The 130,072-nt window shown below is 46.4% G+C and overlaps 2 protein-coding genes and 2 long non-coding RNA genes across 9 annotated transcripts; 2 read left to right on the forward strand and 2 right to left on the reverse strand.

Annotated features, from left to right (window-relative positions):
* Window positions 1–25,574: 25,574 nt before the first annotated feature.
* Window positions 25,575–69,624, forward strand: Ero1b (endoplasmic reticulum oxidoreductase 1 beta). Of its 5 annotated transcripts, XM_074056825.1 has the most exons (18): window positions 25,948–28,217; window positions 32,228–32,347; window positions 32,585–32,787; window positions 38,745–38,828; window positions 41,590–41,631; window positions 43,499–43,581; window positions 48,979–49,052; window positions 54,758–54,878; window positions 54,973–55,019; window positions 55,596–55,607; window positions 57,051–57,077; window positions 59,041–59,133; window positions 59,261–59,507; window positions 60,705–60,774; window positions 62,647–62,733; window positions 64,241–64,374; window positions 66,791–66,847; window positions 69,258–69,624. In XM_074056825.1, exons 3-18 carry the CDS (start codon window positions 32,632–32,634, stop codon window positions 69,271–69,273), a joined length of 1,350 nt encoding a protein of 449 aa, XP_073912926.1. In that variant the 5' UTR covers window positions 25,948–28,217; window positions 32,228–32,347; window positions 32,585–32,631; the 3' UTR covers window positions 69,274–69,624. The 5 variants fall into 5 exon arrangements, 4 of the variants coding, with proteins under 4 accessions (XP_073912925.1, XP_020013053.1, XP_020013055.1 ...); XM_074056824.1 differs by lacking the exons at window positions 25,948–28,217; window positions 32,585–32,787 and adding an exon at window positions 25,575–25,883 and having other exon boundaries at window positions 69,258–69,614; XM_020157464.2 differs by lacking the exons at window positions 25,948–28,217; window positions 32,585–32,787; window positions 69,258–69,624 and adding an exon at window positions 25,575–25,883 and having other exon boundaries at window positions 66,791–69,124.
* LOC141417560 (uncharacterized) lies at window positions 62,939–65,070 on the reverse strand. Its single transcript, XR_012442207.1, has 2 exons — window positions 64,506–65,070; window positions 62,939–64,407 (listed from the first exon to the last, which is right to left on the reverse strand). It is a non-coding gene; the product is annotated as an uncharacterized lncRNA (long non-coding RNA).
* Window positions 69,625–74,566: 4,942 nt separating the features above from the next.
* Gpr137b (G protein-coupled receptor 137B) lies at window positions 74,567–100,779 on the reverse strand. Of its 2 annotated transcripts, XM_074056826.1 has the most exons (8): window positions 100,351–100,779; window positions 84,755–84,804; window positions 81,251–81,473; window positions 79,149–79,298; window positions 78,530–78,658; window positions 77,474–77,598; window positions 75,703–75,829; window positions 74,567–75,381 (listed from the first exon to the last, which is right to left on the reverse strand). In XM_074056826.1, the coding sequence occupies exons 1-8, from the start codon at window positions 100,762–100,764 to the stop codon at window positions 75,361–75,363; spliced, it is 1,239 nt and encodes a 412-aa protein (XP_073912927.1). In that variant the 5' UTR covers window positions 100,765–100,779; the 3' UTR covers window positions 74,567–75,360. The 2 variants fall into 2 exon arrangements, with proteins under 2 accessions (XP_073912927.1, XP_020013052.1); XM_020157463.2 differs by lacking the exon at window positions 75,703–75,829.
* Window positions 100,780–115,062: 14,283 nt separating this feature from the next.
* On the forward strand, window positions 115,063–123,260 carry LOC141417317 (uncharacterized). The gene is made up of 3 exons (XR_012441841.1): window positions 115,063–115,199; window positions 116,201–116,269; window positions 121,663–123,260. It is a non-coding gene; the product is annotated as an uncharacterized lncRNA (long non-coding RNA).
* Window positions 123,261–130,072: the final 6,812 nt, after the last annotated feature.

Below are 130,072 nucleotides of genomic sequence, written 5' to 3' on the forward strand. Positions count from 1 at the left end.
TCTATGTTGTTTTTCCTAGTTTCCTATAATGTTCATTTTTATTTTTCCTGAGCTGTTTGAGCATATTAAGGACAATTGGTTCAAAGCCTTTGTCTAGTAATTCCAATGCCTGCACTCCTTCCTTGATGGTATTTTATTTTACTTCTTTGAATGGGCCATGTTTTTTGGGTATGTGCCTGTGTGTGTGTGTGCGCACGCACCTTATGATTTAGTTGTTGTTGAAATTGGGCTTTTGAAAAAACATCCACCTCTCCCGGTCTTTGCAGACTGGTCTGTGTTGGGAGAGTTTCACTTCTTAGCAAGGAGAATTCTGAGGCTTGAGATTAGCCCAGGTACATGTTCTTCCTGCCCTGTGAGGCAAGTGTTCTCACTTGCTCTCTCTTAGCCTCACATACAGATCGCTCTTACATAACTCGCTCTTCCAAAGGCTCTTGCCCAGGGATTCTCAGGGTCTCAGCTGTCCTGTATACAGCCTCTTGCCCCAGGCATCCTCAGGTCCAGTCCTCCTGAAGCTTTCACACGCCTTAGTGTCTGCCATACTTTTGCAGCCTGAGATCTAGGCTGTGCCACCTTTCCCCCATTTGAAAATTAGTATGCCTATCATTTGTCATTCAGTTTCGAAAATTTAAACATAGGCAAGTATAACTGGGGAGGCTATGAACAGGATAAAGACGTTCGATAGCGTCCTGGTCAGTGTAGTCATTTCTTAAGCAGAAGGTTGCCAGAAGGCCATGTGCCAAAAAGACATTACAGAGTGCTGGCCTTTGGACACTACTGGAGCCCATAGCCCTGAGAAGTTCTGTGCTTGGATGAAAGCAGAGTTCTCTCTCAGTCTCTAAGTAGCTGTGTAACCTTGACCTGTCCATTATTCTTGTTTCCCCAGTATCCAGCTTACTTGTCTCATCCGGGTCCACACTACGCATACAGTAGAGATGGATGGGGGTAAGTGTATGAAGGTCATACACTTGAAGAATAAAATCCTTGGGCTAGGGTGTGGCTCAAGTAGAGCACCTGCATAGCAAGTGCAAGGCTCTGAGTTCAAATCTATTATGCTCTCCATAACAGAGCCTCCCTCCTTGGGAAATATCTGTGACTTATTTGAGTTAATGTGCAAAATTACTGGCTTTCTAGTTATAGAAAAAATTATTTGTGACATTTTCTGGAATTTAAGTACACAGATGGTAAGGTATTAAAAAGATTGATATGATAGCTATCAAAGGAGATGTTAAATTATCAAACAGAAACAGTAGTTAAAGAGGCTTCTACAAACTGCAGGTAGTGGCACATGCTTCGAATTCCAGCACTCTGGAGAGTGAGGAAAGTTGTTTGTGAGTTCGAGGCCAGCCGGGGCTACTTAGCAAGACCCTGTCTCAAGACAAAACAAAACAAAGCAAAACAAAAACATAAACAGAAGAGGACTCTACAGATTTACAACTAACATGCAACATGTTCTATGTAACTTTGACCTTTAGAAACTTATTTTTCTGTTCTTATTTTTCCCATCCTGATAAAATGGTCCTTTGTTGTTCTATACAACCGTGCAAAGACTGAGGCACCAGCACTCTGTGTGTAGCCGACTGTCTTTCCCCTGCTGACAGTACTTAATATTTTTAATTTTGTGCCTTCTACAAAAATTAACAAGGTGCTAGGAGCTTTGAGTCTCATGGAACAAAACTGACATCATCCACACAAGGGAACCCAATAAAGCCCACTCTCGTCTCTCACTGTCCGTGTTTGCTTTTTTATAGGCATTACTTACTGCCATTGGGGTCCTCAGGCTTACAAATAGATGCTTATCCTGCATAAAAATGACTGTTCCTTATTCCATGAACTCATAAAGCTAAGCCTCAGCTGATGGATTCAGGAAGAGACAGAGCTGCAAAATTTATTTCTCATTTGAATTTCAGTGAAATTTAAGTGTAGCAGGTGCTTGTTGGGTTTCTGCTCATCCTCCTCCCTGGCCACACCCAACCGTTACCCCTTGTCGGAAAATTGCCCGTGCATTCCTACAGATTTGCCGGTGCCCCATATCTGTAGCACATGGCCTTCCCTAAGCCCTGGGTGCTGGTCCAAGAGTTAGCACGCAAGCCACGTCGAGCTAACCAAAGTCCCTTTGCTGAGATTTGGGATGATTACCAGCACATCCCCTCACAGACTAGGTGGGCTAGGAGGCAGGTGATAGAAGCCTGGGAATCTGAGGATTGGGAAACAGAAAAGTGGTCTGCAGTGAAAGATGAAGGTGAAACAGATGACTGGAAAGGAGACAGAGACAGAGAGAGAGAGAGAGAGAGAGAGAGAGAGATTGAGAGAGAACACAGGGAGTGTTAGGTTGGTCCATTGCCAGTTTGCTTCTGGAATTAGCCACCCTCAGTCCTCATTGGCATGAGGCAACGTAAACAACCAAAACAACAAAGGCAACATTGACATTGCTTCAGAGGAAGTGTTTCCTGTATGCTGAGAGCTGAAAACAGAACTAGAAGCATTTCTCTCCACAGTGCTAACACCTCATGAGTCATTAATATTTTGAAACCGAGTATTTTTCTTCTTTCTTCACAACTCTCTTAGAAGAAAGAAAATAACCAGTTTAAGGTACGATGGTTGAGGAGGAGTCAAAGTCACTGGCATAAACCCCAGATCCACCATTTATTAGACTCGTTACCTTGGGCAGGTGACTCAACTTTTCCAAAGAAAGAATTTCTAGAAGTCTAGATTTGCAGCTCAGGTAAGGCATGAAGAGCAATGCCTGACACACAGAAAATGCAGAATAAATGGTAGTTACCACTGACCAAGTAGGTCCCTGTTCTCATGGTACCTAAAGCAGAATCTGGGAGCCATTTCCTCTCTCCACACACAAGACTTCCTCAGTCCTTCACCAGAACTGCAGATGAGCTTTGTGTGGACCAGAACAGCAATGATGGAAATGCTTGAGAACAACTCTCTCTACTTCCTCTTCTTGTACCACATGCCTGGAAGCTAGTTTTTATCACCAAGCATTATAGGGCATTCAAGTTTAATAGGTAATAATCTGTATTTTATAATCACATTTATTTTCTGCACATTTTTAATGAAAAGACTAAAAGCTTATTTAAAAAATCCATACTTTAAGTTGACCATGGTGAGCTGCACCTGCCATCTCAGCTGCAGAGGAAGCACTAACGGGATCACAGCCCAGGCACAACATGAGACCCTATCTCAAAAATAACCAACACAAAAAGCTGGCTGAGTGGCTCAAGTGGTAGAGCACCTGCCTAGCAAGCATGAGGCCCTGAGTTCAAATCCCAGTACTACCCCAAAAATTCATATTCTATATATGTTAAAAAGCTAGATAACGCCAGGTGCCAGTAGCTCACATCTATCATCCTAGCTACTTGGGAGGCTGAGATTGAGAGGACTGTGATTGAAGGCCAGCTCAGGCAAGTAGTTCGAGAGAACCTATGTCCAAAAGAACCAGAGCAAGATGGACTGGGGGTGTGGCTCGAGTAGTAGAGAGCCTGCTTTGCAAGTGTGAAGCCCTGAATTCAAACTCCAGTCCCATAAAAAAAATCTAGCTAATAAGATTCAAAGCCATCCAATGTTTGTTGAGAACCTGTAAGGAAGAAGGGTGGGATAAAGGGTTTCTCCCAACATGGAGACATGCACATTCTTGTAATGCAGTTCACCCTGGCAGTAACCAAGAAATGAGAAACCTTACCAAGAGCCATTAAAGCCAGATGTGGTAGCATATACTCATAGTTCCAGCTTCTGGGGAAGCTGAAGCAAGAGGACCACTTGAGCCCAAGAATCAAAGGCCAGCCTGAGCAAAACGAGATCCTGTCAAAAGGCATATTTTAAAGTTGAAGAACACATGCTCTGCTTCTTTTTCCTCCAGACAGGAGTACAGGACTTGAGTCTACCAGTGGAAACCCAAGCTATCATCTTCTTAAGGAAAAGGCAAAAGCACTCGAAGACACCCAGAAGGTGAGAACTGGCAATCAAGGATTCCACAGAGGCAGAAGGGACAGTCAACATGAGTTGGCATATGGCACAGACACGTGACACAGAACCCATCCCACTGTGCCTGCACAGGAAGCACTGGACTCTTCACTGGAGAAGCAACACAACAACCAACCGTGTGGCATGTGTGTTTGTGTGCACGCGTGTGCGTGTGCACACGAACCCAGTGCTGGGGATGGAACCCAGAGCCTCGTGCAAGCTAGGCAAGCACTCCACCACTGAGCTACAGCCCCAACCCCAGCAAATGTGACTTTTGAAGAAACCTAGGGAAAAGGCACTTGAACTTGAAGTCCAGGCTAGTACAGAAACTCAACTTTATAAGATTCCCAGTGACTCAGGGGACAGGAGGGAAGACCTCGGCCAGCACCAACATGGAACCACCCCAGCTGTTCAGGCAGCCTTGCCCTGCCTGAGTGAGCTTGGCCCCACTCCTCCCCTGACGCTCACTTCACACTGACTTAACATTAGCAGTGCTAGTCCTCATGGTGGTCCTCCCAGGATGCTGGGCAGAGGGGACCATCGGAGAGAGCTGGTAAGGTGGATTTAGTCAGGAAGGGTTGATAATACGCTAAGACATTGACGCTGTTGTCTTCCTCTCAGATTCCTTTTAATCTTACTAAGATCTGGGAGGAGTGGGGGGGAGTAAGTTTTACTTGCTTATTGAATATTAGAGCCTCCTGCACACGTGCTCTAGCCCACACAGTAGGTTGGTTATTTTAGAAAGGCCTTCCTTTCTAAAAATGTCTTTAGAAAGACATTTCTCATAAATTCTGTAATGACTCTGAATTATTTCATGTTTTTCTATGTGGTAGAGAAAAGACTGTTTTACCCTCAAGAAACATTTCAGAGGGAAAAGGGTCTTTCGCTTTCATAACTTCTTATTCTCATGCCTTTCAAAAGAAAGTTCTCAGAAAAGCTTAGAAAGCCTGATTTCAAGCAAAAACTCACTCGCAGATGTAAAAGCAAGAACCGATTCACTAGCCTCTCGTCTACAGTACCATATCGTGCTCCATGCTCCAGCGGGCTCTTTAATGCCATGCGTCTGGCTGTTAAAATGCAAATTACTGCACTGCATTTTCACTCTAACACTTTTGTTTGGAACTAGAACTGTTCGTTAACTCTTTCCTTATTCCTTGCAATGAGAAGTCAACCAAAACAGTCCCAGCAAAACGGCTGTTGCCACACAGGAGTGATCCCTCGCTCCAGTAATCTAAGAAGTGACTCTGAAACCGTTGTGACCGAAAAGAGAAAAAGCAGCCCGTGTAAAACAGTGCCTCTGAGGAACCTTTGAAAAACCTTTTTATTGTTCATATTTAAGGTATTTAACATGATGTTATGGGATATGTATATATAGAGAGAAATAATGAAGCAGTTTGGAGAAAATTAGCCTACACACCTGTGTTAATTATCCACAAATCAAATAGTTAAGTCATTTTTTGCTTTTGTGATAAGACCAACTAGAATCTGCTCATTTAACATTAACCCCAGTGCAGTACAATTTTATTGTCTTGTGTTGTATGTTAAGTCGCTAGATGCAATGACTCTCTGACCTGATCTCCCCTTCCCGCCCCGCCCTGCTCCTGGCAACCCGTCTTATTCTCTGTCTCCATGTACTTGGTTCCCTTCCTTCCCTCCTCCCTCCTCCCTTCCTTCCTCCTCCCTTCTTCCCTCCCTTCTCCTTCCCTCCTTCCTTTCTCCTTCTCTTCTCCCTCCTCCCTTCCTCCCTCCTCCCTTCTTTCCTCCCTTCTCCTTCCCTCCCTCCTCCCTCCTCTCTCCTCCCTTCTCTTTTCTTCCCTCCCTTCTCCTTCCCTTCTTTCTCTCTCCTTCCCTCCTCCCTCCTTCCTTCCCTGCCTTCCCTCCCTCCTCTCTCCCTTCCTTTCCTCCCTCCTTCCTCCCTCCTTCACTTCCTCTTTCCCTCCTCCCTCCCTCCCTTTCTTTTTATTCCACATGCAGGTGAGATTGGGTGACACTCTTGTGTCTGCACTTGGCTTCTTTCACACAGTAAAATATGAGCATCTTCCAGCCTCATCCAAGTCGGGGAAACTGGCAAGATCTTGTTCTTAATTATTATTATATTATTCCACTGTATATTCCATTCATCCACCAACAGAAACTTAGGCTGTCTGCACAGGAGCGATCCCTTCTGGACAGATGTCCAGAGGAAACGCAGTCACCACCCGCTAAAGTTACCTGCCCCGTGTTCTCTGCAGCACGACTCTGACGACCTTTTTGAAAGACGCTATAGGATTCTTCATTAATGAAAAAACTGATTTCCATCTTCTTCCTTTTCCAGAAATACCGTATGTGAGCCACCTAAGGGAACTATTCACATTTTGCTTAGGAAAAAGTCTTTTAAAATTGTAAGTGTATGTTTCTGAACCAGCCATGAGGAAGACCACACCTCAGTGCTTCCGGCCCCCAAGTGAGTTTATTCCACATACACCTGGCGAAGCTATAGAACAGCTTATAGGGTCTTGGCAGGTGAACTGCTTGTCACGGTGACGGGGTAGACATTAAAGCTTAGGTGGGCACATTAAATTTATGCTCTAAATGAATTTAAAAATCATATCTCCTTATAACAAATGCATAATAAATACAGTATCCTATGACAAATTTGTAATCCTAGACTCAAAGTTAAGGATTAAATCCCACAGAAGGGGGAAAAGTTGGCACTTACAGACAGATTTTTACAAGACAATGTTTCTCCCTTTACAAAAACCAGAAATCACCTGGAAACTCAACCTCAAGGCGTTACGCATGGAAAGGTGCTCAGAACCGCACCCATCTGCGGCACGCTTTCCTTTTGCGTTGCCATGGTGACTCGTAAGTAAACACTTCTCAGCGTCCCCCTTTTCTCCACCCGCGGGTGCTGAGAGGTTCGGTGCTGCGTTCTGAACAGTGCTCGAGTCATTGATCCCACCCTCTCAAGGAGATACTCTCCTGGTTTGTTTTTTGTCCACAGCTTCAAATTTAGTAAGAGCTAAGTGGAAGTATCCAGGGCGTACCCTTTTCTCTTCCTATAAAGCCCCAGTTCTAGGAATGGAAAAGGTAAGCAGCATTTGATTCAATCGGCAAGTGTTTTTGGCAACTGTGTATGGGAGCTGTGATGAGCAGTCAGGAGCCATGACACCAGTGGAGAATCCTCTCTTCCTGATACAGCACACACACGACACAGAGCAGCTAGCGAGTTGCCGAATGAATTTGGTGGACTGCGTTGGCCTGTGATGGTGAGGCTGGCTGCACCTCAGTGTAAAGGTGCCATCTGAGCAGGGCTCTGAGGGGCTGGGGAGAAGGATCAGAGTGGACCCAAGAGAGGAAACTGCAAATGTTGCAGGACAGAGGAAAGAGTTCCAGAACAAGACAAGATCTGAAATGAACTGAAGTAGTTTAGGAGGTCGGATTAGACTTGAGTGGATTTCAAGCCTATTGATCTGTGCACATTGTCACCCTTTGAAGAGTGATGCACGTACAGTTGACTCCCTTGGCTCCATCCAGAGCCACTGGACAGTTGCCCTGGTCATAGAGAAATTGTCCTATGCTGGACTGTACCCACTCTTGATCACTTTATGTCATGGACTTTCAATCTGACCTCCTCTCTTACTTCCTTCAGTGTTGACTAGGACAGTTTACCTGTTAGCCACGGAATTTATTGAGTCTCTGCCTTCCTTACTAGAGAAAGAAAGCATATGACCCCAGCTCTGTTGTAAATTTTTATTACAAATTAAATGTGAAGTCCCTGACCTGGGTGTGGTGGTGCACACGTGTAATCCCAACCCTTAAGGGTCTGAGGCAGGAGGATAGGGAGTTCTAGGCCAGCCTGGACTACATAGTGAGACCCTGTCACAAACAAGCAAACAAAAAAGTGAAGTTCTTAAAAATCTCAACTCTATCAGCTATGCAATAAGTTTAAAACCTTTAAAGACATATCAAGGAAAGAAGGCTTTTGCCAAACTTGGCAACTTGGGACCAACTCCCAGGGGAGGAGTAAGTAAGTCAGCACTCACACACTGAGAAGATTGGGGTGGGGCAGTGGTGGCCGAGGCAGCAGCAAGTAGGGCTGTCACAGAATCCAGCTTCAATGGCGAGACAGCCTTGGCGTACCCAGGGTTTGCAAAGCTTCGTGGTACAAATGGGACACAGACACTGCCAGAGCGACCTGCTTTCTCTCTCACCCACTGGGGGAACACTTGCAGGGCTTGCATTTTGAAGGCGTCTGACCGACAGAATCGTGATTTGGAGTCTGGCTGAACACACTGCTCTAGTTTAATCACCATACTGTGCGTGCCCTCAGCCAGCTCTAAAGATTGATGGCGTTTCCGGCAGCTTTGTGGGGAGCTATTGCAAGCTCGGACCTGACAGTGCCTGTGACACCCTGTATAAATAGATAGGAACTCTGTTGGTGGAGTGGCTCAAGTGGTAGAGCGCCTGCCTAGCAAGCGTACGGCCCTGAGTTCAAACCCCAGTACTGCCAAAAGGAAAAAACACCAAACAAACCTTGGTGTGGTGTGAGACAATGGCTCTCAGACAACTGGCAGTGTCTAGAGACACTTTTGACTCTCACAACTGGGAGGGTGCTGCAGAATTCTAGAGGCTAGAGGTGATGCTGAGCACCCTACAAGGAGCAGGAAACTCCTCCACCTCCAGCTCCCACCCAACAAAAGACTTCTCTGGCCAGGAAGACTATAGTGCCAAGCTAAGAAACCCGGATGTAGACGAAGGAATGCCAAGACTTGGAAAGGTGGAAGCACTGACTTTGAACATATGTGTGACACTTTCATCCCTGTCTTCACTATGCCCCAACAAGGTCAAGAAGATTATTTGTATCCCGCTGCAGAGCAGTTTTTAATAAAGGTGAAACAACCTGTGTCTAGGTGTTAGTCACCTTTTCTCCTTGCCAGCCCGGGTAATCTTGGGCACCTTACTCTTAGTGGCAGGGCTTTATATCATGGAAAAGCTCAAAAATATACGTGTGTCGTCAAGGATCGGCTGCTCAGTGCTGGCCACCATCATCCACACTGAACCGCCTTTCTGGCACCCTATCTCAAGGTGACCAGTCATCTCCTTGGTGGAGGGCCAGCGACTTGGGCTCCTTTTTGTCTGGGAAGAGGCAGTAATCTTCTTCTTTCCCAGGACAGACCCCTTCTACATTTGGATTGGCCTTCTCTGTCTGTCCTGCCTCCGCCAGTTTCCTTCTCTGTGGAAGATTAAGAATGAAATGGCAGCTGTAAACCCTAGAGGAGCACAGGAGTGAGATGTTACTTCTGTTTTGTGACTGCTGAAATTTGGCTTCTTATGGAAAGAGAATTATCCAATTGTGAGAGAGCTGGAAACTTGCCTCTGGGGTGTTCCAGTAGAACTGAAATGTTTCTATAACCAAGAAGTTTGAACCTTGTTTTTAGCAATTCAGAGAAATAGAATTCTGTTTCAAGCAGGGTGCTCTTAAAATAAATCAGAAATTAACTGGTCAAACATAGGCGCAAGATCTGGTAAACTGGGTAAATATTTCAGCAAAGTTGCAGAGAAACTGCAGGTGACCTTCCCTCGTGGTCACAAAATGGCTGCCAGCAGCTTGGAGAATGAGACGCTTCTTTACTTACCTCCGGTAGAATGAAAACCCTTCCCAAAGTCTCACTGGACCAAGGTGGTCCTTCCCACCATAGTCGATGATATTGCTGAGGCTGTCTGGTGTAGACTGGCTCCAAGTGAAGTTTCTATTACTGTAAGATTCACAGAGTCACCATATTTGGTCCAGGCCAATCAGGACACCTCTGTGGCTGGGAATGGGACTGTCATCTCTTTAGTCACATGATGGAAATCAGAGTTTGATGCCAAGGAGGAAGGCAGGAGTGATGCCAGGAAGAGCGTCTGTAAGGGGAGCTCATTCCTCTTCCCTTTGCAGAGTCAGGGTCAAGTGCAGATGCCATCCCTTCTTATCTGTTTTCCCGCTTTGGCAAAAAGCCAGCTATAACCAGGTGGCAGTGCCAGCTTCTGCTCCAGGACTTGGAGTGGGGCCTCCAGACCTGCAGAACTGAGTCCAGGAGAGAGGAAGCCAGTGCCAGGGGGTGTAAGCTGGAGAGAACCCTTGTCTCTGGGCTCTCAGCTCGGCGTTTGGGTTCCTCTGTGCGTGCATTCTTCTAGGGTAAAAATTCAGATGCTCTGTTCAGGCTCATTGAAGCCACACCTTGCATCAGGAAGGTGGCAGCCAGTCCCCGTGTGTCACTCCTGGTAGTGTCGCTAGAGCTGACACTCGGAGCAGGCAGAGCAGAGAGAAGACAGAGAAACTGAGCAGGGACCCTGGTTCACCTTCTGATTTCCTCTTCCAGAGAAAATAAAGTTCATTTTAATTCAGTTTTAAATGGGGTTTCTGTTACTTGTTTGTTTGTTTGTTTGTCCAAAGCATCCAATACATACACAAGGACACAGTGGGGCTGTGAAGAGACAACGAGGACCCAGAGCACCATGGGATCCGCCCTGAATCCTTGTCCTGTTAGCACAGCTGTCTGTCACCCTACACAGAAATGAAGGGCTCAGTCATCACCAAGTTCCCTTAGGTCAGGTGTGGCAATGGAGGAGGGAGGACAAGGGACCAGCTGTGAAGGTTAGTCTTCTGACTAACCGTAACCTTGGGCTCCATCTCTGCCCTTTTCCTTTATTGATTTTTTCAATTTCTCTCCTCTTCCTACTGTTTTTTCCATCTTAGCAGGTGCCTAAGTCACTCAGAGGATTCAGGCAGTGTGGATTGCTCAGAGTAATTCCAATCCCGGTATGCACTTTGTTTTGAACTTCCTTAGCTAGTTTCCAATGCTTGTGAGCTTCCAAGCACCCTAGTGGTGGTGGAGGGGGTGCAGCGCTGTTACCAACAGCAAGCCTATGACATCCGCTCACAGAGAGCTTCGGGTGTCCTGTAAGGTGCAAGTAGACAGCTGCTCCCTTCCTCCCTCCCTCCTTCCCCTCATTCCTCCCCTCCTTTCTCCCTTCGTGTTCCCTCCCACACTCTGTCCTTCCCTTCCTCCCTCCTTCTCTTCATCCCTCCCTTTCTTCCTTCCCAAGGTGCTGTGCTTAAAATATTTTGCAAAAATTAAAGATAAACAAAGATCATGAGTTGTGTTATACATATTTTAAAAGATTAATTTTTTTGATGGTACTGAGGTTTGAATTCAGGACTTTGTGCCAGGCACTTTATTGCTTGAGCCATGCCTCTGTCCCCCCAGAAAGTCACTTTAATTTTGTCATAAATATGGTTCAAAAAGGACTAGGATTTCAAATATAAGACCTGGAATTACTAAGCACAGTTCTTGTTCTTTCTGCACAGAACGCCTATTTCTCAGCAAAGTTTTCCCAGTCCTAGTTGAGAAATGATAAGTTATGGTGCTTTTTATGCCACGCAGTACAAACTCTAAGGGACGGTAAATATAACGTGAATCTATGATTACTGATTACTTAGAGAGAGGCAATAGTCTCAACCATGATTTTAGTGATATTGCAATGTTGGTTAAAAACACTTAAATACGAATGGAATTTCACTTCATATAGGGCTACGGTTATAGATTGTCTAGATATCTTAATTAAATATGGTTTAACTATTGTCCAAAATAATGAGCTGTGGACTAGGAGCATGGCTCAAGTGCTAGAGTGCCTGCCTAGCAAGCACAAGACCTTGAGTTCAAACCCCAGTATCAGAAAAAGTTGTGAAGTGTATCTGAAAGTATTTCAGAGTAAAATATTCTGTTGGAAAGTATCAAATAAGTACTGGGTGTGGTGGCTTACACCTTTAATCCCAGGTACTCAGGAGGCAGAGACTGGAAGGATTTAGGTTCAAGACCAGCCTAGGCAAAAATTTAACAAGACTCCATCTCAACACACAAGCCAAGCATGGTGAGTCACATCTGTAATCTCAGTTATGCAGGTGTGTGGGTAGGAGAATGGATGTCCAAGGCCAGACTGGGCAAAAAAACATGAGACCCTGTCTGAAAAGTAACTAAGGCAAAAAAGGCTGCTTAGCACCCACAAGGCCCTGAGTTCAAAACCCCAGTACCTCCCCCAAAGAAAGTATCAAATAAGGGGGAAAGAAATCCTAGAACACATGTCCCAATTTATAGGTTGAAAATTTTCTCATGAAGGAAATTCTCTGCTGAGCATGATAACATATGCCTGTAATCCCAGCCAGTCAGGCGGCTAAAGCAGGAGGATCACTTGTTTGATTCCAGCTTGGGTAGCATAGTGAGACTCCATCTCTTAAAACAAGACAAAAAAATCTTTGTATGAAGAACTCTGTTCTATGGACACACATCTCTTATATACACTACACGTATGTGCAATCCACCTATCTATGTCTATCTGTATATACTATTTCACAAGTTTTCAAGAAGCCCCTCTTTCTTTCGCAAAAGCTGATCACCATTACGGCTCCTGCAGGCCTGACATTTGGGGCATAGCGTCTACAATTCTGGCATCTTGACTTACTCGTTTCATCCCTATAAAAGGGATGGCCTTGAATGAACAGATCTATGCTCTAAAGGTGACTTGTTGTCAAGCAAACCCTGCCTGCTCACAGAACGGCTCTCTGAGTGTCCTGGGTGACCTCTCAGGAGTGACTCGCATCTGGCCAGGCTAAGCCCTTTTCTTTTTACACCTGGATGAGGTCTCTGATTAAGTAAATGAAGTGGGGACTGACGCGTGGAAAACTGCTGGGCATCCAGGAAAAAGGGCTGATGCCATGGAAAGGGCTATGAGGCTGGAATGGGTGGTGGGCACTCAGCTGCCATTAGGAGCGGGAGAAGTGAGGACATTAGTGACACAGGTAGCTGGGGTGGGAGGGGCTGTGGGGACCGTGTGCATCTCCCGGCTCTAATGACAGCAGACTCAGCTGGGCTGGCAGCCTGGATACAAATGTGAATTGCCTTTACTGCTAGAGGTTGGTAACTAATTCAATTTTTAAAAATATCTATGGATCAACACTTTGCGAGGTAAACAGGACGTCCCGTGAGTCATAGGAGGCCAGGGTCACCAGTTTGAGACCCTATGGATAGAACATTTCCCAGAGGAAGTTGACAAGCCTTGAGGACAAAACTTGCTCTCTTCCCCCTGAACCTAGAGCTAATGGTGCTGGGAACTGTCACCTCTGTTCTCTGTGGGCATCCACAGTTAAGCTTTGCACAAAGCTTTCTCTGAGTAAGGCCAGGTCCCTCCCTGAGATGGAGTTCAAAGCCAATGTCCAATTCTCTCGGCGTTTTTAGAACAAGCGGGTGTCCTGGCCTGGCGTGGAAACAATCTTGTGAGGTGAACAAAGTCAAAGCAGATGCTGCCGCTACCTCTGCCAGGACTTAAGCGCGTGACTTAGCTCCACTTTCCTCTCCTCGGGGCTTCGTTCTAGGCTCTTCAGTGGCCAGTCACTGGGAGTGTGGAGTAAGACAGTCAGGGTGGGGGATCAGGAGCAAGGGTCAAGTCCACTGCTAAGCCCACTAAGGTTCTGCAATAGTTAAGAGCGAGGGTCCTGGGGCAGGTGCCAGGTTCAAATTCTGACTCTGCTTGCTTTGAAACTGGGGGCTTAGGTAAGCGTACAACCCACCCGCAGGACGGGGAGAGCAAAATACCTAGCTGTGAGGTTGCTGGGTGCATTAACTAAGCCAGTGCTTAGAACAGGACCCAGTGTCATTAGCTATCGTGAGGGAAATGTTATTTCGAAAAGCTGAGGAAGTGAGGCTTGGAGAAGCCAAGTGGCTTGTCCAAGGTCACATTACTTTTAAAAGAATTAAGTCAATCCTGGGATGTGAATCCCCAGTTCATCTAACTCCAAATGCAGTGTTTCAGAATTCTGAAGTACTTTTTACCCCACTCCCCAATTTTCTCATCACGATCTGAGTTGTCTGATTGTTTGCTACACGTGATTTGTGTATAACCAGGTTTGGCAGAAATCCTAATGCAGTGTTGTAATCAGCAGAGTAACTCCAGGTTAACGGCCTTCCAAATGATTAAGACTGAAGGGAAAGCAGGTTCTAGTCAATGTGTGAAGGCTGAGCAGGCAAAGCTGGGATGGGTCCTGCCAGAGGGCAGCAGGAAAAGGTCTCTCCAGAAACAGTGGACCCCAAACAAAAAGGTCCATCCTCTGAGTGGTGAAAGCAGAGACTTTGCAATTGGTGCTTATTTGGGGCAGTGTTAGCATCAGCTCAGAGCTGAGTGTAAACCAGACAGCAAAGCCTGGGGCTCAAGGGTCCTCCTGGAGGCTGGGGGTGTGGCTCAAGCGGAAGAGAGCCTGCCTAGCAAGCACAAAGCCCTGAGTTCGAACTCCAGTGCCACCTAAACAGATAAATAAATAAAATTTATAAAATAGAGTCCTCCCGGAGGATGACAGGTGGTGAAGAGTATAGAAGTACATTATACATGTGTGTGAAAATCGCACAGTGCAACCCACCGAAAACTGTTAAAAAGAAGGGGGTAGTTAAGAAAGAGGAGCATAAATGGTGTGAATTTGATCAAAGTATATTATATGCAAGTTGTCAACAGCACAATAAAACCCTTTTGTACAATTAATGAATGCTAATAAAAAAATTAAAGAGTCCTCCCTCCTGGCCTCAAAAAAATGAGTGAGTGGCAACAAGTTCACTCAGAAACATTTATACTAGCACAATACTTTTCTATCAGCTAAGGCCTTCTACACAGCAGTGCTGAAATAATAGTTATAAAATCTAGGTTTAAAAGCAATTTAGTGGAACCGGACATGGTGAGGAATGCCTGTAATCCCAGCTACTCAAGAGGCTGAGGCAGGAGACTCATGAGTTTGAGGACATCCTGGGCAACTTAGTGACACCCTGTGTCAAAATAAAGTAAGAAATGGCTGGGGATGTTAGCTAGGTGACAAAGATGCTCACCTAACACACACGAGACCCTGGGTTCATTCCCTAGATTAGAAAACCAAGGTGGGACCAGATGAATGACTTGTACCAGGTCACCATGAGCTGGTGGCAGAATGACTAGACTCCAGGTCCATGTACGTCAGTGGTTAGGCCTGGGACCTGCCACCCGATCCCTGGAACCTACTCCTATACCAACTCTTACTTCCTCACCGCTTTGGGGAATTACAAACTGTTTCTGAGTTTTTCACCTCATTTCCAAAACAAGAAGAGCGGAACCTGCCTCAACACACAGCTGTTCTGTGACCCGTGGTGAGCGTTGTCACAAAGCCTGGCACACAGTGAGCTCTCAGATGTCAGCTCTTCTGAGGCCAAATGCCAGCTCTGTGCACTTTCAGGTACACAGCCACCCATCAGTCACTTCTCAATAAGTGAGCGAAATCGATTCAAAGGGACTGACTGACGGGACTTTCAGATCTTTTCCTCTGCCCTCTCTCCCGTCAGTCAGCTCATCGCAGAGGAGTCTGCACACCCTGTGTGCACACCCGTACTCGGTCGGTCTCTCCCAGGCACTCAGGCATTGGAGCCCATCAATAAATGGGGGCGGACAGGATTTCAGCGGGGTAGCCAGGCTCCATGGACAGATGTTAAGGGGGCTCATCCACTTGTCCTTTATCATGGACCCACATTACCTAGTGAAGAGAAAGAGCAGTCACGAGGACCCACACCAACACCGACAGAGCTGTGACAACGATCCAAGCAGCTTACACTTGAACTGGGAGACCAGTATTCCCTGTCTGCTGGCTCCCGGTGACTCCCTCAACTCTGCATAGCACTCAGTCATAAGTGTTTTGTGTAATCTCTTCCCACACTGTTCATATCCACACTAAGGCAATTTGAAGGCAGCAGCCAGCAGAGAGCCGCTGGTAGGTGCTTTCCAAGCTCCTCCTTGTCCGGCTGCCTTCCACACTGGGTAGAATCCTGAGGACTGTGTTGGACCCTGAGTATGGGCTGCTTTCTCAGGGCTGGGGTCCCCATGCAGACAATCATCAAGGCCAGTCTTCGTGTCCATTTGATAACTGGCTGTCCACCTCCTGGCCTGGGGTTGAGCATTCAGCGGTGAGCAATGCAGAACCTGTTCCTATCTTCACCCAGGTTAGGAGTTTTTTTGATTCATCATCGGAAATAGGGTTCCAGTGACAGCCCTTGTCTTTTTCTTTTGGAGACAATGTTTTGCTATGCAGCCCTGGCTGGGCTGGAGCTCACTATGAAGTCTAGGCTGGCCATGAGCTCATGGTCCTCTTGCCTCGACTGGGATTACAAGCATGCACCACCACGCCTAGCTTAGCCTTTGGCTTTTATTATGAAGTTGGAGCCTCATAATGAACTTAGGGTGAACATTAAAATTGAAGGAAAAGTTCCTGGAAGTGGCCGGTGTTGGTGCCACCAACCCCATCTGTGTTTCATTCCAGCCTTGTAGTGGCCGCTTTGCAATGCTTATGGACGGCAAGGGCCATTGCCCCCATTTGTAGATGAGTATTGGTGGAGACAGGATAGAGGACTGGATATATGAGGAGGGGTTGATGATGAATCTAAAAGCCACTTGGATAGAAAAGGCATTGGTGTTTCCTTCTAAGCAGGTTACCGGCGAGCGACATCACTATTCTTCCTTCCTCCTCCCTTTTTTGGTGGTACTGAGGTTTGAACTTCCACTCGCTAGGCAGATGATCTACCACGTGGGCCCCCTTTTGCGTTAGTATTTTGCTGATGGGTTTTACACTTTGGCCTGAGGCAGCCCATGCTGGAATCACAGGTGTGCACCACCACACTCATCTTGTCAGTTGAGGTGGGGTCTCACTAACTTTGCTCAGGTTGGCCTTGAGTTGTAATTCTCCTGTCCCTGCCTCCCAAGTCTCTGGGATTACAGGCACATACCACCATGCCAGACACTATTCTTTCCCTCTGCGGAGCAAATCTCCTTTCTACTTCCACCAAAGCACCCATTGCTATAGTTTGGTTCCAGATTGTTCCCCCAGACTCATGGGTTAAAGGCATGGTCCCCAGCATGGTGCTGTTCAGAGTGGCAGAAACTTTACATGTGGGGTCTAGTTGGAGGTGTTCTGTCATTGGGCTGTGCTCTTGAAGGAGATATTGGGACCATGGTCTCTACAGCTTTCTCTGTCACTTCCTGGCTCCCATAAAGTGAGCAGCTTCCTCTGCCACATGTGCCACCATGAACTGCTGCCTCCCCACAGGCTCAGAACAACATGACAGGAATTCCCAAACTGTGAGCCAAAAGGAACTCTTTCTCCTTCTCTATTGCCTCAGGTATCCTGTCACAGTCATGGAAAGCTGACCTCTGCCTGAAAAGAATAATTCTAGTGCATCTAGTGGAGACAAAGCCCTGCCAGCACTGGTGCCTTAAGACTCCTTTGCTCAGCTGCCTTATCAAATCGCTGTTTCAACAACTCCTTTCCAAAGGTTTCGCAAATTCTGAAGGGCTGAACTTAGGGCTGCTTCCTTGAAACAGGGGTGGTCTGAGTCAGTCTGCTCCCCTGTCCATTGCCAGTGTTCTGGGCACTGCCCATCTTCATCCACGACACTCAAGCCAAGATAATGTTACACAAAGACAGTGATTTCCAGGTGGGTACCTGGCTTCGGCAGCTTCTCAGAATTTGGAATCAGGACAAGCGCTTGCACTAACCTTCTGGAAAGGAGAGAAGTAAATCTTATGGAAACAGGTTGCCATGCTCTGTTTCTGTGAACGAAGACCCGTGGCATGGTGAAAAAGAAGACCCAAGCGGAGGTCAGAGAAGGGCAGGGAGACGAAAAGCATTGAGTTCCTGAGGGGTTTCAGTCCCTAATTCCAACTTACTTCTCTAAGCCACTGCTTCCTTACGCTTGGGGTCTGTGAGTTACTCCTTCGTCTTTCCAACACTTCCCTCCTTTCTGCTTAAACAAGTCCAGCTAGATTTCTGTGAATTTTGCACTGAGACATAAAATTAGGATAGGCGGGCATGCCTACAGGGGATGTTTTTTTGTTTGCCAAAAGCTGAAAAGAGAGCTCAAAACAAGAGCTATCCCTTTCTTGATTGACTCCAGGCTAAGGGCCTTAGTAATTTTGGCAAAAGTCATTGTGCTTCTGACTTTTGCCAGGGTTCCTTTTCTACCTTCCTCTGTGTGTCCACCAGCTGTGTCCCTATTCTGAGAGAGCTGGGGGAAGTAAGTGTGTAAAGTAGGGAATCACTGGTAACTTGTGGGATCGAAGAATGGCATCACTTGGGCTAATTATACTTCTTTGTGACACCACATTGCTTTTTGGGGGTGTGCTTGGGTTTGAACTTAGGGTTTCATGCTTGCTAGGAAGGCTCGATCACTTGAGCCACATCTTCAGCCCTTTTTGCTCTGGTTATTTTGGAGAAGGGGTCTTGTTCTATGCCTAAGCTGTCCTGGACTGTGATCCTATTTTAGGCTTCCCGCTATAGTTGAGATGACAGGCACCTGCCACCGTGCCCAGCTATTGTTTGAGTTGGGATCTTGTGAACTTCTTTTTGCCTGGGCTAGCCTGGAACCAAGACCCCCTGGATCCCAGTCTCACTTCAAAGGGACTCTCGCCCCTTTTGTCTGGGCACTAATCCCATTCATGGGGGTTCCACCCACATGACTTATTGACCTCCCACAGGTCACAACTCCAAATACCATCACGTTAGGGTGAAAAACTTTTCAGGGGACCCAACATTCAGTTTACAGCAGCCTCCGTGTCTCCATGTTCTCCTTTAACCTTGACAGTGCTGCAGACGCTATTCTTACCTTTGATTCAGCTGCAAGATTTAAAATCCTCCTCTCCTGGTTCATAATGGTGATCAGAAGATTGAGTTGCTAATCACGCTTGATAAGGTAGCATGGACACTACCCATGCAGATGGAATGAACGGTTGAAGCATTTGATGTTTTGTTTCATTTTAATCTACGTGGTTAGAATTAACTCCAGCTGACATGGACCTTTCCACTTGAGACATAAGCCTCAAGATAGGAAAGTTTATTAGAATGATTCCACTGGGGGTGGGGAGAAGAGTGAGCAGGCAGAGCTCAGGGCATTTTTAGGGCAGGGGAGCCATTCTGTGTGATCCTGCTGAGGTGGCCATGCACCATTACACTTTTGTCAAAACCGCAGGATGTACGGCATAAACAGGGAACCCTGGTGTAAGCCACGAGCATCGGTGACTAATGACGCGACTATATTGGTTAACTGAGCGTAACAAATGGACCACTCTGGTGGTGATGTGGACAGTGGGGAGGCTGTGCCTGTGTGGGTGGGTGGGTGGGTGGGTGGACATGGGAACTCTCTGTACTTTCCAATTAATTTTGCTGTGAAAAATAAAGGCTGTGAAAAAATAAGGGCCATTTAAAAAATGATTTCAAAAAGCTTTCCAATATAAACATATGCTTGTATTAAGCAGACCTTCTGATTTTCAAATGTTTGTTTTGGTACTGAAAATCTTAGAGCCATTTTGGGATAACTTAGTAAAAATTTTTACAGGGAGATTAAGAAATACAAAATATAGGCATTTGATAAGGACTTTTGTAGTGAGGTATTTTGTACAGTAAAGAGTCACTTTAGTAAGTCTGAGGTTTTGGTTTACATGCTTAAACAAAACAAAACATCAAAGTCGTTGATAAATCCAGGAATGCCCTTTAAAAAGCCCCACAGACAAGGAATATCAGATTTTAAGATAGCTTTAAAACAGAACCCAAAACCTGGGAAGAATACCCTCTCAGGTAGTTACAAGTGCTTGGAGATAATTGGAGATTTCCCTCTTTTCTGATTGCTTCATAAACTGCCAGCAATGGCAGACTCGTGAAAAGAGGTAGAATTTTCTAAAAAATAGCTGTATGATTTTATGGTAGAGCAGAATAAATAGTGAAGCCTTGGTGGTAGGGAGGTAGGCAGCAGTGGGATTATGGTGTGACCCCTGGAAAAGCAGCCATAGTACATGGCAAGGCTGAAGCAACTGACTAGAATCAGTCACAGACGTGGTGAAAATCAGGGGAAATCAACCAAATTTGGAGAAAGGAGCTTCTTGAGGTTCTTCATGGCTTTGGGGTACAGAATGACAGAGGGAAGAACTCGGACAGTACCAACACGTTCTCACCCTGTGATGCCTTTGATGCTTCTGCCTGTCCCTGCCTGCAGTCCCCATCTCCTTGGCTTTGTCCTTCTGTTCATGTTCACCCTGTGCCACATTCTTCCCGTGACTAGCCCCAGACTCTACATGAGGAACAGGCGGGGCAGGAGAGGGGGGGTTGAAGTCGTTCTCCAGGTGTGCAGGTACACGTCTGTGACTAAAGGAAGGATTTTGCATTACAGGAGTCAGGTAGGAGACAGAAACTGGCAGAATAATGATTTAGGTTTTTCCAATATTTGGATTTCCCCACCAAATTGTATATTACCTTTTATCACAGTATCACAATATGCTTGTTACGTAAAAGGTGGTCTTATCCAAACTGCACATACCGTCTTATAAAAACGCCTTTAGAAATGGTAAGAGATATAACTGAGTTGAGTTGATCAGCTTTAATGCTATTAAGTGAAAATACTTGGGTGTCACAGCTGAGTAAACATCTAAAAAAAACAAGGACTACTTGAGGTACAATGATGATAAGAAAAAGCCACAGTCTGGCCAGTTTCTTCGATTTAATTAATTTTAATCCTTCTTACTTGTCAAAAGAATAAAGGAAGAAATCCCCTCAGAAAACTATCAGAAACTCCCTTGTAACTAAATCACAGATGGAAATCCAGATTTCAAAAGACTCAAAATGGTTGGTGGTTCACACACCAGGATTGTCTACAAACACAGTTGTGTAAATACAACAGACTGCCATTGCTATCAGGTTCATTCATCACAATTCAGCTTTGCTATCGGGAGAGAAAATTACTGGTGTTATTAAATTTCCACCCCATTACCTTGACTTTTATTTAGAGCCATTCCTCAGTGATTTCCTTCTTCATTAGAAGTCACAAGTTAACCAAGCCAGAAAGTCATCAAAGAAACATAATATGCTTGATGGTATTTTGCAAGTGTAAATGCTTACTGCAATTTTGCTAATTCATAAAGCTTCATAAACATCACACCAATCTATTCATGATAATTTTTAAGCCTTTGATTCAGAAACCATCAGCTTTAGATATTTCAAGCAGTGTTTGAGGGAAACTCTTGAAGTGATGATCTCTAGCAATTGGCCTCCACCATTGTGATGAGTTGGTTTGTCCCTCAGCCTTTGTGATGGTCCTCAAATACTCTGTTAACTGTAAACCCTTGCCTTAAGGACGGACCGCCAGTTTCATTTTACTGAATTCTACAGGAATATTCCATTCCAACAAAGCCATTTCCTAGCCCTCCTCAGGAAATATTCAGGATTGACTCTGAGATAGAAATATTCTGAGATAAATTGAGATCAGGTATGTTGATTGACCAGCCAATCAACAAGTATTTATTGACTACTGTTCACAGTAGTTGAATTAGACCTAAAGAGAATATAGTACAAGAAGATGGATCCCCTAAAACTTTGCACAGCCACAGGAAAGGCTAATTCCAGAGCAGCAGAAGGTTAGAGCTGAATGAACAGTGTTAGTGGGGCTATCATGGTGTAGCAGGTAGTTAAAGGACACTTTTGCTAAAAAGTTTTGACTACTTGTTTGGGCCCATGGATGAACTGGAAGTAGAGTATAAACAAAGCATCCTGTCTTCCATTTTGTAGTTTTGTCCTGTAGTCACTTTGCAATCATCTTGGAATACAGGCAGGATTAGACAGGAGACAAAGACCACCTTCCAGGCAGCAATGACTCTTGTTGTAATGAGGCCCCACCTGACCTCCCTGAGACAATGAGCAACCACACTACCTGTGGCCACAGGAACATACCTATGATGGGGACATCTAAAGATTATGCACACCTTTCTCCCTTTCCCCAGTTCTTCCTCCTATTTAAGCCTAAAGCAGGTGTGTGTCTGTGCTGGGGAGACAGGGTGAAATGTGTACCTTTCCTTCTCTCAAGTCCTTTCCTGCCCTTCGCCATTACTCTTCATTTGGTGTTTTGGGGCATGTGGCCAGATCTGACCCATGGAATCCAGGAGTTTAGGATGGGGCCTAAAATCTTTTGCCATAATGGGTCTCCAGTGACTCGCTCTGGCCCGCAGGGATGAGATGACCAGCCATCCTCTCAGAGAAAATGGGGACAGGGAGTGAGAGGGAGGGGAGAAAAATAAAACCATATGAGAGCTGAGGAGAATCACTTGTGTTTGAGAGGAAAACAGAAAATCTGCAAAAGCTATAAATCTGGTTTTGTGCATAGTGACTGTGACTACAGTCCCAGTATGGATAAGATTAGCCTTGACTCACGTGGATTTGACACGACCCATTTGCAAAGGTGAAGCACACTCAAGTCATCCATTCTTGGTTCTGTTTGGCTCCACTGAGAATCCCAGAAAATGCAGTCATGGCTGGCCCAAGTGGAACTACCTTCTATTCTCAAGAGTATTCCCCGAGGTTAACGCCCGCCATGATCTACAGCTCAGTCGATGAGAAATGACCACTGTTTGCAATAAGGAATTTGTACTAATTGACAAAGCTGGTCATCATCCCTCTCAGATGAATAGATCTGAGAGGCTCATAAATTGTTCTGGTAAAAAACAAAATGTAGGGTTTTTCCTGTACCTCAGTTCCAGATAACTAGGTTCATCTAGCCCAGGTGGTGTTAGAAAATCATAAATCACATTTCTTATTGCTGTTCCTGGCGGGGCAGTGTCCTGACGTGTTCCTTTTGGTGTGCCACAATCAGGACATTTGTGATAATGTAATGAGTGTGCGAATGCAAGCTGAGGTAAAGAAAACTGAACTTGAATGAAGTTCTCAGTAAAAGCCTGGCTTTCTGAAGGAGCATCTGTTGCTTTTGTCTGACCAGCAGTTCTCCTTGATGATAGAAGACAGTGGCCTCGAGGTTCATTTGTTCAATTACCTCTTGTCATTCCTTGGACTCGTGGGGTTGCCAATCAAGGTTCTTGCTCCTTGGGTGAATTTCAATTTTGATAGGAGGGGCAATGATGAGAAGTATTTGGAGATGACGGGTAGAGTGACAGCCTCCTGTGAAAACTGCCCATTAGTTCCCACTCCTCAGGGCCCTTGAATTGTGTCCTGATGGATTTGTCTGTCCAGGGGTGTGAGTGGTGAAACCTCCCTCACACTGTGAGCTCACATCTTGCCATTTTCTATTCTTCTTCTCCTTGTTATTTTAAAACTTAGCTAGAGATGACTTTGTGTGTGTGTAGCTTCCTATCAAAGGGAATTGGTAGATCCTCCATGTTTTAACTTCCAACCACAACCTTAGAGATGGGAAAGCTCAAATTGAACATCCTTCGTAGGAAGCAGGGGAGACCACATGGCCAATACCTCTCCAGTGCTGATTTTAGTGTGGTTGATTTTAGGGAGAGCCGAGGTGAAGGGAGGGTCCAGGTGAGAGAACAAAGAGAAGGGCAGTCTGTTCTCCAAGGAATGATCCCTGACACCAGTCATAACAGTGAACACTAGGACAGATCACAACAGATATCACTGTGAATTAATTTTGGTACATTTGTTTCTTATGGTAAACACCTATTTTCAATTACACACACACACACAAACCCCAAAACTACACCAAACCAAAACAACCACCCCCCCAAAAAAAAATTTGTCCCCAGAAGTTGTGTATTAGGCTTCTGAGCTGAAAACAAGGCCATCTGATCCTGTACCAGAGTTCTTTTCTGTTTTCTTCCTTCCATTAACTGACCCCTCCAGTTGAGTTGTTCCAAATGACATACCTTGAAAGGCTCTGAACTACTCACATGGACTCTGCCCTTGGTATCAGAGAGACATTAAAGACCTGCTATTTCTCAAGTAGGAAAATTTATAATCCATTTAAAAGTTTTTGTCCCATAAAGTATGTATTATATACAGCACAAACATGGATTCTTGAAAAAAGTCCACTGGAGTCTATAAAATCTCTTTTGCCCAAAGCACATTCGTCTGGGGCAAGTGGGGACTGGGTGGAGAGGAAGTGCAGGTTTGCCAGAGGAATGAAGTTCCTCTTCCTGGAAAAGTAGCTGGCAGAACCAAGAAGCCAGTCTTTTTAACCAAGGGAAGATCTTAACAGACTTGGAGGCAGAAAAGAAAGGTGTGCAGAGATGAAAGGACTGACAGAGCCAGCTTCATGACACACGACCCTTATAGTCACCAGGACCCTTCATTTGGTTTAATACTCTGCTGCCACTGTCTTGAAATACTTCACATTTTTTGACTGGGGGCCTGTATTTTCGTTTTGTACTAGGCCAGGTAGATTGTGTCGCAGGTCCTGGGGAACTGACATCGGTGAAAGTGCTCTGAGAGGGTAAAGCACCCTTTGGTAGGCTGATAAATATCCCCTCCCCCCCCCATAATGTCCTAATCTCTGGCTCTTGTGAATGTTACTCTGTATACAAAAGAGACTTTGCAGCTGTGCTCAAGTTAAGGCTTTTGAGATGGGAGATGACATGTGTGATTCCAATGTAATCATAGTGTTTATATGTGGGAAGCAGTAGAGTTTGGGCCAAAACCAAAACAAAACAAAAAAAACAAGAAAAGGAAGGCGTGTGACAACAGAGGCAGAGAATGAAGGAGAGGTGATAGTCAACACAAGGTTATGAGCCAAGGAATGCAGGTGGCCTCTAGCTGAAAAAGGCAAGGATACACAAGGTCTCCAAGAGCCTCCAAAAGGAAGGCAGCCCTGAAGATCCATTTTGGACTTCCTACCTCCCTGAGTCACATTGTCTTCTTCAGAGACTTAAGTTTGTGGCAATTTATTACAGCAGCAATGACAAATACACCCTACAGAAACAGGTGATGGAGTTTTGTAGAAATTAAGGATATTGTTACAGCAAATAGTAGTTACCAATTATTGAGCACTTCATAGGTTCGAGGCAGTACCCTAAATCATCATCTAAAGCAATCCTAGAACAGTATTTGAGGTGGGAGTTAGGGCCACATAACCAACCAGAATGTGCTAGATTTGGGATCCAGGTTTTTGTGTGCGTTCATCCCCATCTCCGTCTTTCCCTATATACTTTTGAGTTTGTCCTCGAGCTTTAAGGGTCATTCTATTTGCATGTGTCAATCAACACAGTAGGGTGGAGGGGGACGGGGCAGGAGATGCCACTCAAATGAAGGAGGTGCTGAAGTCACCTGGACAAGAGTCAGGAGACTTATGAAGGCTACAGAGTAGTGAAGGATGCACTTGGGACAAAGGTCCTGCCCGCTTCAGTCCGTACGTGACTAAGTCCTGGACGGATCCCGGCTCCTGGCCGCCGTGCGGTGACCGGGAGCGAGGACACGAGGCGGCCACAGGGCCGGACGCCCGGCGGCCACCAGCCTCGTTTCCCCGAGCAACCGAAGAGGGGCGTGGCCTCAGCCGGCCCACCCCAAGAAAGGGCGCCCCACTCCCCCGCCCACCCGCCCGTTCCCTGGTGTTTTGGTGCCCGCGTGGTCCCACCTCATTGGCCTCCGTGGAGCCCGGCCCCGGGGAGGCGGAGCGAGCTCCGCGGCTCTAGTTGGCCATTTGCTGGGCTGCAGACTCCGCCTTCCGACCGCAGGGGCCGCCGGGACCACAACTCCCAGAAGGCCGCGCGCCGGGGGCGTGTCCCCGACTGAGCACGCTGGGGGCGGGGCCGCCCGGGATGAAGCGGGGGCGCGCGGTGCTGCTGCCTCAGTCGCGGCTGCCGGGCGCGGGAGAACGTCCACGGTCTCCGGCCGGCGAGCAGACCTCTGCCCCTGGAGGCGCTCTGCCGCCGGGCACTGTCCCCTGGGGTCGTCGCCCGGGCCGCCGACCGTTCCCCGGCCCCGAGGGGCCCTGCCGGCCACGGTAGGGGAGGTCAGCATGAACCGAGGGGTTCTCCGGGCCGGTGCCGGGCAGGGGGCGGCGGCCGCAGTGCAGCTGCTGGTCACCCTGAGCTTCCTCCCGAGCGTCGTCGAGGCCCAGGTAAGCCCGAGTGAGACCGCCCGACACCCCTGCCCGACGCCCGCAGGGCCGCGGCGGTGGCGCCGAGAGGCCGGGGTGCCGGTGCGGAGCGGCAGAGACCGCTCCGGCAAGTGCGGGGAACGTCCGCGCACCCCTGCATGCGCGGGGACGGCGACACTTGGGGGAATGGCGATCGAAAGAGGAAGATGGTGACGGTCGCCCGAGCTCTTCGCGTTTTTATCCTTGTGATGTTTTCGGTGGCTGGGAGTGTGGCGGGAGACAGGATGGGGACAAACGTCGGCTGGGCTGCGACACCCTTGTCTCGTGGGGAGACCGTGGGTCGGTGTCGCTCGGTGGCACCTAGCAGACGCCCCCGCCTAAGAGGAGTGGATTGGGAGGGGGACGAGACTTAGCTTCCTTGAACTTGTGCGCTAGGGGCTCCTCGGCTTTCCCCTGGCTCGGTACCCACCTGTCCTACGTCTGCTAAGTGACATCGCCAGGCTGACCCCGGGTGGAGACTGGGGGGTCTGAGTCCCGCCTGAAGTCGTAGGTGGAGTCTGGCTCCGGGCGTTAGAGTTTGGGGGTGTCTTTTGGGGGTGTCTGCCCCTAGCTGGCCAGAGCCTTTTCCCTCTAACAAGGCTGCTGCTGCGTTTTTCTAACCTAGAATTTGAATAGGCTGCCAGGTGCTGCTGTGTCTTATCTGCACCTGCTGCAAAGTGGCAGCATTGCTCAGAGCCAAAAGCAAGAAAAAGTGTCTCGGGTGGCCTGATAATGAGGGGAGATGCTCTTTGAAGCAATTAATGCTCATTGCGAAGAAAAAAATTGAGAGTAACTAGGAGTGTAACCGTGTAAACATGTTTTTCTGACTTTACTCAGACACTTTTCTCACGGCTTTATGGTGCCCACCACGAAATCCCAGGATGCCTGAATATTCCATCTGTGCCCGTGCTTGAATAGCTTTTAAGTGAATGGTTTGATAAAAATAGAAGCCACAAACTGTTGGTACGGGGAGCATGTTAAAAATGGAGACTCTGCCCTTCTTCCAGATGTACTGATGGAAGGGACCTGGAGCCCCTTCTGGATCAGCATTTCAAACAAGCCTTGCAAGTAACAGTAATGCACAGTCTTTGGACTACCTCTTGGACCCCGCTTGGAAAAATGCCAAAATAGTAGAATTCTGAGCATACATACAGATGAGAGTTTGGAAAAGTAAATTTTCCAAATTTCCTTCAGCAAAATTATTTTCTAGTTACTAGTTGAGTGTTTTTGAGTGGAATTTACATTTAGCTATTTTTCTAAAATGAGAGTTCTCATTTTTCTTTTTACATGGCATATATTAATTGTAGACTTTATCATCAATCTAGAAGCTTCGCTTTGGTTTCTTCATCTACCACTAATTATGTATAATTAATGTGTTTACTTGCACCTGTACTTCTGATTTCCTTGCAGGCAAATCAATTATTAGATTTGTGAATGTTCATAGCAGCCTTGTCCCAAACAGTCTTCGAAAGTAGATATGTGGATTTTTTTGCTTCCAGTATACTTTTTATATATTTTAAAAATACTTTAGATAGTATTTTAACCTGTAACATGCTTAGTTATACAGTACCTCATTTTTTGGATACTTCTCTCAGAAGTGGGGCAGTTGTGACTGAAGTTCAGAGAGCTTACATTACTTAGTGACACTAAACTGGGGCCCTAATTCAGACCCCTTCTGCTCTATGCAGTGTATCAGTATATTTTCTTCTCTGTGTAGAAAAGCAGAAAATCAAAATGCAGAAGTAAATGAGTTCTTCCACTTCTTGCATGTACTAAATTGGTAGAAAAACAGCAAATGTGAAGGGAAGAGTTACAATTTTTGAAAAATACCCCTATTCACAAGAAATCAGTCACTTTTAAAGAAATAAGCAATTTGCTTTCCTTGAAATGAAAGTAGGAAAACATTTTTGAGCACATGAAATGATGTTCATTTGCATATCCTGTGCTTCATTTTCTTATAAATGAAATGCAAATATGATTTGTGGTGTGGTGAAGCGCTAGGAACTAAAGACATGGTGCATACAAGTGATACAAGAATCTTCTAGTAAAAAGTAATTTCAGTCAGATATATTTGAATCCTTCTCAATACCTTCCTGAGGTGGCATGAAATCAAGAAATACACAGAGCCCCCCCCCCCCACCAAATGAAAGCCAGAGTCTTGGGACTCTTAGTATCAAACCACAGACTTTGAACTTCTCCTTTAACAGCTGTATGGGGTGGAGTGGGCCAGAAGTGATATCCGTGTCTTCCAGGAGAGGAATCTGGCCAGAGACCAGTCCATAAAGCCTGGACTCCAGCTACATCCTTGATGCAAAGGTGAATGGGAAATGAATCCTACAAATAAGAGGAAAGTAAAGAAATTGGCTGGAGGAGGGGGGGAAACTCTTGAGAATTTGTAGCCAGGAGCCAGCCCTTACACAGGTTCCTATGCCAACTTTGTGCCACTTGTGCTCGGATAAGCATCAAGGGGAAAATTTAACTTATAGCAATCCCAGGTTGTATCCCTCAGCTCACCAGAAAAAGCAAATCCATCCTCTCTAGAGAAACTTATTTTCAACTCAAGCCTAAAGAATTCTCAAAGATAAAGTGCCAAGAAGATGAACAGCAGGAAAAGAATAAAGATAAATTTAAAATCATAAAACCACAAGGACACAGGGCATGGATCAGATAAGGGTGGTTTAATACACAATTTGTGATTTTTCTACTTTACTCTGGTGCGAAAGATATATTCAATAGAAATACTCCACATGTTGTGTTTTGATCTTTTCCTGACTAGCTGTGTACTGTCAGTGCTGGGCTGGGACATTAAGAAACAAGTCTTTCCCTCCAAATCTGCTCTTCCCAAGATCTCTCCCTCTCACACACATGTTTCAGCCAGACTGGCCACCTGTTGCTTCTCAGCCGTGGCCAGTGTGTTCTTGCCCCAAGGCCTTTGTGCTAGTTGTTTCCCTACCTAGCACACTCTCTTCTCATGTACTCCTGAGGTTTACTCTGTTTCTTAGTTTCTGCCAAAATGTCACTTTATCTGGTGTCTCTTCATCTAAAATGTGCTCATCCCTGACTACACAATATAAAAGAGAAATTCTTTCCTCTCCTGTACTCCATGTTTTTCTCACCCTTTGCTTACAACTCCCCATCGCTTCCTGTCTCAGTGTGGTTTAGAGGACAAAAATATCTTTGGTCTCTGTTTCTGATTCCTGGCACAGAGCTCTTCAAATGCTTGGAGTTTTGTAAGTGATAATAGTGCCTTTTGTCATTCATAACAGGCCCCTTTCAGTCACATTTGAGTTTATACTAATGAGATGACTTAGGACGAAGCGCCTGTATAGCTTCAGGATGACCAAATGACTCAAGTCTCAAACAACTGCACATGTTGAGCTTCTGCTCTGTGAACACATGGACTTGCAAGTGGGGTGACCTGCAGAAAGGGCACAGAAGCTTTGTACATGCCCAGCCCTCAAACCCTGCCCTATACTTCTCCTGTGCTTGGTTCCTCAGTCCTTCATAGTTTATTGGTAAAGGCAAAGTGTTTTTTCTGAGTTCTGTTAGCCATTCTACCAAGTGACTGAACCTTAAAAAGGGGTCCAGTGACCCTCCAATTTATAGCAAGTCAGTGAAAAGAGTGTCTGAAGTGAGGGCAGTCTTGTACTCTTAAGCTGTGGGTTTGCACCAATTCTGGATAGTTAGCATCAGAACTGAATTGTAGGGTTCCCAGTCCATCTCTGAGAGATGAGAATTGGTTGGTATGGAATGCACATTAGACTCAGTAAAAGCTAAAATCTTACAACGGTTTAGTTCTCTCCTTTTGGCACATTGTGTAGTCTTTTTTTTCTTTCTTTTTTTTTTTTTTTTTTTTTTGGTGGTATTGAGCTTGAACTAGACCTCATGCTTGTTAGGCAGGCACTGTACCACTTGAGCCACTCTGCCAGCCCTTCTTTGTGATGGTTTTTTTCGAGGTGGGGTCTTGCATACCATTTGCCCCAGCTAGCTTTGAACTGAGATCCTCCTGATCTCTGCCTCTGGAGCAGCTAGGATTACAGGAGTGAGCCACAGGGGCTCCTGGCTTTCATAGTCCTTTTTATTTCTCAGAAACATGTGTAGGCTTCTTGCCTCAGGGCCTTTGCACTTTACATTCCTAGTTTTAATGCTTTCCCCCCAGATAGCTGCATCCTTGCTCCTTTCCCTCTAAGGTTTGCCAAAATTCCTGTGAGTCTTTTGCATCTACCCCACTTAAAATCATAGTGCTCCCCCCCCCCCAGTTCTTCAAGCCTTCCTTCCATTCCCTAGATTTCTTCATGTCACTCATACTTTGCTCATTCATTTCCCCTATTTTCCTATGAGAGGGTTAGCTCCTTGATGGCAGAGAGGTTTGTCTGTTTTCCCTTCTAATTCTGTAGTACCCATGGGTAGAACAGTACAGAGCTTATGTTAGGCCTCAGTAAATATGCTGAATGAATGAATGAATAAATAAATAGTGGAAGATAAATACAAATAAATGATTCAGAAGAAACTCCAGACAGACAACAGGATAATTAATATTAAAGAGAACTCGAGAGACATGCAGATCTATGCATCTAATTGGGGTTCCCGAGACTATAACAGGTAGGGAAGCAGTACTAATCCCTAAGATCAGTGTGGGAAGCTAACGCATAGGGAAATTAACAAGCCATGCGTCCACATTTAACACAGTAGAAAATACAAACATCTTATAACATGATCATACTTCCTCGCCAGTGCAGGAAAAATCAGCTGGGTACAGTGGCTCGTGCCTGTAATCCTGGCTACTCAGGAGGATCAAGATTTGAGGCCAGCCTGGGCTAAAAGTTAGTGACACAAACTAGAAGTCAGCAGTTTAAGAAAAAAATCATGAGACAGACTAATTCTAGATAAAATATTTTTAAAACTTACAAAGTACTTTGGATTGTATTTTGATTTGTTTAAAACTATTGTTTAGGAGGTTAGAATTTGAAGTCTTTTAAGTAGTGAGACCAGTGGAATGAGACTCGGGAGTTAGTGACGAATCCAGGGAGCGGGATGGTAAAGCATAGAGTTCCATGGGCAAGATTCTTGATAACGATCCCTTGTTTTTTGTTTTTATTTACTTAGTGTGTGTACTAGGGTTTGACCTCAGGGCTTCAAGCTTGGTGCTTAACCACTCAAGCCATGCCTCCACCCCTGCCCCATAAAATGTAAGCAGACACTGTATGTGGCTGTAAGAAATCACAGAGAAGTGCTGCACACTCTGTGCAGTTGCCCCATGGTAATGTCTTGGGAACATACGGTGTAGTACTGCCCCGACAGGGTTCCCTGACTTAGTGTCCCACGTTCTGCTTGCTTCCTGTGTGTGTTGCTTCTGGACCGGGTTTCCAAGTGTAGCTTGGGTGTCTAGCACCACAGTGAGGATGCTGGGCAGTTTCTTCACTGCAAGGGTCTGTCCTGTTGGTATGTTTTATAACCATACTACCGTATTCCACTCCAGCTCCTCACTTGCCCCATCCCTAAACCCTGGCAACCAATTATCCTCTCCGTTCTAAAGTTTCATGTCAAAAGTTCTGCGAATGAAATCGTGTCCAATATAACCTTGGGATTGGCTTTTTTTCACTAAAGCTTGTTCCCAGAAGATTCATTCAAATTGTGCATGTCAGATCAAGTCCCGTTTTCAATTTAACCTGAAGAATTTTATGAAATTTTGGGGCTATGAATTCACTTTGTAAATGCCAATCTGTCTTCCCAAATTAATGGATACATTGAGTTGGCTAAAAGTGTGGATTTTAAAGCTTGATAGACTTAGAAATAAGTTCCATTTCTACTGTAGAAAATCTGTTTTAACCTTGCTAAACTAATTTTCTTACATGTAGCATGAGGATAACAATACTTTATTTATAGGATATTTTTAAAGAGTAAATTAAGTGACATAGTGTAGCTCTTAGCACCGTGCCTGTCTTAAGTATCCCACAATTGACAGCCTAAAAGAAAGATATAGTTGTTATAGCAACTATACGAAGTCCAGTCTGACTTGTAGGTTTGTCTGGGAAGATAGTGCTTGAACATACAGTGGCTGCTTACATTTTATATGTCCAGGCAGGAGAAGGAGGAGTCAGATCCTTCATTCTGAGCACTGATCAAGAATATTTAGTATTTCAGAATGAGTATATCTGAATTTATTCTTTAATTTCAGTGACCATAGCAAAAAGTAAGTTGCTTAACTGTTATCTTATTAGCAAATAACTGCCTAACTTGAACTTCTTATTTAATAGTATAGATTTGTTAAGACTAAAACATCAGTAATCTACATACTTTTAAATTTATGCATATGTAAATTCTAGGTGGCTGGAGTTCTGGACGATTGCTTGTGTGATATTGACAGCATTGATAACTTCAATACTTACAAAATCTTCCCCAAAATAAAAAAATTACAAGAGCAAGACTATTTCCGTTATTACAAGGTAAGGTAATTTTTAATTCAGTTGATGCTAAGGGTTTTTTATATAGCTGTCTGCAGGTGTAAATTTTGTGTCATTTGAAGTTACCAGCATGGTGAAATTTTGCCCAGTTTGTTCATCTCTGAGAATCTGAGTTTGAAGAACTCCTCCTCTTTCAGTTTTAGTTTTGAGAAAGACATTCCTCCCTTTACAGAAACTGAAAATGCCAGGAAGTTACTTTTTTAACCTTGTTTCGCATAGGTTCTGCCCTACTGGACACAGTCCCCAGGTTTCGGTTGTGCTGGCAGATGGTTAAATATGCCAGTTTTCTGCAGCTCAATCTACTGCAGTGGAGGAAGCTGGTCTTCTGTCAGAGACCAGCCCTTCTCTACTGGATCTGCCATACCCCTCACCCCTTCATGCCTCCATTTTGGATTGCATCTCTATTTCTGCATTCCTGCAAGGTTGGTCAATAGAGCACTCAAAGATTTGAATGAGTGACTGACTATTTCATTTACTCTTCAGGTCAAAATTTTGTTAGCAGTATCCACATTTTTAGGTACCTAGGTAGGGTACTTTTGTTGGCTAACAACAAAATGGATGTTTGATTAAGAAAAGATCAGAGTAATTTATAAAATTGAAAGATTAGCTGAAGAAGGGTGCTTCAGAAAAGCTGAAAGTAGAGCAGGCACAAATGGCCATCCTCTTTAAGGCACCACTACAGTTTTGTACCAAATTAACCATTTTCCCATATTTTTCAATACTTTATACAAGAGTCACATTTCTGGAGGAGTCTTGATTGTTCCAGTTAGAGTCTTGACTCCATGGCCTAAAGAGGGAAGGACAGCTTGGTTGACAATTCCATTCAGGAATATAAGATGAGTCATTTTTTTCTTAAAAGGAAATTAGGAACTTTTACAGAAGGAAAAATTAAATTTGGTACGCAAAAATAACAATGTGGCCATTGGCTTTCTAACACCCAGTCTTATCTTTTCTCTTATATGTGCAGTTTCAAAATGTTCTCGTCAGCGCAGTGAAATTGTTCCATATATAACCAAAGCATACTCATGCCTCCCCGAAAGGAGGGTGGAGCTCTGATCCAGTTAAGGTACCCAATCCAAGTTTAGGGTATGTAGGTGAAAACTACTCCTTTTCTTGTTCTATCAACCAACCTATGAAATAAAAAAAAAAAAGGAAATTTAACCACTCACGGTATATCATACATAGATAGTCACAAAAAAGGAAAGCTAAGCGAAGAGGTTCATTTAAACACAGGTTCTTATGTGCTCACCAAGCAAGGAGATACCTGTATCAGCTGGTTCCTGTGGCAGGTATTTATAACTTCTCTTTTGTACTATCCATTCCATTCCTTAATTCACCAAATATTTGTGATTACTTTGTACCATCCTTTGGTCTAGGTACTGTGGACAGAGTAGTGAAGGACAAAGTTTTTGTTCTGATCAGGAAGATAAGCAATAAATAAGTAAACAACAAAATATAACTTCAGATGGTTGTAAGGTAATGCCGCATAGAAAAAGCAAAGTGAGGGCAGAGAGTAAGGGCCGTGAGGGGATGGAGGAGGTAGATAGCCCTGTTTTAATGAAGGTGATCAGGAAAGAGTTTATGTTAATGTGACATTTGAGCAGAGACCTAACTGAAAGAGAAAGCCCCACAAGATCAGGGGAAAAACATTCCAGGGAAGGGGGTAGAACAGTGATTTAAAGGTCTTGACAGGGTAAGCTTAGTGGGTTTGAGGAGTGGGAAGAAGGCTGATGTTGCTGGAGGAAAGCAGGGTCTTGCTGCCTAGCAAGCACAAGGCCCTGAGTTCAAATCTCAGTGCTGCAAAAAAAAAAAAAATAGGACTTTATTGACCATAGAAAGAAGCTGGAGTTTTCTTTCTTTTTTCTTTTGGTACTTGGGTTTGAACTCAGGGCCTACACCTTGAGCCACTGCACCAGTCCCTTTTTTTTTTTTTTTTTTGTGATGAGTGTTTTCGAGATAGGGTCTCCAAAACTGTTTGCCCAGGCTGACTTCAAACAGTGATCCTCTTGATCTCTGCCTCCTGAACAGCTAGGATTACAGGTGTGAGCCAGCGGCACCCAGCAGAAGTTGGATTTTATTCTAAACCTGATAAGAAGTGATTGAAGGGATTTTTGTGCAAAATTAAACATAAAGGTATGAAATGGGACAGAGAAAGCCACATGGGAGGCTATTGCTGTAGTCCAGATAAGATAGTACAGATTTGGAAAAGGGTTCTAAGAGTTGGAAGAGGTAGCAAATGATCAAATGATCAAATTAGGGTTGTTTAAAAAGGTAACATCAACAAGCTTTTCCAATGGATTGAGTGAAGAGTGAAGTGGAACTTATGCCTATGTTTCCAGAACATTATAAAAAAATCATCACCAGTATCATTATCCCAGAGTAAAAGGATGATTCTTTGAGATCTTCAACAAAATTCAACATATACTCCCGATTTTTTGTGGTGGGGGGAGGGTGGTACTAGGGTTTGAATTCAGAACTTCACACTTGCTAGGCAGGCACTCTACCACTTGAACCAATACCTCCAGTCCATATTGCTCTCATTATTTTGGAGATGGGGCTCTCACAAACTGTTTGCCTGGGCTGGCCTCAAACCATGACCTTCCAATCTCAACCTCTCAAGTAGCGAGGGGTTACAGCTGTGAGCCACCAGTGCTCAGCTCATTCCTGATTTTTAAAATATCAATAAAATAAGAATGGTGGATACTTCCTTAACATGATGATTTCAATCCTAACATCAGCAAAACCAGCATCTTACTTGTGGGGAAATAATAGAGGAATTCTCACTTAGGTCAGAAGCCAAGACAAGGACATCTGCTATCTCCATTATTGTCAGATGCATTATCCAGTGCAAGCAAGGAAAAACATAGAGGTATAAAAATTTCAAAAGAATAAGTGAGATGGCTTTCATTTTTAAGTGACAAGAATAAGAAAATTTGACTCAATTGTGTTCATTTTACTATCAGTGTCTTCATAAGTGCAAGCAATAACCAGTTAAATAGAATGGAAAAGAAATCCCCATTTACACTAGCAGTGAAAAAGGTGAAGCGTTTAAAGAAGAATAATTCAAAACATTCCTGACAGACATAAAAGTAGGCTTACCCAAATAAAAACAAACCCTTTATAGCATAAAAATGTTAATTCTCCCCAAGTTAATGTATGCATTAAATGTGATCCTAAAAAAAAAAACACTCATGAGGGTTTCTTTTCTTCATGGAGGCAGATAAGGTGTCATGAGTTTAGGTTTCCTGGGAAGCAGACAGGCATGTTTGGTGTGCAAGAGGCTAATTGGAGATTACTCTTGGAACCAACGATTTAGAGAAGGTGAAGGAAGTTAGGGAATCAGGATTGGGAAAGGAGAATTGAAGCCGCAGTGAACATGTCAGCTGTACTGTGTTTTTGTGTGAGTCCTTTTGGATTCACCCTATTAGACATCTGTTGAGCTTCCTTGATCTGGATTTCTGTTCCCATCTCCAGATTTGGGAAGTTTTCTGCCATTCTATCTCTGCTTATTTTTTTCTGCTTCTCTCTTCTGGTACTTTGATGAATGTATTATTGTGCTTGGTGGTGTTGTCCTCACTCTTTCATTCTTTGTACTCCTCAACCTGTTAATCCTTTCTTCTCCTTTTCTGCTGTTGAACCCCTTTATTGAATTTTTGAGTTCAGTTACTGTATTCTTCTGCTGTATGGTTTTTGTTTGATACTTTTTTTTTTTAACATTTTCTTCTATGTTGTAGTTCTCAGGTGTTTTCACATTCTTTTCATTTTAGCGAGCATCACCTTGACTCTTCTAATTCTGTCAGGTAGATTACATATCCCCATTTCATTAGGGCCAGCTTCTGGAAAGTAATATTTTTTTTTCTTTTAATGGAACTGGAGTTTGAACTTAGGGCTTCACACTTGTAAAACAAGCACTCTATTATTTGAGCCACACTTCTAGTCCATTTTACTCTGGTTATTTTGGGGTTGTTTGTTTTTTTCTTCTGATTTTTGGAGTTTTTATTTTATTTTTTATTTTATCATTTTTACATTTACTCACATGTGTATACATTGGGCCACCCTCCCTGCCCCCCCCCACACACACTGTGGTCATTTTGGAGATGAGGTTTTGCAACCTATTTGCCCAGGCTGGCCTTGAACCAGATCCTCCTGATTTCAGCCTCCCAAGCAGCCAGTATGACAGGAGTGAGCCACTGGCAGTTGGCTAACCATGCTATCATATTGAGAACAGAGTTCTGTTTCTTCATTTTCCTTGACTCTTGTTGGTCTCTGCATTATTTAAAAGAATAAAACCCTCCCCAGCACTTGTTACACTGATCTCCTGTGGGAGATGTTCCTTCCCGGTTAGTGTGGTCAGATATTCATGTGCCTCTAAAGTCTGCTTTTCCAATCTGCTTTGATTTTAGTGGCCCCCAAGAAAGTACTCTCAAGTCATGCTATTGCCTTGAGAGAAGTGGAAAGGAAGTCAGTATCTTGGGATGCAGCTGCAGAGGTTAGGGTGTTAGATGTGTGTTCTAGTTCCTCCTTTGCTTACAGGGAAGTTGAGAACTGGAGTTTCCACTCCTTCTGTGCCTCACCATGGAGATGTTCTGTTCTCTGGCTCAGATGGCTCACTTTGCACCTAGGGAGGCAGCTGCAGGATGTTTGAAGCTTAAAAGTCCCCTCTTTATTCTCTGTGGTCTAGGACACTCACGTGCAGAGCTCTGTCATCTCCCAAAGTATAGGAGGTTTAGGAATCAGTCCTTGGGTAAAGGCTGTAAAAGTTGGAATGCTTGCTGCTGTGTGTATATGGATATTTGCTGGAACAAGCCAGGGAAGGCTGAGTATGCCCACTGTCCTGTTGGAGAAAGCAGAAATCTCACACCCTCCCAGCAGGAGCCGCCTCTGGTCTGAATTTGTCACTGTAGTATAACTGCTGGGGAGGTAGGCACAATGAGTACCCATTTTCTCTTTCATGTATAGAGTCATCTCTCTCTGAGAAATTGCAGAAATGTGTCCCAGGAGCAGGCCAGGGGAGAGGCCAATGGGAGCAAGTTGCTGTCCCTTCCTTCCATGTCAGCAGTATTCTCTAGTCTCCTTCCCCAAAGAGATCGAAGGGCTGGGTTTATCACTGTAGGGAAGCAGGCCATGGCAGGCATTCCTTTGGCGTAGTCTTGAGGCAGTTTGTTCTTTATTTACTGCCAAGACTCCCAGATACTGGCCTGTTCAGAAGCCAGAACTACACTGGACTGCTGAAAAACATGCAACCAAACCCCTCCCAAGAGGGGAGTTGCAAGCTGGGCAAATGTTAAGGATTGCAACTGCTGGGAATGCTCACAAAGTTCACAGCTCCCCTGTGTTCTTAGTGTTTTTGAGACAACTTAGTGTTCTGATTGAGTTATGGATTCTACTGTTTCCTAAGCAGGTGTTTACTCGGTGTGCCTGTAGGAAGAGGGATAGTCAGGAGTCTCCTGTTGTTCTGACACTATCACATGGCTAAAGTCTTCCTGTAAACTCTGAATATTTTCTGAAGGTAGAACTAACCATATTTACAGAGGTGTCTTTGGTGGGGTGAGAAAGAAAGGAGTCAAGGATGCTTCAAGATTTTGGCCTGAGGAGCTAGGATAATGGAGTTGCTGTTTACTGAGATGGTGAGAATGACAATGAGCTTTTGCCTTCTCCAAAAGTTCACTTCCTCCAACTCTTACCCATCCTAAAATGTCACCTTCTTGAGGTTCCATCCACCAGCCCTACATTAGAAAGTTGGATTTTTCTTACCACACTTGCAGTGAAATAAGTGTACAAGTATTTAGTTTCTGTTTCCTTTGGTAGATTGTAAGTTCTGGTGGAGGGAGGGTCCTACATCTTTTCCCCTAAAGCCTAGCCCAGTGCCTGACAAGTAGCAGGAGCTCAGTACATACTCCTTAAGGAGTGGATGCCTGAGAGAACCCTGATAAGGTAATGTTGACAGATGTGAAAGTAGTCCTAAAATGCTGGGCAGTGACAGCCATGCTTCAGGTGAGCAATGAACTTGAACATTGTTCCTTTTTTCAATTGATAGAGGACTAATATCAGCCATTTATTATCTGATTGGGTTCTGGGTTCTACTGACTCTCTGAGTAGGTATTTATTCGGTGTGCCTGCAGGAGGAGAGACAGTCAGAAGTGTCCTGTCATTCTGACGTCGTCACATTGCTTAAGTCATCCCTAACCCAATCAGTATCCCTTTGAGTGTCTGAAAAACTGATTTCATTTGAAATCTGAACTGTGTAAGTGCCACAAAGATAAGTAGTTTTTCCTTCTCCCTTACCACCCACCAGGCCACTGGTGCCAGCAGTGATACCTGGCAACCATTCTGTGATTATAACTCATGTTTACTAACAGTAATTATTCTTTCTCTCAAGGTTAATCTGAAGCGACCATGTCCTTTTTGGGCAGAAGATGGCCATTGTTCAATAAAAGACTGTCATGTGGAGCCCTGTCCAGAGGTATGATAAACAATAAAAGTAAAATAATAGGGGCAGACTTTCTTTCTCTTGAACTTTTCTTTTTTGCAATACTGGGACTGGAACTCAGGACCTCAAGCTTTACCACTTGAGCCATGCCCCCAGTTCTTTCACTTTTTTTTAAGTTTGTTTCAGGTAAAGTCTCACACTTTTACCCAAGGTACCCTCAAACTGAGATCCTCCTGCCTCTGCCTCCCAAGTAACAGAGATTACTGGCATGTGCCACCACACCTGGCCTCTCTTGGACTTTTAGATGAGTGTGCGCTCTGTATTATAGGTTAATGTTAGTGGATTCAGACTTACCAGCAAACTCAGATGCTCTCAGCTTTCCTTAATAAGCAGACGATTGAAGTTTACTCTAAACTTGTGCAGACCGGGTTCAGAGCGACCAGTCCCAGGGGTATTGGTAAATGGATGTGTGGGTTTAGTACAATTCTAACACAGAGGAAAACTAGAGGCCTGTTCTAGGGTTTTATTTCATGCTTTGTTGAACCTGGCCTTGTCTCATGGACAAAAAGAAAAACAAGTGGTGACCTAGACTTCAGATTTAGCATGGGATTGCAGTTCTAGGCTTGGAATTAGGTCTTCATTTGTTCTTGTCATACTTTTTTAAAAGGCTGTATTTACTACCAAGAAAATGCTTTACTTTAGACTTGGACTTTTCCCCTTGCTGTGTTGGCGATCAAAGCCAGGGCCTCACACATGCTAGGCAAGTGCTCTACCATGAGCCACATCTCAGCCACTGGTCTGTGACTTTTGACATGTAGCATAATTAAGCTTTATTCTTCTCCCTTCAGCAGTAATTGGCTGTAAGAGATGTTTTTATTTCACTTTTTGCTTTTCATGCATAATCATTCTAATTGACTCTCCTTAAAAATAGTAAAAAAAAATTTAAAAATTTTAAAAAGACGCATGGATCAATATGCATCCTAAAAGGAGAATTTATGTCTTCATTTTTCTTTAAGAGTAAAAGATGCATTTAAAAACTTTTTAGCTTGAAATAATTTCAGACTTATGGAAAAGTTATAAGAAGAATACAGAGAATTCCAGCTTTTTTTACATTTGCCTTATTATTCTCTCTGTATATTTATTATAATTATGTTCTGAACCAGTTAAGTGTTGGTATGTATTTCCTTAAAAATAAGAAAATACCTCTAAATACTTCAGTGTTCAATGCATATTTCCTTAGGAATAAGAACATTTTTTATGTAACCACTGCAAAATTAACAAGATCAGGAAATTAGCATTAATATACTACTAATGTATAATCTTTTAGTCACATATTGCCAGTTGACTGAATATGCTTGTGCTTTATAGCCAAACAAAAGAGTTTCTAGTCCAGAATGCAACCATAACTGTACATTGTACTTGGTTGTCATGTCTCTTTATTCTCTTTCCTCTGGAACAGGTCCTCAGTGGTCTTTTTTTTTTTTCTTTGTGGTGCTGGTGATCAAACTTAGGACTTTGTACATGCTAGAGAAGGGCTCTACTACTCGGGCCTCACCCCCAGTCCTTTTGCTTTTAGTTTTTCAGGTAGGGTTTCAAGATAACATTGCCATGATTTTCCTGTCTCTGTCTCCCAAGTAGCTGGGATTACAGGTGTATGCCACCAAACCTGGCAAAAACTCCTAATGGTTTTGATTTTAACATGCTACACTATACTGGTTGGAGGACATATGGTAGTCAGAGGCACTTTTGGTTAATACTTATTCCAAAATATTGACAAGACATTTTTATGTAGTCTACTAGGAAATACCTCCTATCATAATCATCATCATTATTTATATTCTTCAATCTGACAGGAAAACGTTCTGAATATTTTGTTAAAGTCATGAAACATAGGCAGAATGGCTCAAGTGGAAAAGCACCTGCCTAGCAAGCATGAGGCCCTGAGTTTAAACCCCATTACCACCAAAACCAAAAAGTCATGAAGCATGAACAGTTTTAATAGATAATTTGCTTCTGTTTGATAGTACCTAGATTCAGATGTGGAAATGTAGCATGTTGATCAGAGGATCAACTAATTATTAGCTTTGTAGGAAAGTGTTGGGACTTAACACAATTCTTCCACTGGTAAACTCTAGATGACTTAGATTGGTGAGCCTAGGTTTCTGGTGATCCAGAAATCTGACTCTTGCCTCCTAGTAATCCAGAGTTCCAAAGTTGCCTAAAATTTAGATGTCATCTTAGAGCAGAAATGAAAACGGAACATAAGCCAGGAGTAGTGGCACATATCTATAATCCCAGCTACTCAGGAGGTGAAGGCAGGAGGATTGTGAGTTTAAGGCCAGTCCAGGCAAAGGCTAGCAAGACCCTATCTCAAAAACAAAACACAAACAGAAGTGTTGTGGGGCATAATTCTTAAGTGGGAACCACTTACCCAGCGTGCTCAAGGACCTGGGTACAATCCCCAGTGCCACAAAAATTAAAAATAATACTGTTTCAAGAGATTTGGGCTTTTACAAGCTTCATTTTCTGTGGTAAGAAAGTTTATAGGAAGGTGATTGTTAGCTCTCCTTTGCTGAAATTGTTTAAACTGTTAATGGTTATTAGAGCAATTTTTGACTGTATATGTCGTTCACTTTTCTGTACTTCAATTTGTAAGTCTATAAATTGGGATAAGTCCTTGGTTTTATATCAACAAGTCATGTAAACAATTTAAATCAATGTATATTCCCCCTCCCATAGATTAGAATACTTTATGGACCACTTTTTAAATATTTGTTACTGTTATTCTTTCAAGAGTAAAATTCCAGTTGGAATTAAAGCCGGACATTCTAATAAGGTGAGTCACTTTTCCTCTTGACTATTTCTGCTAACATAGTCAGCGCCTCACGGTGGCTGCAGTGCGGAACCATCACGTGGTCTCAGGATTCCAAATCCCTGGTGTTTGAAGCAAGCAGAGGGGTGCTTTCCTGACTTCCTTAGAAGTTACTTCTGCTTGCGGAAGCCCTGGAAGGACTCTAAAATGTAGCCACCACATCAGAACACCTACTCAATAGGTGTCTTAGCTGTCACATAGGTATTTAGTGTTCTGTTTCAACCAGTTAGATTCAGGATCTATTTATAGAAAAAGTACGGATGAAGCTATTTGAGCAGAGTACTTTGAAATGGTGGTGAAGTGCTCCTGTGTTACAGATTGCCCTTTGCTTATGAGCACACCACCTATGTCTTTAGGTAACAGTTGGCTTCTGGTTTGTCACTATTGTACACACATAGTAATTACCAGCATTCTTCTTCGTGCCTCCCTCTTGGACAGTCTTTCCATGTTCTCCTGACTCTCTCCCATGTCCTGTCAGTGCTCATTTTCTCCTGTTTTTCCTTCAAATCTATAACAAAGGCAGTGGAACCCCAATCCTTTGAACACCTTCCTAGTTCCATTCTGCTTCCTCCTTCCCCAGAGCCAACCATTTTCCCGGAGTGTCCATACGTGGTTTTTCTCTCTTGCCTGTGTGTCTGTCTATAAGTAATATACTTTTATCACATAGGATCTATAATACTGTAATAGGTAGATTATTCTGTGTAAAATTAAATTTTAATATTGAATTTATTTAAGTTGAAAATGTTCTTTTTGTGTTTTTACTCCATCTTAATTCTTTTGAAGGCTTTTCTCTGTTGCTATGTGTGGATGTTGTTCAGCTTCACAGTAGTCAGTTGTATGACTGTGACACACAGAAACCATTCCTCTGTCCACAGACATTTCAGTTGTTTCCAGCTTTCTGCTTCTATGAGCAGTCATGCCTTTTTGTCCTTTGTCTCCCTGTATATGTAAGTTTCTCTTGGTCTGTGCTGGAGCATAGGGTCTGTTTATCTCAGCATTTCAAGATGATACTTTTGTGTGTGTGTAGTTCTAGAGTTTGGATTCAGGGCCTCGCCCTTGCTAGGCAGGTGTTATACCTCCTGGGCCATGCTCCCAGCCCTTTTTGCTTTAGTTATTTTTCAGGTAGTCTCATGTCTTTTTGCCCTGGGCTGGCTTAAGACTGTGATCCTCCTATCTATGACCTCTTGTGGCTGGGATCACAGGCCTGTACCACAACTCCCTGATGATTGACTGATTGACTAATTGATTGAGATGGGAATCTTGCTAACTTTTGGCCCAGCCCAGAACTTCTATCCTCTAATCTCTGCCTCCTGAGTAGCTGGGATTATAGGCATGAGCCACTGTGCCCCACTCAGAGGCTATAACTTTTAAAACAATTGTTGCATTGGGGTATGGTATCAGTAACAGGACTACTATTTTAAGGATTTATGCATTTTTATAACTAGATGTATCAAATTTCTTTCCCAAGTGAGTTTTCTCAGTTTATGTCATCACCAACACACTAACATTAATTGTTCAATTTTCAATGTCTTTGCTTTTTTAGTGGGTAGAAATGTGTGCCTCATTTTTATTAGTCTTTCTTACATATGTGGCTTTTTCCTTACATTGTGCAGGTGTTTTCTTTGTAAATTTGCTGTCTAGATTCATTTGTATCTAAACAGATTTGTCTGATTCTTTTAACTGATAGATATTTTTCATCATACAAAAACACAAGGGATTTTAATAATAGGACATATCCATATTTAGACTGTGTCATCATTAACAGCTCTTCTGCTAGTGGAGGCTGAAAAAATAATTATTATTACTAAACTTACTACGAACTTCCTTGCAGTACTTGAAAGTGGCAAACAGTACCAAAGAATTAGAAGACTGTGAGCAAGCTAACAAACTGGGAGCGATCAACAGCACATTGAGGCAAGTTCTGTTTCAGTAGTGTTAAGAAGCTAGCTCCTTACTTAGTTTGTTTATATCAATAATTCTTTCTTGGGATTTTGGTAAAATATTTTTTCTAACTATTGTTTTCAACGAATACATTTTTAAAAGGAAGAAGAAGTTAAATTACTCTTTACCTGGAACTCCATAGTAGTTTTGCCTTCTCTTGCCTGGTTTGTCCTTCAATTCCTAGACTGTATCATCTGTAGTAAATTCTATTGTGAATGATAAAAGTTGCTGTTGCCGTAACTTAAGTTTCATGATTTTTTTTCTGCAGATTTTTCCTTATTTGCTTTAAACAGAAGCTTGCTTTTGAGGGCCACTAAATGATTTATAAATAGTCTCAGAGTGAGCAGTATAAAATGACTGCAATCTGCAGTTGGGAACAGAAGATTATAGAAACTCTTTTTAACTCCCATTTGTTTAGATTGTGTTTAGACTGTCTGCTGAGTCATGGTAAAGCTAGTAGTCTCCCTGTCTTATCTTCCAGTAAATATACATCTTAATATGTAAAAGCAAGAAGGATAATATAATAAGCACCTGCCTAACCTCCATTCCAAATGAATAAAGTCGACATTTTATGCCATGTTTTTTGGTTGGTTGGTTTTGTGGTACTGAAGAACAAACCAGGGTCTCACTCATACTATGCAAACACTAGATCACTGAACTGCATCCTCAAAACTTCACCTTGTTTTCTAAGAAACAGAAACTGTCATGGATAAAGTTAAACCCCTGTGCTGTATCCTCTACTACTTTTTCCCTCTTGGTCGTTAGAGGTAACTACCCTGAATATGGTATATACCCAGTCAGTGATTTTGTTTTGTCATAGCTGTTATAAATAATGTACGGTTTTAGCTCACACATATGATTTTATTTTTCCTTATATAATTGATATATTGCATTTAACATTTTGCAGCTTTTTTCTTCATAAATTTGCTTTCTAGATCTATCTGTGTTGAAACAGATTTGTCTCGTTCTTTTTACCTACAGATGTCTTTCATCATATACTGTATTTTATTTATGTATTCTTCTACTGATAGCAATTGTTTGGAGCATTGTTGGGGCTCAGACTCAGGACTTCGTGTTTGCTAGGCAGGTTGAGCCACACCTCCAGCCCTGATAGATGCTTTTCACTTCCACAAGCCATGCTGCCTTGAGCATTCTGAATGGTTCTTGTAGCACACTGGAAATAAGATCGCTTGATCTCGGGATTGTCTGTTGTAACTATTGGTAATACTGCCGATACTCCAAAACACTTGGATGACTGTGCACTGCCTTCCACATTCTTGCCAAAGGCTAGTGATATTTGATGAGGGTGAAATAGTACCTCATTTTTGTTTAGTTTGTACTTGATGATTGCTGGTGAGTTTGAGCATTTTTTCAGGTTTATTGGCATTTGAGTTTGTTATTCATTCAACAAACAAAGGCCACAGAATGCCACATGCTATTCAAGTGTCCCAGGAGTACAGCAGCTCACGTGATAAACCAAAGCTCTGCCCTCGTGTAGGTTACCCGTGTAAGGGGCAAGCGCTTGAGAAATGGGTAGAGAATTTGAGCAGGAAACAAGATGGTGATGAGTGCTAGGAAGAAGAACAAGTAGGAAAGAAGACTAGAGAGGGCTCGGAGGGAGGGTGGTCAGGGAAGACCTAAGTGACAACAGGACATATGTTACCTGGGAATGTGTGTCCAGGTGCTGCATGAAGTGTTAGGGAAGAGGCCAAGTAGCAGGATCATGCCTAAACCACATGAGGAACCACAGGACCAGTGTGGCTGCCAGACAGCCATCAAGGGCAAATTAATAGAAGGTGATGCCAAAGATGCCAGGAATGGGCCTGGTATCACGGCTCACATCTGTAATGCCAGCTACTCAGAAGGTGGAGATCAGGAAGATCATGGATTTAGGCCAGAGCAGGCAAAAAGTTAGTGAGACCCCCATCTCAACAAAAAGCTAGGCGTGGTGATTCACATCTGCAATCCCAGCGACATGGGAGGCACAGGTAGGAGGATCGTGGTTCCAGGCTGACCTGGGGTAAAAGCAAGACCCTATCTGAAAAATAACTGATTCAAAAAAGGGCTAGGGATGTGGTTCAAATGGTAGAGCACTTGCCTAATAAGCACAAAGCCCTAAATTAAAAAAAAAAAAAACACCCAGGGGTGGCAGTGGGGTGGGTAGAGGTCTTGTAGAGCCTTGAAGAACTTGTAATGAGTATTGCTTTTAAACTGAGTGGAATGAAAGGTAATGAGAGCATGGGAGTCCAGCTTTGTGTGGTAGAAACCGGGCTCTGAGATGGTCACAGAAGACAGGAGGTGACTTAGGCCCTGGCAGTGGACATGCTGAGAGGTGGTCAGAATCTGGATGTATTTGATGGCAGAGCTGGCAGGATTTGCTGAAGGACTGAATGTGACATCTAAAAAGACAGGATCTTTATGGACTGCAGGGTTTGCAGCTAGAGGAGCAGAGCTGCCCCTTACTGACCTGGGAATGCCCGTAAAAGGAGCAGGATTGACGGGAAATCACAGTTAATTTGGACTTCAGTTTCAGCTGCTGGTGAGACATGTAGAGTAGGACATGTCCAGTCTGTGGACTAGGGGAGAGGACTGAGGGTCAGTCAGTACATATATGCTATTTCACACATAGCCATAGAGCTGCATGTGGACACCAAGGACGGAGGGTACCTAGGGACAAGGTGTAGGTCCTTGAAGGTTTTGAGTAAATGGCTTGTCTGTGCTCTTGGTCATTACTTCTCCACTGGAGTGTTGGGCTCTTCCTTACTGATTTGCAGGTATCATTTATTTATATAATCTGATAGTCCTTTGTTATCTTTTGTAACTTTGCTGTTAGCTTTTTGTTGCAGAAGAGAGGGTATTCTTTTAACTTTTACATTTAAGTATAATACACATACAATAAAGAACACAAGTCTTAACTACTTAACTCTAAGGTTCTGTTTTATTTTACAAAGTGAATCCACCTCTGAAGCCATGATCCAGCACAATATTCTTGCTCCCCAGACCACCTTCCAAAGTCAACTGTGATTTTGAATTATATTGGCAGAGATTAGTTTTGCCTGTCTGTATTAATGGAATAATGTAGACATATCCTTTGTATTTACCTTTGTGTGGGAGGGGTGGGTGGTGTTTTCTTGTGACGGGACCTCTATATTCATGCTGGCCTGGAACTTGAGATCCTCCTGCCTCAGCCTCCTGCGTGCTGGGAAGACAGGTGTGCACCATGACGCCAGGCTCACATCTCCCTTCTTCTATTCGTGTGCCCTGTGTCTCTGAGATCTCTAGTCATGCCATCATACGCCAAAGTTACCTTGCCAGAGCAGTGGATAAGATTTCCTACTTCCACAGCTTCTCTGCCAGTGGCATTACAATTTTTAAATAGTTTTATATCGAGGTATAATTGACACGCAATACACTGTACATATTTAAAGTGCACAGTGTAATGGTTTGACATACACATACAGCCACGAAACATCATCACTATCAAAACAGTGATATCTTAACCCCCACCTCCCACCCCGTCTCTCCTCATGCTCCTTCGTTGTCTTGCCATCCATTCTCTTCCTACCCAGTTTCTCTCAAGGTAACACCTCCATGAAAACATTGGGTTAAATCCAAGAAATTCTTCCCCAGATAGCTTTATATTCATACTCTGCCCCACCCCCAGGGTTGATTTTGAAAAGCTGACCTCTAGATTCCTTTTATAAATGAAGCTGGGACAGTTCTGTTAGCATTAGGTGAGTATTCAGTACCTTTTCCACTGTGGAGGCTTGAGGCGAGCATTAAATGAAGTCATCGGCAAAGCCTCATCCAAAAAGGATGCTTGAAGAAAAACAGTCTGTGAGTCAGTCACATATTGTTAACAAGAGCGTAGGAATTTAACTTACAATTGACTTACTACATGGATTTTGATGGAAGTTTTATCTTTGAAACGCCACTATAGTTATGTTATTTCAGGTATAACTAGATCTTAGGCATTCTTGTTTATGGTACTACACTTTTCACCTGAATCAACTAGGAAACAGATTTTTTTCACTAACTTTTTTTAAGTTTTGTATTCCCATAGAAAAACCCCCAGGTACATTGAATTTGGAAAGTCACTGGTATAGTGCAGCCAGCTTGTGCACTTCTTTGTAATGGTTGTGTTTCAGTGCAGCAGTTTCTCAGGCACCGCAGTTGCATTTAGGAATCACTGATGATCACTTGTACATGTTTCTCACCTGCCCTTCCTTTCATGTAGTGGACGAAGGAGGGTGGCAGCATGGCTCTTCTGTGGCAGTTGCCACCGTCATGTGTTCAGGACAGAGATGGCCTGGCTGTAGGTTAAGTGAATGAGCATTGTTCCTTATCAGCATTTCAAGTTGGAAATCCTTACCGTAGACTTTGTTAACTGTGACGTAGAACGTGAAATGAATGGTACTCCATGACGACAGTGGCTTTGGTGTAACTAGCAAGTGCCACGACTGGGAGATCACAGAAACGCAGTTCTCAAAGTGCTTCACCGCATCAGCTTGTGCCATGGAGCTCCAGAAAAACGGTTCTTGCCACACAGGGTGGTGCCTACCTGCCATCCAGCACTTGGGAGGTGGCGGGAGGAGGGCTGCAAGTGCAGGCCAGCCTGGGCTACACAGCAAGACACTGTCTCAAAAAAACATGCGGGGAGGGGGTGGCTTGGTGCTGCAGCACTTGCCTGCCATTAGTTCTCGGTACCGTGAAAAAAAAAACAAAAAAAGGCAGCTCTTGGTATCTGGGATCCTGTAAGAGTAGAAGAAATTTAGCCAGGTGCCGGTGGCTCATGCCTATAATCCTAGCTACTCAGGAGGCAGAGACCAGGAGGATCATGGTTCGAAGCCAGCCCAGGCATAGTTCTAGAGACCCTATCTTGAAATAACCCATCACAAAAAGGGCTGATGGAGTGGCTCAAGGTGTAGGCCCTGAGTTCAAGCCCCAGTACCACAAAAAAAAAAAAAAAAAGCAATTTAAATTTAAACAATTCTGAAAATCAACTGAGTTCCTACTTTAGGAAGAATATAAACATTACTACAAGTCTAATAAGTCAGTTGAAAAGATCCGCTTGATTTTTTGCTTAACTACATGTCATATGTACTCATAAATTTTTAGTCAAAATAATTGAACTAGGGCAACTGTCATTTTAATTGTGCTTAAGAAATATAAGTCACTCATGGAAATTAGTATCTGTTTTTCATATGACTCATTTTCATTATTCCTTTATGTAACCACTAATACTAGAATTTGTGACATTTAATAAAGAAGTAACCTCATATTATCTATATTTTAATTAGACTAGAAAGCAGTGCGAAAATTTTCAACTCCACATTTGATTATTTTTCTTTTTATTCCTCCTTCTCATAGTAATCAAAGCAAAGAAGCTTTCATTGACTGGGCACGGTATGACGACTCACAGGATCACTTTTGTGAACTTGATGGTAATAAAATCAATTAATAATTCCATGATTTTAGCTTTAGCCTTTATCCGACATTTAATCAGTGAAATTATAATTGAATTACAGCTTCCACATAGGATTTTGGTGTGTAGATCTTATGCATAATGGAATTTCTTGAGAGCCTCTGAAGCCCTGTGTAAGTGCCTTAAATACAGTATTTCTGATCTTTACAGCTGCCTTAGTAGGTGCTTATTATCTCATATCTGAGAGAACTGAGTTTCATAGAGGCTAAATAATTTGTCCAAGACCCCATAATAGCAAAAGGCTGATCTGAGTCCAAAACGTGTGTTCTTCCCATAATAATCTGCCATCTCCTTTGGACGTTCAGATAAGCCTCCTGGCTGTAGTCTGTGAACATAATATAAGAATGCTTGCACTAGATTTGCTGGAGGTCTCAACAAAGTCTCGTAAAGATGCCCTCAGTTTCCCCTGGAAGTATATGTGGCCAGCAGAGTAACTGCCATGTCCTACAACAGAAGAAAGTTGCAGTGACTCAAAATGTCTCTTCTCTAGGAAAATAGTTTCAAAGAACCGTGCTTTGTATGCTGAGCTCGTTCATTGGGCCTCTTGTCACCTTTACCTTGCATTGTTAAACTTTTGGTGATGGAAAGAATCGGGTTCAAGCTGTACAGTTGGATATGGACAGCAGAGATTTCTCAGCTCCTGAAGGATCTGTAGTGACAGCACTGTTCTGTAAAGGTTTGAAAGTCTCCACTGGGGGAGTTGTACTGCTGACCCATGCTGTAGTGGAGAAAGCACCAGGGGCTTACTCTGTAGCATGATCAAGAACTCTGGGGATGGCGTGTTGCCATGGTTTATGTCGTGTCAGCAGGGACATTTTTAAGAACTCTGAGTTCCTTTGGGTATTGGATCTACCAATAGACAATTAATGAATTATCCCCATTGGTATTTAGAATTGACTAAAGTTTTATCAGACCAAGCCATGTGCCTAAGTTTTATGCTTGCTAAACTGTTAAACCTTTTATTGTTCTTTGGTTATCATTCTAATTAAACTTGAGTGCCCAACACTAGTCACTTCTTTCCAATTTCTCATTTTACCTGTTCAAATAAAGTTTTAAAAGATTATGCTTATTTAACAAACTTTCAGATTAATAAAACATTCCTGTGAATATATATTACCTTCATAATTAGTAGGTAGTTCACTAAAAATACTACTCAATTACTATAAATAAGTTGGTGTGCTCAGTCACTTGTCATCAATAGGAGATGTTAGGCGTTTTTGAAGATTGGTTTCTTAAATTGTAAAAATCGCAAAGGAAGACATGGTTTATGAGGATTGATATAAAGTCATTCTTTAAGATTTTGAGGGCTGGGATGTAGCTTGGTGGTACAGTGCTTGCCTAGCATTCCTGAGGCCCTGGGTTCGATCCCAGCACCAAAAAAGAAAAAGACAAAAAAGAAAAAAGATTTTCAGAATAGTATATTTAAAATTATTAGGATTTTTAATACTTTATATAGTTCTTATGCATATAAAACCATGTTACTTACTAATTTTATTACCACAGCTTTTATGTGTCACAGTGATTTATACCTTCAATTTTTTTCATTACTGCCAGGGCACTTTAGAATCATTGCTTAGTTATTCCCGTTATCTACTTTCAGTGGATTAAAACTAAAACCTAAAGAATAATAAACCCCAGTTTATTAGGAAAAACACCCATGTGCCTCTCTTCTCTGCTGGTTTGTTGCTGGCATTGTCTCTACTTGAATGGAAGATGATCCCTGCAGATCACACAATAGTTTCTAAATAATTCATCAGTTACTGCTTTGTCTGTTTTATTGTCTTTATTCATGGCTTACTTCCTCCTCTGGTTCATGTTTCTGCTCCAGTGTCACCTCGTCAGAGATGCCCGCTCCCATGTCCCTGTGAAAAATAGCCAGTATCACTCTTGGACCACCCCTTCCCCACTAACAACTACCTGACCACCGTGTGTGGCATTTCGTTTCCTTTATGGGTTTGTTGTCTGCCTCCTTCAACTAGACTGTGAGCTACTTTCTTGGCTCCTTACGGTATTCTTAGTGCCTAGGATGGTCCTGGACATAGGAGGTGCCTAATATTTTCTGAATGTGGTTCACAAACAGCCTAAATTAGCACGACAGCTCTTTATTTTCATGTTTCCTCTGAAAACATGTTCACTAATAAGTTTAAAATGCTGTTTAAAACAGCAGTTTTTAAGTCTAGCTGCATGTCAGATTTTTTTTTTGTGAACTTTATGAGCGAGTGAGTAGTAGTTTATGGAGGAGGATTGGTGATGGAGGGCCGTAGGCTCAATCTGAAGCTCACAGCATAATGTTTTAAGTCTGCACCATAAGTAGAAAGTCTGCATCCTGAGCTGACCCCTGCTACATTGTTTTGAGAGAGATTTGGCTGAGGGTCAGGGCAGTGTCTAGCACACTAGAAAATGTGGCGTGACCTCATAGCACTAACATTAAATTAGGTCAGGGAAAAGAGGTCAGTTTGGAAAAATGTAGACTCAAGGAAGAGAAAAACACTTTACAATTTGGTGTCTTCCCAGAAATAGGACTAAGGGAATATCTGATCCATCACAGTCTTTGACCAGCATGTCAGAGAGCTTTGTTGCAGCTTTGTAAAGGGAGGGAGAAGGCATAGTGGGGGTATAAAAAGAATGACCCGAATGGACCAATGTAGAGAAGTGACAGCTTAGGATCAAGCCAACACAGATCAGTGCCATAGGTGACCCCAGGGAAGGTTGGGCTGCAGCACTGCTATGTTCCCCTCACATACTGCTCACTCTGGATATCATGAAGTCCTTGGAACATAGGTCAAAGGTCAACAAGTTTTTCCAGAAAATGGACAGATAGGAAATATTTCAGGTGTTATGGACCCTATGGTCTCTGCAGTGACCATGCAAGCCTGCCGATATAGTGTGAAAGCTTCACAAAAACAAATGAACATTGCCATGTTCCAAGAAAACCACCTTTACCAAAATCAGCAATGGTCCAGATTTAGCCTGTGAAAATAGCTCATATAGATTAACAAACCCACCCTTCACGACTTGAAAAAATGTTCAAAGATTTTAAAAGTTAAAAAAAAAGGAAACCATTAAGGGAGTAAACATTAAGAACACTGAGAGTGTAAGTTTTACCTAAGGAAGTAGTTATATAATTGATTATACTCTTAAAAATTTTAGCTTCCTTAAAATATATGTTGAGGACTGTGTGTGGTATGCACACCTGTATTTCCAGCTAATTAGGAGGCAGAGACAGGATGATCTTGATATGAGGCTATCTCAGTCAAAAAGTTAGTGATACCTTATCTCAAAAGCAACCAGGCATGTTGGTTCACACTTGTAATCCCAGCTACTCAGAAGGTGGAGGCAGGAGGATCACCGTTTGAGACCAGCCCAGGAAAAGTTAGTGTGAGACACTGTCTGAAAAACAAATTAAAAGCAAAAGATAAAAACTGGCAAAGTAGTAGAGCCTTGGCATAGCAAGCTTAATACCCAGAGTTCAAACCCCAGTACCAAAAGTGGAAAAAGAAAATAATGTATAATCATTACACTTTCATATCAGAATTAGGTTTTTCTTTATTGATTGTTGACCTGGCTTTGTGTAGAGAGAAGAGGGGTACAAGTCCAGTTGCACAGTCCTAGCCTACCCTGTACATGTGTGGTCTGCATGTGCACACACAGGACGTATTCGATAGATGTGTACACTTGTATGCATTAGAGAATCCATTTATAATATGTTCAGTAATATTTGTGAAGTTTATATAATGCAGTCAAATTTTGCAAATGAATTTAAGAATAGCTCAAGTTGCAAATACATAACTGAGAAATTAAATCATGAATTTTAAAACATTGTTTACTAAAAACTACACTTTTTTTTTTTGACAATAGCTGAGGATTGAGCCTCTCATATGCCAGTCAAGTGCTTCTACTACTGAGCTACCTTCCTGACCCTAAAAGCCATATTTTTAATAAATTAAGATTTGGACTCAGGGCCTTGTACTTGCCAGACAGGTGCTCTGCTGCTTGAACCATTCCCCCAGCCCTTTTCGCTTTTGCTCATTTCGAGATAGGGTTTTACATTTATGCCAAGGCTGGTCTAGACCTTGATCCTCCTACTTATGCCACCTGCCTTCCTGGGATAACAGACGTGCACCACAATGCCCGGCTTCTTATTGGTTGAGATGAGCTCTTGCTGTTTTGCCCAGGTTGGCTTTGAACTGAGATCCTCCTGAGTAGTTAAGATTATAGATGTGAGCTACTGTACCCAGTCCAAGCTTTTGCTTTTAAATTAAGATTTTTAAAAATTTGTTTTTAAGTCCTGAATCAGTCTACATCCTTTACTTGGACAATTTTTGTCTGTCCAACTGTAAGTTAAGTGTTTCCTGTGCCTCATTGATACAGTGGAATATGTTTATGATTCTCAGGCTAGAAATAGAGTCACTGTCATGTAAAAATTACGTTCCGTCATCGGTAGTTATGTGCAACCCGGCTTAATGGTGACGTGTGGTTACATTTGTACTGTTCCCACACTGAGACAGTCACAGTAATTCCTGGAAGGTTTAGATGGCAGTGCCCATTTCCTCTTAGCATTATGGGTGATGTCAAACTGGGTCACGGAATGTTCTGTGAATGTTCACTGATAGGAAATACCCTATCAGCTAAGGAGAGAAGAGGGGCATTTAATGGCCACATTTGGCCCCTGTTTTCATCCAGGTTTATATGCACGACTGACTCATTTCTGCCGCAAAGCAGTAAGCAATAGGCCGGGCCTAACACCAGCACTCACGTGTCTCCTGTGAGACCACACACTTGTGTCGTCAAGTGCCCCAGTACTGTTTCCCTTGGAGGTGAAGGGGTGTGAGCCTCACAATCAAGACCACCTTCCTTTATATTTTGTGTGTCTCAGAGACCTCTATAAAATGTCCAAATAGTGCACATCGACCTAGTAATACTCATTTGGGTTTGAGAAGAAAAAAGCACTTCAGTTTGTTCAAATTGGTAAAAACAAATTAGTAATGTAAAAATTTTAAATTTAGAGAATTGTATAGCTCTGAATAATTAGACTTGGCTTACAGAGTTATTGAGCTAATTACTTTGTAAATCCAAATAGAGAATAACAAGAAAAAAATTTCTTTGAAACAGTGCTGCTATGCAGCCCAGTCTAGCTTCAAATCACCATCTTCTTACCTCAGCCTCCCTTGTGCTGGGATTACAGATGTGAACCACAACACCCAGGAATCTCTATCTTTAATATAAAATATCTTAACAAAATACTGGAGCTGTGCCTCGAGTGGTAGAGCATGTGCCTAGCAAGTGGGAAGCCCTGAGTTCAAACCCCAGTACCATTAAAAAAATTTTAACAATGTGAATGTGTCCAAGCCTGTGTTTACAAAGACAGATATTTAAAGACAGCACACGTGCTATAAAAGCAGGACTTTGACAGTAGGGTTTTTATCCCTTGGTGGTAGAACTAAGATGCTGAGGAGTGTCGCATGTTTTAAAATCACTGAGCACAAATCGCAGGTCAAGTCTGCTCATAACCACTCTCCCCTTTCCGTTGGAGCTTACCTGAAGAGCAGAGCACTTCTCTAGCTTGTGTGCACGTGCGTGCGTCTCCTGCTTGCTTTGCAATGCTAAGGAAGCTCTGTGTAATGGTGACCCACAGTTAGCTTCTCCAGTTTCTTTCCCGAGCAGATGAGAGGTCTCCAGCCGCCCAGTACGTGGACCTGCTGCTGAACCCGGAGCGATACACTGGCTACAAGGGGTCCTCGGCATGGCGAGTGTGGAACAGCATCTACGAGGAGAACTGTTTCAAGTAATGGGGTCAGGGGAGGGGGCATTTGTCTGTATGGGTAAAAGGATTTGTAAAGTCAAGCCATTTTATGTTTGGGTTTTGTGATCTCTTTCAGGCCTCGATCTGTGTATCGTCCTTTAAATCCTCTGGCTCCTGGCCGAGGTGAGGTTTTTTTTTTTTTTTAAATACATTCTCATGCTTTAAAGACTGTTTATATCTTTGTAACTCAACTTCCTAAGGAAAAAATTTCACCTATAAGATTAGTCATTGTTACGTGCCAAGATTTCTGTTCATGTCTTCTACAATTACTGTCATTTATTGATGCTGCCATGTGCCAGCCTGTAGAGTAGGAGCTCTAAGTAGCATGAATTAGGTCAGGTGAGTAATGCAAACATACGCAGGTGCCCTGTCCTGCCCCACACTGGGGCGTCAGAGGAGTTGTGTTCAGAGCTCGTGATTGAGGAGTGACTTTGTGTCTGTTAACTATTGAACCAGTGGCCTTTAAGATTATTTTCATTGCTTTCTAACATTTTATGGTTTGTGTAAAACGTAAAAATCTTGTGCTCTTTGGCCTTTATTAGGAAACCTTGTTTGCAGGATGACTATTTCCTCATCAGGATTCATGATAAAATGAATAGTTCAACAAACAGATTTAACCCTGTGTTAAAAATAAGTAGGATTGGAATCTCAACTGTGCAGAAGACTTCCTAAAATCTTTTCTCTTGCTTCCTCTTTTAGGTGAAGATAATGGTGAGTTGAAACTCTTGTGTTTGTTAATTTTTCCTCCTCTAATTCAAAGAAAATGCTTATCCTAACTTTTTTCCAGAAAATGGCTATCAGTGAGTGATGACCAAAAATAAGATTATTAAAAATAATATAAAGTTTTCCTGTGTTAAATGCATAAAGACCGTTTCACCCAAATGTTTAGTATAGAAACCTGGTTCATGTTCCAAGTCCCTCCCTTTCTGGCTGCTAAAATCTGCTTGAGTCATGTGGAGATGAAAGGTGCTACACTGTTATGGCTCTAGTCACCATGCTGCACAGCAGGTCCCTGGACCAGTCCTTTTATGGAACTGAAGTCCTGTCTCCTCCGACCACCATCTCCTCCACTCCACCAACAGTTCTTAACACGTTCATACACACATGTTCTAGCCATTCATCTTTCTGAGGAGTTACCTTCAAAATTAGGGGCTTTTAAAATTACCCTTTGAAATTTAGTCATAGATAATTAAAGAAATACACCTACTTTTATTGGCTTTGGAAAAATGGAATAATTATAATGTAATTTTTGTGTTGGTTATCATTCACTCTTCTTATTAACAGAAGCAAATTTAAGATCATTAACTGCTCCCATGCTTTTGGATACTTAAACTTTCAATGAATAAAATTTTCATCATATTTACACTGAAATGCTTTCTCACATTTTTAATAATCAAAAATATCATCTGGCTAGGCGAGGTGGCTCACCCTATAATCCTAGCTATTCAGGAGGCTGAGATTGGGCAGATCAAGGTTCAAGGCTAGACTGTGCAAAGAGTTTGTGAGAACTGGGCTGGCAGAGTGGTTCAAGTCATACAGCGCCTGCCTAGCAAATATGAGGCCCTGAGTTCAAACCTCAGGACCGCCAAAAAAAGTTTGTGAGACCCCATCTCCACAGAAAAACCTCAGTGTGGTGGTATACACCTGTCATCCCAGCTATGACAGGAAGAATAAATAGGATCATGGTCCAGGTCAACCCAGGGATAAAGCAAGACCCTATCTCAAAAATAACCAGAGCATAATGGGCTGGGGGCGTGGCTTAAGTGGGTAGAGCACCTGCCTAACAAGCATAAGGCCCTGAGTTCAAACCCCAGTACCACTAAAAACAAAAAAATACATCTATAAATATATACAGATGATACACACACACACACATATGTATACATATATATACAGATTGTTTATATATGTATATATATATGTATCTCCACAAATGATATATGTCATCCATAAGAACATTCTCCAGAGTTACTTAAACTACCTACGGTCTTTATTTTCTAGAAGCATATGCCTGTTTTACCATTCACCTGAAGCACAAGACATTCTAGAGATAGTCCCTAAACTGTCATAATGAGTATTTTATAAACTAGTTCATCCTAGTTTATAAATTAACATTTAAAATGTTTTGAGCCAATTCTTTTTCTCTTTTTTTAGGAGAATCATTCTACACATGGCTGGAAGGTAAACATGTCTGTGTTAATGTTTATGGCGCTGGATCAGAAGATCCTGGTTTTTGTGCTCCAAATGGAAAAATCCAAGCAGAGCACATGGAAAGGGTGAGGTAGGATAGCTTTTTTGAGAAAAGGGAAGTCACCTGTTCTGCCAGGTGAGAAAAGGGAGGAAAAAGGGGGTGCAGGTGGAGTCTGCTGGCAGAGAGAGCGTGCTTTTTTTAGGTGCCTGTAAAACCTACACTACTCCATGGGAAGGCAGGCCCAGGAGGTTCCCACCCAATAGTGAAGGGCTGGGAAGGGGCAGGGCGGTTCCCAGCCAGGTGAGGGACGTCTGGGCCATCCCCAGGCAACCTGCTTGAGCCCCAGACTTTTCCTACTTCTAGCCTGCCTCATTAACTTTGTTGTTTTTTGGTTTAAAAAAAAAATTGACTTATTTAGTATATTTTTGTAAATCTTAGGATTTTATAACTTTAAAAACTAATTTTGACAATATTTGACAGAAAATAACATACACTTTAGTCTGCTATATTTTGGGACACAATTATGTAAAAATTAGCGCTCTATAAATACGCAGGCCAGATTCTGTCCTCAGGATTTCCTAACTGGTTCCCCAGTCTTACTCATTCTGTATGTAGTGTTCATCCACACTGCTTTTCTAGTGACTGGTAAACAAGTCTGGTTTTAAAGCGACATGTTCCCTTGGAAGGAAATACTTTTTGTATATAAAATGAGGGAAGACAAACTGAATTCAGATGATTCTAGACCTGTATGCTCATATTGACATGGCCTAAACTTGTCTAATTACAAGATAAAGCAATATAGATCCCAATGAATTCGATACTTTGACATTCCTGTGTTTCCAGCTTTGAAAATATAAAACATTTTCAATGGAAAGCTGAGATGTTCTAGGGTTTGAGCAGCTGAATTTAACAGCTGCATACATGATGATTTTGAAAGTTTGCTTTACCATTTTCTGTTAGTGGAAGATAAGGAAGCTGAATGACAGAGGAGACCTGGTGTTTCATAGCTGGAACATTGTAGGAAACAGTTCACTGAGCAGTCAGTTCTGTTTTGTTTGTTAATTGGCCATGTTGTCTTACGAACATAATTGCCCTTTGTTTTTAATGAACTGTGTACATAGCAGTCATTATTAAAGTGAACATTATTACTGTGCCTGTAAAATAGCTTGAGAACCTCCAAACAATTTTGCTACAGTACAGATACCTCTCTTATGAGAAAAAATATATATAAACATGTTTTTGTCAGTGTCCCATAATTCCATTGCAGAAAATTAATCTGAATGAAACTAAATCTAGAAGAAGCAAAAAACCACTTCCTAAAGTGGGTAGTTGGATTTGCTCTGCATTGTTACAACTAGGAGTTAGTTGGTGGATTTTGCCTACTAACTAGGAGTGAGTGGGTCAGCTCTGGCAGGTGTTACTTCAGAGCAAGACAGAAGCCTTGTATAGTCAGAGACACATGCATCCGGCAGCAGACTGGCCAGAGAAGCTCTCCAGCAATTTCCTGCTGAGAGCTCTTGTATCTTACTGGTGCAGTTAGTTGGTACCTCTCTCTTTGTTACCTTTTAGCTTGGGGTTAACTCGTTTGCCCAACTCATGGTACGTTTGTACTCCACCTTCCTCATTTATCACCTGTCTTCCTCCAGTTTGTCAGTTTGAGGGCTTTGTGAACTTTCCAAATGAGAACTTCCTCCTGGCCTTCCAAGTCCTGCTTTTCATGAATTTTTTGCTCAGATTGGCCTTGAACCAAGATCCTGGAGATCTCAGCCTCCTGCATTGCTAGGATCACAGACCTGAGCCACCACACGACTGTCCGAATCGTCATCTGAGTGTTCATATGTCATCCCTTGATTCATTTTTAATGTCCTTAAATCTTAACATCAAAATAATCTCCTTGACTGAATATTTGTTATCTAAATGGCATGATTTCTTTCTCAATATTTTTCTGAGCAGGTTTGTGTCTGGAGAAGAGAGTCTTCTATAAGCTTATATCAGGACTTCATGCCAGTATCAATTTACATCTGTGCGCAAATTACCTTTTGGAAGGTAACCAGGTGTTTGGGTGGAGATCTTGCCTTCTGTTACAGTGTCAGAATTGTTGGGGAGAATGCATATTCTTTAGAGTGCAAAAACCCTCTTACTACAAATGTAATGCTCCTCTCTTTCTCTTCAGAAACCTGGGGTAAACCTAGCTGGGGACCTAACATCAAAGAGTTTAAACGTCGCTTTGACCCTGTGGAAACCAAGGGAGAAGGGCCGAGAAGGCTCAGGAACCTGTACTTCCTGTACTTGATCGAGCTCCGAGCTTTGTCAAAGGTGGCCCCTTACTTTGAGCGTGCAATTGTCGATCTTTATACTGGGAATGTGGAAGAAGACACAAACACCAAGACCCTTCTGCTGAGCATCTTTCAGGATACAAAGTGAGGGTCTGCCATCAACACTCAAAGTTCTTCCACCCTGTTCAGATAGGTGGCGCTAGAAGTGTAGCAAAAGCCGACCCTAATCTAGAGCAAAGGAGGAGTGGAGCTGAGAAGGCACGGTGGTCAGTACAAGAGCATCTTAAAATACGGCCAAAGATCCTGACTGTAAAGCTGGGAAGCAGGGAGTTACACACTTGAGAATAGCCTAGATTGTAATATATGACTTAAAATCGCATGTAGAATCAAGTTTAATGCTACCTTAATGGTTTTATACCAATTTCATACTCACCAAGTTATAATTTAAATTTAGATGGTATCATGTATGTGTTAGCATTGTGATGGGTGCTTAAGGGAGCATTTGCCTTACCTTCCAGAATGTAACTTTGTAAAACATGCTTAGTCTGTAATATTTAAGTTTACTGGTTGTTAATATGGGCATGGAGGGAAAGTTAGATAAAGAAGTGCTTAAATTAGCTGGAGGTGTGGCTCAAGTGGTAGAGTGCCTGCCTAGCAAGCATAGGACCTGATTTCAAATGCCACTATCACAAAAAAAATTCTTCAAGTGCTTAAATTAGCTGGGCGTAGTGGTTTACTGCCAATATCCCAGCTACTGAGGAGGCAGAGATCATGAAGATTTGCTGCTCAAGGCCAGCCTGAGCAAAGTTGGTGAGATCCCATCTCAACAAATAAGCTGGGTGTTGATGGTACCTACTTATGGTCCCAGCTGTGTGGGAGGCTGTAGGTAGGTGGATCATGGTCTAGGCCTGCCCCAGGTAAAAATGTGAGACCCTATCTAAAATACATAAAGGTAAAAAGGGCTGGAGATGTGGTTTAAGTGACAGAGTGCCGGCTTAGCAAACACAGGCCCTGAGTTCACTCTTCAGTACTACGAAAGAAGTGCTTAAATAATGTACTAAATTTTAAAGGAATGTTAAGACTTACATATTTTTCATATAGGTCATTTTAGATGTTTGGATTATTTTATCACATAATTTCTTTAAAACGTTACAATCCTATGAATTACAAAGACATATTTACCTTGCTTTTATTTAGTTTATATGTGAGCTGTTTGTTACCTATGCTATAAGTAAAAAATGAATTTTAAATATTTGTAGGGCTAGAAAATTCTACCAAAGCTGTATACAGAGTACTTGGATTTTTCATTTGTGACTTATTATTATACTGTCATTTCATCAGGTCCTTTCCTATGCACTTTGATGAAAAATCCATGTTTGCAGGTGACAAAAAGGGGGCCAAATCATTAAAGGTAAACAGTTGTTGATTGGGGCAGGGTGGGAGCCGTTATTGGTTGTGTTTTAATTCTGTTCGTGTAACCCTTTTCCTGACAGTTTTCTCAAATTAGTGCAATTGGATTAGTATGGATTGATTAGCACCTGTGACAGACATAGTGTGGAATGACTTAAGAACTGACCGGCTTTCTGACTTAGGCCCACACAGAGCAAACCAGAAGTAAATGACACAGGAGATAGAGAGATTTAGCACTGGTATATGTGCATATCAAATGGAAGCCACAGTTAACTTCCTTAAAAGCAAAGATAGTGGTCAGTGGTGCTACAAAGTGCTGGCCATGCCTGCAATCCCAGCTGCTCAGGGTGTAGAGATAGGATGATTGTGGTGGAGGCTGACCAGGCAAAAAGTACAAAGCTGTCTCAGAAGATGAAAGGACTGGGGCCGGCCCTGAGTTCCATCCCCAAGTATCATTCACTTTCAGGAACCTCGCAGTGCATATTTTGGGGGTTGGCATAAAGTAGCCCTCAATGAAAAGCTTGTTGAATTAATGTACAGCATGAATGTGATACATTTTCATTAATATCAGTTTTTGGTTTTTGATTTTCTTTTTTTTGGTGATGGGGGGGCAGTACTCAGATTTCAACTCAGGGCTTTACACAGGCAGGCACGCTGCTGCTTGTGCCACACCCTCAGCCCTTTTTGCTCTGATTATTTTAGAGATAGGGTCTCACTTTTTGTCCAGGCCTAACTGGACCACAATCATCCTATTTTAAGCTTCAGGTTATTGCTGGGATGGCAGGTGCATGGTACCACACCCAGCTTTTTTCCATTGACATGGGGTCTCACAAACATTTTTTAGTCCTCACTGTCCTAGAACTGAGATCCTTCTAATCTCAGCCTCCAACATAGTTTGGGATGATAGTCATGGACCACTGTCTCCAGCTGTTGGTTGAGATAGAGTCTCGTGAAGTTTTGCCTGGGCTGATCTTGAACTATGATCTTCCTGATTTCAGCCTCCCAAATAACTTAGGATGCCAGGTGTGTGCCACCACACCTAGCTGTTGATGGAGAATGGGATCTCACGAACTTTTGCCTAGGCTGGCCTCAAACTGCAGTCCTCCTGATCTCAGCCTCCCAAGTAGCTAAGATTGCAGGCATGAGCCACTAGCACTGACTCCGGTTTTGAGTTTTAAAACAGTTTCAGCTGGGCTCAGTGGTGCATGCCTGTCAGCTACTCTGATTATAGCCTGGAGCCACCACATCCAGCTCTAGTGTCACTTATTTTAATGGACTATGTTATGCTGAAGGCAGAAATTGGAAAGATCACAGTTCAAAGCCAGCCCAGGCAAAAAAGTTGCAAGACCCCATCTCAACCAATAAAAGCTGGGTGTTGTGGCGTGCACCTGTCATCCCAGCTATGTGGAAAGGGTAAATAGGATGATCACAGTCCCAGCCAGCCTGGGTATAAGTGCAACATCCCATCCCAAAATAACAGTCAAAAAGGGCTGGGGCCATATATGGCTCAAGTGGTAGAGTGCCTGCCTAGCAAGGGCAAGGCTCTGAGTTCAAACCCCAGTACTGTAAAAAAGAAAATAAAAAACCTCAAAAATGAACAGAGTCTTGTTATGTAGCCTCGGCTGGCTTTGAACTCATGATCTTCCTGTCTCAGCCTTCCTAGTGCTGAGATTATAGCCTGGAGCCACCACATCCAGCTCTAGTGTCACTTATTTTAATGGACTATGTTATGCTGTACAAATTTGAATACTTTTCTTTATATTGTTGAAAAACACAGCTCTCTCATTTATAAACTTCCAAACTTGTATTTCTTATAATTCAGCAACATGCAACTTAATTTTTAATATCTGATTTAATATTTTCTGCATGGTAGGAGGAATTCCGGTTACATTTCAAGAATATCTCCCGAATTATGGACTGCGTTGGGTGTGACAAGTGCAGATTATGGGGGAAACTACAGGTATGTGAATCTTTATTAATATTAACCTTAAGTCTTCCCACTGAGTTCAAGATTTTTATTTAAAAAAAGTCCTCATTGTTTATTGAATCAGAGTTTAGAAACAGGCAGATCCAGGATTTGAGGTGTAGCTCAAGTGGCAGTCCACGACCCTGAGTTCCAGCCCTAGTGCTGCAAAAAAAGAAAAGAAATAGGCATATCCAAAGTGTGATTTTTTTTTTCTGTTTTATTGATGAAAAGGTAAATATTACTAAACATGTTATATGTGAGCATTTCTTTATATTCTATGTTAATGATTTTAGTTTTATTATATCTTGGTACAATCTCAGATTCATTTCTGAAGTCAAATTTTATATATGTAAGGCAAGTGCCGGTGGCTCACACCTATAATTCTAGTTATCTGGGAGGCTGAGATCAGGAGGATCAAGGTTTGATGCCAGGCCAGGCAAAATAGTTCGTGAGACCCCATCTTTAAAATAACCGTGGATGGAGGCATGGTTCAATCAGTAGAGCACCTGCTTTGCAAATGTGAAGCTCTGAGTTCAAAGCCCAATCCCACAAAAAAAAAAAAAAAAGAATTTTATCTATGTATGTAAAAGGTAAAATCTAATTATATATATAAATCTTAGATATCACATGTTGGTCCCTGAGCAGCCTTAAAGAGAAGGTCATCTAGTCACAAGACACAACAGTTCTTGAGGACAGGCTCATTACACTGAGTGTTCAGTGTAAGAATTGTTTAATGGGGTGTTCTTTTTGGTTTGGTTTTTTTTTTTTTTTTTTTTGGCTGCACTGGGATTGAACTTTGCTAGGCAGGGCGCTCTCTACCACTTGAGCCACTCCACCAATCACTTAGAAAGAAAATAAGAATTTCCTTACAAAGATGATAATAATAAAATTATTATTTTTGTTTGTTTTTGAGGCATGGTCTTGCTGTGTAGCCCAGACTAGCCTGGAATTCTCCATCCTTCTGCTTCTACCTCCTTAATGCTGGGATGACAGTCATGTGACCCCATCCCCCAGACAGAATTATTTTAATGGAGTTTATGCTAAAATTAAAATGGAGAGATTATTAAGTGCGGTTATCTCTAACAGTCTCTGAGTTTTTAATTGCTGGGGCTGAGGGTATATCTCAATGCTAGAGCACTTGCCTACCACCCCTGAGACCTGGGTTCAATCCCAAACACTGCAAAAAAACAACAAAACTTTCAAGATTACAAATGGAACATTGTAGTCCTGCTGTGATACTTTTAAGGTTAAAAACAAATATTTTAGTAATTTGGAATAGTCTGAGTCCAACAAGGAGAGACTGTTGAGGTTTCCTTCAGAGCCTTGCTGACTGTGTTTTGTGCATAACCTGTAAGGGAAATGGATTTAACCTTGTGGGGAGGAGCTCAGTTCATGTGAGTTTCCTGACCAGCATCACAGTGGCTGAGCAGTCCTTTAAGTCTCTATGGTAGCAATTATCATAGAATGTTCTTAATTGTAAGTTTACCAATGTCTCCTTTAGACTCAGGGCTTAGGAACTGCCTTGAAGATACTATTCTCTGAAAAAGAAATCCAAAAGCTTCCGGAGAACAGTCCATCTAAAGGCTTCCAGCTTACTCGGCAGGAAATAGTTGCTCTTTTAAATGCTTTCGGAAGGTAAGAACCATCTGCACAACGATGAATTAACTCCTGAAGGTTTCAAAAGAGTGCGAAGATCATCTTGTCTGCTAAACTGGTTTGGTTTGTAGACAAAAAGATAAAATTATGCAGGACCTCCTGGTACCAACCTGTAATCCTAGTTCCCAGCACCCTGGAGGCTGAGGCAGGAGGACCTTGAGTTGGAGAACAGCCTTGGCTAGATAGTGAGACCCTGTCTTTGAAAAAATGATAAAATTATTATGTTACACCTGTACTCACTTTGCTTAGAGTGGTCTCAAGGCTAGAAAGTCAGTTTCTTTGTAGGTCATAGGAAAAATACATTTCTGGTTGCCAGTATTTCTCGATTTGCCTCCTCAATTTTGTGAAAAATATTCTAGTAGTCTTCTGGCTGCACCTCATTCAGTACATTAGTAGGAGTAAGGAAAACGTGGTCAAGAATGTGATCAAAGAACTGAGGCCAATAGGAAAAGGGGACCAGGAACTAGAGAAAAGGTTAGATCAAAAAGAATTAACCTAGAAGGTAACACCCACGCATAAGAAATTAATGTGAGTCAACTCCCTGTACGGCTATCCTTATCTCAACCAGCAAAAACCCTTGTTCTTTCCTATTATTGCTTATACTCTCTCTACAACAAAATTAGAGATAAGGGCAAAATAGTTTCTGCTGGGTATTGAGGGGGTGGGGAGGAGAGGGAGGGGGCGGAGTGGGTGGTAAGGGAGGGGGTGGGGGCAGGGGGGAGAAATGACCCAAGCCTTGTATGCACATATGAATAATAAAACAATAAAAACAAAACAAAAAAATGTGATCAAAGAAAGAAACGAAGCCCCTCAAATGCTGTGTTGTGTGAGCTGAGGAGTCCTTTCCTTCATTTTACCCCCATTTCTTTCTGGTTACACACATGTAGTTTGCTTATACCACAGATGGTTTCGGAAATCATTTGAATCTGCCTGCACAAGTACATGCAGTGCCAGCTGACCAGAGAATACAGAACAGAGGGCAAGAAATAACACTGCTGCCTTGGAGAATCAGGGCAGAAAGTCAGATCAGAGGTCTATAACAAGGACCAAGTGATACCGTGTTAATATGCCTTGTAAATTAGAAGCAGTTAACTTAAAAATAGGCTAATTAGGGAGGGGAGAGAAATGACCCAAACACTGTATGCACATATGAATAAAAATAATAAATAAATAAATAAATAAAATAGTCTAATTATACCATTTCCATCCTCCCTGAATTTAAAGATGATTGTGTAAGTTGAAATTTGAAACAGAAGATTCTATTTCATGACAAAGTCCACGCACTTAGGAGGCCTGTAGAAAGGGAGGTAATAGAGGAAACTGAATGAAATGTAAATTATTTTAAATGGAGCTGGAATGAAAAAAGAGTTTAACTAATTTAAACATATATTAAGTACAAATATTAAACTGAGAAGAATTAACCGAACATTTCATCAGAATTTCTGTATCTCAGCAGCACATCCTCATAGCTTAGGTTCTCTATCTCGAGCGGTTCCCCGTGCTGCTGCCTAGAGAGGGTGGAACCTCCTTGCTGCTTGGATCCTACCCATGATCCTACCCATGGTTCCCTACCTGGGAAAATACTTGGTTTATTTGAGCCTAAATACTTACGTACTATGTAAAACCAGGGCTCCCTCCTTCTTTCTAGCGTATTTTTAATGTCTGTTGAGCTCAGAACATCTCCGACCAAATCCTAAGCTCTCAATAAAAGGTAACTTTTCAAATTGCTTGATACTGCGTATCACATCACTCTGGGTTGGAGCAGAGAAACATTGGACTTTTATCACCCCAGAACCGTACATAAGGAGAACTGAGCCTATGTAATTTATGTGTGAACTCGTGCTTCGCATCCCAGAGTTTTACATCTGGGCCTGGGCTGTGGAGCTGTTTGTTCAGTCAGTCAGTCAGTCAGTCAGTGCATCAGTGATTACTCACAGAACACCATAAATGAAGAAGCATGCCAGGAGCAGAGAGGGACTCCATAAGAGACAGTCTTTGCCTTCAAGGAGCCAGCAACATAAAGTAAATTAGTGTTTGGGGAGCAATGAGAGTGGGGTGGCCATGTGGAGAGGGGTGTATTAAGGCCATGTAAATGAGGGGCTTCCTTCCTTTGAATTACTCATCACTATTTCCACATTAATTTATAATTCATTGATACTAGGAAGTAACTAGCTTCCTTCGCCTCTCCTAAACCAAGACCAAAGAACCATAGCTCCATGTCTTGTCAATTGTTAATAAGAAATTACAGTGTACTCATTTAAAAATGGAATCTTTGGTCTTCAGTGTTGCTTAGTTTTTAAATTTCGTATTTAAATCTTAGCCTAATATCAGTAATTTGAAATATGTACAATCACATTTGCTGTGTTTACTAACTTGTTTTTTCTTCCCCTTGTAGGCTTTCTACAAGTATAAGGGAGTTACAGAACTTTAAAGTTTTATTACAGCACATTAGGTAATGAAGGCTTTGTATGTCTACTTAGACATATGGTTACTGTGTGTAGCCCTTTAGTCTTGGACCTTCTGAAGAAGAGACTAACCTCCTAGGACTTCAAGAATTCTCAGCTCTTGAGAAGATTCAAATGTTCACTTGAATATTTATTATCCATAATAGATTATCAATGAGATATTTATAAATGAAGTATACGCTTTTAAAACATGTAAATTATACTAATTCTGTGTTTAATTTCATGTGTTTACTTCCATTAAATATTTTACTGTTTCACCTGTCAAACTTTAAATAACGGTCTCCATCCTAGTAACACTGTTCCCAGTCTGTTGTGGAAGAAGAGAGCGAGAGGACTGGTGTTACTTAGGGTTGATGTCAGTAACAGAAATGTATTGGTGATGTCATGCGTGTCCATTTGATGAATGGCAGCACAGGCTCCTCAAGATTCCCCAAAACTTGAAGCTCACTTTGGTTGCTTTTCATTTGAGATTTTCAGTTGCAGTTGCTGTTTTGGGTTTGGCCCAAAGGAACCGCATTGGTAAAAGTGAGTTAGTGCTTCCCCAGCTCCCTTCAGCCAGTTGATTGTGTGCGCTTGGCTGGCTCAAGAGCGTTTACCTAGAGCCTGAAGCTCACCTTCTTCTGACTTTGCCTCTTTGCTCCTCTCCTAATTGTACGCAGTTCCAGTGGCTTAGGAAATAACCTGTGTATTTATTTGATTATTATTAATAAAATTTGAATGAGATTATATATATATGCCAGTTGAAAACATATACAGAGAATTTGCTGTTTTAGAGTAACAGCATTTTTAGAGGGTTTAGTTTTGAACACAATCTATGCAATCCTGTACCTCTCCGTGTGATTTTTCCCTGGTGAGATGCTTCAGCAGGGGTCAAATCAGGCCTCTTCTAGGCTTCCTCTCCCCCCACCCCCTTTCCATCTTCAGTTCATCCTGTATCAGTGGTATTTTGTGTGACTCAGACCAACGGAGGACTCATTAGGTCCTAGACTGTCATTTTCTAAACCCAAGATTTAAAGTCTCAAAACAGTGTTTAAAATCTTAATTCTTTTAAAGGTGCCAGTGGATATAGTGAGATTAACTTGAAAGGTTTCATCTGTATGGAAGTATGCAGGTACAAAGTCTAGTGTTTCCTTAGACTTCCGTCTTTTCCCAAGTAAATAAGTGCTCTTAAACCCACATCTTATCCTGCCAGAATCTGAAATGTGCTTGTTGACAATTTCATGGTATCTTTTAAGTTGTAGTTAGTTGGCTCACCTCTTTTTTAAAAAATACCCATCCCATGGCTAGAAAAGGAAGGTCTCACTAGAGTTCTTTTCTCCTCTAACTTCTAACCCTTATAAACTTGGGGTTTTGTTGGTAGTGATGGTGGGTTTTGTAGGTTGAGTTTAAAATGCTGGCTTAATTGGAGCTTCCTGCAGTTTTTCTTTGCTTTCTTAGGGTTACAAGTGTTGTGGGGAGGGAGACCTTAAAGGCAAATAGTCTAAAAATTGGGAATCTACTAAGAATAATTATTGTTAACTTAGTGTTCGTTCAGAGTTAAAATGTGAAAAAAAATATTTATTTTTACTGTAAGTTCACTTCATTGTTCCTGCAGTTAAATAGTTAACTATTTAACTAGTTAAATAGTTTAAACTGTTAACTATTTAACTAGTTAAATAGTTTAAACTATTTACTAGGAAAAAAATCTTTTGTCAATTCCATTTATTACCTTTTCTTTACTGTGATTTATCTCCAGCTAAGGAAAAACGGTGTATTTAGAGTATTCTAGGACATTAAAAGTCCACTTAGGGAAAAGTTCTTTTCAAGGCTTTAATGAACTTTTTCATTGCTAAGAAAGGAAATGAAGTATTTTTAAGCTGAAATGCATCTGGTTAACTATTTGACATAAATTAGGTTGTGGGTGGTCTCTCCACTTGCGTACCCATGTTTCTAACAATTGCAATTGTGTAGACTGGAGGAGCCTGTTTTGTGAGCCTAGTGATGTGTTCTCCAGTTCACTTACCTTTAGCTTGTGGTGATACTGGAACTGTCTGCATTTGTGGGAATGTGTGGCTGATGAGCACCTCTTGGCATTTTGTCTGAATCCATCACCTGATTTAAAAATCCAGCACTTGACAATGTAACTGATAGAAACGATTGCACTAGCTGATGAAGTGATGAACTTGAAGAAGGGAAATTTCTTTCCTTCAATGGCATGTGTTTGTTTTTCTCTTTAGTGGGATCTATGTAAAGTAGACATCTGTATTAAAATTGGTAAACTTTCAGTGCTTCTCCTGTTTTGATTCTTGACAGAGTAACAGATTTGAATCAAGTGTTTGGACACTGAATGTTATGCGTAACTCAGTTTTGTAATCCTGTGCGTATGAAACAACCTGCCGTCTGTTTAACTCTGCCTAGGTACCATTGTATGTGAGGAAGGACAGCTGTCTTGGTGCTCATCAGCCTTGCCTTCAGCTGGAAACGTGAACAGCTCACAGTAACCCTCCCAGTTCACACACCAAAGTTTCTACAAAAGCCTAGCTAGTCACCAAAGACACAGATCAGGTGTGGGTGTCATGACATTCCTTGGTACAAAACCCAGCACATAAATCCACATGTCTATTTTAAGCAACATCTCTGGTGCAGCTTTGATTCTGGACAGAATCTCAAACAATTTGCTGTTGTACCCACCAGATTCTTGAAAATGCAAATTAAAGTACATGTTTCTGCGGTCTTTTCTGTCTCGTTTTTTCCCCCCCCATTTCAAGTTATGTTTTTATGGAATGAGGACTTGATTATAATCTGTGGAGCAGGGAGAAAATACACTGATAAGGTAGCGTGAGGTAGTCTCTCCGTCTGCTCATATTGGCGAGCACTGGCAGGCCCGGGGTAAAGGCTTTATCTGCATCGTTTCATCTTCACAAGAGCTGTAGGAGGGAGTTGCAACTGTGTTATACACCAAGGAAGTGGAGTAGAAAAGGCTCAGTAACTTGTATGTATTCACAAATTCAAGGTTATGGAGCCAGAGCCTGAGGCCTGAAAATCTGACTTCAGAGCTGTTACTCGTCGTGTGGTCGGTTTGTGTCGTTTCATAGGTTGGTTGGTGGATTACCATTCAACCAAAAAGTACTTTCACATCTTTTCATTTGTATTGGGTCAAATGCCTTTTTAATATGCTTGTTTTATTTAAGTTGTTGAGCAGGTGCTACATGAACAACCTGGCCTGTCTTCCCACGGTGCATATCCCTCCATCCATCTCCTCTGTGGTTTCCATCCGTACTTTTTGAACGTGAAAACATTCACAAATGTAAAGTCTTATTTTTCTCTCGTTTTTACTCAAAATGACATCGTATACAGACTGTTTGCTTCTTTTACATAGTATTTCTTGGTGGCTTTCACGTTCCACCAGACATCGTGGTCATCTGCTCAGTGACTGCCTGGACTCCGTTGTAGTGATAAGCCCTCGTTTTATCACCAGCCCCTACTCTATCCACAGGCATCTGGGTTGAGTGCAGGTCTTGTACATGCATCATCTCACGTTTGTGTTTATATGTTTGTAAAATACCCCAAAACAGAATTTGGGGGTCAAAGGTCATGTGCATCTGTAACCTTGAAAGATACTGACTGGTATGCTGTCCTCCAGAGGGGGACATATCAGTTCACATGCCATCTGAAACTTACAACAACCTCATCGTCAGATGTTATACAAATGTTGAATTTAGACCACTCTGATAGATGAAAAAACTATCGAGTCTTTAGTTTATATTCTTACCATAAGTCAGGCTGGCCAAGTGTTAATCATTTGTACCTGCTTTTGTGTCTGTCCCTTTAAGTTCCAGGAGTGCTCAGTACAAACGCGCACTGAGCTGCATGTTTCCCGCTCGCTCCTGTCGCTTGGCTTACTTACGATGGTTTTGCCACACAATTTTCTTTGTATGGTCTTTTTTTTTTTTTGGTGGTTTCTGGATTTTGAGTCTTAGTTAAAATGCCTTCCTGAATCCAGACCAATAGTGATTTATCAGTATTTTCTTCTATAACTCTTTTAAATACAGTCAATTTGATTCTTTGGAATGTATCCCAGTAGGAGATGTAGGCTAGAGGTCCAGCCTAATTTTTTTCTCAGATGATTACCCAGTCGTCCCAGTATCATGACCTAAACAGTTCATCTTTTCCTCACTAACTTGAGACTACATTTACCATACCTAAAATCCCAGGTGGATTTTGCTCTATGATTGGGTTCCGCTTCAACTTCACTGGTCTATTTACACATGCACTAAATGTGCACTGATTGTGCAGGTTTTATTTTTTTAATAACTGGGGCCTTGGTTTTTCATTCCTTCCCTCCCCTTGTTTATATTATAGTCTTCCTACATGTTCTTGTTTGTTTGTTCTTAAGCTTTTAAAACTCCCTGAACACACAGCATGCTGAAATGGAGTCGTTTCCTCTCGAGGGAAGCACTTTTAACCACCTATCACCACTTTCTGTGTTGTCATTCTAGTTTGACTTTTTACTTGCAAAGACTGTTTTAACTGCTTGGGTTAATTTCAGTATTCTATTTGCCAAGCAGATGATGGCAAACAGGAGTATGACACAGTGCCATGTGTCAGAATTTCATCTTATTAGTTCTGTTTTAAGACTTGGTCTCCAAGAATGATTGGAGGTATCATATAAAAATCCTTACTCCCTTTCTTACGAAGTTTGTCAAAAGTTGTGTATCTGTTAGATTTATAGGAGAAGCCCCTCAACGAGTGATAAGTTTGTAAAATCAATGCAGTGAGAAGAGTGCAAACCGCCTTTAAAAGTATCTACCTAAGTGAACAGGAGGTCACGCATTCATGCGCCAGTAGCCAGGGCGTGGCGGTGAACGAGACAACACCCCTGCCACCCACCCCACAGCTCCCCTCTACAACCTGACCACAGTATTCGCCATTTCTAGTGAGAAGACATCCAAAGGACATCTGCCACCTAGAAGCCCGTCTAGCACTGAAGGGCACACTGGCTTCACTGAACAATGTCCTGATGGCATGTGCCTCCCTGTGGCCAGCCTCAGACACTGTCTGCAGACGTGAAGCCCAGCCTCGGGGCCATTGAGTTCACCCGGGAAACATCAAGGACGCTTAGTGACGCAGATTTGGTGGTCTTGGGAAGGCACCGTTTATCTAAGCATGTCCTTTTTATTTGACTAGCGCTTTCAAGGAGCACCAGACTTGAGAGCGCTGTGAGGTCTTGGGCAAAGGTCATGCCAACAGGAATCAACAGAAAGGGAGGACTGTTGAGGATCACATAGGCTCAGGACAGCTCTGACTAGGCTACCGTTCAGAGGCGAGGAGATGAGGGAAGTCACATGAGGTCTGGACTGAAGGATTCACTGGCAAGGCACTAGTGGCAGAGGCCAGTGCTCGGGCCCCAGCTCCTGGGGTGAAAAGGCAGAAGAGAATCCAGGCCTGGTGGAAGCAGATGGACACCACCCAGAGCTGCCGAATCCTGCATTTGGATCCGAGGATGAGCTTGCGCCTGGCGACCTGGGAAGCCCATCTCAGAATTCTACCCTGAGCAAACGCAGCCCCAGAGGACAAGGACTAAGGTACAGCGGTCTAAGACTGATCTAGACTAGGTACAGCGACACTGCAGCAGACATGGGGTGTTCTGCCCTTTGCCACAGGGGTTCTCGTTGTCCTTGCAAGGGCTAAGAGCAGGGTTAATGTGTGGGTATTCCTGAATTTAGAAACTGGACGGTGCCAAGTCCAGGGCAGCTCGGCAGACACTGGACGTCCCTCCCTTGAACTATCATTTTTAGCCAGGCCTTTCCTCACATTAACTGGCTTATGATTTGTCTTCGATGAGAATGCCACTGCTTTCGCCTGCTCCCTCACAGTGGCTCCTCCAGCTGCGTCCATAGGAAATCGATCATACGCACAGTCAGAAATGTTTTTAATGAAACTCTCACATAGGATAAAAAAGAGAAACGCGTATTAGATATGCGCCTATGCCAGTCTACACTTCATGATGCAGCAACCTAAAGTGAAAGCAGGATTTTTAAAAAAAAAAAAAAGGTTTACTTAGTTGGGAATCTTGATAAAGTCCCAGGTACTTAGGCCCATTTAAGTTGGTCTATTAAAAAATAAAAGAGCAGGGGCCTGGGTGTGACTCAGTGTTAGAACACTTATCTAGTATGTACAAGGTGCTGGGTTCGATTCCCAGTACCCCCTCCAAACAAAAGTGCAATTTTCTAGTAATATCCACCAAGTAGACAGGCGAATCACTTGCTCAGGTGCTTCTGAAGCCCCTGGTAGTAGCCGAGCAGAGCAAGTGCATGGGGAGGCCAGTCCTCCCACAGTCGCCCTCGGCTCCTCACAGGTGTGCATGCTTGTCCACTATGGGACTATGTTCTGGTGTGGGTTGACAAGACTGTTTTAGCATTACTTTTAAGAGGTGGGGGAAGAACAGGCACTCAGAACACTTTATCCTTTCCAACCAAAAGTAACAGTGGACAAGTTCTAGGAGCTTCATCAAAAGTGAGGGTGGCTTCCTTCAGTTAACACTGGACATTTTCACGTTCCTGCTAGCTAGTAACCGCAGAGCTACCAAGCAGTGCTGACATACTGTAGGACGACGTTTTTGTGATTTTAATGGTGCTGCACTTTGAAACTATCCCTGCCCTGAAGGATGTGGGACTTTCTGTAGAAACTTAAGAATTCAGAAGCTGCAGCCATGAGGTTCATCGCCTGAGTCCTCACAGAGCCACACGGTGTGACAGGCTTTCTAACAGTTTAACCTGATAATCAGCGCAGGTCTGTTCCAGTGCAGGATAATCCATGGCAGACAACCAGCTAAACGACTGCCCCAGACTGTGCACATACTGAAAGGCAAGATGTGGTAAAAGATCCTACACAAGTGAAAAGCCCCATCAGAACCCGTTTGAAACTTGAGATCCCAATTTCAAACAAAACATCAAAACAGAAGTGGCTCCAGTGGCTCACGCCTCTAATCCTAGCTACTCAGAAGACAGAGATCAGGAGGATCAAGGTTCGAAGCCAGCCCAGACAAAACAGTTTGAGAGACCCTCTCTCAAAAAAAAAAAAAAAAATCACAAAAAGGGACTGGTGGAGTGGTTCAAGGTGTAGGCCCCGAGTTCAAATCCAAGTACTGCAAAAAAAAAAATTTGAAGCAGACTCATCATTTGTGAAGTTCATGCAGGGAGATTAGTTGTTGCTGACCTCCACAGGTCCTTCTCACCTGCCCATCCCAAACTGTGACTCTGAGGGGTGCAGAATGACCCTTTGTGTCTGGTAATGGCACTTCCTCCAGAACCAGATCTGTTTTGTGAAAATCAGAGTTCAGCCTCTGATGGGCAGAGCTTTACAGCTCCAGAGTACACAGTGGTGGTTCTAGGACAGAGCAGTGGTCAGAGCAGTTGTGTTTCACATCACGTTTGTCACTTAGTTGTTTTATGCTGCCTTTCATCTACCTGGACCATGCCTTCCTGGCTGAGACAGGTGCGTTACAGTCCAGTGCCACAGCACTTCAAACAGGCAACCTCCAAGAGGCTGTTCAGAGCCTTGGTTGTAGATTACAAAAAAACCCATCAGGATGCCCATCTTTTTGCTCAAGGGGCAGATGAGAATTCATTATTAATGCCCTTGACTGTAGTGAGCATCAGCTGAGCTAGGAAAGGGGTGGTCTTGCCATAGTTACACTGGGCTGAAGAAAGCAAAATCACTGTAAGCATGGTAGACAAGGTTTAATAGTGTAAGTCAGCTACATTTTAACAGCATCAGCTTGTTATCACTGCAGTGTACACAGCAGTGCCCTGATGGAGGAAGTACCAGACTTGGCAAAATTTAAGAAAAAAAAACACTATTACCTTATAGACTTGATAAAAGTTAACATAAAACGGAATATCAACACTGGAGTCGCAGTTAACTTTCTAGATGTCAAGTGCACTTTTAGGAGTCTAACAGTGTGAAACTCAGGATCTTAATGACCTTCGGTGACCTTCAGAGGTAAGGATTTGAGGAATACTTTAGTCCAAAAGCCTTAAACCGTTAGACCTCATATTCTATACTTTTAAAGTGAATTATGCATAAAAATCTCTGCAAACTACGCTGTATGTTACAATAACATCCTCAAGAAAAACCCTAGGATACGTTAGCATTATTAAGTTATATAAAATACTTCTTTATAAAAGTACAGATTTTCTTTAAAAAGTTTAAATTATACCCACTGAAACAGCCAGGCTCGATTATTAGTACTAAAATAAAGGTTCTTCCAATCTAAATTATTGCTTAGTCCTATGGAGCCATTAGAAACCTGTAAGAAATGAAAGTCCTATTTCTTAAGGAAAAGTGCCCTTAAAACTCAGCTGTCGCTCAGTCCGTTGGTCTGAAGCTTCTCACCTGAAGAATCTTCTGTAAAACTGTTGGCCTTGGCTACCCGTGGCTGGGTTTGTCAGGATCCAGAGTCACATCTGCTGGCAGAGTTTCTGCTTGTGCCAGGAAGCTGTGGCCTTGTTGACCCCAATCATAGTAGTCTGGAGCAAAACTTGAAAAGAAAACCATACTTCAGTAGCTTGAGACACACCGCGTTTGTACATGTCTAGGTTAGCTTAGATGAGCCCAAGTTCTGTCGCGGGCTCCTTGAAGCCATTGTCTCCCGGAGTGGTGCCATGCACTGTGCTGCCAGCACAACTCTTTGTAGAGCCACAAGTCAGGAATTAAGAGACCCTGCAGCCAGTCCCTGTGTCTGAGGCCTCACTCGGAGTGCAGCTCATTACCTAGGTTACTTCTGACAACCCTGGCCCCTCAATTTTCTCATTGGGTTGTGGTGAGGACTAAATCAAGTAAACACACAGTGCTCAGTCACCTTTCTTCTCCCCAGGGTAGGGGCTGCTTCAGCAGGGGGCCTGAAGGGGCAAAGATGGCCAGCAGGAAACACAGTGAGGGAGGTGGATGAGAGAAGCAGGGATGAGGTGGCGCTCAAGTTGAGTGACCTAAAGGATAAATTATTTTTGGGTGGGGCTTGAACTCAGGGCTTCACTCTTGCAAAGCAGGCGCCCTACCACATGAGCCACACCGCCAGTCCATTTTGGTCTGGTTATTTTGAAGATGGGATCTCTTGCACCATTTTCCCAGGCTGGCCTCGAACCATGATCCTCCAGATCTCAGCCTCCTTAGTAGGAAGGCTTAAGCCATCAGCACCTGGCTCTGAAGGACAACTTTTGACTTAGAAGCCCTGACATTCTCTTTACCTGCTTTCCTCTCCTGCCACCATCTTCTGTCTGACAAGGATTTCCCTCCTCCCAACCCAGTTCTCCCTGCCTTTCTTTAGCAACCCTGTTCCCCAAACAAGGACTCTGTTCAGAGCTCTTTTACAGCTTTCACTGTTAGAAATAAAGAGCGAAAAAAAAGAGCAAGCATTGCTTTTATCATCTCATCCCCGAAGAAGAAAAATTTACACTGAAAAGTTAATGGTAAGTCTTCAGATTCACAAAGGATTGTGTAAAACAAACACTCCCTTCTCCCCACAGCAGAATGGGGATCCTGGGATGAGGGACAGAGGGCTCAGCCAGCACTTCTGCTCCTCTGCCCTTCCAGTCCCAGACACGCAGGGTGAACAAGGGTGGTGAGGACCAGGAAGGGTATACATGCTGGGGCCCCTCTGCCAGACTGCAGGACTCCACTGCATCCCTTCCTGACACCCCAGAAGCTCAGTGAGGGCAGCTGGGAACAACCCGTTTATTCTCTCTCACTCACTCACTTTGAACTGGAGAGTATTTAACTGTCCTCTCCAAAATATTCTGGGCCACATCCAAACATGGATTTTCAAGAGAGGAGACACTCTGTTGTGCTTTCTGTAGTACTGGGGCCTTCACCTTGAGTCACTCCACCAGCCCTTTTTTTGTGTTAGGTATTTTTGAGATAGAATCTCACGAACTATTTGCCTGGCTGGCTTCGAACCTCGATCCTCCTGATCTCTTCCTCCTGAGTAGCTAGGATTACAGGCATGAGCCACTGGCACCAGCGAGGAGACAATTCTTACTAAAGCTCACATCAAAATCAACCTGAGCTCAGGTGCTCCCCGCTCTCCCCAGATCCGGAGAGGGAGCCTGAGTCAGCAGCCCATCAACCTCCACATGGCTGGGTCTGGGCTGAGACAGGAGGGTTTATGAGTGCTGGCCTCACAGGATCATAGGAAGCCTGTCTGGCTCGTAGTAGGTACTCAGAAGTGCTTATTAAATGCCCGTTCACTGAGATGGAATTTGCGTTACCATTTATTCTAACACGGAGCACCTCATGTGCTCTGGCTTTAGACACACTAGAGACATCTGCCTGGCTTTCCCAAATCACATTGCGTGGAGGGATTCATGGTCAAATGCTGAGAATCTGAGCATACGTTAGCATATATGTTACAGCTGAGAAATTCTGCAATCAAAAAGTTGATTTTCTTCACATGGCGTGGTGTTGAGGAAATGGGGTCCCATGGGTTCTGTTCAGGAAGCCCAACTATACACGGTAGTGTGGGGTTCGAGGCACGCCTCACTCCTGACCACGGCGCCCAGCCCTGTGACCTCCAGCAGCTATCTGTCTGGGGACATTTCCCTTCGGTCTAAATCAGCTGCAGGGTCTCTTCTTACCTTCCCTGAAGTCCCTGAGGTGCGATGTTCCAGGCAAGGTCATCGTCACTGTCGTATCTTCGAGGGTTGTCAAAGAAGTAAGACCTGGGACTGAATCCATGACTGGGGACCATTCCTGGGTTGGTCTAGAAAGACAGGGAACCAGTGGGCACGCTGCAGGACACCGCCTGGCCTCGTCTGGATGGACACTGCTGCTTTACCAGAGGGCTCGGCCTTCCCTTCCATCAGCAGGGACAAAAATCTGTCGTCTCAATTTCAACAACAAATCATTTTAATTCCTCACTGAAAATGTCCCAGTTAGCCAAGCTAAAGGGGATAGCCCAATTTGGGTGTAAAGAAACAAATGACAAAGTCATCTGGGGAGGGTTTGTCTGCCCCCAAACTGAGTTCCCCCCAAAAACTTTCAAATGCACATTGCTGGAAGTCACCGTGGTGGCAAGCCTGTGCTGTGGGCCAGGCTGGGATCCCACTCCCGCCCCCAACCCAGCTCTGTCTTCTACCCTGGCTCAAAGTGACCATCCAGGGACACAAGGAAACATGACTAGCTGCACATCACCTGCTGGTGACACGGAGTGAGAGCTGCGGCTCGGCCGTGGCCTTTGTTCTACACTCAACTCATCACCCACACTGCTCGTAACGACAAACCCCACTAGCCACCTTTTGTTCCTGCTTCTAGACGGGGACTCGCCCTACCACTGGGGTGGCTGGAGTGACTCGTGGAGCGAGGCTCCCGGGGGGCTTCCTCACACCACCTGGCTTTGCGGTTTCTGTCCTGCCTCCAGAAAGACACTTGTGGAAAGATGGCTGAGCAGAGATGGGGACCAGCCTGAGGGAGAGTCTTAGCACTCTCCCTGCCCTGTCCTGCCGCCCATTCGCCATCTCCCTCTGCAGAGCAGCTGTGCTTGGCATGCATCGAGTCGGGGCTCACACACCAGTCAGTCCCTGTCCCCAGGCCACGAGTTGCACTGCGCTGGCATTTCTTTTGCGAAATGAAGCTAAATGGAACATTTCTCTGGAAAGATATTTAAGGGAAGACAAAGTCCCGTGTGTACTCACGAGGTCCTTTGCAGGGCTTCGAACTCGGAAAAAATAAACTACCAAGGTGGTGGGTAAGAGCTCCCACACGAACAGCACCACCCCGAAAACTACATAGCCAGCGTCGCCCAGCTGATTCTTCAGATCTGCCTGTTAGCGGGAGAAAAGGAGTCACTACACCAAGGCCAGTTATTTCTCAAGTAGGAACTCCCACTTTTGCCTGGCCCAGCCTCCAATAGCAAACCTCCTACCTCTGCCTCCCAGCAGCTGGGATTATAACAATGCACCACCACACCTGGCTTGTTCTTTGAAATAGAGTCTTATGAACTTTTTGCCCAGGCTGGCCTCCAACTGAGAGGTAGATGAATAACTGGGATTATAGGCATGAGCCACTATGCCTGACTAAAGATAAGTACTTCTTAACAAGAACTCCACAAGGTGGAAAAGGGAAGTGAGGTGTGTGCACATATGCACGTGATTTTCTCAGATGTGAGTGGGAACAAGGACGGTGCAGTGGTGCTACCTGGCATGGGGGTTCAGATACGCCATGGGAAAATGCTTCTCAAGGGCACCCAGCTTATACCTCTGCCCCATGAAGTGCCACCAAGCAAATGGCCCCACCTCGGGGGGCCCCACTGACCTGGTCTGACACATTGTACCAATCGTAATCGAAGGAGTGCACACTCTTGATCTGAGAGAACGACAAGATGAGCAGGTTGTAGCAGGCCCGAGAGGTGTAAAGCAGGATGACAGTGACCCCGATGGCAGTCACTTGACAAACAGAGGAGCCCTGGAAAAGAAAGTCCACAGGGTGGGCCACTCCAGGTCCAGGATACCAGCCCCTTCCCTGCCCCTCCCCTGATGTCACCTAGTAAGCCCTTGGGATTCAGTGACACTGCAGGCTCGCCAGGTCTTGTTAGAACCCAGAGCACACCCGTGGGCCTCGCTGCATACACACCCTTCCTCAGGTGCCACCTGCCCTCAGGTAAGAAGACCTCAGACTGGGCTTGGAGATGCCGTTAACAGGGTAAAGCTGGCCCTGTGCCCAGGGCTGAGATTTCAAGCGCAAGAAAGTCAGAGAGCTTATTTTTTAAAACTAACTGCTCTCTGGGCTGGCAGGCAAAGCAGGTGAGCTCAGGTGAGGGCCTGTGACTTAGGGGCCACACACAGCCTGGGAGGGACAGAGGCTGTCTGCATCAGGGAGCTAGGTGTGAGCCCTTCCTCACACCACTGCCTTCTAAGCTGGGAGTTCGGGAGCCCTGGTGGGACTCGGGGTGGGGTCGTGGGAATCTGTGATGCTTGCCCCACCTTGTGAAGCTGAAGTCAGTTAAAGGACCCCTGGCTAGAAAGGACAGTTCACATCTCAAGAGAGCCAAAGCTTGCTTTTGAGTTTTGCGTTTGGGAGTCCTTGGCATCGCTGGCAGTTCTGTGTGAACTAAATGCTATCTTGACAAACCATGCTTTAATCCCTCCTGCTCAAAACTAGTTTTTAAAAAAATCCTCAAATAGACCCTGTGTGGGAGATAACAAAGTTAAGGCCAAGTCAAGTCTAAAATCCATCAGAATTTACGAAAGACAGAACTCTGTCCCCCCAACTTTAACGGGGGGGGGGGTGGGGGGAGGATTTCAGCTATGCCACAGGATGCCCTGGGAAGGCTTCAGTCTGAAGACAGAGGTCAGATTTTAATCTCCTGGTCACTTCTGAAGTCACGGTGTTGTGGGAGACTGGTGCCCTGCAATCTTCACACCAAAGGCGTGTTAGGGCCAGGTGACGGAGGTGTACAGCAGACCAACCGTGGGGAAGTCACCTGGTCTCTTCACATGAGGCGAGGGCCAGAGCAGTGCGGTGACAGGAGGTTACTCAGCCAGTAAGGGCCCCAGCACCACTCCCAGGCCCCTGCTGCTCACCAGGCTCTGTCGGGGAGGGAGATTCGGGGGATCAGGCTGCCCAGAGCACTTTGGTACTGGGCCTATTTTTCTTATTTACCCTCAGGGGACAGGAAAGGAGCAAACAAGAGAGTGAGGCCACCAGACGCAGCCGTGGAAGAAAGGAACAGGCAGGTGCTTCCCTCCTGATCGCATCTGCTGGGTCTGAGCAGCCCGTGGGGGAGGCTTGTTCTCCTACCTGCAGAGCGGCTCAGGAGAGGCTGCTGAAGAGCACAGCCATCCACCAAGGTGAACCTGAACCCGAGCCTTGGTGGCAACAAAGCAGATGATCCAGGCTAACAGACCCTGATCCTAAACGGCTCTGCACCGACTAGCAACGTGACCTGGACAAGCTTCTTGACCTCTCTGTGCCTGCCTCAGTTTCCTTATCCATAAAGTGGGGATGGCTGTGCTGCCTATTTCCTCAAACTGTGGGGACCACACCAGCTCACACCCACACCAAGCCATCAAGGGGCAGGGGCCACACGCAGCATGGAGGAACGTGTTCACTAGTAGCATTGGTGCAATCAGCCCCGGCAGTCCTTTAAACGTGCTTGAAGAACTGCAGCTCTAAACCAGACCGACTTCCGGCCCGGGGTTCTGTACCCGCCACCCTCATTGACCACGAGGAACAGAACGCCTCCTGCGTACGAAGTTCAGTGAGCGACACACCCGGGTTCCAGCCACCACGGTACGGTTAATCATTGGCGAGGCAGAAAGGTGTGAAAAAGACTGGTTGTGTCCTGTTTGCAAACCAGGAAAGTATTTTTAGAACAAGCATCACAGGTGGGACCTGGACTGCCATCGCCACCGCACCTTAGACTCCAAGTAGATATTGGCTAAGGACATCTTAGAGATTTTGTAGAGACAGACGGACAGCGAGACGGCACACAGGACAAAGAGCGTGTCATTGATGGCCACTCGCACAGAGACGATCACCTTCCTCTCCCAGTTTCCCGTCTTCACCAGCACGGCACAGGTTAGATTCACCAACAGGAAAACCAGGCTGATGAAGAGAGAGGCCAAGTACAGGGGCAACCTGGAAGGGACAAGAGAGACATTTAAGGCAGCCATTCCTGCGTGCACATGCTGGGTGGCTCCAGAAGGAAGCCGAGGTACATTCTGGTTAACTGCTGGACACGAGAGCTTGAACCTTGTAGCAGATTCAAATTACAAACTGACCATGAATGGTGCCCTGCAGGGTCCTCCGTAAACTTTACGATCTCCAGGAGGTGGTGGCCTGAGTGACAGCTCACACGCGTTGGCTGGAAACACTGAGCACTGATATGAGGCCTCGTGTTGTGGTGGAGCATTTTGGATTTCTGGTTTTTGGGTTAGGGTTGCTCTTATGCAACTATCCCAAAATCAAAAAACAAAAACCTTGAAACGTTTCTAGACCCAAGCACTTCAGTAAGGGACACTCAACTTGTATTCACACAACCTGTGTCTTCCTACGGTACAATTTTCTCCTGGTGAGCTTGAGGAACCTGTCATGACCCCCTGCACAGCCCAGCCTTTCCCTCACATCCTGCAGTGGCCCACAGAAAAAAGTTTTGGTAGGGGCAGAATACACCACAGGAAAAGGGTGTGTTTTCTTAAGACTTCTTTTGGGGGAGGTATTAGGATTTGAACTCAGGGCCTTATGCTTGCTAGGCAGATAGATGCTCTACCACTTGAGCCACTCCACCAGTCATTTTTGCTTTAGTTTTTTTTTTTTTTTGCAATGGGGTCTCACTGTTCTGCTCAGGTCAGCCTGGACCGTGACCCTTCCGTTTATGCTTCCTGCACAGCTGGGATGAAAGGCACGTTCCCACCCCACCCAGTTTTTTATTAGTTGAGATGAAGTCCCATGAACTTTTTGCCTGGGCTGGCCTCCAACCACAATTCTCCCCATCTCTACCTCCAAAATAATTAGGATTACAGACATGAGCCACCACACCCATAAAGAATGAAACTTCTGTACTTTATCCAAAACTACTTCTTTTCAACCCAAACCATACAGTCAGGATAAACAGCCCATCCTGGCAAAATGAGAGAAAGATGAAAGGGAGAGAATCAGGTGACCCTGCATCTAGAAGGCCCATTTTGCCGTGAGACCAGAAGCAGTAGTGTGGCAGGCCACAGAGCTGACAAGACTGTGTGGCGAGCCATCCCTCCTGAGTTGGCGCAGAGAGGCGTGACTAACCACCTCAGCCAATGCTACCTCCTACTGGGAGGGAAAAGGAAAAATCGATGGGTTACAGTTGTTTAAATCCCTCTTCTAATACCAGAGATTTCTTAAAGCAAGGGCACTGCAAAGCTTGGCTCGAGATGTACGTATTTAACGTTCGTGCGAGCACTCCTTGCCCAGAGTTCACATCTCCTAAGCCAAAGAGCTGAAAAACTGCAGACCGAGAATGAGAAAAACCAAGACACATTGGCACCAACTCCAGCAAACTGAGTGAGCTGCTGTGTTAGGGAAAGGAGAACTTCAGGCAAAGAAAAGGGTGACTCTTGGCTGGCTTAAGTACCAGTTATCTTCAAAATGTAGAGGAGCTTTTGGGATGGCTTGGATGGGAAGTTCCAACTGGTTCTAGTCTCATGGCTAAGGCTTCACTTCACGAGTCCTGGTTGAATTTGGGAAGCCAGCCTGGTTAGGAGCCAACATACCAGAGCATCTCCAGGGATAAACTGCAGCCTGAAATGTCTCCAGTGTCTAAGAGAAAGGGGGAATTACGCAGATGAGATGAAGGTGTGCCTCTATGCAAATGACTCCAGGACTCCTTTACACTTGGCAACTAAATTATTAAATCTAAGTTAACAGCTCCTTCCACTGAAACCTGCTTTAAGAAATCCCACCTCGTCTAGCCCAAACGCTCACCTTTAAACTCCAGATCCAGGTGTGCTTTTCTCCACCTTCTCCCTGCATCTCTGCAAACCCCCTCCCAATAAGATCAGGCATCAGTGTCTTCCTGGCCCCTGTCTGGAGTGTACTCTGCCCACACAGAGACATCTCTCCCAGAGACCCAGCCCAGTGGCTCAGAGTGCTTGTACAGTGACTTCCTCTCCACCAAAGCTCCCACGCTCCACCTCTAGGTGGCTCCTAACTGCCCAGCCTCCACCATTCCCAAGTGCAGTCAGTCCCCTGACCAGGGGGCTCTTCTTCCCCGACTCCTCACTCAGCCTTTGCTCAGGGCCCCTCAGCTACCTGCGTTTCTGGTTGAAGGGATGGAAGGCGAAGGGATGGAAGGCGAAGGTTGTGGGCGCAGCCTACAGCCATACTGAATCAGCCAATCAGCCCTGAATGCGTCTGATTGCGGAAGCTAAGCACGGTTGGGCCTGGTGAGTACTTGGGTGGGAAAGAGATCAGGAGTGCAAAGTTGTTACCAGAAAAGAGAGAGAACATTCTACTTGGACTCGCTACAGGGTGAGTAACCCTTATCCTAAATTCTTGGGATGGGGGTGTAGCTCAGGGGGAGAGCATTTGACTGTAAAATGCGTGGGACCACAAGTGTCTCGGGTTGGGATTTTTTTATTATCTGCATATACATAAAGAGATGTCTTAAGGATGGGACCCAAGTCTAAAAGAAAACACTCATTTATACACATGGCTCGAAGGTAATCTTACACAGTACTTTTAATGCACCTGAGGTTTGACTGTAACCCATCACCTGAGGTCAAATGTGAGGTCATTTGTGGCAAAAACTTTTGGTTTTGAGGCCATTTTGGATTTGGGATTTTTAGATTAGAGATATGTGCTAGCTTCTCCAGAGAAACTTCTTCCTTCTGCAGAGGCCCTTGTCCGCTCATGTGCATCTGCTTTATCCCCATCTCCTTCCTCCCTGGTTGGACATGCCATCATCTGAATATGAAACGGCCCCAGAGGCTTGTGGTTTGAGTGTCTGGTCCCTAGCTGGTGGCACTACTTTGGGCAATTCTGGAAACTTTGGGAAGTGGGAGCTGATTGGAGGAAGTAGGTCACCAGGGAAGGTCCTGGGGGTGTCTTGTTCCTAGCCCCTTCCTGTCCAACATGATGAGAGCTGCCCTTCTCCGCTCTGCCCTCCCCCCATGATGGACTGACACCTCTGAGACTCGGGGATGAAATCTGTCCCTCCTCCCTTCCTAAAGTTGTTTATGTCAGGGATTTTTGTCACAGTGACAAGAAAACCCTAATACAGGAGCTGGGTTCTTATTTCTAAACAGTCCCAATCCAATGGCCGACACCCATGGGTGATGGAGATGGTGCCTGCAGGCGATGGTCAGCAGCAGGACCATTTGGGAAGCAAAGCACTGCCCGGGAGCATGGTCACCTCCGTCACGAGAGCAAGGCCAGGGACTTACCGGTATTTCAGCAGTTCTGGAGAATATTTTGACTTGGCTTTGAAGATCACCTGCAATGACAGAAAAACATGGCAGGTCAGGGTTCACAGCGCTGAAACTCCCCTGGGCACTGGGGCGCCATGCTTCTTGAATCTCAGGTGCCACATTTTGTGAGAATGCTTGTCATACAAGTGTTTCTTAAGCTGCGCATATAATTCTAAAATTTAAAAGCAAATGAATATAAAAAGTAGTTAAAAAACAAGAGTAAAGAGAGTACCAATCTACTACTGCCGAGTACCTCTGCCATTTGGTAAGCAGTCCACTCTCTTTATTAAAGTATCTAACTGGCACCAAATCCATGTAGCTAGAATGTAAGTGCCATCCGCCCAGGCCTTTGCACTTGCAAAGCAGGCGCTCTACCGCGTGAGCCACACCACCAGTGCATTTTGCTCTGGTTATTTTGGAGGTGGGGATCTTGTACACTTTTTGCCAGGGCTGGCCTCAAAAAACTTCCATCCTCCTAATCAGCTAGGATTACAGGCGTGAGTCACTGGCACCCAGCTTTGCAGCACATTTAATATACCAAAATGTCGCTGGACAACAGAATATCAAACTACACTGTTTTCTTTCAGAGAAATATGGTAGATGGAAATTTCTAAGGGCTTCAGAAACCAGCACGATTGCCAAACTGCCAGTGCACGGTGGGTGTGGCTGATGGCTCGGTGGAGACGTGGGGAAGGTGAACAGGAGACAGAGAATCGGTTTCTACTGGTGCTCCAGCCCACGGGTGCGCGTGACTGCCTGTGCAGGGACATTCCAGCCAGGAGCTGGCGGGCCGGGTGAGCAGAAGCCTATGAGCTCTGTGTCGGCTGTCCCCGGTCCCTGCTGTTGAAAGGGTGTCAGGTGCACTGGGAGAAGGCAGGGCAGGATGGGAAGTGTGGAGGATGGAGGGTATCTCCTCAGAGATGATCCGACAAGGCTCCCAAGACCCATGTCCCAGTCCCAGTCCCAATCCCAGCAAGAGGAGGTCCCCGACCAGCAATTCTCCCTCCCCCTCCCAGCCCTGAAACCGCCCTTCTGCTTCCGTGTGTTTGACTTTTTAAGACTGTCCTCAGCACAAGGAGCGTGACCCAGAGAGGTTCTGGCTACACTGGTCTGAGCACAGGGAGCCGGCTTGTCCACCACGACTCAACCTCAGGCTGTGTACATCAGGACATCCCTGTTTTCCGCACCGGCTGTAGATGTAACTTGGGGGTCACTCGAGGACACAGGAGAGAATGGGTGATTGGGATCAACCTGTGGCTCCTATACAATCCCAGTTCACCCCCAGCCTTGCCACTGCCTAGTCTCTTTTGCCTAGGACCTATGGACCACCACCACACCGCCCAGAGCCATGCAGGTGCCACAGGCCACCGGTCCCTCTCGAAGTGTGGGCCACCTGCCAGCTAGCTCCTGAGAAATAAAACAAGAAATGTTCTTTGCTTCCTGCTGTTCCTGGCCCTGCGGCTCTGTCCACACACATTCTGTGGGAGACACATCAAGTAAGAGTCAGGTGGGACCCCCCCCCCCAAAAATCCCTCCCTGGAACTCAGCAAAGGACAGGTCTCTCTCAGCGATGACCAGCAGGATTTGGTCCAGCACACAGCCTGACCACATTCCTATGCTTTTCCCCAACAATTCTGCCTGCAAAAACTTACTACAAGACAAAGCTCTGGGTTTCAATAACATCACGTGATCAAACAAGTTGAGAAACGGTCAGGAAAACGCTTTAATTTCCCCTGCAGGAATTCTCCAAGCTTCTGAAAGGCTAATGTGCTATCAAGCTTCAGGAGAATAAATGGTGTCTACACAGCGGTTTTCCAAAATGAGTCGGCTTCTTACAGGCTTCCTCATGCGTGTTTTGAGAACAGAGTTTGGGAAACGCTGCCCTGTGCAACTAGGTATGGATGTTTGAGACGTCACTGCAGCCTCAATGACAGTCACGGTAACAACGATGACAAGAATAACCTTCCCCCTGAAAGAGGCACGGGTCACACAGCTGGTGAGGAGAGGCCCACGGGCTTGTACCCACTTGAAGCAGGAGACAACTCACCAGCCCCACTCATGGCATCCTTAGGGCCTCCCCACTTCCCCGCCTAGGGGGGAGTTCACCACCAGATGCAGGCCAGGTCCGATGTTAAGATGTCATTTTGACCCTACCAGCCAAGAGTCACAGTCACAGGACCATCAAAATAAAGGACCCTGACCCTGGCTTTAAAGAGCTCCACCCACGCTGGGTAACCTGTGGCGAGTACACTTGATCCCAACTGGGCTTATCCAAACCGCACTTAGAAACGCTTCCTGCATCAGTCAAGTTCGTACGTGAACTTCGTGAACTTCAGTTCCTTAAAGCTGTACGAGAATTCCCAGCAACTGAAACTGAAATGACAAAGGAGAACCGATATTACAGAAACACACCTCAGTACCGTTTTGGCCTTCGTTAACTGAAGGGTGCAAACATGAACCAAGTTTTGGGAGTTTGTTTGCTTTTGTTTTGTTTTGTGAACCAAGTCTTTGAGAAAAGCACTGCATACCTCCCTGGCGACACCCATCTGTGCCCCAAGGGATACTATAAAGACTGATTAGTGCCTGGGCACTTGAGCTGACCTAGGCTACCTCCTGCCCTCTGGCCAGCCAGGCCAAAGGGAGGCTCTTATCCACTGCCCATCTCTGTCTGCCTGCTCTGGCTCCCACTGACCTCAGCAGGAACTGGCCTGGGAGGACAGAGGCTCCCCAGGGGAGGGAGAGAAGGTTCCACCACATCTTCATATTTCACAGTGCCGATGATAGTGGGGCACTCCCTGCTGGGTGCAAAACCAGACACCCGAAAATCTAAAGAAAGGGCTGGGTGCTGATGGCTCTCGCCGATAATCTCAGCTACGTGGGAGGCAGAGATGAGGAGGATCACAGTTCCAGGCCCCATCTCCAAAACAGCCAGGGCAAAATGCACTGGAGGTGTGGCTCAAGCCACAGAGCGCCTGCTTTGCAAGCGTGATGCTCTGAGTTCAAACCCCAGTCCCACCAAACAAATGAACAAGAAAACCGTAAAGGAGGAAGACACTGACCTTGTGACAGGCTGAGGAACAAATGAAGGTGGGAACAATTCAGATCATCCCCACTTTCACACTGGTGATGCTCAAGTCAGGTCAAAGGACACTGACCATCCAAATGCTGGGTTGGACTCAAGAATTTTGGAAAGTTGGGGGGGGTAAAGGAGGGGGCGGGGGAGGGGGAGAAATGACTCAAACATTGTATGCACATATGAAAAAAATAAAAATTAAAAAAAAAAAGAATTTTGGAAAGTAAGGACAAGCTGAGCCCTGACCTGGAGACACTCGGCCAGGCACGGCTGTAAGTAAGTACCAGTGGCTTGGGGAGCTCTGCACAGCCATGGGGAGCCGTGGGGAGGTGTGGGAAGCTGTGGGAAACCATGGGGAGCCGTAGGGAGGTGTAGAGAGTTGAGTGGGGAGCCATGAAGCTGTGGGAAGCCGTGGGAAACTGTGGGGAGCCGTGGGGAGCAGTGGGGAGGTGAGGGGAGTTGTGGGGAGGTATGCAGAGGTATGGGGGGCTATGGAGAGTGGTGGGGAACCGTGGGGAGCTATGGGGAACTGTTGGAAGCTGTGGGGGGCCGTGGAGAGGTGAGGAGAGGTGTAAGGAGCTATGGAGGGTGGTGGGGAGCCGTGGGGAGGTGAGGGGAGGTATGAGGAGCTATGGAGGGTGGTGGGGAGCCGTGGGGAGGTGAGGGGAGTTGTGAGGAGCTACGGAGGGTGGTGGGGAGCCGTAGGGAGGTGAGGGGAGGTATGAGGAGCTACGGAGGGTGGTGGGGAGCCGTGGGGAGGTGAGGGGAGGTGTGAGGAGCTATGGAGGGTGGTGGGGAGCCGTGGGGAGGTGAGGGGAGGTGTGAGGAGCTATGGAGGTTGGTGGGGAGCTGTGGGGAGGTGAGGGGAGGTGTAAGGAGCTATGGAGGTGGTGGAGAGCTGTGGGGAGCAGTGGGAGGTGAGAGGTGTGGGGAGCTGTACAAAGCTGTGGGGAGGTATGCAGAGGTATGGGGAGCTATGGAGAGTGGTGGGGAACTGTGGGGAGCTGTGGGGAACATGAGGAACTGTGGGGAGCTATAGGGAACCATTGGAAGCTGTGGGGGGCCGTGGGGAGGTGAGGGGAGGTGTAAGGAGCTATGGGGGTGGTGGGGAGCCGTGGGGAGGTGAGGGGAGGTGTGGGGAGCTGTGAGGAGCATGAAGGCGCCATGGATCTGTGAAGAGGAGACTATGTCCTAATGACATGCAAGAGGCCTGGGGAGGGAGGTGCAGCCTGCAGAAAAGCCAGGCTGGCTGCAATGGGCAGGTCAGGGGCGTGGGGCCCAGGTGACAGAAGACCACTGAGGGTCATCAACGGAGAAGTAAGTGACAGAAATCAGCTCTGGGATTTGGAAGAAGACAGGGTGGGGACCAGGAGCAAAAGGCCTGCGATGCAATTGCTGGAGACCATGAAACAGATACATGTTAAAAGCAGTGACCAATTGTGGAAATGAGGTGACAGAAAAGGTCTGAAATCGACTGTGATGATGGCTTCACAACTGTGAATACGTTGTAAGCAAGGGGATCCTACGGAATTTGATTTATCCCCCAAAAAAGCTGATTGTTTTAAAAAGAAGTAGGGGGTGGTCAGGGAGCAGCCCCTCAGCAGTCAGGGTCTCCATTGCAGGGGTCTCTGCTGGGTGGAGGATGATCTGTGGGAGGTGACATGATAAATTCTGAGGGGCCACCTGGAGGCAGGAGGCTTGAGAGGAACCACGGGCCACAGGCAGAAGGAAGAGGAGTTCTGAGTCGATTCCACACACAGCCACTCTTTAAAACCTCGTGCTAGTGACAGGCAAGACAGAGGTCGTTCAAGAGCACAAGACCCTTGTTTCTAAGACTGGGAGACCGGCGAGGGCAGAGGCAGGGCTGGCAGAGAGTGTACTCAGGATGGAACTGAGCATGTAGCAGACCACAGGCAGGGAAACTGAGGCAGCAGGGGGCAGGCAGGAGGGCAGGTCAGGGACTTGATCAGGAACTGAGCAGTAAGGGGAGTCCTGCCTCCTTCCTCTCCCTCCCCTACACAGTCCCAGAAAACAGGGCATTTTCTGAGGTGAGGTGGTGGGGAAGGGATGGAGGAGGGGGAGGGGAGACAGTGCTGGCTCTGGTCAGAAATCCCGCAGGCCTGTCATCTCAGGAACACAGCTCTTCTCCAAGGGCAAGTTCCTTCTGGTTTTAGCATCACCTTCTCTGTTGTTTGTTTGTGACAGGGTCTCACTATGTAGCCCAGGCTGGCCTTGAACTCTCAGTCCTTTCTGCCTCAGTCTCCCAAGGGCTGGGATAATAGGCAGAAGCCACTGCACCTGGCTTTTGAATGTCCTACCAGGGTAGAAGCCAGGCAGGACTTCACACAGGTCTGGGTGGCCACCAAGTGACCTGGCTTCTTTGGTGACCACTGTACATCTGGACCATTGCTGGAAGAAGCCCAGGCCAGTTGGTGGTGGGAACATGGGGAGCTGTCATGAGGACCCCATAGGATCCCAAATGACCTGCCAAGCTGGCCTCCTCACCCCCGCCTGTGGATGACCTTTGTGCCTGTCCAGTGACCCCAAGCCGTCCACCCACCCTTCCAGATGACGCAGGAGGGCCCAAGGCTGACGCAGCTGCTTGGGAGCAGCGCTGACCTCTGCCTCCGGCCCCTCATAAATCCCGGCTGCTGACCCGCCCGACTTGTCCCTACCATTTGAACCCTTGCTTCCCTGTGTTTATGACGACTACCTCAGGCTGGCATTCGAAAGCTTTCACTGTTTTCCCTAATGTCACACTGGCTGCCTCTGTCAGAAACCTCCCACACGGCTCTGTGGTATGACAGAGTCCCTTGAGCATTCAGCGAAACTCCACACAAGAAACCTCTGTGGTCCCCAGGGGCAGGTGCGTGACTACAAGAAGAACTCTGCTGCTTCTTCTGCACCACCATCCTGCTTTGCAAATCCCTGCAAAACACAACCTGACGAGAGGCTCCCCTGTTACCTCCCCACCCCTCAAATGCAGACCGTCACACCCTTCAACTGTGTGCTTGTGGTCCCACCTGTCAGCTGAGGGCCCTGTGAGCGAGCCACTGAGGGTCCGAAACCACAGGCAGCAAACACAGACTCAAGACCAAAGAAATCAGCATCTTCATGTCTGTCTGTCTCTTTCCCTCTCTCCCTCTCTCTCTCTCTCTCTCTCTCTCTCTCTCTCTCTCTCACACACACACACACACACACACACACACACACACAGTTTTTAAATGCATGCATACAAATTCATTTGAAGATGTCACACATTGGTGGCAGGTTTAAAGGTTTTTTTCTTGGTTCAATCACCCAAGCTCTGGCACATACTAAGCAAGAACTCTCCCACTGAGCTCCACTCCCAGCCCCTTTAACTTTGTACTGAAAATATTTCACAGATACACAAAGAGGAAACATGGACAACCAAGTGGTGTGCCTGCCACTCAATTCCACCTTAACTCTGCCCATCTGCTCCAGCTGGGTTTTCTTTTTAGTACGTAAAAATGTCACCACTGCCCCAGCCCAGCCCTTCCTGGTCCTGTCCCCTCCCAGTGTAACCCCCAGCCGTTCCTGTGCTGGGGCTGGAGTTCCATGCCCAGGCAGGCTTGTGTTTGCCCAGGGATAGGGATGCATGCATGGACAGCTGCCACCCAGCTCTGCACTTCTCAGAAACACACCAGCACCTGTCACAGCCTTCTGCAGCTTGAGTCCAACCCACTGAAACACACGGCTCTGGTTCACACACTTTCACTCAGGAACGGTATTTACCACTGTCTAAACAGGTCACCGCTGCACATCCATGTCCAGCAGAGGGACATTTAAAGATGGTTAAGAGTGTGGTATCTACAGCTGTCCTACCTGAACATCAATCAGGGCTCTCTACCAACTGTCAGCTGTGTGACCCGGGAGAGCTGCCTGACCTCTCTGTGTCTCCAGTACCTCCTGTGTAAAACGAGACTAATAAAAGAGCCCACCTCAGGGGTTTTTGAGGCTTGAACATGTAGAGTGCTCAGACAGAAACCTGTCACCTGGTGAGCACTGTGTAAACCACCGCCATCCTCATATTCAATTCCCAAATTATGACTCTAAATGTACAACTGCCAGACGGGAACCACAGGTGCCCTCATGATCATAAAAGGAACTCTTGCACAGAAAAGGTGAGGAACCAATGACACAGCTGTCATCTGCTCTCAGCCCTGCAGCGTTACCCACTTCCTGATTTGCTGGGGAAATGGCACAAACCCCGTCACCCAGGTCTTCCCAGACACAGTCATCCCTCAGCTGCTTCAGGCTGCATTGCTACAAGCTGAGCCTCCTCCTTCACAAGTGGGTGATGGGACAGGCAGGGTCCCTGAAATCAGATGCAGGGTTTTGCCCCTTCTGCAGGATCTCCTGGAGAACACAAGTGGCTTCAGAAGGACCTGAATCTGGGGTCACCTCTCCAAGAAAGCCAGCCAGGGCCTGTGTCTTTATCGCCTGTTGTTTTTTTCTTTCCTTCCAAACATCAGACATGGGCTGTAGGTGCAGGGTCTCAGGTCTAGGGCAAGCATCCCAGATGTCCCCAACACACCTCCATGGCAGAGGAGCAGACAGGCCTGCCGGGGCCACGCTGTGCCCACAGCCCGGAGGGTGAACTCAAGCACCAGGACTTAGGGGTAGACACGGAGGGTGAGCTGCACTCTGAGCTGCACTAATCTTTCTGTTGACATCAAAGGGACAGGAAGGCCCTGGTGAAATCAAAAAGCCTTTGGCCAAGGGAAATTACTGGAGTTCCAAGAAACTATTTCAAAGGAGGAAAAAAGGAACGGATTACATAGTAAGCAATTTTCCCCTTAATTTTCTTCTCTGATTGGAGTTAGCGATGGGGGCACAGGCAATAAACTGACTTCCAGTCACCACCAAGGGAGGCAGACATCCCTACTCTTTGGAGCAGGTGTGTGGCAGGCACCGTGGGCTTTCTGCCATCTTTTCTCTCCTCATCCGTCTAACAGAATCCCAAACTTGTTCAGCACAGTGAGTCACCTGGCCAAGACACTGTCCTCAGGACTCTCCTGCAGCTGGGGGTAGCTAGGAGGAGTTGCTGAGCAGTGAGCAACGTCTACCGGGGCTTTCTGGGAACACCTGTATCTTCCAGAAAGCATGCTTCATGAGGCCTCTGTCCCCCACTTCTTTCCTTGCCTGGGATGAGGGGCTGGGGAGGGCGCACCCCTCTGCATCATGAGCTGACAAACATAAGAGAAAACCACAGCAAGGGAAGGGGACTGGACCACGCTGGACCCCTCCTTTCTTACTGGGTAGAAGACGCCCCCATCCTTGGTTAAGCAGGTCTGCTACATGCAGCAGGTGCAGTGCCTCTGGCCCCATGTCATTCGTGTCCTCTGTCCCTGCCTGTGCTTGGCTCAGAGTGGGGACCACATGCTGTCTGCATTCTTGTGACACAGGCTGTGGCCACACAAGGCGCTGTTATCATATCACACCTCTGCTCCTACCACAATCACGGGTCCCAATGTGCTCAAATAAGACAACATAGAGGACCTATCTCTCCTGTGGGAGGAACCAGCCAGTCAGCCCCCAAAGGCTTCACAAAGGAGGGTGGCTGTGCCATATCTTAACACCCTGCCCCAATTCTTGAGAGCAAAGTATGCAGAAACTACAAAATAAGTCAGCAACAAAAACGCCCCAGGTTTTCCCCCACAAAATAACTCTCTGCTCCTGCAGAAGTAAGGATGTGAGGGTGGAAGAGCCAGGACTGTGCAGCGATCTCCTGGTGTCTGTCCTGCAACATTTGAGCGGTGGAGGTGTAACCCCTCCTAACCCAGCCGTGCACGCACAGGTGCACACCCAGGAACGCACACACCTCTGGCTCATCACAAGCCTCGTGCATAACCGTGCATGACCATAGTTCCTGCCCCGGCATCTGGGGTACCAACTTTGACATGAGACAGCTGGGGGGCCAGCAAGGCCTAACACCTGTTTCCCAAGTGTCTGACTTCTTTGCAGTCACCAAGTGGCCTAGAAGCCACCCACTTCCCAACTCCTAGATTCAGGCCTAGAATGTGACAGGTATTTCATAAGTAACTCTTGACTAAGTTGATTGTCAGGAGCCAAAGCAAAAGCCACGTGTAAAATCACCTCCTTCCTTGGATTCCTTTCTGCCGTGTCCTGGTTCCCACCAGGCAGGATAAGGACAGTGACATACTTCGAGTCTGGGTGTGGCGTGTGCAGCAAACCCAAGAGCCATCAGAAGAGGAACTGTCCCATTTCTGCATGCCTGGCTGTGGCTCACTTCTAGGCTCTAGCTGGCTCGTCTGCAGAGCAAGGCTTGCTGCTGGGTGGCAGGCTGTGTGCGCTCCCCACCTCGCCATATTCTCCCTAATGGTTTGCCTAAGTCATGGCCATTTACCCGACACGGGGGGTGCAACGTGATGGTGGAAGTCATTCTGATGGTGTGGCGGGTTGGCAAAGGGCAGGCCCAGCCTAGACCCTCACCTTCAAGACAGAGGCTGGGTGTCTAAGCAAGAGCCCAGGTTCAGAGCTGTGAGGAAACGGACTGTGTGTTCCTTCAGGAAGGAGAAGAAAGCTGAGAGCATGAGTACTAAGTCCCACTGATCCCAGTCCAACCCGTGTGGTATTTTGTTCTCTGCTTGCCTGGTGAAGCAGCAGTCTGTATAGCCACGCTAGGACAGACCCAGGATTTGAACCCGTGATGCCCACAGGTTTCCTGCTTCTTCTACTCTCAGTGCTGCTCCTGACTCACAAGTCTTTGCTGGCCCCAATTCTACAATTGGGGGGCTCATGGCACCCACCATGAGCCTCAGGCCCTCATCATGAACCTTGGATTCCCACATAAGCTCAGCTCCCCAAGGTCCAATCTCACAGGAACGTGTGACTAGCAGCCCACCTCCACCATGACCAGGTGATGGCACACACAGCCCCAGCTGAGTTCCAGTGAGTTCCAGAACAAACCAGACCCTGCTTCCCACTGCTCTATAAGGCCTGCATAGCAAGGTCCCTGAGTCAACACCCATCGCCACATCACCCCTCACCCACTGAGGGTTCCTTCTCCATTTCCTTCCTCAAATCACCCTACTGTAATGGCAGGAGCCTGTCACAGGACCCAGGAAAAATCTCAACTAGGGGGAGGAGGAGCTGAGCCCGTCCCATCCAAGAAAACTCAGAAGTTTTGAGTCTGAGCCCCAGACTGGTAATTCCAAGGGAGAGTGACTAAGCCACATGGCAGCTGGGTGTTACAGAGCCCGCAGCCACCCACAATGCTCTACCCCAGCTCTGCAGACAGACCTGTCCCCACACACGAGCTGCCCTGGCCCAGCAGTCTTTTTGCTTCCAAGTGTCGGCCCGAAGGCCTGGTGATGGAGGGCACCACGACACCCCGTGAGCAGTCCCAGCCTGCTCTAATGCCCCACAAAGAGGGAAATCCACGGTGCGTGGAGGGAAATCCACAGCCTTTGGATCAAGGCCTCATGCAGGCCGGGCCCCGTCACTTCCTCACATGACAGGGAACTATGCCCCAGAGCTGGTGCAAGGGCTCATCACCAGGAACAGGTCCCCAGTCACCGCTTTCCAAAAAGGGCCCAAACATTAGGAGCAGACACGCACAGGCTACACCGGAACCTGCAGTGTTGGCAGAACCAGCCCGATGCCACCACCCCTCCCCACCTAACTTTATGAGGCTTTATGAGAAGGCAGAGTGGAGCATGACAGGGTTTCATCAGCCTAGTGGCCAGAAAGCACCGCGTCCCAGGTGGCTGAGGAGCCTGGACACGCATCTGCTGGGCTGGAAGTGTGCAGACCCCGCAGGTGGAGAGCAAAGTGGGTTATGGAGGGAGTGCCCACCTGGGCACTGGAGGTCTGAGGGCGCCCGGCACTTGGAAGGTGGTGCCTACTCCCACTTGAAATTTCTGCAGGTGGGAAGCCCCTAGGCAAGCAGAGACAGGAAGCCGGGGTGATGGACCCAGGAGAAGACACGGGGTCCCAGACCGTCAGCTGTGTAGCTGAGTGGGACGAGGGGCCACAGTGGCTCCCTGGCTTCGTGAGAAAGGAACGAGTCAGAAAGTAGGCCTAAAGCCACTAGGCCACATCTCCTGAAGAGGGGGCTGGGGAGGCAGGGGGACAGCTGAGGGGACATGATGAAGTTAAATTCCCTATCTGCCAGGGCAGTCACCCACAGAGGCAGAGCTGGGCAAAGCCAGGGTGTACAGACTGCATCCCCAATGTGCCTGCACAGGACATATCCTTCTTCTCCAAGTCCTGCAGCTAGAAGCTGGGCCTGCCAGGACAGAGGTGGAGAGATTTAAACTGGGGATAAAGATGTAGTAACTGAGCATGACTAGAAAACTGTAGGGTCCACCTGAGACTTCACAGGGGCAGGAAGGAGAGCTTTACCCAGCAGAGTTGAAAACCAGGCATTGGAAGGAAGGAAACCAAAGTGGCCTCTCAATGTTCAGGGTACCTGGTGACATGTGTCTGGGGAGGAGGGGGCTTGCTGCCTGTGTGAGTGTAGATCAGGCTAGGCCTGCTCAAAGTTCCTCCATTTTGTACAGAAGAGTAGCTCTCAGGCTGTGCCTTGTCCCGAGTGACTCCATTTTATAAGAGAGCAGTGTGCTCCATTTTGAGTGCAAACGTACTCAAAGGTAGCATGGCTGTGTCTTGTTTGTGCAAGTAAACAACCATGATCTGTCCAGCCCAAGTCAGGGGCCATGCTGATAAATAATTTATTTACATAAATGAAACATAACCACCTATGAACTTAGCAAACTAAATCAGGAACACATGGGTATATCAAACCCATATCAGGAAAACCAGGCCTCTGAACTTATTAAACACATCAGACCACCAATGATAGAACCCCTCATCCGATCACATAAAAGAAAGAGCTCCTAACACTGGGTGACACCAATGACACATGGTTTTCCAACTCTGTCCTGGGTACCTCGATGTGTCCCACTCAAATCACATCCATCTGGATCCAGTTAGCCTGGAATCGACTCCGTGCTTTGAGCCAGCATTGCTCCTTGGCACAACTACCTTACCTCACACTAGCTCCAGCCTCAATGGCTCTGCCACCGGCCTCCCTGTGTTAATATCTTATCTGACCACCTGCGGTGACTCTTTGCTCTCTGGCCCCTGCCTTCAGCGAGGCATGTTTGAACCCTGCTTGTCACTCTAACCCTTTCTTAACAGTTCTGTAACCTGTGTGTTACTGTGCAGTGTAATGTGTAATCTGAGAGTTCATATTAGGGATTAAGATTGGAACAGAAGAACCTGTTTACCGACTGGTTCTCAGGCAAAATCAGCAGTACCTGGCAAATTAATGCCAATGAACTTGACCCAATGTGTGAATTTGTTCTTCCATAAATTTTGGCACTGTGGAAAGACACGAGCATGTTGTCTGTTTCTGACGCAGTTCGTTCATGACTGTGTGTGTGTGACTAAAGCATGATGGGGACAGTGCTGGCCGGGGGTTAGAGAAAGGACCACTCCACATCCATTCGCCTTACAGAGGGCACACGTGGGCTGCAGGGCTGAGTGCACGGACGGCCTCATCTCTGAGCCTCAAGGGGAAGGAATGGCGCCCTCCTATGGACACCGTTTTAGCTACGGTTAAAAGCATGAGTGAGTGTGCCAAGCATAAATGACATGACAACAGAGAGCCACCTTCCTCCACCTCTCGGACGCTTGAAGCTCTGCCACCTCTCCCTTCCCACCCTGCCTGCAGCCGCAGGACCCACCCAGATCTCTCAATGCTTCCTTCGGTCTCTGGAGTCAAGACTGAGCTGTGCTGCAGGGACACTGTGTCACTCGGCAGCCTCTGAGTCACACTGATCTGGGCCTCTAGATACTTTGTGTCACCCAGCTTATTTGAATCCCACATAGCTATGTCCTGTACGTTCCTTGTATCTTAAAATTTTAGGCTCAGGAAGAACAAGGAGTTGCATTTAGAGTTTGGGTATATTATTTTCCTTGTAAGAGATTTCAAATACTACACCATAAAGACAAGTCCTACACCGAGATGCCACACAGGTGGGTGTGACTCCTGGCTCTCCCATGAGCTTCGGCAAGTCATTTAACCTGAGTCTTGCTCCTCCTCTGGAAAGTGGGGACAGTAACAGTACTTTTTCAGAGATTGCTGTGAAGCATAAAAACAATAAATTACTTAGATTGGTACCTAGCATACAGCACTTTTTGTTTTATTTTCATTTTGTGGTACTGGGGATTGAAGCCAGGGCCTGGAGCTTGCTAGGCAGGTGCTCTACCACTGAACTACACCGTCAAGCCTGTACACTGGGTATTAAGGTGTGTGTGTGTGTGTGTGTAAAATACTGGAGTCTGAACTCAATCCAGGGCTTGTGCTTGCTAGTGATCCACTACTTGAGCTTCGGCCTCAGTCTTTTTGCCTTTAGTTTGTTTTTCAGATAAGGTCTCTTGATGGCAGGCCTCAGACTCTCCTGCCTCCACCTCCTGAGTAGCTGGGATTACAGGTGTGCCCCACCTCACCCTGCTAATTTATGTGTGTATATATTTATCTGTTCATTTTTGTGGTACTGGATACTGAATGTAGGGCCTCGGGAACGTACTCTGCGCCTTGAGCTAAGCCCCAATCTGTTGTTTGTATTTTGGTTTTTTGATAGGGTCTCCATAACTTTGCCCAGGCTGGCCTCTAACTCTTAACCCCTCTGCCTCTGCTTCCTAAGCAACTGGAATTGCAGGCCTGCGCCACCACACCTGGTGAGGACATGCTTCTTAATTGTTAGTTGCTACCTTCCCCCCTCCAAACTTGCATTTACTCAGGCTGACATGGAGCTGGGGGGCAGCCATAATTTTTAAAGTTCCCTATTTCAGGCACTTCCAAGGGCTGAGAACCCTGTGGAAGAGGCCTGTGGCCCTGCTGAGCTGGAGTCAAAGGGCCACCTCTTTTTAACTTTCCTAAAGGACCAGAATTTCTGTCAGGAAGCCAGGAATCACTTTGTTCTGCCAGGGTCTGGGCTGCCAGCACTTATACACCACCTTCTCCTGCCTGCTGCCCTGGGCCCTCAGGCAAAAGACCCTCTGCTATAACCTGCATACCTGGGAGTGACCTGGGAGACACAGAAGACAAGGTAGTGACTTGGGGCCTCCTGATGCTGGCTCTGTCTGCCTGGTCACTTTTCCTCTTGCTCAGCACTTACTCACCAACCAGCAGATGGTGCAGAAAATGTGCAGCCCAGGCCCTAACCGGCTCCAAGTTCAGGATTTGCATGTGATTAACAAAAGCCATAGCCTGTCCCTGCATTTGCCTGTTTTGTTCCCCAAAAGGGAGCAGGAGTAAAGACCTCAACCTGTGACATCACCTTCGCCACCGTTCTGGAGGAAACGCCACTTGCCTGACTTTTGCATCTTGCTGGAGCCACCCATTCCATGCAATTACAAGGCCAGTGTCTGCGATGTGGCCGACAGCCTGGACTGGTTTGCAAGTTAAAAGCAGTATTTGGACTGACAATGCCGCTCTATCTTTTTTCTTTTAATCGATGACATTTTCTTCTGAGAAACAGGGCCACTGCGAAAAGGCAAAGGTGTCTGCTTGCTTGGGGGCTCCCTCCACCAGAAGACCCTTTAATGACCCTCACCAGGTGACACAGTTGGAGCCTGCCCCTTTGGTAGAGTCCCAGTGGGAATGGGCAGTTTGGCGCTTAGAAAGCTAATGGTGACAATGACGCTGATGCCTTGTGTCACGGAAGCTTCCGCGATGTTGTACAGGTATTTGTAAAGTGCTTTACAACTACTGCACTTTCATTAAGCCAACAGGTAAAGCAGCCGCCAAGTGAATGCACCTGCAACCCATTAGCTTATTAACAATATCCTCATAAAACGCACCTGGTGTGCCCGTCAAGCGCCCCGGTGGGGCCTCTCAGAGGCGCTCAGCCTGCTTGCCACCCAGCCTGACCTGCAGCAGCTGGGGAGCTGGGCGTGACCCCAGACTGGCAGCGTGAGGCGATGCTGTGGAATGAGTTTGTGAGTCGCAGTGCAGCAGGGCTCAGAAGCCAGAGGCTCAAAACATCTCACCAAACCCAAAGCCGGCCCACCCTGCCATTACTCAAAAACACAGTGTCTGGCTCCGGTGTGGGGCCAACGTGCAGGTGACCTTCGCAGGCTGGAGGTCTGGTGCCTTGGGCCGAGCAGACCGAGGGAAAACTGTAGGGTTCAGGCCTCCCTGGTGGGCACCCCCTGCACGCGCACCGAATCGGGTACGTGCAGATGCAACGCCGCACAGTGCGCGGAGAGGCATCCGCCATCCAGCCCTCGCCTACCTTCTCCCCGTTTCGTGATCCGGGGTGGGCTACCTGGGGGAAGGGCCCGCAGGTAGGCGGTAGGGGCGGGGCTCAAGACCCCAGAACCCGTGCACTTGCTGGCCTCTCTCTCTGCCTGCGGCCGAGACCTGCCAGGGCCCCGGATGGGGGCGGCTCGGGCAGGTGCGCGCCCTGCAGGCACGGGGCGCGCTCCCGGGGCTGCTCACCTGCGTGAAGTACAAGTTCATGAGCGTGAGGGTGAAGAACTGGAGGCACACGGGGAAGCAGTAGAGCAGCCAGAAGACGAAGGGGCTGAGGGCATTGGCCGCCACGAAGTCCCTGAAGTAGAAGGAGAACAGCACGGTGCGCAGCGAGGCCCAGAAGAGGCAGAGGAAGAGGAAGACGCTCTGGTAGCTGAGCCGCTTGTGGCGGTAGCGCAGCACCAGCCAGAGCTGCGCGTAGATGAACACGAAGAGCAGCGCGTAGAACACGGTGTAGACCACCGTGAGGCCGAGCTTCACGTAGGGGGGCACGGCCGGCGTCAGCGTGGGCGGCAGCGAGTCGTTGCGGACCGGGTCCCACGGCGGCGCCTCCATCGGGCCGGGGGCGCTGCGGCGCGGCCGGGGGCGCTCGGGCCTCATCGGGGCTCACGGCCGCCCCCGCGGGGGTCCCGGCGCATCGCGCTCCGCCCGCCGCAGCCCGAGAGCCGAGGAAAGAAAACAAGCCGCACTTCCTCCCGCCGCACCACATGATTCACGGGGCGGCCTTTGTCTGCGATTGGCAGCGCCGCGCCCCCGGCCCCGCGCGCCCGCGCACGGCCCGCCCAGAGCGGCACGGCCCCGCGCCGCGCGCCCCTGCGTATCGCCCCCCCCCCAGCCGCGCGTCCCCACACCGCGCGCCCCTGCGTATCGCCCCCGCCCCCAGCCGCGCGTCCCCACACCACGCGCCCCCGAGCCGCGCGCCCCCGCGGCTGGGGAGTAGGATCTGGGCTCCCGACCTCGCGCTTTCTGCGGGCGACCGCTTGTCTTGCCCGAGTTCACGCTTTGATTTAAAAATAAAAACACTTTGCAAGTTCTTTCTCCCCCCCCCTTTTAAAAATAAAACCCTACGACTCCGGCAGTGATGTTTATTTCTTAATCCAGAAAAGCCAGAGTCAAGACTGTTCCCAAGTCAGACTTGCATCCTCCCAGCCTGGTCGGTAGCCCAGGCGCGCGGGCGCGGGTCACCAGCGCAGAGTGGCACATCCGATCCAACGCGCCCGGAGCGTCCCCGCTCGGCGGCCGCAGCTGAGCAGCTTGCTCCTTCCCCGGGTCCCAGGCTTACATTCCTGTCACCTGCTCCTCCTGGTTCACAGCGCTCGCCACTAGCTTTCCCACCGTGGGCCCTAAAAACTGGTGGGCGGTGGCGGCCCTGCCAACGCGCCCAGACCAAGATCGCCCTTCACACCTGCCTCCCGCGGGGGTCACTCCTATGTCTTCGCACCCCCGCATCAGGTGCTCACTGGGGTTTGGGCTCTAGGTCCCGTCTGTGTGCTTCTTCGGTTATCCTCGCCTAATTGTCAGCCACCTAGACTTCTTGTAAGTTTCCTTGGCATAGAAACCACGCCTTGTTTACCATCGTCTCCTCTGGCACATTGAAAAAATACAGGAAAACAGCTTCTCATCAGGAACCCAAGCTCCAAAATTGCTCCTACACTGTGCACGGGTTTTATTCACAAGACTGCCTTACCTCGTGATTGGAAATGGCTACTGATTCTCCAACCATTGTGTCCACATCCCAGGCGGCCATAAGAAGAGCAGAGGAGGACTAAAGGGCTTCTGTCCTGTCTTTTTTATGGAACCATCCCAGAAATGACACTTTGAGCTCCTTGATAGAATGTCATTACCTTAGGAAGCTAGAGGTCACACTTCTGTTATTATGGATGAAGGGGAGAATGGATTTGGGATAGGATCTAGCAGCCTTTACCACACCTTCAAAGCAAACAAAAGGAACACTTGGTGTGGTGGTGCACATCTGTAATCCCAGCACCTGGAAAGTGGAGGCAGGAGGATGGAGAGTTTGAGGCCAGCCTGGGCTACACGGTGAGACCCTGTATTTTAGAAATAAAAAATAAGCCAAACGTCTACAACAATCTACCTCTTTGATCACCCAGTGTCAATGCATTTTTTAAAACCATCCTTACAATTCTAAAACCAAAGGTGATAGGAGCTAAAAGTGCTCCACTTAATAAATACAGTGTCACAGCCCCTTGACAGTTGAGAAATGCGCTCCTTCCTCCCCCTAAAGGATCACTCCAACTCCAGCCCAGGAGCTCTGAGTGACAGCGCTGCTCCTTTAACTCCCCCATCCCAGCTCAATATTCTATACTTCATATGCTGAAGTATAAAGTACCCATCACTAGTTGGCTCTATGTAAAATAGTAGAGGAAAAGGAACAGAAAAAAAAAGGGACAATTACTTAAAATAGATACAAATATGTGTATGACACAGCAAGGAAGAATATAAGCAGCAGTGAGAACTCTTGTTTTGCAACTAGTCAAAGGCTGTAATTGGTATCTGTGACTCTTCTAATGCACATTGCATCACCTCCCATCCCTTCCCAACCCCCCTACTTTTTTTCTTTTTGCAGGGCTGGAGGTCTAGCCCAGGGCCTTGTGCATTTTAGACACTTTGCTACTGAGCTACAATCCTAGCCCTCCCTTTCCTTTATCAGGCAGCTAGTCAGAGGGCCTTTGTTTCTGAAGGACCCCAGTTTGTTAGTGTTGGCACTGGATGTGCCTGGCAAGAGGTACTACCATGACTGGATTCTATCTACTCACCTCCTTTCGCCCATCACATAATGACAGCCCTGCTTCCCCTTGATCACGATCGTCACAGCTGTCACCATGACCAACACTATGATCACAGCCAGTGATTTTGCAAGTTAGTCACTGGTGTGAGGAGTGTGAGAGAGCCAGTCTCACGTTCCTTTCAGTGGACCGTGCTGGAGTTCCTGCAGCACCTTTGAACTCCCAGCGCACAGAGGTGAGGGAGCAGAAATGAGAAGCTCCTAAGTGGCTCACTGGATGTGTCATGGGAAATGACATTCTCGCGCCTGACTGGGGGACAAATTGAAGCACACATCAGCTTTGGGTTTGCAGGAGATTCTCTGTAGGAGAATGACACTGCCTGTGTTGACTACTTTTGTGCACTGAGACCAAAATACCCAAGAGAACAACTCTGAGGGGGAAGAACTTATTTTGCTCGCAGTGTAGACACTTCCTTCCATGGCTTCCTGGGCCCATGCACCAGAGCAGAACATCACAGCAGCAGGAGCACATGGTGGACAAGAATTTTCACCTCCTGACAGACAGGAAGCAGAGAGAGGGACAGGAAGGGACAGGGGATGAGGTATACAATCTTCAGTGGCAATCCCCCATTATGACATATTTCCTCCAACTCTTAAAGGATCAAGAACCTCTCAAAATAGCACCACAGCTGGGGACCAAGCCTTCAACACAAGAGACTGTGGGGGACATTTCTTTTCAAACCATGACACTGTCTCTCTGACTTTGTCTTCCAGCAGGTCCAATGACTAAGGCTGAAATTGGTCATTTCACCATTCTACCAGCCAGCTGCTGCTGAGGGCACAGATATGTGCCCGCATTTCTTCTTTTGATGTGCTGTGTGGGATACCCAGGTGATGAATGAGGCATTCAGGAAATCTAAGGATATCAGCACAGCATTGGTGGCAAGGAAAGTCAATCCAAGTTCAAAAGCATTGTCTGTTACTGGGAGGAAAATTCACTGAGCTCCTCTATGATGAAAGAGGTCTGCACTCTGCTCCCAGGCTGTCATCTAAGACCACCCCCTACTATGGCACCTTTTGGAAGATCATTGTTGACTGATGATGCTGGCAAAAGCCAGGCCAGCCTTGGGAGTGGGCTCTAGAGTGTGCTAGGAACATAGACAGGTCAGTACCAGTCCCCATGGTCACTGTCTCTGAGCCCATTGGATAAGCTATGGGACAGAAGGGGACTTCAATACAAGGCAGGTTACCTTGTCTGCCTGAATGTCAAGTCTCCAGTGTAGCTGGGTCTTTCGGTGGACTTGACTCAGTGGCTTGACTGATCAAAAATCACACCCATCTCAAGATGGTTAGCTCAGCCTGCCTGGAAGTCAGACTTCCTTATCAGGCATCCAGTCTCTTCTCCAGCCAGCCAAGTCTCTTCTCAAAAGGAAAAGTGTTATTTAGCAAAGAAGTCCTATATTTTCTCCAAAGCCTTTGTAGTTGACATGTGTTCTCCCAACGGGACTTGTCACAGGATCCACCTCCCCAGTGCGCCATTGGCACTTCAAGCACCGTTAAGACCCACTGAGTTACAGACAGCAAACCACATTGCACTGGAGCACTCTACTCTTGAACCCCTTCTCAAGGTTAGCACCCCTTCCAATCAGCCCACGGGTGGGTCAGAGCAGCATGCCCCACTGTGGCAAATGCTGCCTCCATAAAGACACCAGCATGGTGCCTCTTTTTTCTGTAGGCGGTGGTGGCAGGTGCAACAACCCATCCTCCACCTTGGGGAGTTGGGGAGACAGCTCAGCCTGGACCCCTGGACTCCCTAAAACCCTTCCCAAAGGTCACAGGCCCAGCAGGTTCCTTACTTATTTCCCACCCAACAGTTCACATCTTTCTCTTGAATCTACCTGTCCCCGCTCTGTAGGTCCTTGTAGCATGGTGTTATCAGGTAGTTAGTGGCCACTGTGACATCCTGTGGGACACTGAGGTGGTAGGCATTGGTGGGGACTAAAAGGTGACATGGAGCGAGTTGACCTAGGTCCTAACCAAGCTGGAAAATACCCTTAACACCCTAGCTGGTGGAGCCAGGCAGCTTTGGGAGTCTTCATTTACCAACAAGGAGCAAAGAGGCTGTGTGGGCTGCAGTACTGAAGTCGCCCTTGCATTCAGCTTCTTAATTTATTTTATTTTATTTTTTTAGTACTGGGGATTGAACCCAAGGCCTTGTGCATGCCAGACAAATGTTTTACCACTTGAGTCACACCTGTGCCCTTTTGGTATTTATTAATTAAGGAATAAGTTTATTTTTTTTTGAGACACAATCTCACCACTGCCTTTGCTCACCCTGGCCTTGAACTCCCGATCCTCCTTCCTCCAGCTCATGAGTAGCTGGAATTACAGATATGTGTCACCATGCCTGGCTTGTATTAAACTTCTGACCATCTGTTCTGATTCTCCAAGACCCCTCTGTGTTGTATGCCAAATGATCGGCTAAATGAGGGAATGATAGAAATTCATCACCTCCGTAACTTCAAGTTCAGGTCTGAGAGTTGGATGTGCGCACAGCACTCTGCTGAGATGGTGTATGTCAAATCGTGACAGATCTCTGTCTTCTCTGCCATGCAGATCAAGTAGGGCCTTAGTGCCTGGCTGTCTCTATTTTAGTCCTGGGCTCATGGTCAATTCATCTGTGCCAGCGATCTCTGGTGCACAGGTCATTCTGCTTCCCAGACTGCCCGTGGGATTGGACATGGCTGTCTTGCCTTCTGCTGAGATAGACAACCTCCCCCTTCCTGGAGCTCCTGCCTGTGGGATCCTAGCAACACAGAGGCTTCTGTTCCACCCAGCAGCCCTTAGTAGCATTCCTGGTGTCCACACGACAGCCGTGGTGGTGCTTTTGAGGCTGGGGGGGCACGTCCCTCACCACTGTATTTCTCGGTGCCCTGACAAAGGGACAGCTTCTGGTCTCTCCCAGTGGGCCAGTTAGGAGATAGGTTAGTGTGTCACACCTAAGACATCACATCAACCTTCCTACATCCTCAGATCCCTGCCTCCACCCTCTGCTAAGATTTCCAGACATCGCAGCTTTTCTCTTTTTGTTTTTCTTTTATTTTGGCAGTCTTGGAGTTTGAACTTGGGCCTGCACCTTGAGCCACTCCACCAGCCCTTTTTTTGTGATGGGTTTTTTTCGAGACAGGGTCTTGTGAACTATTTCCCTGGGCTGGCTTCGAACCTCAATCCTCCTGATCTCTGTCTCCCAAGCAGCTAGGATTACAGGTGTGAGCCACCGGTGCCCTGCTACAGTTCTCTTGAATGGAGTACAGGGTTCCCTCAATCAGCCATCAAGCAGTGAGCAGCACCTCCTTGCACCCCACTGGACCCAAGTGACCTTTTCCTCTTTTCCCTGGTTACAGTTCCTCAGACTCCAGCCTTGCGTGCACCTCAGTCTTTTCCAATAGAAAGAGCAAAGCCACACGAGCCTCCATCCAGGTTTGGCTTCACACCGCAAGAGGCCTGTTGGCACCCAGCTTTGGGAGTGTCCAAAGACAATGAGATGGGAAGGACATGGGGACCTGACTTCCGCCTGGAAAGTCACTTCCTCAGGCGAGAGCCTTGGTTCTTCAGGCAAGGCAGGAACAGCCTCTTTGTTCAGGGAGAAGGGGTGCGACAAGGGGACCTTTGTGTGCTCAGTCCAAAGTCCTCCTGCCTCATTCCCCACCTCCCACTCCTCACTCTTTGCCATTGTCCCCATCACCACAGAAGAGACTGGAGGAGCTGTGCATTAGACAGACCTCAGACAGAAACCCACGGCCTCTCCCTTTGGATTTGGTGTGTTTGCAAAAAAAAGAAAAGGCATTCTTTTAGCAGAGCTACTGGAAGGCCTTGATTTTCAGCTTGTGCCTTAAACTAGAATTTTAGACTGTGCTGTTCAAGTTCAGCCTTTCTCTACAGGAACTCTCTGCCTTCCATACCACTGCCTAAGTCTCAAGCTTGTCATTTTAGTAGACTCTTCATTGCCCTGGGTAGATCACACGGCAGGTGACACAAGTAAACATTTGTGTCCTGAGCTATCTTAACTCTACCGGAATTCTGTTGTCCTCAGGCCCCCAGACCAGAGAAGCACTCCCACATCCTCCCCGTCCTCGGAGGGTAAGTCACCACCAATCCTCCTGCTGTCATTCTTTTCTGTTTCTCAGAGGTCTTGGTTGCAAACAACAGAAATGAGGTTTGGTTAACTTTAGAAGAGAAAGAATTCATTAAGGGTGCATCGGATAGCTCACAAAAGTTCCCAGGGGCACTGGACAAGCTTGGAGGCTATGAAGCAGAACAATAGCTAAAGTAATACAGGACAACTGGTTCCAGTGACATGGCTGCCACTACTGCTGTCGGGCTGGTAACTTACCCTACAGCCAGTACCAACACCGCACACCAGAAACTGCCTGTGTCAGCTTGGACAGAAGCCAGCTTTAAGTAACAAAATATCTGCCTCTTATTAGCTCAATAAGAAGTCTATTTTTCATACATATTTAGACTTCAATTGCTTCAGCGTTGATTCAGCTGCCTGAAACACTGCCTGGCTCTTTCTTCATCACTCTTAGCATACAGGCTTTAATCCTCAGAGTTGTGCCCTTATGGTTGCAAGATGGCTGCTGCAGCCTAGGAGACAAAAGGAGTGACTCCTGTATCAGGATGGTAAGCGTTCACCAAAACATCACAAGTCAGACCTCTGGGAGTGTGCCATCTACCCTCAGTAGCAATGCAAAGGAAGCCAAGACGGTGACCATGTGGACTGACCAAGTCCTATAGATGGGGAAGGCATTGGAAAAAGTGTTGGTGAGAGAATCCTTCTCTAGAATTCACTACGCAGTCCTGCTTCTTTGAGTCACGAGCATCCTAGCAGAGCCTAAACCACATGTCCACATCTAAGCAAGCCTGGCAGGGAGATGCGGATGGGAGCTTCTACTTCAGAAAACAGGGAATTCTGCAAATGTGTGTTGGGGGGAGAAGGGTAGATGGGAGGCTAGGGAGTTCCCAGGCCAGGAGGCCAGGATGGTGACAAGTCTCCTGCCTTATTACCTAGATCTTCACAGATGAGTTCATGTATGCCGTTAAAGCACAAAAGTAGCTCAGTGGAAAATGGATTCACCATTTGCATACATTTTTTATTATCTGTCCTCAATTCTTTATACTTCCTCTGAAATAGTTCAAGGGCGAGAAGAAGGCAGGCTACAGAGGGATCCCTGTTTTGCTCTTTGGTTGGTCTCTGACATGCAGCTACCCAGGTAGTCCTCCCAAGTGCCCGGCCCCCTACCTTGTCTGAGCTCCCAGGGACCCAGGATCCCCACTGTATAGTTGTCCCAGTCCACTGTCTACAGCTCCACTGTCTCAGACCTTTGCCACAGCCCAGCCGTGCTCCCTCCCAGTGACACAGACTGCCTGTGCCCACGAGGGTAAGCAGCTCCTTTTAATAACAAATCCATGCTGCCATCCTCCTGGGAAAGGACACTTTGCACTGTTTGCTTCTGCTGATTCTGGCTGCAGGCAAGAATTTTGGTGAGCAGCTCATAACCAGCCCAGGCCTGCTCCATTTAGAATATTATGGAGTTGCCTACAAGGAGCACACTAGCCAGAACACCTTGCCGGGTATGATAGTGAGCATCTATAATCCCAGATTCAGGAGGTTGAAACAGGAGGATCCAAAGTTCCAGGCCAAAAAATAGGGTGAGGGGTTGGGGGGAAGACACTGACCTGCTGGCAGGGAATCCCGTCAAGCAAACAGTACTGCCTGTTGTTCTCAGACACTCCTCTCAGAAACTGCCTAAGTGGTTAGGGTAACCACAGTTACATTTGTTTGTTTTAAAATCCAAGCCTTGGAAAATGTATCATGGGGCCCTGGTTGTCACATGCACTCATGAAGGATTTGTCCTAGGCAGGAACATGCCCTGCTCTTTAAACCTAGGGAGATAGAAACATGGTGACGTCTTCCTTTCCACCAATGACACACCGGGTACTGGACTCATTTCACATCGGGGTGTCGGGTTCGCTTCTGGCCGGCTGACTGTCATTTTCATTCTTAGCCCATCAGTATTTCTTGTGGGTTTTTTGGTCCAGATTGCAATCTTAAAAATTTAAGTTTCACAAGCTTCAGGAATGCTGGGATTAAGGGATTAGGTGAGATAATGAGTGACGAGAAGCCTTTTGCAAACTAACGTTATTCTTGTGTGAAGGTCAGGGTTTTTTGTTTTAAAGGTTCCTGTTTTAACTAGTAACTTAGACTTTTGTGAATGTGCATGTTTTCATGCTTCCAAGTCCTGAATTTAATAGACCATATGAGCCAGGCATGAGTGACTCACACCTGTAATCCCAGCTATTTGGGAGGCTGAGATTGAGAGAATCATGGTTCAAGGCCAGCCTGGGCAAAACAGTCCACAAGACCCCATCTCCAAAATAACCAAAGCAAAATGGACCGGAGGTGTGACTCAAGCAGTAGAGAGCCTGCTTTGCAAGTGCAAAGCCCTGAGTTCAAACCCCATTCTCACCAAAAAAAAAAAAAGTCCATTAAGCACATCAGACTTTTTTTTAATCCTTTATTTTATTGAATCATTGAATCAAAATCTACCCATTTCAAGTGTATAATTCAGTGATTTTTTTTTTTTTTTGTGGTATTGGGGTTTGAACTTGTGCCTTCACCATGAGCCACTCCACCAGCCCTTTTTTATGATGGGTTTTTTCAAGATAGGGTCTCAAGAAATATTTGCCTAGGCTGTCTTGGAACCACAATCCTCCTGATTTCTGCCTCCTGGGTAGCTAGGATTACAGGCATCAGCCACAAGTGCCTGGCCAACTCAGTGATTTTTAAGCGTCACTAAAGTAGTACGGCCACAATGATGGATTTGCAGGGGTGTTTTCATCCCTGCAGCAATAGCAGGTCAGGCTTTGATTCAAGCAGGAAGTCCAGTAGGACTTTGTGTGTGTGTGTGTGTGTGTGTGTGTGTGTGTGTGTGGTATTGGGATTTGAGCCCAAGGCCATGAGCCCTGGCTCCCCACTCCCACCCCCAGGACTCTACAATAACCCGCAATCCGAATCTCCACAGTCCTTACCCAGAGCGTAAGCAAACAGCAGACGGAAAGCCCACCTAGCGCTGCTCAGAAATTCTCCCTCGATGAGTCGGTGGTTTCATTAAAGCTTTGTTGTTAAGTGGCTCTGGGGGAAAAAAAAAGGAATTTATTATAAGTTGAGTCCATGGAGGTCAAGAGAATGGGACCTTTCCTACATGCCTGAAAACAGATGACATTCTTGCTGCAAATGACTCCCAAGAAGCAAGGTGTCATGTCTGCTCCTGGAATGTCACTAAAGCGGTTCAGTCAAGTTGTGGGATGAGATCCAGGTGTTCATACTGCCTGGCAAAGCTCAGCACTGTCTCAGCACCTGCCACTTTCATTCCCACAAAGGTGGCGTCTGCTAGCACCTGTGGCAAGAGGTGCTGATCACCCTCAGGGGACCTCATTCGGTCTGCAGCCTGAGACTGACCACATCTGCCCAGTGTAGGATCTGAGCACTGCAGAGTCAACAGTCTCTGTTGCACCACAGGTCTCCCTACCCATTGCACCATTTGGCCATCGATAGTGGTTGGAAGTGTCCAGGCTCCGTGGGACTATGCAGGAGGATGAGTGGGAGACAGTTGTAAGTCATTCTAACAAAGCAGCTCAAGAGGCTGAGCCAGCTGCAGTTTTTGTAGGGCCTGAAGCTTTATTCAACGTTGGAGACCCCTTTAAGAAAAGAGAATCACAAATATGAAATCAGGAAATCTTTTTGTTTGTTTGTTTTTGGACTTAGGGCCTACACCTCAGGCCACTCCAGCAGCCCCTTTTTTGAGATTTTTTTTTTTTTTTTTGAAATAGGGTCTCACGAACTATTTGCCCAAGCTGGTTTCGAACCTTGATCCTCCTGATCTCTGCCTCCTGAGTAGCTAAGATTATAGGCGTGACCCACTGGAGCCTGGCTCAAAATCAGGAACTTGAGTGAACATTTAGAGCAAGAAATTTATTTAGAACAATAAAATCCTCCCCCCACCTTTTTTATTTTTTCTGCAGTGCTAGGCATCAAACCCAGGCACATTAGGCAAAGTTCCACCACTGAACTACATACACCCCTAATCCCAAACTGAACATCTGAAGAAGCTCACCAACACCGGAAGCATCACAAAACCTGGAAGAACATGAAATATTTTCACCTCTTGACAGCCTGAGGCACCTCTCAACACCTCTCCCCACCTCCCGCCCACCCCCCAAAGCTTCTGCTCTACCATTTCCTGTAGAAAGGGTGGAGAAAACTCGTTCCTCCAGCACAATCCATCACATGTTGTTTTTAGCATTGAACTTCAGGAGCGGTTACTTTGGCTTCCCACCTTGCTATTGTGTCATATACATTTTTAGGTTTACTTTCGAATTTGGGGGAATTTCAGTGACCTTTTCTTTCACTTTTCTTTCTGTAACCTTCTAGGTCATCTTGTTTCCTTGCACAATGATTAATCTCAAATCGTCTCTGGATTCATGACACCCATTACCTAGTTGTGGCCGTCCGTGTTCGTGTCACCATGTATTATGAGTTTTTAGGTTATTTTCCCATTTCAGCCCGCTGAAATGGGAAAATAAGGCCACCCCAAGAAAAATTGCAGGCCAGCACTGCGGCCCCAGGGATTGGGTCACACCCAGTGCGCCATTTGCATTTTCCTCTAGTACAGAGCACAGTGACTTCTTTGTGCTTACAAAGGGACAAATGACCTCCTGCCCATGGGGCCAGCCGGCATCCCCTTGGGTCAGGAACTGTACTGGGTCCTGCACCTAGAGACCCAGAGAAAGAGGAGGCAAGGAGGCTGTGAGGGGGAGAAGCTTTCTGGGCTCTGGCGCTCTGGGGTCTGGGCTGGTGGGATTTGATCTGGACAGATTCCCTGACAGACGGACCCTTTTAGACTAGATGACAACTTTAAAATGGTCTGAGGGCACGTAGAAGCAGATCCTCAATGAAGGCCTTATTAGTTGCGCACTTGAAATGGGAAAGCAGCCTGGCACAGTGATTCTGAAAGTGTTGATTTCTTACTCAGGGAGTTCAGCTAAGGAAGCTGACCACCTTGGGGAGGGGACACCTGGGAGGCCACACGGCTTTTCCCACCAGAAGTGGGACTACAGGCACTAAGAAGGAATTTGGGGAAATAGGGAAGGGGACAGCAGCTGCTCCCCACTGCCCACGGTGAGAACACAAAGCTGCCCTGTGGCCACAGCAGTGGTGGCCTGACCAGCATGTGCTGCCTCGGCGAGGCTTGTGGGAACATGACCAGCCTTCTGCCTTGACAACTCCACATCAAGCCTGAGAGCCGTACCTCCGAAGGTCCAGTGGGTAGGCCAGAATATGCCATTCCAGATCCACTCCTGGTCAGTAGGATGCTGGAGAAACTGCAGGGTAAGTGTCTCTGCAGGAGGAGACAATGATTCAGTTGAGGGTGACTTCTCAGTGACAAGGCATCCACTGATTTTGCCAGCCAACTTTGCCCTTGCCTGACCACATTTCCTGGGCAATCCCCATACCCAGCTGTCCCCACCCTCCCTTCTTGGTTTCAGAGGACAGGAATGGGGACCCAGGACATGTACGAGTTAATCAATGTCTGTTTCCCCTTGTTCATCTGATCTGTGTTGCAGGGCTGTCCTCAGTAGGCACTGGCCAGTGTCTGCTGCTGTGATGTGTGGCTTGAGCCACCTTTCCATTAGGAGGGTGGTGGCTGTTGCTCTATCTGTCCTCTTACTTGGCTCCTCACTGTGACAAAATCACCCCTACCCATGACTGTGAAGCAGGAAGTCATTTAGAAAATGTGCCTACTCCCAGCTCCTGATCGGACTGACAGAGGGAGAAAGGAAGGTGTGGAATTGTGAGGGCGGGGTGGGCAAAGGCCAGACCAGAAGCAGGAGTGCGGAACAGAGAAAGGGGGAGTGGAGGGAAGGAGCAGCTTGGGAACCTCCTGCGAGCTGGACCAGGGTTTGAAATTAAACAGCTTCCAGGAAAATCAAATGAGCAAGCAAATGAAGCAAAACCAACTGTTTTTTAAGGTGTTAACATGAAACACTTTCACACACAATATTTTGTTCACACCTCCACTAATTTATCATTCTGCTCTCTCTGACTTATGATTAAAGGAGACTCCAAGAGACTAGGGGTCTTCCCCAAAGGCCACACAGCTCACAGAGGCCTGGGACGCCTTGTGCCCAGCTCTGAGTCACTGAGCAATGCTACCCAAAGAGTCCAGTGGTGGCCTACCAGCTCCACTGGCCCTTTGTCATTTAATGTGCAACTAGGCACTGGACTCTGGTCAGTGAGGGTGGCGGGCCTGGGGCCAGCAGCCATCAGCTCGGTTCCACTTTAGTGAGGGCTGCCCCAGGTGAGTGCTTTGCGGTGGCATTTTAACAGTTAGCTGCCCCACAGGTCTTAGGCTTGGACCAAGACAGACAGACAAAAGACACACACATCCAGCCTCCATTTGACATGTGCTCCAGTAACTGTGGGTCTGAGTGAAGCCCTGGGACACAGCCCCAGGCTCTTAGGGACTGCGATGTCTCTGGAGGGAGAGACATCTGGTGTCAGCAGACACTGCATAGCCAAGCTGGCCCCTCCATGCATAGGCCCAGCGGTGAGGAGGATCCTGGGGCTACGGTGAGACAGGCTGCAGCTGAAGTCAGAGTGAGGTACTGTAGACAGTGTCGGCAGGGGCCCTCTGGGCTGCGGGTGTCACAAATCACCTCCAGTTAACCACGCAAAAGAGAGAACTGGCTTAGCCACAGGGAGACAGGGAGGGGCTGGCTCGAGAGGTGCCAAGTATGGACTCCTGGTTGGCCTCAGCTGTGTCTCTCCTGCCTGAGGACCACAGCTGGGACTCTACACTTAACCTCCAGGGTGGCCTGGAGTCAGTGTCCACCCCTGGGTACAGAGACAGAGCTCAGGGATAGTAAGGAATGTCCCTGTCCCTGTCCAAGACACACCTCCTGTCCCTCTTCTGGGAACTCTTTGACAGTTGCTAGATTCAAACTTGTGTCCTCATGGTAGCACAGGACCTGCTAAAAACCAACCAACCAACCAAAGACAACCTTTCTAGTTCACTATGACTGAGAAACACAGCACCAAGCAAGGTGCGTGAGTCAGCGGGGCTGCCATGATACAGCACGGAGGGCTTGACCACAACTCGGAACCACAGTCCAGAGGCTGCAAGTCCAAAGGGAAGGTGTAGCAGGGCTGGTGCCTGGGAGGCTCTCTCCTTGGCTTACACATGTCCCCCTTCTGTTGTCCCTCTATGCATCTGTGTCCTGATCTCATCTTCTTATAAGGACCCTGGATGGATTGGACTGGGGCCACCCTCACGACTTCATTGTCACTGATTGCCTCTCTAGCTACAAATACAGCCACATTCTCTCAGGTGCCAGGGGTTAGGACTGAAACCTGTGAGCTTGGGAGGCTCAGCCCGTGACACTGGCGCAGCTGTTGTGCAGGTGCGTCGTGCAAGGGAGGTAATGCTCACTGGCTTCTGTCTTTGAGCCAGGGTCTGTTCTAAGGATCTTTGTGCAACAGTTCGTTCATTCTGTGTCAAAACCAGTGAACTGAGGTTTCCCAGCAAAGGCAAAACTACACAAGAGACAGAGCAATGTTGCCCAGTGCTGACCCACAGCTCTTCCATGTGCTGCTTGGTGACCTTTGACCCTCAGCTTCCTAGTCTGGAGACCTGTGTTCTTTACCCTAGATGTGGCTGCAGGCACTACATGAGTAGGATGTTGGAGAATGAAGTGTGGTGACCCATAGCCCATAGGACAGGGGGCAGCCGTGTCCAGGGGCATCACTGGAGGAGTTTCCAGTGTGGGCTGCAGCCATCAGCCATAGCCCTGTGGTCAGTGGCCAGCACAGAGTTCAGAAACAGCAGCCCAGGCCTCTGCCCCCTAGTTAAGATCCCAACTAAATGACCCATGGGTTTGGTGGAAACCACAGACCTCGGCCAAGGAAGCCGCTGAGTGCAGTCTCCCCCCTCTCCCCTCTTCCCCCCCTGTCTCCTCCTCCACCCCCCCCCCCCCGCCCCGTCCTCTCCCCTCTCTCTCTTCCCCCCTCCCTCCTCCTAGTGGCTCCTGCTTTCAAAGGACTCCAAGCCCAGTCCATCCTCACGGATTAATCAAAGAGCGAAACCAAAGACATTTCCTCCAGAGAAGATCCTGGAACAACTCAGATGTTTCTGTAAACAGCAATAATCAGGAGGCAGCATGGCCAAGGGTGAGTGCAGGGGGCGTCTCTGGACATCTCTGGCACCAAGAGGGGATCGGCCTCGCTTCCATACTTGGGCTGGAAAGTGTCCAACAACCTTGTAACGTGAACCACGCTCCCTGAATTTTAGGGTTGGCGAGGGCTACTAAGCATTCCGAGGTCACCCAGCTGGTCAGAGACCAGTCTAGAAAACCACAGGACACGGGTGTCCTGACGTGGACGTGATGTCCTTCAGTGGTGCCCTCTGTCTGTGGGTCTCTGTCAGCTCTCGTGGACTGTGGTCAGGATGGGGAGGACAGTGGACGCCCTTACCACCACCTGCCCAGTCATCCTGCTCCTCTTCCCAGAATCCAGCTGGGGAAAGGGGAAGGTGCTCCAGCCCTGCTGCTGTAGGTGGCTTTACACAGCCAGCTCTCATTAAATCCTCCATTGTGGGGTGTTTGAAAAATACCTCCTGGTAATAAGTCCTTTTGCCCCAGCTGGGATTGGAACACTCACTGTATTTTATTTTCCTGGGACCACGCAGGGCCCCTCATCCTTTCCTCTCAGTCTCTGTCCCCTGGTAGAGAAGATGTTACCCTGTGAACCCGCTGAACTTCTCAAGCTGACTCCAGCCCTCGCTGGGCCCCCAGTGACTTTCACTCCGTGAAATCTGTCTTCTAGAGTGGTTCACATTCATTAATTTATTGTTCAATCACAAGGTATTGCACTAAACACTGACGACTAAAAAAGGCAAGCAAAATCCTGCCCTCCAGCGGCTGGCCCCATCATGGAAGACAGACAGGCACAAGGCAATTGTAACATAAGTTCTAGAATACAGCAGCCCCATGGCAGAGAGCAAGAGACCTGGGGCAGCCCGAGTTTCCAAAACCCAGCTAAAGGTGGTTCTAAACTGCAGACTGTAAAGGAGTGAGGCCGAGAATAATGTTGGGGTGGGGAGCAGATTACGAGGAGAAGTCTATGTCTAACTATGGAGGAGAGTGTTACTTGTTTTGTTTTATTTCGTTCAGGCCACACTTTTGGACTTGATGGCAGGATCACATTTCTCTGCTGGATCTCTTTGATGGGAAATCAGTCAGGTGATTATTGCAACAGTGCACCAGTGGGAATGAGTTCTGAACCAGAAGGAAGACAAGCTGGAAGGGAGACCTGAGAGGTGGGAGGGGACTGGGACAGATGGCTGGGGAAAACTTTCAGTAACATTTAGCAAACATTAGCGAACCTTCTGAGACCTGCCAAGCTAGAGATGCTGGACCTGCAGATAGTCACATAAATGAGACAGTCTCTGCCCTCAAGAGCCACCGGCCCAGGGGACGTCACACAAGCAGCTGTTTGGGCCAGGATTCTCTGTGACCAGCTGGAGGTACCAATGTCACTTGCCCAACTTTCCTCCTTTTTAGGAACTTAATTCACACATTGTCTGAGTAGCAGGGGACAGGGGACAATGAGGCCCTCGGTGGGAAGGCAGGTTGGTGACTAGGTGATACAATCTGCCTTGAAAGGGCGTGAGACCTGGCCTGCTGCCTTCCCTGACCAGAGATTCCCTTGCTCCTGCCCAAACCCACCCGTCCCTGCCTCCATTCTCTCCTGTCCTCCCCTTCGCTGCCTCCACCCGCCCTGCCTCCTTCTGTGTGCCCTCCTCCCACCCGATCCAGGACAGAAACAAAACTCAGAACAGGTTCTGTCCCTTCGCCTCTTGCTCCCTGGCCGTGGGTCAACAGGATCACTTTGCTCTGAGCCTGGGCAGTGGCCCTCTGGACTTTCCATGTGTGGCCCAGGTCTCCTCCTGGGTGGGCGGTCCATCACAAGCTGAGGCTGCAGAGCCTGCGCTCGCGCGCCCCCTAGCGGTCAGGCGTCTGCTCGGCGAGGCAGAGGCAGAGAGGGCTGGCTGTGCTTCTCCACCTGCTCTGGGCTGGAAAAGGTGACCCCAGGTTGGGAAACCGCCCTCCTCGCCCATGCAAACACTGAGGCCCAGAGGGCAAAGCCTTTGCGTTAACTAGTACTGTGTGCTCACAGGAAACACTCACCCTCACTTCAGTGCACAGCAAACAGAGAAAAACCAACTTTCCAGGAACCACGACTCAGAAGAATTAGGATTCACTCCTGGAAGTTTTTGAGAAATTACTTGGTAGAGACTAAAAGGTGATGGGAAGAACGTGATTTTCACTGATGGGGAAAAGGTTATTCGCCTTCGTTAGGACTCGCAAAGACAAAAGAACCAAGCCATCAGCTGAACGTTGACGAGAGAGAGAGAGAGAGAGAGAGAGAGAAAGAGAGAGAGAGAGAGAGAGAGAGAGAGAGAGAGGGAAATTGCCACTCTAGAATAAGTTAGAGACATCAAAATGTCAGAAGGATAATTAAAGATGAGAATCTAATTACAGAGCACCTGGGTTTAGACTACTAATCAAAAGCTTTTCAAATGCTTTTCTTTTTTCACTCCTGGGGATCAAACCCAGAGTGTGCTAGCTAGGCAAGCATTCTACCAGCTGAGCTATGTTAGTTTATACTTTGTTTTTGAGACATGGTCTTACAACTGCCTTTGCCCAGGCTGGCCTTGAACTCACAATATTCCTGCCTCCCAAGTACCTGAGGTTACAGGCGTGTACCACTAAGCCCAGGTTGCTAAACACTTTGGAAAGACAGAAAAGATGATGCAAAACTCGAAGAAAATGAGCTGAGTGCCAGGGGCTCACTCTCGTAATCCTGGTTAGTTGAAGGCTGAGATCAGGAAGATCACATTTCAAGACCAGCCTGGGCAAATAGTTTGTGAGACCCCATCTCCAAAATAACCAAAGCAAAATGGACTGGAGTGTGGTTCAAGCAGTAGAGCACCTGGTTTGCAAGTATGATGAGCTGAGTTCAAATCCCAGTACCACAAAAAAAAAAACTTGGAGAAAGTGGCCCACTGGTTCAGTTACATCATCTCCCTGGGCCTCAATTTCCCCATTTTATGGAACTGGATGCTTGCTGAGGCTCCTTTCAGATTCAAATCTATGGCTGTATCAAGCACATGGCTGGGCTGGCAGAGTGGCTCAAGTGGTAGAGCGCCTGCCTAGCAAGCATGAAATCTTGAGTTCAAACCCCAGTACCACCAAAAACAAGAAACCTTCAAACACATGGGTGAACAAAGCTCTTTTATGACTTTGTTTTTAACTCAAAAATTTCATAGAAAATTTTTTGTAGAAAAAGTGAAAATTACGTATGAGCAAGAAAGGAAAATTAAACCCATCAAGAGACCCCCACCACGACTATCCAAGTGTGTTTTCTCCAGAGTCACACAAACATAAACATAGATCGATCCTGTACACATTTTATTACCTATTTGCAGCCAACAAAATAGTGCAAGGATATTTTTCATGCCATTAATTCAGTCTAAATGGAAGTGTCAGGGTAGCCCAGTGGGGTGATGCAAGTCTGTAATCCCAGCTACTCAAGAGGCAGAGGCAGGAGGATCTCAAGTTCAAGATCAGCCTGGACAAAGTAATACAAACAAAAGGACTGCGGTCCTGGCTCATTCGAGTGGTAGAGCCCTTGCCCAACAAGCTGGAGGCCCCGAGGACTGCAAAAATAGGAGAAGGAAGGAGGATGGGAGTGAGGGAGGGAAGGAAGGAAGGAAGGAAGGAAGGAAGGAAGGAGGGAAGGAGGGAAGGCAAGAGGGAGGGAGGGAAAGAAGGGAGGGAGGGAAAGAAGGGGGGAGAGGGGGGAAGGAAGGGAAGGAGGAGGATAAAAAGAAAGCAAAAGTGCCAGGGTATAATTTTAGGTGCAGGGTTTGTTGCTGTGCAAACATGACTCTGTTTAGACTGGAAGAGATGAAGGAGGTGAGAACAGTCACAGCATCGTCCCTGGTAGGACAGCTTCTACTTTACAAAGGGCTGTTTTCTATTTTTTTTTTGCAGTACTGGGGTTTGAACTCAGGGCCTACACCTTGAGCCACTCCACCAGCCTTTTTTTTTGCTGTTGTTGTGAAGGTTTTCTCGAGATGGGGTCTCACAGACTGTTTGCCCAGGCTGGCTTGGAACCTTGATCCTCCTGATCTCTGCCTCCTGAGCAGGTGGGATTACAGAAGTGAGCACTGGTGCCCAGCTAGGGCTTGGAATCCACGTGTTCTCACCTGTTCTTTAATGACACTCACTAGCACAGGTCCTAGCATACAGGAGATAACAATAACCATTATTACACAAATGGAAAATAAGCAAATGTGCATGCCTCATGCATTCCCCAGAAAACTGCTGGCCTCATTGTCATAATTCTATAGATTTTACCTTGGTAAAATTCATTACGACTTGTTTTTGTCAGTACTGAGGTTTGAACTCAGGTCTTATGCTTGCTAGACACGGGCTCTACTGCTTGAGCCACACCCCCAGCCCTTTTCAATTTAGTTGTTTTTCAGGAAGGGCCGACCGGGACTGAGATCCTCCTACCTATGCCACCCGCATAGCTTGGGTTATAGGCATGAATCACCACACCCAGTTTATTTGCCGAGATGGAGGTCTAGATAACTTTTTGCCCAGGTTGGCCTCAAACCTTGATTTTCCTCATCTCTGCCTCCTGACTAGCTGAGCTTACAGGTGTGAGCCACTGCACCCCATCCAGTATGACTTCATGTAACCATTTTACCAATCCATCTCCTTTGAGCCTCCCAGCCACTCTAACCAAGTGGAACGGACAGTGTTAGCATCCTTACAGAGTCAGGAGCTGAGGCTGAAATAGAAAGAAATCTTGACCTTGAACCCAAACCCAGGACACTTTGCGTTGCTTTCTCCCTGTGGCAATGTTTATTTAAGCCGTCTGTATTACAGCAGGATAGAGTCTCCGAGAGCTGGTAAATGTTTATTCTCCAGCACTGGGATTGGTGGGTCCCTGGCAGGTAGAGTTTGAAACCACTGAGGTCACATCACTGACCCCAGATATGTGCACAGGCAGCCGGCAGGTGCACCGGGTCCCATTATTCCTGGCTGGAGTGAACTTTCTCTCCCCTCACCATTAACTCCGGGAGACAGGAGCACTCTTCAGTTTGAACAATGCCATGGCCTTGACCTCAGAGTTTAGCAGGGTTTCTATGGAGGCGTCTCATTCTCCCCCTCCCTCACTGTCTGCCCTCTCCCCCAACTGGCAGCACACTTGTGGCCAGGCCAGTCCTGTCACCTCGGCCAGACCCTTCCCTGCCTCACCACCTGCATCTTGGTTGAAGCCCAGGGCAGAACCGTGAGCCTAAGGGAAAGAGAGGCCTTAGACGTCATCCATCTCAGGGCCTCAACTTCCCACTGATGCCTTTTTTGGGATGGGCTTCCAAGGGGATCAGTGACAGGAACAGAGGTGACAGGACTGACTCTCAGGTCATTGGGTCCATTTCTTATAAATGGACCTGCCCCCAATCCATAAATGATTGGGATCCTGGACGGTCTTGTGGTTTCCTGAACATCTTGCTGGAATTTTCTGCGGTGGCTCTGTGGGGTCGGCTGCGTGAGTGACAAAACTTCCCGGGGGTGGCTGGGGCCTGAACGGCAGGGCTTCAGGAAGGAGAAAAGGCCGGCCTTGGCGCCATCTGCTGGAAGCATCCGGTTTTGCATGATGAGGAGGAGCAGCAAAATTGCAGCACAGAAATGTTACATTCTATTCTTTGGTGCACAGTTGACTTTGAAAATCCCTTAGGAGAAGAAATACGGGAAATGTAAATTTAATGAAGCACTTCTTTTTTTGGCAGTACTGAGTCTTGAACTCAGGATTCCACACTTACTAGACAGGTGCTCTATCACTTGAGTCATTCCACCAGCCCTTTCTCTCTCTCTCTCTCTCTCTCTCTCTCTCTCTCTCTCTCTCTCTCTCTCTGTGTGTGTGTGTGTGTGTGTGTGTGTGTGTGTTGGATAGTACTGAAATAGGGTCTTGAAAACTATTTGCCCAGGCTGGCCTCCAACCTCAATCTTCCTGATCTCTGCCTCCCAAGTAGCCAGGATTACACCTGTGAGCCACTGGCACTGGGCCAAAGCACTTCTTAAATACTAACTTCTCTTCCACTGATAACAGATTTAATCTGTTATCAAGAAAAAATGGGGTTTGTTTTGTTTTGTTTCAGGGCTAGTGATCAGCACCGGCCTCACACAGACTGGGCAGGCACTCTATCACTGAGCTGCATCTTAGCCCCAAAGGGTTGAATTCTGATTCTACTTCCTTTCCCCTCCAACCTACTGTCCCTCCCAAATGCAGGCAGTCCCGACTTACGGAGGCTCGACTTACGATCTCTCAGTTTTCTGATTGCTTGAAAGTGAAATGCGCTCAGCAGGAGCCAGGCTGGAGTTTGGTCTGCTGCCAGGCTGGCAGTGAGCAGTGCAATCCTCGCTCCCAGTGGCAGTGCCCAGTCAGCCTGCCATCCCCAGGGAAAGTCAACGCTTTACCAGGCGCTGTGTGCAAAGCCAGGACGGTGGGCAGCTTCGTATGTTAAATGCTTTTCTCAGGTAGGAAATTTTCAATTTAGGATTGACTTGGCAGGATGGAAGTCAAGGTGTGTCTGTACCGCTATCCAGAAAAGTCACCAAAGGGAAGAGAAGGTACTGCCGACGAACAAAGCCGTGCACATCCCGCAGCCCGAGGACCAGACCCTGAGGATCAGAGAGGCCTGCCAGCCCCTTCTCCGAGGATGGAGAGAGGGAACAGGGGCACAGATAGCCTTCCAGAAACTTCTAAAACCAGGTGACCACAAGCAAAATGGAAGCAAGGAGAGTGTGCCCGCTTCGTGCACCAGCTCACCAGTCCCCAGGCTTGGCAGCACCTGAGCTCAGAATATCCAGTGACCTGGGCCAGGGGGCAGAGGCCTCACCAATCAGGTCTCCTGTGCAGAGCTGAGGTACAAACACCAAGCCTCACGGCCTCCGCCATGTCAAGCAGCAGAGCCCACTGTGGGCTTAGATGTATTTGTCCTCTCCTTTTTTGAGTTTTACTCCATTCAAATTCATTTTCAATAACTTACTGAGGGATGATTTCTCTTTGCATAATTTCTTCTTACATCAAAAACCATAGGTCTAGCCTCAATCCCAGCTACTCGGGAGGCAGAGATTGGGAGGATTGAGGTTCGAGGCTAGTCTGATTAATAAGACTCCATCTCAACCAACAAGCTGGGCATAGGGGTACATGCCTAGGATTCCAGCTACAAGGGAGGCACAGACAGGAGGATCTCAGTCCAAGCCTGGCCTGGGTCAAAGCATGAGACCCTTTCTGAAAAATAACTAAAGGAAAAAAGGGCTAGGGGCATGACTCAAGTGGTGGAGCATCTAGCTAGCAAGTGCAAGGTTCTGAGTTCAAACTCCAGTACTGCAAAAAACAAAACACTAGCCGGGTGCCATGGCTCTCGTCTATAATCCCAGCTACTCAGGAGGCAGAGATCAGGAGGATCGTGGTTCAAAGCCAGCCTGGGCAAATAGTTCACAAGACCCTGTCTTGAAAACACCCATCACAAAAAAAAGGTTGGTGGAGTGGCTCAAGGTGTAGGCCCTGAGTTCAAGCCCCAGTACTGTGGGAAAAAACAAAAAACTAGGCCTATCTTTATAGTGACTTTACCTGGTCTTTGATCTCAACCGGTGCTTTTCTGCAGCGATCATTACTGTCATCTCACAAAGCCCAGTGAGCAAGTGGATGGCACAGCCCCTAGTGGCACAAAGGAGAAACAGGCTAGAGAAGGTCACATTACTCTGGTCAACCACAGGCCAGCCCCTGAGCTCTACGCCAGGTCTCTGCCATTCTACAGGGCCTTGTGGGTGCCCCTGGGCTATGTGACCCTCACTCATGTGGAGTAGTAGCCAGGATCACCCTCATCAAAGCCAGAGAGACCATTGTCACCAGCACGCCAGGTGACCTGAGCAGATGCCTTCTGGAGCTAAAAGCAGAAATGTGAGGCAGAGAACACAGTCCAGGGTGCCTGAAGGCCACTAGAGCTGAGCACTGGGCGGTCAGCCTTTAGACATTTGTGCAGCACTTGTCATGCCAGCTGTGCAGGAAGACCAAGCCGGGCGGGGTCCTGTTCTCCTGGGGGGCTTTCAGGGAGATGGGGCAACAGTCACACTCAAAGCAGGAGAGTCACTGAGAGGAGGTGACTGTGCTGCACACCACCATGGGGAGGACAGGGGAGCACTCCAGGACCTTTACTGGGTCTCTGAAGGGAGGAGTTGATGTGAAAACATTTCGAGATCACTCACACAACTCACTCACACACTTGTGCTCACACTCACACTCACTACCCCTGTGGTTGGGAATAAGACAAGGATGTCCACAGCCTTATCACTTTTATTCAGCATAGAGCTGCAGGTTTTAGCTATTTGCTTGTCAAGCAAGAAAAAAACAGTAGACTTATCTACATCAGAAGACAGGAAGTAAAACCAAAGCTTTCACATACAGTGTAGCTCATCAGCTCAAGCTGAAAGAGCATCTGCTTTGCAAGCTGAGACCCTGAGTTCAAACTACAGTGCCACCAAAAAAAAAAAAAAAGGAAAATCACATGCAATGTGATTGTCTATGTGGAAAATCCTAAAGAACTCTGCAAAAGCTTATTAGAAATAGTAAGTGTTGGCAAAATCATAAATACAAGACCTCAATATATAAAGAACTATTGTAACTCAATAAGAAATCCAATAACGTGATTTTTCATGTGGGGAAGAGCAGGACAAATATTTAAAGAAACACTTTACCAAAGAAAACAGACAAATGGCTAAGGAGCACATAAAAAAATGCTCTACATCACTCGTCATCACAAAATTGCAAGTCCGGGGGCCCATTGCTCACACCTGTAATCCCAGCTACTCAGAAGTCAGAAATTAGGAAGATGATGGCTCCAAGCCTGCCCAAGCAAATAGTACGCAAGACCTTATCTCGGAAAAAAAAAAAAAAAAACCACAACACAAATTGCAAATCAAAACTACAATGAAATACTACGCCACATGCACTAGAATGGCTAAAACAAAAAAGACCTAAAATAACCGAGAGCTAGCAAGTTTGAGGACCACCCAGGACTCCCAGGAGTCCTCATGAGAGCACGCAATGGTGCACGTGCTCACTGCTTTGGAAAACACGTTGTCAGTTTCTTGTGGGGTTCGGTCCACATCACCTGCCCAGCACAGCAGGTATCCACCCCTAGATATCTGCCTGAGAGAAGTTTAAAGTACATATGCTCGCCAGACACCGATGGCTCACGCCTGTAATCCCAGTTGCTCAAGAAGCAGAGATCAGGAGGATCGCGGGTTCGAAGCCAGCCCGGCAATAGTTTGCAAGCTCCTATCTCGAAAATACCCAACACAAAAAAAGGTAGGCAAAGTGGCTCAAGGTGAAGGCCCTGAGTTCAAACCCCAGAACCGGAAAAAAAAAAAAACCATAAAATACATACGCTCACACAGAACATGCACACAAACATTTATAGAAGCTTCATCTGTGATAGCTAAAAAATGGACGCAGTCCAAATGCCCAATCTGTGTGCAGACGGACAAATGCTATACAAACTATCCATAAAACAAAGTAGTCAGAATTAAAAGAGAACAATTACAGATCCGTGTAGCAACAAGGAACACGCTTGGTGCAAGAAGTCAGACACAAGCGACCAGATGTTTAAGGCTCCCTCTTGTGAAGCTCAAAACCACAGTGAGTGGCCCTGTCACGGTTACAGTGGTGGTAACACAACTGTGCGCATTTGTTGGGGAATTTTATTGTATTTAAACCACAGAGCAAAAAAAAAAAAAAAGAATAAAGCTGATTTAAGAACGAATACATTTTCCAAAATGAAGCAGAACAGGCAGAGCAAATCCTACCGAACAGGGGGCGGGGGCGGGGCTGGGTGGGAGGGGCGGGGCTCTGTGGGAGGGGCCGAGGCGGGGCTGGGTGGGAGGGGCTGGGTAGCGGAACTCGGTGGAAGGGGCTGAGTGGCGGGACTCGGTGGGAGGGGCCGGGGGCGAGGCTCTGCGGGAGGGGCGGGGCTCTATGGGAGGGGCCGGGCCGGGGCTGGTGGGAGGGGCCGGGGCTCTGTGGGAGGGGCTGGGTGGTGGGACTCGGTGGGCGGGGCCGGTGCTGGGTGGGAGGGGCCGGGGGGGGCGGGACTCGGTGGGAGGGGCTGGGGGGCGGAACTCGGTGGGAGGGGCCGGGGCGGGGCTCTGTGGGAGGGGCGGGGCTCTATGGGAGGGGCCGGGCCGGGGCTGGTGGGAGGGGCCGGGGCTCTGTGGGAGGGGCCTGGGGCGGGACTCGGTGGGAGGGGCTGGGGGGGCGGAACTCGGTGGGAGGGGCCGGGGCGGGGCTCTGTGGGAGGGGCCGGGGCTCTGTGGGAGGGGCCGGGGCTCTGTGGGAGGGGCCTGGGGCGGGGCTAGGTGGGGGTTCGGTGTACATGGTTGGGGCGGGGCTCGGTGGGATGGTACTTGCTTAGCTTGTTTAGATTGCTGAATTTAATCCGCACCAAAAAGAAAATGTCCCATGAGCTGTGCAACTGGACAAATTATATAATTTGTGCCTCTATTTCCATACTAACAAGGCGGATTGCTCCCGGGTCTCAAAAGGTGTCAGCTTTCTACCTCCTTCCCCTTTTTTCCAGACCATCTGAGCCAGCTGTGAATCAGGACCATCACAGATGGTGGACGGGGTGTTATTGTTACACCCGGCCCAAGGGCTTGGGAGGAATGGCTGTCTCTAGAGACGGTCTCCTCTGCAGGGAAGTTAAGTCAAAGAACGGAAGGGCGCTCAGAGGCTCTCGGGCCCACCCACACGGACGCAATATTTTCAGAGTGGCATGTCACAGTATGTATCAGAAATTCACATGCACAACCCTTTCCTGGCAGCAACCCAAAAAATTGTAGAAAGAAAAAAAAATGTCGGAGGATGTACTTTGCAACTTTGTTTGCAAAAGCAAAAATAGAAAAACCCTCAGAGTCCAGAGGCAGCCCTCGGCCAAGTGAACTGAGGCCCCTCCGTTTCCTGGGACGACGGAGCTGGACGATGCAAGCCAGATGTGGCACCCCGACCAGCGCGTCGTTTAATGAAAGTGCGCATAGAGCAATTTGTGCAAAACCGTCCAGTTAAAGCAAGTGTGCGTGGCGGCAGATTGCCGCTGTCCTCAGCAGTCTTTCTTTTTTCTCATTTAGTGGTAGGGCCCCGTCCCCCCAGCCTCATTTTAAGTGGGCACTGTGGACTGCATTGGCTTGAGTGGGTGTGGACATCCCCGGGGCCAGTGTTGCCCAATCCTACCTGTGAAAGGGCCTCCAAAGCTTCCCTTGGAACCTGGTTTGGCCAAGGATCTAAGTTCTGGCGAGTGGGACGTGGACAGAAGTGACACATGCAACTAGAGGTCACATCCTTCAAGAGACAGTGTCCTGTCCTGGGGCATTTCAGTGCAGAGCAGGGCGCCTCGAGGGGGATGGCTCCTGATCACAGCCAGCTGCCTGTCCTGCCCCACAGTTCCAGGTACTTCTAGAAAGAGAAATTAACTCCCCTCTTGTCTGAGCTGCTGTCATCGGGCTCCCGTTGTAGCAGACAGTCCTCGGCAGTAAGTCATACGGCATGTATTTACAACCTTGCACCTTTAACAAGGGTGACTAATTTGTACTCACTGCTTACTGTGTGCAGAGCTCTGTTCCAGACACTTTATGTAAACAGCTTGCTTAGGTGCATAACTTCCCCACAGGCTGAAAGCAACCATCTTGCCCATTTTACAGATGAGCAAACAGAGGAGCACAAGGAAGTTACGTCACAGGCCCAAGGTGAGAGAGCCACACAGCTGGGCCAAGCACCCAGCAGTCTGGCGTGGGAGTGTATGCCTCACTGAGATCTCCACAGAGAACAGTTCTGGAAGGGCAGAGCTCATGTTGCAGCTGGGATAAAGGGAAGGGAGAAGAGAAAATTTTCTTGTTACATTCTGCATGGCTGAACGTTTGGATTTTTTTTAAATAACAGCTATCTTATAGTTTTATTTTTATAGTTTAAAAAAGAAAAGCTTTTTTTAAAAGTACAGACTCTGGTGAAAATAAATGTAGAGTGGTAACATATAAAATGCAATTTTTAAAAGGAGAATAATCTACTTTTGAGGTCTAAGTGCTCCTCCGTCCTGCAGGGAATAAAAGAGCTGGTCCTAGAGCTCTGTCCCTTAGGGACAGAGCCAAGGGTGGACTGGTGCCAACAGAGCTGAAAGGGACGAGAAAGGCTCTGTGGACCAGCGAGCAGCCAGCTGCTGCCTCACTGTCCAAACAACTGCTTGGATACACTTCTCATTTGTCACCATTTGTTTTGCCATAATATATTTTCAATGTAAACCCAGAAAGAGAGGAAAAGGTCCGTCAGCCAGCCACTCGTCCCTTGAGGGGATCCCCGGCACACAGTCTCTCCTCCATGTGTAAATATTTGTGCTCTGGTTCCTGGAAGCAGACTGGTCCTTGTGTCTCGTGATCCCCTATGTGTGTGGCCCCTGGGGTCTGTGCTTGGGGCTGATATTTTTGTTTCAGGTCTTCCTGCTTGAAAGAAGGACATGGAGACCACACAGCTACCCAGTCACCAGGTCCACTTTTGAATCTGCCCAGCCTGGTAGTTGAAGGGAAATGCAGGTGTGTTGCAGAGAACCTCGTGGAAGGTGTGTGTTAAGTGCAAAGGCCGTGCTGCCCTAAGAGAATATTATCTGAACAAGCTTTCGGCCTGCTCCCGTGACTCACGCCTGTAATCCTAGCTACTCAGAAGGCAGAGATGAACAGGATCGCCAATGGAAAGGCAAATAGTTCTCGAGACCCTATCTCGAAAATACCCAGCACTTTGGGCTGGCAGAGAGGCTCAAGTGGTAGAATGCCTGCCTTGCAAGTGTGAGGCCCTGAGTTCAAATCCCCAGTACTGCCAAAAAAAATCTACCCATAATACAAAATAAAACTTTCTCTAAAAGTGATATACTAGCAATTGCCATAACCGTGGATTTTATATAAACAATGCAACATGACATCAGCCAGCTTTTCTCCTCAGTATCATCAGTGGAATCTGATAACGCTATCAAGACAAACAAAGACTCTTTGTAAGTCATGCTAAGTGACCTTGCTTTTGGCCCCACCTCTACAGATGGCACTTCTGTTTCAGGACTCTTCCAGATACAGAGATTAGCAGCTTGGTCCCCCACGCAGCATCCAGCATTCAGTGTCACTACCACGAGGTTGTTTTGGTCTGTAGTCGACCTGTGGCTGAGTCATTATGATTTGGTGGAGGGAGGGTGCTGGGGTTTGAACTCGAGGCCTTGAGCTTGCCTGGCCACGCACCCACCCAAGTTATGTGCTCGCTGCTATGACAGTCAGGGGCCGGTGAGCGAGAACATTGTTCTGATTAATGCAATGAGGACAATATAAATGTGGCACCATTGGCTGTGACCTGAACGTGCCCCCGATTTCCTATGCTGGAACTCAACCCCCAGTGCAAGTGTTGGGAGCCAGGGTAACAGGAGGGGCAGAGTAAGGCAGATAAGACCCCTAAAAAAACGGGCTCTGGGAGGGGATCGGAGCTCACAGCCATCGTCCTCCTTGCTTCTTGCTTCCTGCCTCCTGCCTTGTGAGGGGGCAGCATGAAGGCCACACTAGTGCTTTGACCTTGGACCTCCCAGCATCCAGAATGTGATCTTTGCAAATCCCCCCATCCCAGGCAAGCTGCTGTAGCAACACAGAACGCACTAAGCCACCACTCTACGAAACCCAGAGGCAGGGGACAGACCCGACAAACAGGGGAGGCAATGCCCGGGCAGGTTTGGCAGAGGGAAGGGCATGCCGGAAGCAAAGACTCAGTGGAGGAAAAGGACATCCAGGTAGAAGGGACAGCCAGTTTGGGACACAGCAGGTGGCACGGAATGGCTTGAGCCCCAGTGAGGAGCTGGGCTTCCTCCAGGCACAGGCGCCTGACTCCTCATAAGCACAGGCCTGGGGCCGGCTGAGGTCTAACGAGCCTCATTAGTCTGCAGTAAAATTGTTAAAAAATCACATCCGTTATAATTACAAGTTATCGCTATGAAAACACATTGCATATATATTATGCATACATGTAATTTACATAAGGCGAACTTCTCGCTTAGTTATAATCAATGAAAGGGACTCACTTTTGTTCTGACACATTGTCATTTCTCTATTTGGGTGCTTAAATGTTCTATCATTTGTCAAATGATGGTCGCAATAAGAAGTTGTCAAATCTATGTTAGTTTCCTCATTTTTTGCTAAAGTTTTCATGAACATGCAGACCTCAGACTTCTGGGAATTCTAAAATGGGTCACTGGGAACAAATAAAGAAGTGAACAGGTTCGTGTCACTTTTTATTTTTTTTTTTTGGTGGGACTGGGGTTTGAACTCTGGGCTTCGCACTTGCAAAGCAGGCGCTCTACTGCTTGAGCCACACCTCCAATCCATATTGCTCTGGCTATTTTAGAAATAGGGTCTCGAGAACTATTTGCCTGGGCTGGCCTCAAACTGCAATCCCCCTGATCTCAGTCACACAAGTAGCTGGGATTACAGGTGTGAAGCACTGGCACCAGAGCAGATTTTTGTTTCTGACAAGCTCAGGGATCAGTGGGGCAGGCGAAGCAAAGACAACTGATGAGGTCCAATCCTGAGTCCTTTCTTTTCCTACCTCAGCACTGGGAGCTTCCTCTTCAGCCAAAGTTCAGGCAACCCAGGTCCCAGCGGGCAAGAAGCAACAGGAGGCCCCTGCATCCTCTTCCTATTGATGAAGGTGACTTTCCTTTCCCAGGAAGCTGTTGGTTTCCCTCTTCCTCCAGCAAAGATCCTGAAAAACAACTACCAACGAGCAACCAATCCTGTCCCTCGTGGTTCCTCCAAGCCAGAGCCTTTCCTCTCCAACAGGACAGCCTCCCTTCCCCCATGCCGACCTGAGAGGCTGCCGAAGGTTCTGGGGCAGCT

This window comes from Castor canadensis, chromosome 15 (assembly GCF_047511655.1).
Source record: "Castor canadensis chromosome 15, mCasCan1.hap1v2, whole genome shotgun sequence".
Classification (NCBI taxonomy): domain Eukaryota; kingdom Metazoa; phylum Chordata; class Mammalia; order Rodentia; family Castoridae; genus Castor; species Castor canadensis.

Excerpts from the sequence above, each read along its gene's own strand:
- Gpr137b (XM_074056826.1), bottom strand. The coding sequence starts at position 100,764 with ATGAGGCCCGAGCGCCCCCGGCCGCGCCGCAGCGCCCCCGGCCCGATG. Across the intron at positions 79,299-81,250 it reads ATATCTACTTGGAGTCTAAG|GGCTCCTCTGTTTGTCAAGT; the intron begins GTGCGGTGGCGA and ends TTTCTTTTCCAG. Across the intron at positions 78,659-79,148 it reads GGTACAATGTGTCAGACCAG|GCAGATCTGAAGAATCAGCT; the intron begins GTCAGTGGGGCC and ends TCCCGCTAACAG.
- Ero1b (XM_074056824.1), top strand. The coding sequence starts at position 25,782 with ATGAACCGAGGGGTTCTCCGGGCCGGTGCCGGGCAGGGGGCGGCGGCC. Across the intron at positions 38,829-41,589 it reads ATGTGGAGCCCTGTCCAGAG|AGTAAAATTCCAGTTGGAAT; the intron begins GTATGATAAACA and ends TATTCTTTCAAG. Across the intron at positions 62,734-64,240 it reads GATTATGGGGGAAACTACAG|ACTCAGGGCTTAGGAACTGC; the intron begins GTATGTGAATCT and ends TGTCTCCTTTAG.